Source organism: Ascidiella aspersa, chromosome 4, assembly GCF_963924565.1.
Source record: "Ascidiella aspersa chromosome 4, kaAscAspe10.2, whole genome shotgun sequence".
Taxonomy (NCBI): Eukaryota; Metazoa; Chordata; class Ascidiacea; order Phlebobranchia; family Ascidiidae; genus Ascidiella; species Ascidiella aspersa.
Window position 1 is genome coordinate 28,151,566 of NC_139450.1, and position 132,009 is coordinate 28,283,574.

Below are 132,009 nucleotides of genomic sequence, written 5' to 3' on the forward strand. Positions count from 1 at the left end.
GTCAGCTGCCGCAAACGGCGACGCTCGCTGAAAAGTGTCGCGAAATTATTGATGGCTTCTTCCTTCGCAGTTCCCCAGACCCCTGGCGCACCTGAGCGCCCGAAACGCCGGGAAGCGAGCTAAATCGAGCGGCCCGTGCCATTTCGCTCGCGTTTTCCGTTCGCTCTGTACAGCTGGCAAACGTTATGAGCGATGGCTGCGAACTGTCGGGTGCAGAGCGCTGGAAACGAAGCGGCACGTGCGGCATTATCGTGCATGGTTTCGCCACGTATTCGCCGCCGTAAACGAAGGTGTATTACATTATATCGCCTAACTGCTCTATGTTAATGCTCAGCCTTGACTTTTTAGCTTTGCTGCAGTTTTGATGCCTATAGTTAAAGCTACATTTCGATGTTAGTCAAATAGGACTAATGAACTTGATAATGAATTGCAATACCAAAAAGGTCGAGTAGATCGACATCATCTTGATTATTAAGACGTTTCGATACGAGCTTGTATCAACTTCAGTTAATGACATTAAATCATTAGCAAGTTACATTACAGATCCGTGCATAGTGTACCCAAGGACTAATAAAAAATGGTAAAACTTGACTACAGACTGCAACGTTTCTTAGCTACAGCTGGACAGCAATATATGCTTGGTTGTGAGTGGATTGCATTGTTGTTATTTAGTTTCAGGTGAATTCAAATGTGGCCTACCTAAAGCTATACTCCAAGATTAATTGGGAAAATGTGAATGTCAACTGTAGAACTGTTCTTCCCGCAAAATTCATTGAAGTACCAACGTTTTAACAACCTATTCAGGCAAACAATCCCTGGCAACAACAGTATATTCAGTGATATATTAACATTGCTATGCCACAAATGCATTTTAACAATGCTATATTATAGCTGGTTTGCAGTCATTCTTTCACTGCTTTATTATTTCGGTTTGTATAAAAACGTTTTGCGATGAAACGAATCACTCTTTAAACAACCCTTTATTTTCCTACAGGCGAAGCTGTAGGCTGAGCAATTTAACTTTAAAATCACAACACAGAAATTCGCTGCACACACACCCACTCTGTTGCCATGGAAACAAGGTCCGTCGTCGCGCTTCTGTTGCTAGGCGCCGCCGTCGCCATGACAACCGCCTACCCCTACTCGCACCTGCGCAACATGAGAACCCGAAGAATCCCGAATCCGCGCCAGCTCTACCAGAATCAGGACATGCTGATCCGGGGCAGAAGAGGAAAGGGTCCGGATGACCGGGAAGTCGGGTATCTAGGTCAGAGCCAGATGGAGTCCGCTGCCGCCTCCTCTTCTTCGTCATCATCCTCTTATGGAGGATTCAGGGATCAGGGTCCGCCTCTCCAGCCTGTGGATGTAGACCCGAACGCCGATCGAGCCTTCCAACAGCCCGGAGGAGCGTACCAGCGTCAGCAGCAGCCTCTGCAGCCCATCCAGCCTAACATCCTGCAGCAGCAAGCTGATGGCTTTGCTCCGAATTCGAAGCAGCTCGGCTTGGAACCAGTTCGCTCTGATTCCGGTAAGTTACGCTTTAGTTTAAGTTGCGCGGGGTCGCATTTTTAGTACATAGGTAAAACATGGTTTAATGCAGTGATTCTCAACATTTTATTGCTTACGGCACCCGTAAAATACGATAAATACATTTTTGGCACCCCGACTGGAATTATCGTATTTTGGTTGCGTTTGCCTTTGTTATTTGTTTAGCCGCTGTAGAACGCAAGAGACTGGCTAAAGTTTTTTGTTTTTTGTAATATCTTTCCAGACTTTCCAGCTAGACCCAATGTTTCTCACTGGTTCTCAACCCGTGATGTGCCATGTTTTTTTAGTTTTTGGGCCGCATTTTTAGGACTTTGGAAAAAAACATGGCTTTGATGCCTGGAAATTTTAGGGCGCTGTGAAATGCAGAATGATGGAGACATCTATTTATTGAACATTGAACTTGGAAAGTTCGATAATATAGGGGTCTGAAGCGATATCCCATGCCAAATGGTAGTATCGGTAACCGTTCGACACAAGGGTGGTATCCGTGCCGATCCGCTACAAAATTAATTTCAAAATTTCAGCCACGATCTTCACTTTTTTTTCCTAAACGCCTTAACAGGTTTTTGGTGTGATTTGGGAGTCATGTTTAAATTAGGAAAATGGAAACTATACAGAATGTAGTCTACTTTAAAGGAAAAACACCAAAATTGGTCCAAATCCCAAAATAGTCACCCTTTTGCTTGCAGTGCGCCACAACAAGCTGTATTATGTAATCACAAGTTCTAAAAGAATCGCAAACTTCGCGGCCAAATATCTCCTTTGAAGCACGAACGAGGCGCCATTGAACTGTAGCCATCCAAACAACTGCAATCAAAGGCACCAAGTGCATGCGACAATTTCCCATCGTCCCACGTCCAGACTTTATAAGGGAAAGGGGGGCGACTATGACTAATCGTGATGGGGCCAACAACAGTCTACTTGGTCCCCGGCTCGCGTATCACGCTTTCCAGCCGGTCTTGGCTCGGCGCTGCTTCGCGCTGACTCAGGGTTTGGCCGTCGGGCCTGTAGGAAGGGGTCGGCGACACTGGCAGGAAAAAACACCGGGCACGATTTGCACCCCCGACCGATTTCGCGGTTTCGTGATTTTTTTCGTGGAGCGAACGGCGCGTCGGGGATGTTACGTCACCCTTTGTCGGGTTAAGTGTCGATTGCGGTAAAATTTGGTTTAATTTGCGAGTTTAACCTTTCGGGAAATTTCAAAGCGGCGAATGTTTGACGTTTTGTACTAAAGGATCCGACAAAGCGGTTTCTACTTGAAAAGTCAATTAATCAAATAGTAGTATAAGTTAACAACTAGAGTCACAAGTTTAAACTTCTTTTTACTAAAGCAAATTTTGGCGTAATAACCGTATACAAATTACCTATGACCGTTTCAATTTGATTTATTTCGCATGCTTGGGCATAGTAATGAGTGACGTCATTAGATATCGAATTTGAAAAGCGATACTTTTTATCTAGAATATCGGGTATCGGCATGGGAATAAAATATCAAGTATCAAATAATACCTATATCCGTTACCAAATTATGTTTCCTTTTTTTACTAAATGCTTTATGATACCACGCAAACGTTTTCTCTAAAAATATGAATTTCTCAACTTAACACTTTGCGTATAAGGCCATGGTTGTTTTAACTTTTTCAAATTTCGGTTTTGAAATGGTTTACTAAGTATCAGACGTTCCCATTTTACCTGCTTATTTCATCAGTAGTTTTTAGTAATTGATTCTGCTGCATGAAAGCCAAAAAATTTTTAAAGCAAATGGAAAGATAAATTTACCTTACGAATGACTACATCGCTTCCTGAGAGAAACAAAACCATGTATCACGCGCCAATCCAATTGCTGAATGCTTAACAAAAAACAAACAATTTTTGTTTGAAATGCTCTGTCGCAAAGGGACGAAGGTCGCGTTTTTTGACAAACGCGTTCAACTTTTCGGAAACGCTTGGTCAGCGTCCACGTCATTCTGGCGTGGGAAAACATACTCACTTGATAAAAATTGATGTTTTTTTATAATACCGACGGGCAGTCTCATAACGCCATGCGTTGTTACTTCAAACAGGAACATTGAAAACTGATTACTTCTTAAACAAACACTTTTAAATTAAGTTAATCGCACTTACAATGTTTACATTGTTAGCAGTGTTGTAATAACTTAATATTACTTTTTGTTTTAAAAACAAAGTTTAAATGACTTGACTTATGTGTTTCATGCTGAATAACTTGACTTAGCACTGTTGTTAACCAATATCACGCCCGTAGTACTAAGTGCCCTTGCTGCTTTTAAAATAGCTTGTTCGAAAAAATTGTTCATAAATTGTGACGCGTCCTAAACATTCTCCCTTCCACGCTTGTTAGAATGCCGTAAAATCTCAAGTTCGGCCACCTGGACGAAATTCCTATCTGAAATGCGTCGCAAATTGCCCGTATTTTCGGTGCATAGCGCAAGCGTTCCGATAAAAATGCTAAATCAACAACCCCGGGCAACAATGGTCGTGAGGTTCGCCATGTTGCACCCGGTAATTCCCCCCGTAAAGATAAAAATCTCAATGCGCGAGAGCCAATCTGTTTTTCGCATCTTTTCATGCACTGGCGTTTATATCGAACGAGGTGCCGGCTTCCGCGGTCACGTTTTTTTGTTTTCGTAACCACCTCGCAACCGGAGTTACATTTGAGGCAACTGTTTTACTAAACGTGCAGAATAATGTTAAACAAAAGAGTAAACGGTTTCAGCGGCTGTTCTTTAAACTTATGGAGGAGTGTAGGTTGTTAGTTAGTCGTGAACTTAATATCAAACAAATAGGTAGCATTTTTGAAGGCTTTCAAATTTCAATATGATTGACTATTTATTCGAAACGCTCACCAAATTTCTGTTTGGGTTGAATGTTAATTCGTTGTTTAATTGTGTATTTTCACATTTTAAATATTTGTGACAGTGGACGACATTCGTGTAACCACAATAGCGATCTTAACATTGAAGGAACCATATCAAACCATCCAACCCTTTAAATAACAATAACTATTTTTCGTACACTGTTGTCTAATATATTTTAGAACACGCAAAAATTATTCAATTTTTATTCACAGAAAATGCCCAAAAAACACCCATTTATGGACGTCACACCGGTAAAGTGTCTTAAAAACAAATAATATTTTCACCAGGTCCGCCTTCGGTGCTTTCCCAACAGCCGGCGGTCCCAATCCGCCAGTCGCAACAACAGCAGCTGCCCGACGCCCCAAGTGACCCTGAAGCTCCCTGCGACCCCAGCTCGTGCGTGGAGCCGGAGAACTGCCTGAACGTAACCCGAACGGGGCCCTGTTGCCCCACCTGTGCCCAGTACGGGTGCCTGTGCGTCGGCTACCATCAGCTGTACGATTGTCGGCAGAATGGATACGGGTAAGAAGCTTATTGATCCATATGATAAAACATCCACAACTGGAAGTGTTTGAACAGGCTTAGATCCGAATATAAGAAATGAAACTAATTATAATTTTAAAATTTATTAACTTTTTTGTTGGGGTTTTATTTTGTCCGAATTGCATAGATCTTTGGCCGGGAATACTTAGCCAAACCACGCTAGTGACGTCATTTGGTGTGAAATATCGCCGGCCTAGCGAATTTACAAATGAAAAATAGCCGTTTTTAGTGTATGTATGGTCCTTTCTTGGAGCAGGGCTTTGGCCAAATTTTTTTCGTCGCGAGTCTATTATGAAATGCAGTCCGAGTCTCTCTGGTGCCACTCTCACAACGATTTTTCGCGATTATTTTAACAAAGATTAACAGCTAAGTCTCTCCGGTTACAGCCTCACACGAGTTAGTTTATATTTTAAAAGAACGCTCGAGAAGTTTGAGAGACTGTTTCTACCCCTTAAACATATGCTGATAATTAACATGATACAAGGTATTTTTTCGATAGTATTGTGCTTTGCTTGCATAAAATCCATGCCCCCTGACTCAGTTTTTTTCTGGCATTGTAGAAAAAAATGCAAATCGTTTTTTAAATCTAGAGAGACGTTCGTGTTTCAAACTCACCACAGTTTCGTTATTCCTGACGGTGCGCGTCAAATGCCTCGCAGCCTGTCAGTGGTCCGTGGCCTGCGGGCGGAAAGGAATGTTTTCCGGGGCCCCGGCCCAGAGCTGCGCCCCATTTGGGCGCCGGCGGAATTTTCGCCCCTCGGTTTTTGAGAGTTAGTTTGGGGCGGGACTACATCTCGCGGGTGTGGGATGGTGATGGTTGTTAAAGCTGCTGCTATTAAATTCCTGGGTTGTGTTGGACCATTTCGGAAAGGGCGTGAGGAAAAATTCTCTCATAGTTGCACGGAACTTGATTTTGTCAGCGGTTTTTAATTGATTTTGCAAACGAAACCTAGTATTTTGGAAAAACGGTCATTTAATACACGTAAAGTATGTTTAGTATTTTTTACATAAATATACCAAATTATAGCTGGCACTGCGATTAACCTTTTTCGTGTTTCAAGTCATGGTATCTAAGTAATTTGCCAAAGAAAGACTTTAAAAACCAACTAAGTTGATACTAGAAACGATTTAGCAGTAAAGTGTGTCACCAAAAGAACGATTTGTACATGCACGAGAAAACAACTCAAGCCTCTTCTGTATAGTGATACAGGAGTAGGTAAGATGTTTTCAATTACATATTGATTTATTTTCAGTAGTAAATGTTTATCATGCTAAAACCAATAGAATTTAAAGCCCTAATAGAAATATTCGGCCAGCATTTGGCGGAAAGGCAATGACACGAGCCAAGAGAGAGTTGCAAACATTTGCCTTACAAGGCCTCCATCTTGTAGTGGCTCGTTCGACCAAAAACATCCGCCCGCCCAAGGCCAAAAAATCTCCATATTCGCGCGTTTTTTCGTCCGAATGCCCGACATCCAGCAGCCGTGGCCAGTCAGGACGTCTGCTATTGCCGACTTTTTGTCCTCTGCCTGATCCTTACAATATCACGCAAACCAGGTCAAGAGACCCCTCTCCCCCCACCCAGCCTCAATACTAGCCTAAGCGATGCGTAAATCGGCGTAAATATTATCATAGGCGGCCCACTCGTAGAGTCCGCGGAATTGCCGAGCCGCGACCGATCCGGGGAGAAATTAAAAAAAATAAATTTACAACCGGCTCGCGTGCGCTGCGCGTCTGTCATGCCAAAACACGCGTTTGGAAAACAATTTCTCCCGGGTAATTTTCCAGCGAGTAATTATGAGCATTTTCGTCAGTAATGGACGTTTTTTTCAGTTCTTTTGATAGGTAATAAATGAAAACGTCTCTCGTAGTGTGTATTTTGTCAACCAAAAACGAAGAAACACCACATTTTGGTTCATTTGTTGAACAAACTCCACATTTTCATTTGTTAGTGAAAAGCCTAGGTATTCTTGAGGTAAAAATGACACTTTTTTAATAATCACGACCACTGCTGCTTTCCGGCACTTTTTACAATAGGAAAATACCATTGCCGATATTGCAGCGGAATTTGTTGAAATTCGACGACCTTCTGCAAAAATCTTCGCCACCCGGGCGTTTCTAATTGAACAGCGCCGCAAAATGTCGTATTACAAAACCGTTACAAGGGCCACCTCGTCGGCGCGGAGGCCTTTTCTCACAAGAACCTTCTAGAAAACAATTATTTATTGGGTTGTTTATCACCTAGAGCTGCACGAAATTTTAAATTTCCAACTCCCGGCGAAATCGTTAGCCGGTCGTAAAGCGCCGAGAATTCCAAAACGTGATTCAGACGCGAAGTTTTTTTGTTTTCAAATTCCTAACGAAAGCCAACGCGCGGTTGCTTGTAGTTATGCACCGCTGCCAAACCTCGGAAAAATGCCTCGGAAAAATAAAATTCAAGCTTCTGGCATCGCACGCGAAACCGCAACGCTATATGAGCAACTTTTCGGCAAAAATTCCGGAACAACCCAATTGATGATCTCGCCAAATTCTATTCACCTAATTTAACTCGCGCTTTTGCGGCGAACTTGGGCGCTGGCAAGGCTAAGAAAAAAAAACGCGCCAAAATTGACGTCACGCTTCCGCTAGGAAGGCGAAAAACAACGGTATTCCTTAACCGGCGAAGTGTCCCCGAAGCCAATATGGTACGCTTCCTGTAGCACTACAACACAAGTGGTAAACAGGCGTGATTCCAAACGCGGCTTTGCCTTAAGGACGGCTTTTCCAGCAGCGTCGGGCAGTCCAACTAGTGTCGGGCCTTTTATGCCCACTGGGTTCCGGTTTTCCAAGCGAGCCGCCGGGCCTCGAACGAGCCCGAGGCCGCTCCTGTTTCGCTGCTACTGAGGCTGCTGTTGGCCTGAGGTGGGCGTTTTTTCGGCTGTGGCGTTCCCAGGCGACGACGGATACAAATGCCGCCGAGACAGCCAAGCCGCATTCGCTGTGCCTGCGCAGCGGATTACTGCCTTGTGCTGTATGTTGAACTGGTTAGCGCGGTCCATTTAAAAGCACGATATGACTCTTTTTTTTATATTGCTGGATACATTTTCCACGCCCTCGGCAGCGTGAAAAAGAACAAATATTTACACATAGCTACGTTTCTTGTGAATTTTTCACCACATACCGCTATTTGCAGTCATGCTTTTTTATCGGAATTAGCTATTTTTTGTGATTTTTAACTTGTTTTTTTGTGTGTTTTTTCACCGTGTTTTTTTCTGTGGTGTGTTTTTTCCACAGCCTTTGGTGAATTTGCGCTATCAATTCGAAAGCGAGCTATTTATAGCCACGTTTTTCGAGTTTGTCCAACCCTTTAATCGGTTCGAGTTACCAAATCGAAAGCATCCGGGTCATTTCACCACCCATTGTCCATTTCCAGAAACGAAAAACTTAATCCCAAACTTTTTCGGGCGAATTCAGGGCCAAAAACGTTGCGTTCCAAGCGAGCCAGCTTTACGTAACGGCATCTCATCGACTGCACACGAAGTCTTACCGCATTTCAGACCGCGCACCGGCTTGTTTGCGCTTCTCGGCAGCGTTTTGTCGAGCCTTTCCCCGGCGAGCGAGGTGTCTGTCTGTTTGCCTAAGGCCTCTTTCCTTTCTCGGCGGTCGTAACGCAAAAAAAAACGATTGTTTTGAGTCGATATGATCAGGCTTGTTATTGCGTTCGCTTTTATACGCCATTTGACTGCTACGCCGTTTTCAAGGGTGTTTTTTTGGTATCTATTGTTTCTGATTGGGGTGTACGAAGTTGGCCGATACCGGATGCCAAGTGGTAGTATCGGCATTCGTTCGATACTAGGATGGTATCGGTGCCGATCTGAAACCAAATTAATTTATGGATTTAGGCATGGTTTGGGATCAAACTGAACTTATTCAACTTTGAAAGGTAAAAAATCATTTTGACAATAAATATTACCCAGTTTTACATGACGTAAGCATTTTTGTTGTTTTCAAACCCGCTTAAAACGATTCACATCGATTAATTTTGCCTGTTTCGCGATAGTAATGACGTCATTTGGTATCGGATCAGATCATCAGTACCTTTCCTAAAGTATCGGATACCAATAACTGGAAAAATGCCAAGTATCGCACATCACCCCTTTCCGATATACAGAAGCAAAAGCGATAGCGAAGTTGGTGACCGTTTTGCTGAAATAACACGTTGGCGTTACTGTTTGACCGCCTTTGAAGCCGCTGTACACGTATGACGGCTATCTTGGCTATCACCGTAGCTATCTGCTGCTTGTTTTTAGCTAAAATCGCGTGCGCGCAATTGTTTGCGCAGCGGAACCGTGTTTGACATAAGAGTGGGTGCGATTGGCCAGGGGTTTGCCGATAATGATTGTAACCTTTGCGCCGACGCCGGCCGCGGGTCCATTAACGCCCGAGCACGCCAGATACCAAAGTTTAACGCTACGTCATTCGGGCCGAATTAATGTGACGTAAAGGCCCTCTGGGATAGGATTGGCGAATGGCGAATGGCCAAGGCAAAGTTCAAAACGTCGCGATTCACCATGTCCATTGTCACTAACTTTTACCTTTTGGGTTATCACATAAGGTTATAATGCAAGCACGCCGGTAGAACAAAAATGCCGGTTGTTTAACTTCGCAGAAAAAAAGGAAAAGCGGTTTCGAGACAGTTGCCCAAAAGAGCCACTCTCCCCCAGCCCTAAGTTTCACATTCCGAAAGCCCAGCAGGCCTGGTTGGATTTATTGAAATTATTTCTGAGAAAGATTTCTCAAATCTTTGAGAAGACATGGCTCATAGTCATATTCGTTAAATTTGAACTTAATTTGCGCTTATATCTTATGTTTGGTTGTTTACGAAAATATGCAGTAAAAATAACTGGGTCGCCAAAGCTTCGCTAACGCTTTAGCACGCCTGTAAAAACTTGCAAAAATATCGGTTGTTTTAACGTCGTATAGCTCTCTTAGGAAAAGGCGGTTTCGAGACAGTGTCCAAAACGACCCCCCAACCCCCAGTTTCACATTCCGGAAGCCCAAGCCTTGTCGTCTTGAGCCTCTTTGCGGTCCGCACTCTCAATTCTTCTAATCTCGTTACTGCCCACTCTGGGCTCGTTGAGACGTGTGAGTCAGCGGCCGAATTGCCCCTATTTGTTTTGCTTTTCCTTGGCCAAAGATCGCTTCGCTGAGTGGACACACTCGGTCAGTTTGCATGGCCACTTGAAAACGCTGATGCCCCGTCTTTTCCAAAAGTGACCATCCCCTGTGGCCGTGCGGCGCTGCCAATATTTTTTTATTGTTTTTTTGTAGTAGTACGTAGGACCCACCAGGCATGTTAGAAGGCCACAGTTTGTTTGGCGCCTTTAAAAGCAGTCGGCTCCTGATTTTTTAGTCATTTTTGTAACATTTTTCCACCGATTAAGCAAACAAAATAGGTGATTTTTCTGCATTTACCTCTTGTTTTTACATGTCAACCTTTTACATTTCGCAAAAATACCCCATAAAGCAAGTAAAAAAGGGTTCAACTAATCTATGTAAACCGGTTAAAAAACTTTGCCGGAAGAGCAGTTTTACATTTTATACAATGCCTGCAGCAACAGTATATTAAAGGTTAATAAACATGTCGAACAATGGAGCTGTTCAAAAGGTCTTTAAACTGACCAGGGGTTACTAAAAATCTCAAAACCACGGTTAAAAGGGAGAATAGGTCGTTTTAAAACGGCCTCGCAAATTTGCCTAAAATCTATTATTAGGATTAAGTAAGGCAGCCGATCCCTTTTAAGGGTCTTTGCCAACCGGTGTGATACATCTCGCTGGCCGCTCGAAGCACGGTTTGTGACTCACAATTGCACCCATTGTTACCACCAGCTGCCGTGCGCCAATCAATGGCAACCTTTGTGCCGCGTCTTGCTCGATTCCGGGTCATATTTGCCGCGTAAGCACGACCATAAATAACAATACACAACGAATGCATTTCTACGGAAATCGTGTTCGCCTAATAAGGCTTGGGGAAGGTAAACTGAGAATAACCATATTTATACGATTGTATAGAAGGGCATTTTGGACTGGGTGGTTTGGATATCTCATGTGCGCACCGAAATAGAAGACGTTAAGTTTCGCTGCCGCCGTGACGTTCGTGGCAATAAGGCCACTAGTTTTTCGTTTTAAATGCTATAAGACTACGATATCTGATTTTAAGTGTATGTATGATTCCATGCAATTAAATTCCAACACTTTACCGTTTTCCGTTCAGTTGGATTTTAGCGATTTGACATTCGCTGCAAAATCTTTAATCATTTTACACCACACCTCTCCAAGTTTCACATCTTTACTCCGATTGGTGTTATAGCATTACAAAGAAATCAGTTGTTAAATGCTATTCCGAGAAAAGCCTAATCCCGGCCCATTTCCAGCTAATTAAATCTTAACGCTGTCGCATTAGTTACTAAACCTTTCCGACCTCTCCAATCAATTTTCGTCCAAATTTCTCCCCGTTTCGCGTCGTCAATCCGATCACCCAATCAATAGCGACAGAACCTTGTTTATTTTTTTGGATTAAACTAACGTAAATTTACGCTTTTCGGCCCGAGGTTCGCGAAACACGAGCCAAAAATCGAAGGTAGGATTCGGCCGACGGGCAACAAGCCGAAACGGAAACCCTCTTTAGATTAGCATCGGCCACTGAAGCGAATTTGTCCACCCCTTTCGACGGCTTAAGATAGTGGAAGATGGACGGCCTGAGAAGCCTCTTTTAGCGCTATAGGCGAAGTCCCGGTATAAGTGAACGCTCCGTTGTGGCTGTATGCTAGTATAAGCTGCGGATTGAAATTTAACAGCCCATTTGCCCCGTCTATTAGAATTGATGAGTTTGAGACGTGGGAAGTTTATTTGCGCCTACGGACTGCGCCTTTATTTGTCTACCGTTGGACACAAGAAAAAATCGATTTTTGCGTCCGGATCAAAAAAAAAACTTTAAGTTTATAAAGGATTTTTTCGTTTTGTTCTAATTTGGCGCGTATCGGGAAAATGTGTACCTTATTCTTCGGCCCTGGTGGGTAAAAAAAACTAGCAAACTCGGTTATAACTTAGTGCGAGATTAAATAAAAAACCTATCAAAGGTATGTTTTCAAGATACAAATAAATAGACAGCTTCGTCGTTTTGATATTAAACTTTTTGCTCAGTCCTTTTGTCAATTCAAGCTTTAATATTTTACCAAAAGCTACAAAACAGCGAAAAATCAAGGATTTTTGTTGGGGTTTGGGTCATGGAAATTTTTAGAATGACGTCACAACGTTACGCAACACACACTAACTTTTAAAATTTAGTACAACAAATATACGATATTAGTCACGTGGCCCACGACTACATGATAAAAATAAACTATTAAGAAATAGCTCGCGGCCATCTAGAAATGGCTCTGTGGCCCACAGTTTGCCGACCACTCAACAAATCGAACGTTTTCAATTGATTTTAATGCGGTTCTCTTTTATGTTGCAGAGAGGGCAAGGTTCCGGCTGGCGAGTCCTACTCAGTTGACAGCGGGAGTACGGTGTGCCAATGTCCGGTCGGGGGAGGAGTCATTTCTTGCAGGTGACCAATATATAATCTATGGGTATATATTTCTAGTTTCACCCTTCGTTTCGGTACGGGTGTGTGTGATTCATGAAAGTGGCTGGAAATTGTTCAAGGTTGTAGAAGTTATGTCATGTTCGCGGGGAATTGGACAAATATTTGTATATGTTTTGAAGAAAAATTTCATCACTTAACATCCACATGTGCCCTATTATGTTGTTTCGATTGACACTTCCGAAGGTGTATATTCACCACAACAAAAAACTGAATTATTTGCTGTTTTTTAGCGTCTATACAACCTATGTGTTCAACAGAATGGCCTCTTGTCTAGCATATAAGTGTCCAGGTTATGGTCTGAAGTCCTACCAGCAGCGGCTTCACATTTGAAATCAAGGCGACTTATGTCGAACTTGATTGGCACCGTCGAATCGAACGGGTGGGAATTTTAACCTGCTGGATTACACAAGCACGACACAAAGCCAAACCCGTGCAGAGCGTAGGTGGCCTTCTCAGTCAAAACCCGACAGGCACGTTCTCCGACGATTTACGCGAAATCAAAGCGGGAAAGCGGAATAGTTTGGAAGCAAGGCTTCTGCGTCGTGTATGGGCGGCAAAAGCTGAGCACAAAGCACAGCATAACCAGCTATGGTATTTACGAAAGCTGTCCGGCGGTCGGGTGCTTTTATACCTCCCATGTCGATTCCCGAGTTCATTGGCACGCTAATGCACCGGCTTTTCTCGACTCAGTATTGCAACCCAAAACAGCAATAGGTCTTAATGGACGCTAGTTGGATTCGCACACAGGATAGATTAGGGCGTGTCGCTTTGCTTACGTGACCTGTCCGAGCGTGAAACGTACAGAAGGTGCTGGTTTGCTAAATCCCGGCTTCGGAACGTGGGAATCTAGTCAGTGTGACGCGATTGACACCAACTGGCACCAGTGTGTGTTGCGCCCTCGGGTGCAACTGGAATGCGAATTTCTAAATGGCAGTCAAGGCCTGTTAGAGACTTGAATTCACAACGTTATATATGTTAGTTTGTACAATTTTGATATTGTTAGTTTGGAGACCAAATTGCCTTTTTACAATTATAATGAGACAAAAAACACATAAAAAAACAATAAAAAAAACGAAAATAAAATTAAACTATTTACTTTGAGATCCGTTATAGGGGCGAAAGCCAACATTTTTATACACCTGTGTATTGTTGAATGACACACTCCATCAAACGAAAAAAACATATTACACCTTTTACAAGACTCATAAAACTGTAGGCGTATGAAACACGTTTTAACCCGACAATTTTTTTGAGGTGACAATGTTAAACGTTTATGTCCTTGTTTGCGGTTTCATTGCCTGTCGTTTGAGGCTTAGAGATGCCGGGTGCGAACTATATACTGTTCCCAATTTGCGATCTACTAACTATTAAACACGTGTATCGGCGCGAAATTACCTCAAACCGTTGAGGCCCGTGAAATTATCACCAATTGTATTTGCCTCAAATAGCCTTAATTAACCAAGCCGGCGACACTCCAGTAAGCCGCATACCTCAAACCGATCGGAAAAGCTTGTGTAAACATCCACTTCTTGAGCTCTCTTGTACGCTAACGAGCAAAAACAACCGACGCCACACGATTTCAATACTTGCCCTGAGCAAGTCGCCGCTAATAGCTCTAAAAGATCTAATCAGCATCCGTCTAAGAACGCAACCGCTAAAGTGCGGTTTTGTATCGTTTAAAGCCCTATTGTCTCTTGTCGTATCGTCGGCATCGAAAAAATTAATCGGCGGCATCGGAATAGGCCCTGTTGTTGGCATTATCCGCTTCAAAATCGATAAAGGGCGTCTGGAACAGTGTGTATTGGGATTACTTTGCAATTTTGGGGTAAGGAACATTGACAATGATATATAGAAGGTCGTTGATCGCCAATAGCAAAAATTACACCTCCCAGTTGTTTTAATTTTTTTTGTTCAAAACGTTTATAGGCCATTCTGGTATAGATCATTCATTAGGTGATTGTACATTAGTAGAAATATCAGAGCCTATATACAGAAGTAGCAAGCATTTTAAACGTTTCGAAAATCTCTTTATTCATTTTCAACAATAAAGAGTCACCCTGACGAAGGCGGCTTGTATAGGTTGCCGAAACGTTGGTTAACAATTACACTTACTAGAGGAGCTGTTTTTTGATTTATAATAAAGAGTTATTCGAAACGATCAAAATGCTTCCTACTTCTGTATAAGCTTTGATATTCTTACTACAACCTCCAATCATAATGATCCAGTGATTGTACGTTATTATGCACAGATCTTTCTTATAGCTTTGATTTGAATAACAAGGCCAAATTGGTCGCGTAAATCATATAGTGATCTACATCATATTGTAATGGAGACTATAAATTTGCATTAAAAAAAAAGCAACAACACTAGAAAGGTTAAGAACCACTAGTGGACCTAAAACCAGGTTACGTCATAGTCTATTAGGTCCGAAAGACGGCGCGATATAGTTGGATCCTTTCCGGCTCTTTCGCGGCTCGTATCGCCTCGATAGCATGAAAGGAAATTACTTGGCTTCTACCCCCCCAGGCCACATGAAAGGCGTCGTTTTTACTGCGGTTCCTTAAGAGGTACACAATGCGCCTTTTCGGCATTGTAGTTGAACGTGCTGTGCGTGAGTGCGCGTCTTTTAACGCAGGATATATATCTTTTTCTCGAATCGAATCAAAGCGGATCGGAAACCTATTCGATCATTTTACCGCTAATTTGAAATCGACCCCATATCAATTGGATGAAAGTTTTAAAAGAAGCTAAAAATGTCACAGAGTTTTGAGGATATTGTCTATTAGATGCGGCACATAAAAATCCAAGATATTTGTTACATTTTAAAAATTAAAAAAAGTTTCGGAATGATTGAACAAAAGTGTTTCGGGAAAAGTAACGGCAATACGAAGTCAAGATTCTCAAAATTTAAACACGAAAACCGTGATGCTGAACGTTTTGCACAATATTAATAATGTTGCCTATTACAGTCGCGACCACACAATCAGTTTTTATTTATTCGCAATTTAAAAATGATTTGTGAGTTTGTTTGCACTAAAGAAAAGCAGGGGCTTCTATAAAACTAAACGCTAATAGAGTCAAGCTTTCCAACATTAGGACAGATTTGACTGTTAAAAAAATACTAGTGCAGCTGCGGTGTGCGATCATATCTCCTGCCAACTCCTAATACAACTGGCACCCAGCAGCGATCTGGCGATGGGGATTGTAAGCCGGCGACAATTTCGTGGGAGATCGTACGCGCAGATATTCAAACGTTTAATGGCGGTTCCAGCAAGCGCACCTGCTTCCATGGGGAAGGGGGGATCTTTCTCCCAACCGCCCTAAACAGCGCGAAATGGCTTCAACGCCGGATGCCATTCTGGCCAAAAAGTGACCTCGAAGGCACCAGGGTTCTTTCTTCGTTGTCTCCCTTTTAACTGAACGAACGCAGATCGCTTTAATCCTCCGATGTATTGAGGTTAAACGTTATCGTTCGATTATTATCAACAAACGCCCGTACTGACTCACATCATGAGCTAACAGGCATTTTTTCCATACAATGCCAGGTCGTTAACAGCTCGCTTTACTTGGCTTCTTTAAATACAGTCAGCTTCTTTTTTCAAACTGTTCTACAGTCTCAGATGTGCAAACTATGGCACAAAAACTGGATGAAAAAAGGGCCACTTTTTTATGAAACTGTTAAGATGGCAGCGTCGTTTTTCCAAACTTTTTTCCTGTGTCAGATGTGCAAAAAATGGCACAAAAACTGGATGAAAAAGGGGCCACTTTTTTATGAAACTGTTAAGATGGCAGCGTCGTTTTTCCAAACTTTTTTCCTGTGTCAGATGTGCAAAATATGGCACAAAAACTGGGTGAATAAGGCCACTTTTTTCTGAAACTTTTAAGAGTTGTTTGGCAGCCTCGTGTTTACAACTATTGTCCTTGTTCAGGTGTGGAAATAATGGCACGAAACTGGATGAAATAGTCCACATACCTGTTAAAACTTTCTAGATGACATACACGGTAAGAAAACTGCAAAAATTTGCGTTTAAAAGGGGGCCAGGCGCCTTTTTTTGGTCCTGTTATTTGGCCTCTCGCGATCTCCTAATACCGGCGGGTTCCGTCGCTTTTTGCTCGCCAGTCTAGTTTGCTTGTTGACGATAACAAGCGCCCGCTTCAGTACATCGTCTTACATCACTCAGCTGTCCATCGTCCGGCGCCTTTTTCGTCGACGTTTGACCTTCGCGCCGCCACCGGCTTTGCTGACGCTGATCAGTTTGCGACGTCACACTGGCCGCGTGACATCACCTTGACGGTTTTCATGATTGCCAATTTCGCTTAGAGATTGAGTTTGGTTTGCAAACGAGCGTATGTACACGATTAATTTAAATACCGTTAAAAGCAAATTGAGGTTTTTCATTGTTTTAAAGGACTCAAAAAAGCATGGCTGTCATGTCAATACCAAACGACATTTTTTTTTCTAGCACTGCCTCATTTTTCCCACTTTCATTAAAAAAGAACACATTTTCAGCCATACTTTAAAAAAGAACACAGTTAAAACTTTAACTTAACAACTCTTTTACACGTAAATATTATTTTCAGTTTCCGTGACGCTTTCTCGGGCGGCCCTGAGCCCTTTGGCCCAGTCGGGGGCGCCCCCAAGTTGGTCTGCCCGGCCATGCCTGTCTACTGCGTCGAAACTTCGTCCAGGCCCGACGGGTGTTCCATGTGCCTTAATGTAGGCTGCGTGGAAGACGACGGTACAAAGCACAGAGGCGGAATGACGTGAGTTTTTGGGTTTGTTGTTTTTCGAATATCGCCCCTTTGTGACGTATAAGGAATTGTTTTCACGCAAATCGCACGAAAAACGCTTGTTTAACGCGGTGTACTGTTTTTTAATAGCTTTCTGTTTTCTTCAGTCTTATTCTTCATTTGTGTTGTGTTTTGAAAATAAGCCCTTTGTGACGTGTTAGCCATTGTTTTAAAGAGAGTCGAAAGAAAAAGGCAAATTAACCGTCATCAGTTCTCTTTTTAAGCCTGTTATTGTTGTTTTCAGGGTGAACCGATCCCCTTGCTCGGTGTGCTTTTGCCCCAGAGAAGGCGGAATCTTGATTTGCAGCGAAGACCGCGCCTGTATGGAGCGAAACAACGACGGTTCGTATTTACTAGCGCTATATAATGTATAAGATTAAGCCACTTGTTTGGTGTTTTCTGGTTGGACTGATGACGCTTTTTATGGCGAAACTTATGTCTATTACACACTTATTGCCTTACATCATAGGTTTTAGTAAAGACTGGTGATTAATATACCCGGCGTTTTCTCATTTCTCTTTCCATTTTCGTCAATAACATTAAGTTTTACCCTTCATTTCCTAAGAAAAAACTAAAAATATGATTTTTAAAATTCTATAAAAGTTAACCCACCAAGATACGAATAACGATTTCTCAATCTATTCACAGACACTCTCCACACCTTATACATTTACTGGTTTACATTATAGGTTTGGTAAAGGCTGGTGATTAATATACTCAGTGTTTTTTTGTTTTTTTTCTGTTTTCACTGAAAAGGCTCTCGGGAGTTTTACACTTGATTTCCTACAACTATAAAAATAATGATCTGTAAAATCGTGCAAAGTTACGAATAACCCATTCTCAAACTATTCATTCACAGACACTCTACACACCTCGCAAGCGCTTCACGCCACCCAGCGGGTGATGCGCGACCCCATCCAGCGCGAGGCCGAGCTCGGTGATTCCCCGGCGCCGCAGGCCCCGGCGCCGGTCCAGCCGCCGCCGCAGAGCCCGACCCAGTTCGGCAACTCCGACGAGCTAGGCTACGACACAACTTACTTACAACCCGACTGGAATAAGTTCAACAGCGGGGCCAGCAAGCCTCAATTGCCGCAGAGATCCGTCGCCTCGCCTGATCCCGCTTCAAAAGAGGTGGCACCCGCCAACAAGTGGATTGCTGACGATACGGACGCTTTCCGCGTCCGTCCCGATTTCATTCCCCCCACACACAGGTACGCCACCAGGTTCGCCAAAGACACATTCGGCCCGTACGATAACCGCGGCACCGAGAGTTTCAACAACCAGCAGGGATACCCGTACGCCACCAACTACGGCTACCGCAGGAATGCGTACGGCGTTCCGCAGCAGCCAGAACCGCAGTATCCCTTCGGAGGTCGCGGCAGCCTGTATACGGACGGGAACTCGGCCGGTTCCAGCCGGAACGCGATTCCTGAAGACCCGGCAAAGACGATGGAAGCGGCCAAAGGGAGCCAGGGCGCCGACGGCTCGCAAGAGAGAAAAACTGAAAGCGACGACTCTTCAAACCGGGAAGTGAAAGCTGCTGAAAAGGGCAGCAACGGTTTGTACCCGAACACCGATTTCTACAACGACTATATTGTACAAAGGCAGCGCAACCGGTACGACAACCAGCTGTACCAGCCCCTGCCCAACTACCCTTACAACCCGTACGATAACACGAACAACTACTACCCCAACCCCAACCTCCTACCTAACAAGGCTAAGTTACCCATTGGGGCTGACCCGTCGGCCGCCGCCGGAAATGAAGCCTCAAATGACGGCGGAACGGACCCGAATTCCCCAAAAGCGAAATCGACAGGCGATGAGAGCGTACCGTTGCAGCCCAATGCAAAGTATAGCCCTAACAGGGACGGTAGCGTTTACATGCCAGTAAGCACCGACAACCAAGGCGTGAACCAGCCAGGCGGCGTAGGCGGAACTGGAAACACTCTAGGCCAACCGAATTTCAACCCGTACAACCCAAATTCTGCTGCAGGCGCTGATTCGAGCAAATACAACCCTAACAGCCCTGGCGGAACAAATGGAATCGAACAACCCGCAGGACTGCCGAACCAATACCCACCCGTTGCACCCGACAGCCAGTATTACCCAAGAAACCCCAACCAGTTGTACCCCAACAATCAGTTATACCCCGGGCCTCAGCAGCAACCTTACAATCCATACAACCCGACCGGTGACCTAAACCGTCGCAATCCGCTCGTAGTACCGGACCGTTTCGGGGTGAATCAGGGTGATTTGGGGCTCCCGGTTGCCCCTAATGGCGTAGGGGGTGCTGGTGACACCTCTAGCAATAACCCCTACAAGAGCGAGCCGCAAGAAAACGACGTGGTCCGCCCGAAGCTAAAAGAGCCTGGTATTGACAGCGTGCAGCCGGGTGCCAAAGCACCAAAGCCAGCCGAGTCCAGTGTACAACAGGGTTTAGCGAAATCATCTTCAGATGACGTAGACGTTGAAGTCGAGCAGTCGGACCGTCCAAGATTAACTCAACAAGCGAAGAAAACCGACAGCGGACCAAATCGGCCTGAAAATCTAAACGCTGAAATGACACGGGATTCGAGCCTAACCCAACCGGGAAACCCCGGCCCAAACCGCGATGCCACTGGGCCCCAACTGATCCCGATTGGTAAATTCCCCAACTACCCTCTGCCGTACCACCCCCAACAGCAGCTCATGTCCCAAAGCTATCCGAACCCCCCAAATCCGCAGTACAACCCCTACGATAGCCAGGCGATGTTTTACAACGGAGCAGGTGGACCGCCTTACCCGCCCTACCAATACAATCTGGCCGGCAACAGGGGACTGTGGAACGCGCTCGGAGTCTATCCGAGCCGGGTACCCTATGGAACTTCACATGGGTAAGGAGAAAATATGTTTGTTTCGCTATTATCGTACGACAATATTTTTACGTTTTTCGAGTTGAGGTTTATTTCTGGGCCTAAGAAGTATCTTCCCTGTAAGTGGTTTGCCTATTTTCAATCTTGTGCACCAAACAAGTTTATTTCACTTTAAAGCTTTTCTATCCGATCGCAAAGCCCATTCGAAGTCATTGTGGCGCCAAAATATGTGTTCAAAGCGTGCAATGGTTCAACTGAATTATTTACGCCTTGTCGTTCTTGTTCGGGATGTCCGAAACATTACAATTCTTTCCGATACCAATAATCGATATTTGCGAAAAAAAGTATCGCTTTCCGATCCTATACCAAATGGCGCCGTTATAAGATTCCAAATAGTGTAGAATTTAGTTTCCTTAATTTGCCAACCTTCTATGTTCTAACAAATTTACCTTTTAACATAACATTACTGCGTTGGATCTCAAATCATGGCTGTATTTCTATATAAAATCGTTATTAGAAAAGTTATTTCAGGGTATTAGATCCAAATTTATTTTAGCAATTAGAAGTTTATAGCCGTATCCTGTTGTTAACCTAGTCTTTTTTTATAAACCGATCTTTCTAGGTAGAACCGTTGCATTTGATTGTCAATCACAGCTGAAACTCTTATGACAAACTGGTGTCGGATCGGCATCGATACCGCCCTTGTATCGGACGAGTAGAGCATTCTACCACTTGGCATCGGGTATCGGCTCCGATCCGATCTGCTATTATCGAACATCCCTACTTTGTGTAATTTTTTAATTAATATGTGGACCAAATCCAAACTTATAGGTCCTGCAGCCTTGTCCTAGGCCAGTGTTTCCCAAACCTTTATATTCTGTGGCCCAATTTTTTTCCTCAAAACAGGTCGTTGCCCATCGTTTTTCCACCTCTAGTGATAACTAGTGCATATTGATTAACAAAAGTTTTCCAATATTATAAGGATTTTTATTCTTTGATACCATTTGTCTAACAACAGATGGAGCAATGAAGCAATATTTTCAAAAATCTCCATGGCCCATTTAAAATAGTCTCATGGCCCACAGTTTAGGAACCACTGTCCTGGGCAATAGGTAACGCCTTCTTAAATTGTTTCTTTTCATTTTTCACCTTCAGATCCAACGACAACGAAACGTCGGCGAGCGAAAATCGCGACCCCCGTCTTCTGGTGCATCCCCAACTCCACAACGTCGTACCCAGCATCGTACCCCTGCACTCTTCCACCCTGTACGCCCCCGCCATGCCCCTCATCGTACCCACTTCGGACATGAGTAAGAAATGCCCGTTTTAGACCGGTTTTAGCTTAAGCTTAATTTTGTTTTGTTCAGAGTCTAATTACTATCAATTTAACTAATATGTCTTTTTGTTAATTTCAAGAAATTATTTTATGTTTTATACTTGTTGACATTCTAAATTTGAACTGATTCCAAAGTAAGAATCTTCAATTTACATTCGATTTTCTGCGATAGATTTCTTATTTAGGAAAGTGTTTCAGGAAATGGAATATAGTGTGAACAATACCCCTTCTATACTTAAGGTTGATAAGTTTTGGAATGGTTATAAGTTTGGCCGAGTTTTTTGTTGGTATGGGGCAATTCAACCTGGTTTTCTGTATTATATTCAAATGTTTGCACAATATATCAAGACGATTACGTTAAAGCTGTTAAGTAACCCCAACAGACCTTGCACATATAGAGTGTGACAGTTAAAAACTCGTCCAATAGAGATACGTTTTTTCAAGTAAGTTTTGCACAACAGCCGTAACCAGTTTGTTAGATATATTGTTTAGGTTTCTTTAGTTTTTTTCTAATACAAGTCAATATATAAACTGTTGCTACCAGGCATGGTAATATAAATCAAAAACAGCTCCTCTGGTAATTGTAATTGTAATTGTATACAAGTCAATATATTTGCTATAAAAATGTTTATTGAACGCTCAGCATACGAAACTTTAGCTATACATCAGGATTAAATAATGTTTCTTAATGAACATATAGCTTTCACTTTGTGGGTTTCTTTTGTTTTGCTGAAATAAAATAAGCCTGTACCTTGCTGGAAGCAAGTTCAGTCTTTTTCAACTTCAATATAATCAATAGCGACTACAAGTTTGATTTTACATTTCATACCTAAATTTGTCGCATAACTTCAGCCTCTAAAGAGTGCGTGTTTATCACTGGACTAATCTCAGAAATCGCCTCTCAGGTGTAAACTTCTGCACTTGACCCAATTCGGCTTCCGTCCCCCAGTAACCCAACTCCACCCCCTGACCCCTATTGTTCCCATTGTGGTCCGGACACCGGGCACGTGCTCCCCCTGTAAGAGGAAACTACTCTTATGACGTCACAAGCGTTCCGTTTGTCACGTTGCAAAGGGGGGGCGTATGACACGGCAAAGGCGCGCGCGCGCTCAATGCAAATAGATTGTTTGCCGAGGGTTTGTGGAGCGGAGCCGAAATAGAACGCCGTCTATTTTTGGGGCATATTTTGGTTGGGTTCGGAGTGTATTTTGACTCGGCGATTTTGCAAGCACGATTCGAGCAAGGGCTATAGTCTTTGTGTGTACAGAATGCCTCTTTCTCGTTTTTCAAACACTGTAGTGGTGAAAGAATGGCAAAAATGCCTTTCTGTGCGCCGAAAGGGGTTTGTACACAGCGAATAATTATGTCTTAAAATGCGTTTTGAAACTACATATGAAGTGCGAACTCATTGTTGTGTTAGTTTTTTTTTAGATTTAGACCATGATTTTTAAAATGGTAAATCATATACGTAATATGAATATCAAAGCCCATACAGAAATATGTATCATTTTGAACGTTTCTATGTTGAAAATGAATAAAGAGTTATTCGAACGTTCAAAATGATACCTATACTTCTGTGCTTTGAGGCTTTGATATTCTTATTACGTCTTACTACAAGCCCCAACCATTATGCTCCAAAGCAATTCATACATATTTGCTGAAACGGTTACAATACAAACTGCGAAACTAAAAACATATGTGATATCAAACGTTAGAAATAGAAGATTTCCTGGCAAGCTGTAACATCCTGTGCCAATTTTATCAATAATGCCACTCCGAAAAGTAGCATTGCGACTTTGAAAGAAACCCAATCTCTTCGCAAACTTCATTACACGCCGCAAAATTGGGGGTCCATGAAGGCCTAATAGAAATATTAGTATATATTTAAGAAGTAATCAATTTTTAAAAAGAGTTTAATTAAAACGATTTTGCACTGACTCCATTACACTTTCACATTTTTAAGCCGAAACAAGTAGATTTCTGAAGTCTATTTGTATTATTACAGCAATTTGTGACGTCTTTCTCAAAAAAATTGCTTGGCAACCGGTGGTCTACGCTAAGCAAAAAAAAAATTAGGGGTCCGCGGTAAAAAAAGTTTAAGAAACCCTGCTTTAGTATATGTAGAAAATAAAGATCTGTTGTTTTCACGAAAAACCTCCGAGAGATATAAGTTTAACGAGCAAAAAAACATCCGTATTTTGATATCATTCTTGCGGAACTTGCGCTTTTAACCTCTTACGAAAATCACGCGCGAGCCCTAATGCACCCCTCGGGTCGATGACGCCGCGCACGTGTCGCGTGCCGCGTGTCGCTTCCGTCGGTGTCGCGCGACGATGCGGTTGCGGAAGGCGCCACACCCAGCGACGATTACGCGACACCCGATCCTAATCCCGCCGCAGATAAAAGACAAATCGGCGGGCGCTGGCGCTTCGAAATCCCGCCGAAATCGCATCATTTACCCGATCCCAGGTATCGGCGATAATTTGAGGGCGGCCGACATCCGGTCCGCATAATGGCCTCGCTTGTTGGCGTCCTGCTGAACCGGGGGCGTCCCCCTGGCCGTGCGCAACGGGACCCGGTCGTGCGGTCCGGGCGGTCGGCGGCAACGCATAACGCGGCGCTGATAAGGCGGAGTGATTTAAAAGGTTTGGTCGGTTATCGCGTTTAAACGTGCACTGAGCGTATAGCTGCATTTTGTTTGGCAAAAGAAAACGGGCTTTCTTAGGGAGAAATTTTGAAAGAACAACGACACTTGTTTTTAAGTTGCGCTTTGACGTCATGAAAACGCCAGCCGCCGAAAGATTTATCTCACGGAAACCCGAAAATCATAACTTTATCGCAGTCGTAGGGTTTGGCTGCTATTCGGCCCACATTTACCCTCCTATATTAGCTATGACGCGGTGCATGTGAAAAATAGTGGAACTGAATCGGCCTGTTGTTGTTTTTTTGGTTTTTATTACCACGGTGGTGAAATTGCCATCGCCACTTGAAAACACACTCTCTGTGCAATCTCTTTCCCGAAAATAGTCATTACCGACACAAAGGCGATCGATTCAGGTCCAAAGCGATTTGCGCGTCACAAAAGATGTTCGATTCCACGTATTTGCTCACTCTCTGTACATAGGGGATGATTTTGAGGGCGAATATAATGGAGATGAAAATATACAGTAGGATGAGAATAATATACAGAAACTCGAAGGAGTACGTTTCTATGTTTCGCATTTTTGATATGACTATTTCCGATTAAGGTTAAGGCGTACAGTTCTCAATTTGTAAATTCCAAAGCTCAGTTCTTTGAATTTCTCTTACCTTTTCATTCTGTATAGTAGAAAACAGTTTAGTGATAGTAAAATGATTTATCAGCGGGAATTTTTAGCGATGTTTCTTTCTGCATTTATCCAACTTTTGGTCATTAACCGTCAGTCAGTCATAGTTTTTAACCCTGTTTCAGCAATTCAGCATACAGTAGGAAAGAAGGGTGCTACTGCTTTAAAAATTGAAAAGTTAAACCTTGTTTGTCGCGACGCGAGTTCAGCCGTTTGCGGTTTGGCGCTTGTCGCGGGTCGCGTGCTTCGTGCCGCGAAACTCGAGTGGGCCATTTAGACGCTTCCGCAGTCGATTACAGCCGCCTGCCTTTTGTAAAGGCGACAGGACACTTTGCGGTCTCGCACACTTTACAGACCGGTCTAGGTTACAGCACAATGCGAGTGCTGCTATTTGATTTGAAACGCGGCGTGACGAATCCAAAAACATGTTCGCCCCGATTTGTAACTGATTTCGTTACTTTTATCGAACAACATTTTTCGAAAGCTCTAGCCTGGTGTTTTTTTTAAAAGCAAATAAAATTGGCACTATATGCTTTAATAATGTTATCCGTACTAATTTTATACAGTAAAAAATATGAAATATCGCCTTTTAACTAACCGTTTATGCTTTTTTGGCAAAGAACATCTGTACTTTTCATAGCTAAGTGGGTCATGTTACAACCATTGCAGACAATTATGCCTTACAACTTAACTTAGAGTCTTAGAACATGTGCAAATCATTGCAGCTCTATCCATTGGCATAAAGATGGTGTATAGGTCCAATTGAAATGAATTTTTCTTGTTTTTGTGGTATTATTATTTGACATCCAAGTTAAGAGTGAGTAACCAAACAGGCCTAATATAATTGAAAGTCCTTGTTTTCAAACCGATTTCACTGCAAACAAACTCAGCTGGATTAAACGTATAGCGGCATACTTGGCAGCGCCAAGAGGTCTAAAGCCCAAATCCCGAACCTTGGACATCGATAAACGAAGGGTCGCACGGGATACTCCAAGGTCCGAAAGTGCCCGACGCGTCCAACTCAGGACGAATCGACCGTAACCGAACACGCGAGAAAAGCGAAATGACAGGAAGTTGGCGAAAGCGTTAAATCCAACGTCAAACAGGGCGTGTCAAAATGCACTCAGCGGGCGTCCCTCTTTCAGTAAAGAGGCCCGATAAAGACTTTTCGCGTGTTTAGCGAATTCGACAACTAAATTTTATTCGCCCATTTATGCGAGGTAATTTTAAAAGTTGAAAGCGCTTGCCAAGATAAATGGTAGAAAAATAGTGCAAAAAATATGACCAATGTTTAATTAACCCAATAGAAATGAGATTTGTTGTTTAAATTTGTAGCTTTTAAAATAACAATAAATTTTAAAATCCTAGTGTAGGTAGCTTTATAAACGTTCCAAATTAATGATGCCTATGATATTAGGCATCGTTAACTTTGATATTAATTCTACGTCTAAGCACAACATCCATCCAATAAGCTCCAAAATCATTTTGATTGTTTACCCAAAAGGTTAAAAACACGAATCATTTCTTATATTTACAATAGTTGATCAAAATAAATTAGGTTAAAAATGCGTTTCTTGTTGTTGAAAAATGGTTTGCAAAATGCAAAACAAGCGTCATCGTATATATATCATATGCCAAGAAACATCTGCGCAAATATTTGGCGAATTTTTATAGGATTTTTTAGAAAATGCAATTTCCGAAAGGTTTTCGAATCGATTTTTCTGGTCTGGTCTGATTTGAAGATTTGCACGCACAGCGAAAAAACCTACACCGACCCCGTTTAACTGCTTACGATCTATTTGCTCTGCTAACCGGGGCCTTGACTTTTATGTCGGAAGAGTAACGACCGTTATCGTTCCCTTGCTTATGCCAGCCTATCTTGACTGTCATCGCGCCCGTTTAATTTACGAGGACTGGTCCGCCCTCCGACAAACATATGGGCAACTGAGCTTACGGCTACTGTTCATCCCAAAATGGAACAACCAGGGCTGGGGCCTTAGTTTTACCGGATTATAAACTTAGTTAGGGAATTGACATAAATTGCCAATAATGCCAATAAAGTCAAATCGTGTCAATATCCGTGCAAAATTATTTCATATTTTTTAAGCTGTGTTGCATAGTTCAGCTAAAGGTCGACGCGGGCCACAATAAATAGCCAAGCGGGCCACAAGCTCCCCACCCCTGTCTTAAATGTCACAATTTAAAAGAACGCCATTGTTTTCCACGACGCGCCTTGTTCAATGATCGATGCGCAATCTTTCAGTATTGCCTTGACATTGCGTTTATCGCCGCCAAGCACACGGCCCATACCCGAAAATAGAACGCGTGCCAGAATGCCCGTGCCTTTTTAGGGGCGACGCGACAGATTTTTCACCTCTAATAGAAGACGTCATTGGCGTCGAAGGGGGGGGGGGGCTTTTGGCGGCTCCCAGTGGCGACCAATCTCACAACAACAATAAAATTTTGCGAAACGCCTTTTAAGGACCGATGTCTCGCGCCCGTATATATGCCCGGCGTCTATTTTGGTGCCAGACAAAAGTTAAAAAAATGACGATCGCGACCTCATTTGCAGATCGCTATTGGACTTGTATAGGGATTAGCGCCGTCAAATTCGCCCGAGTGGCTTTTAGGCCGGCGTCTCCGGGCTCGCTTGTCGAGTGCCCAGGCAGCATTGGCTTTACTTTTTCCCAGGGATATAGTTGAACTTACCGGCAACCTCTCTACGCTAAACTCAAAGACTGGCGGTTTGTCGCGACGCGCCCGGAGCCACTAAAACGCGCGTTTTGTGAGTTTGGAGTCGACCGCAAAAAAGAGGGGGGGAGGGGGTAGTTTACGTTGGCCCCCGCGAACGCTGTTTTAACAAATCCAGGCGCTTCCATGATGGATGATGACGGCGAAGAATTTTATTGGCAAGGTCCCAAATCTTAATGGTTTATTGGTGAACGGTTTGATGTCCACTTTGCAAAACGCTGGACTTCCTTTTTTGGTCAGGATTGCCTCTGCCTGCAAACATTTACCTTTTGAGTACTCGCCTTGCCTTTTTAAGCTCTTTTCCGCCCATGCCAAAGCACCATTGCCATTTCACGAAGCGCCAGTTCTCCATTTAAGTCATTTGGGCTTTCACTTTTCCCCGTATCTTCCATACAAAAGCTAAACCAGATAATTTAATAATTTTACATTTGCCTAAATTGTCACCCTGTACACATTTCACATAGGCTCGATTTTTTTCAGCCAAAAGCTTTTAAGTTCTTCCCCATATTTAGCCATGTTCAAAATCACTTGGTTAAATTATGGGACATATTCGTTTACGCGTATTTTCACGCCTTTACCCAGTAGGTTTACCGGGCCCTCTTAGATGTAAAAGACTGACCCAAAGTGGAGAAGGCCCAAGATGGCACAATCGGAAATATGTTGTTTATCACAACTCAAGTGTTTGGAAACAGAACATCCTACTTTTGTCAGTTTTATTGTGGAAGAGTCAACGGTTAGATGCACTCCTCGACTATATTTTTTTTTATATTTTGACTGGCGGGGCAACTTTGGTAGATTAGGTAGCGCCGTTGAAGCACGTAATACATTTTTTTTTCTTTTTAATAATGGCATTGAAAAGCCGATAAGTTCAGTTTGAGTTACTATGTGATTTTTTTTATCGATGGAATTTCCACAGCTCACATATCCACTTTGGCTGCTTTGTGTTGTCACGCGAGGTCAGTGGAAACGAGGCAAACACATTACCCACACCTCGATAATGTGCTAGGCATAGCAGCCTAATGTAACCTTAACATCAACACACGATACATACCGACCCAATATAGCCAGGCGACTGTACAGGGGGTCTCCAGGTATCTCCCTTTCCAATCTTCCCCGTCACTCTCACGCCTTTTAAACTGGGGTGTCCGGACTTTGAAGTTTGTCAACGCTTTCCCTATATACATCTATACGCTAGAGATGCGCCTTTTAATGCCGCCGTGCTTCCCTATAATACAGTGTTTGTAAACTTTAACCGTCCCCCAAACGAGACCACATGCGTCGACCGCCGAGTTTATCTAAGGGCCCCCTTTCAGCGTTGGAACGCGGCCAGCGTTATTCCAACGCGCCTAGTTGTTTGCACTGCTGTATAGGCGGCCTGGTCAGCGTCAAAGGAGCACCAGGGACCGATTCCCCGATTTTCCCTGCGTTTGCATTACACAAGCCGGTATGGTTGGAATGCTTGTTTGACATGCTCAAGCCAGGACAAGCCGCTGTTTATCTGCGATGGATTTGCGCCAAAACCAACGTGTCGGAAGTTTTATGATGTAGTGGCTTTTCCTTTTGGTGATATTAAAAGGCAAAGATTTCAAATCGCGTTTTCTGTGTATAAAGTAAGTTATTCTGTAGTTTTAATACCAACACCATTGTTTTTTTAACACAATAATTTGGCAACTTGATTGTTTCTCGAACCAACGTAATTATCATTAAATTGCGTTAAACAAAGCTTTAAAACTTCACTTTTTTCAAAAATTGCAAGCACCCCCTTCACCCCAGAGAACCGGAGATACGATTTTTCCAAGGTTTTTGTGACGCGCTAAAAATGTTTGCAACTATAAGTGGATCCGAAATCGTATTTTTGTGTTTTGAAATTAGTAAAAGTAGTCCCCTGTCAATACGGCAGAATTTGCACGACACAAGGCTTTAAATTCCAAAAGTAGCCTATACTTTGAAGTTCTGAAAAGCGGATTGGCCAAAATTTGGTAACACAAAATCAAGGGTTTTGTTCACGTCAGAGATTTATCGTCTACCACTCTACAAATGTTTTTAACTTTATCCAGTCGCATTCCGCGCATATTAGGCCTACTAATCGTCGAAAACCTTTTGTAGAACTTCTACCCTTTGCTAATACCGCCCACCTATAACACACAAGAAAGGGTCCCTACGCCAGCAGCATCAAGACAAAGCAACGCGATTTACCATCCCCTTCCCCCTCGTTCCATGTGTGTCTGTCTTCCGACTGCGTGTTTGCGACTTTGGCGACACGTCACAGTCAATATTGACCGCCTTACGCTGCGTCCGTGTCGTCACAACAGAGGCCTTGTTACGTCAACACACGACCGTGATTTTCTCGTGGCCGCCGCCGCTTCGCACGGGCGTGTCCAACGCTCGTTAAATTGACCCAGAGACGACGCGTGTAATTTTCGCCAGACTGTGTGCTGGCTTCTGATTCACTGACTTGGTTTTATTCGGTTCAACCCGTTTGACTCTCGTTAACGGTTTCCTTGGACGATGTATTAACAGCGCTTGTTATAACCGTAAGGCAAGTTGTAGACTCTCATTCCAGTTGAAATCGATTGTTTTCGAGGCATGGCTGTTGTGATGAGGTTTAGCTGATTTTCTAAGTGAAATAATCCCCCGTCGATTAAAATATCAAAAAAATATTTTAAAGTTGACTGAAATGGCTTTTATTGCATGTAAACGAGTCAAAATGTCCGTTCAGCGACATTACGAACCGAAAGTTAACAAATATATTCTTTCGTTGTACGTTTTTTGCTGCGATCACCGCGTATAACATCTCCGTCTATTTTAGACCGCCTCCTTTTCAAATTCGTGAAATCGCAAAAATCCCAGCCCCTCAAACCAGCAATCGACTAACGATTTATTTTCCTTGGCCCGGGGGCCGCCAGGAGGGTCTCTCGCGTTACATCCCTTGAACAAACAGATGTCCCGCCAACGCCGAACCTTGCTTGTGGCATGTTGATACTAAACACCGCTACAAGCCTAATCCCCGTTGGGTCACTGAGAACTGTCGATCACTGTGTAGCGCATCAAACGAAAAAACGCGATTTCTTCGCACCACAGCTAAACGAGGGAACATTGCACGCTAATTGGAACTGGTTTTAGCAAAACGACTACCGTTATGGGAATGTGCTAAAAAGTACGATTTACCGGCAGCGCTTTGCCTAAAATTTAGAAGCGCATAACCCCTAGAATCTAGATACATTAAAAAGTCATTTCGGATACTAATTTCGGATTTATCAAGTGGGAAAATATACCAGGCATACGGTGATTGATCTATGAATAATATAAAATAATCAAAACAGAACCGAAAAGGGTATACAGTTCTGCAACTGATTATGCATTTTGCGTAACTGTAATAGTATACACTTCTTTTTTTAATAAACTTAGATTATTTCTATACCCTTCGTGGTCTTACGACATGGATAAAAGATTAACAGCTGGCAGTGTTGGAACAGGCTGAGATCCGAATATTAAAAATAAAATGAATATGAACATTATTATTTTAACAACATTGTGAAAAAGTTTCGAGCACTTAGTTCACGGCATGTCAAAGGAAATTAAACAAAATGGAACACTTCGCTGATGTTTTCTGCTGTTTGGTTTTGCGGTGACGGTTTCAATCCAGCGTGAAATGGAATGCGAACGACATCAAGTGAATTATACAGGAACTTTCTCCGGCTAAATGTCCCTGAGATACCAGAACGGCGGCGAACCGCAGCCGTTGCATTCAGTAACAAACAGGTCTGTTATTTTTAGCGGCAAGGCCCACACGCGACTTAAAACGAAGCAAGCGCCAACCTTTAGGTATAGGCGTTCAAACTGCGCGAAAAATGCCTCGGTTTACCTAACGTGTAAATAAGGGGTCACTTTCTCTAAATTCGGGCGAATTTCTTTCCCGGGCGTCACCGAAATCGCACAAACGCCCCCTTGTGAAACGGTTCCCACACTTTTGGCGGAACCCCAAGCCTCCCTTTTTACCCCGCTCTCTAAACCCCCACATCAGAGGGGCCTATAATCTGACTAAACACCCCGGGGCAGCGCCTGCTTTAATTTGCAGCGCTTGGCTTGGTGCAGAAATTTTACAGCATCCAGTTAATCTTCAAGTTCAAACAGTTCGTTAATTATTATAATCCGTACATAAGTTCAAAACAGCCAGTTGTTGCGATAGCCCACTTATGTTATATGACCTATAAGTGAATTCAGTTTGTTGTATTTAATACAAAAAATACAAATAAAATTAAAAAAGCTAGGCGTGCGTCTGACACTGTGAGTTTTATGCCGTATCCAATGCTAGGTCGCCAAATGGTGCGTTTTTTTCAGAGAAGGTGCAATTTCCACGTCGATTCGCCCGTTCTACATTAAACACTTCAATCAAACGTGACACTTAGGAAGCCATATTGATTCAAAAGACGATTTAGTTCAAACTCTAAAGTCTAAATCATTTACGCTGTCCATCACTGTGAAACCAAGCTCCCTAATTTGGTTATTAGGTTTCCGAAAAAGCAACTAGAAATTAAGATGTGTCAATCATGGCTAAACGGGAACTATACGTGCTGAGAAACACACCCTTTCGTGCAAAGGGGTGTCTCTTAAATCGCATGTCACCCCCACAAGGCGATCGCGTTAAACTGTCATCCTTCACCCCTTTACCCGTCCCCATCAAAACTCACTCCCCCATTAGCCCCCAATAAGACGGAAACCGCCGCTGGGGCGCTAAAAACCGGGGGCCGAAACCCCTGACATTCAGAAAGCTCTTCTACTCGGTCTTTGCCCGCCAACGAAGAGAGTTGTTCCAGACGTTTTCAGTCGTCGAAGATTTGCGGAGGGCTTAAGGCCGTGATCGCCTGTCGTTCAGACTCTATCAAGTACCCCTCGCCATCACCTGTCGCTCTTAAATTGCGCAACGTCAAGTTTTCGGCCCCAGCCGCGATGTTTGTGACGTCATAGCCTCTCGCGTGATGCCCGACGCATTTTTGCGGAGGTTTTCGCTGTCACTTTGGGTTGATTTTGTTGTTCGGCGAAATTCTCAGGGGATTATTGCCCGTTTTCTTTACACAGCGGTTTACGGCGCTAAAACGCGATGCTTTTGGAGTTAACGACCTGTTTGCGTAATCGGCGGGGTTTCGAGGCGCGAATCCCCGCCGATTTTTCGAGTCGACCGCCCGCATTGCGCTGCATAAACGGACCGCGGATCTTTTAACGAATGACTGTGCAGGTTTATGCAGATAGCTGCATCGCGTGCAGAATTCCGGGCCTGTCTTCGTCCGATACACAAAGCAGATGCCTTCGAACCGCCTTTGCTTAACTGACCCGAACTTCACACCGTCTCAAACGCTCCGTAAGCCTCTCGTAAACGCAAGGTAGCGTCGGTCGCTGTGCGCCTAAGCGCGATGCTGCAGCTCTGGTTTCCGAGCCTCCTCGGGCCTATCTTAATTGGCACTTAGCACTCGGAGCGGGCAAAGTGACAACTGTGACACCCCGGGCCGGACACAACGAGCTTGATGCGATTTCCATTCACTTTCACTGCTTACATGATTGTCTGTTTGGACGCACGACCCGCTCAGTTGGAGTTCGCTTAGGTTCGGCAGCGTGTTGTTAATCTTGCTGCTGTTATGCATGCAGCTGAGGTACAAATCGTGCTCGGAGATATTAGCTATGTATAAATTAAAAATTAAAATTCTGGTTGCAGTTTTGAAAGACTAACTGTGATAAGTGAAATTGAAGTTTTGATTATAAAATTAAGAGCTGATAAAGCACGGTTGGGCAAAACCTAGCGTTTCTTTTTTTAAATTGCCACTTGATTTTCCAAATTATGCTTTAGGTGTACGTGTCCTGTCGCTTTATTGGTGGTTAGATAATTCGTGTCTTATGTATGTCGTTGTTGCATTTTCTTGAGTGTAGTTCTTATCGGTCTTCGATGTATTAAAACTTGAGTTTGCTTAAAACTACGAGTGTTTTACTTTTTACGGTTTTTCCAGTATTATATAATTACCCCCTTCACTAGATTAGTACTATCCAATCAGGGTAGCTTTGTAGCCGTTGATTAAAAGTTGAAGGTTCACACAAGGATTATTCATCTTCTTTCGTATTACAAAAAAGCAGGATGAATCTTCCGATTGGTTTATTCTTTCTGCTCTTTATCTTACCAATGGCATTTGCACGTTTTCCAGGTGACTTTTGAATTTGTGCAGAAGATATAGCCAAAATTGTTTTCTTTTTTATGCATTGAAGGCGTTTTGTGATTAAGCAGGTGTATTGCATCTGATTTACAAGACTAACTAAAAATGCTTTTTTGAACCATAATATAGAAAAATTTGTAGGAGATTGTAAACACAAGTATTTATTGTTTAAAGCGTTTGCAGTTGCATGTATATATAGATGCATTAAGCAGTGTAGATAACTCTATACTGCAAAGTCCTCTTTGAATTTACAGCGGTGGTTAAACCACTGTACGGAGCTAATAAGGTTATATAGTAGCTAACGAATTGGTCTTTGCTTTCAGCGAGCTTCGAGAACGTTCTTTCGGCTTGCTGCGTCGAAGGAAAGAAGTGGATCTTACAGCACGATTCCTGCACCGGTATTCCTGTCACCGTGGAGACCTACGGACAGATTTGCGCAGTTGCACAGGTCGGTTGAACGCTTATCGTTTTTTTTTTTTGAACTTATTAAAACAAAGTTGGGTAAAAAAAGTGTGACGTAGTAGCAACAAGGATTGGGTTAAAGTTGAACTCGTGCGCTTGGATTATTGTTTCACTCGCGTTCCGAGCTCTTACAAAGTTTTTCGTGATTGGTCCGAGTGAAAAGCGGCGGACGAGATTGCACAAGGGCGTGAGTTCGAGTCTCACTAAAGCACAGTTGCGAGTAAAAACAGACATAAGTAAATTCTTACAAATAGACATTTTTTGAATAGTTGCTCTAATCACCACACCTGATATATTTATTTGACGCAAAATGATATACTATTAATCAAAAACAGACTAAAAAAACTGATCTCAAAGTTATGATTTGGAAGTTGGAGTCGGCATTTACTATTTTTTCGTTTGTTTTTCTTTTTGTAAACATAAATACGCCTAACAGATGAAAAAAATCATACCCACTGGCTACTATAGTCAAGCTTAATGAGCAACATTTCTTAGCAATGCTTGAATCATTTCCAATAGTCCTTGCAGCGTCTCTTAATCCTACAACTTTGCTTTCGCAGGAGAAATGCTGTATGCAGGCGATGAACGAGGAAAGTTGCCAGCTGGGAATCGAGACCGCACGAAGCATGGCCGCATGCGAAGTACAGCCAAACCTCAACGGACAATGTGAAACTGAGGGATTTAAGGTAAGCTATTGCGGTTTGAATATTTCAAGTCTTTTGTTTAAGGTAAGATATTGCGGTTTGAATATTTTCAAGTGTTTGTACTGGTCCAATCGACTGCAGTCCTGATGTTTATTGATTTAACCGCGAAAGAGACGTGCATTTTGGTTTGGTGGCTTTAAATTTTGTTATGATTGGATTTTTGGTTTAGGAATCAAGTTATAACAGTCATTCAAAAATGGAATAACATCACAGTCCTGATGTTCATAGACCAAAGCGCCAAAGGAGTGTTAATTTGGCGGGTTAAAACATTTTAAAATTGGGAATTTTGGTTTTGCAATCAAATTATGTTTAGATGTTGAAAATCAATAAGAGATATTCTAAACGTTGAATTGTTGCCTACTTCTGTATGGGCTTTAGGTGCCACTAAAACCCATTTGTTTTCAACCAATATGCCCCAAGGTTATGTATTCATTTGGATGATAAGAAGATTTATTTATTTAAACTCTATAATTTTACGAAACATTTCACATTATTGGTGGTAAGCAGAGTAAAAGACTTGAATTATTTCTCTTTGAAAATAAAAAAGACCATACACAACTAGGTCTAGGTGTTATAACACGCGAAAATATATGAAGGTTTAATATATAAAAAAAATTAAAAAAAAAATCACCTGCGTTTCGCTCTAACCGCGTCCTTATACACTTGCCAAAATAACGCGAAGGCACTAAAATGAATAAATTAAGCCGGACGCCATTTATGTCCAATCGCCTTTGACGCGGCGCTAAACGTCCCATTGCTAATCCTATTGCTCTTTTGCCGTTTAATCTCGACCGAAGCCGCAACATTAAACGCCTTGGGATAATCCAGTCGACGGCTTGTTTTCTGTCGCGCGATCCATTAACCCGCCGCTGTGTTTCGTCACAATGCTGTCATTGTGACGTAAGCGGTGCGTGTGACGAACCGGCGATTAGCCAGGGTCTGCTTCTGTTGTTGGTGGGCGCCTGTGTTGTCTGAGAAACAACCGGATGTTTTTGCGACGCCCTGGAAAGACTTGGACAACTAGATAGTTCTACAGTTTTTTAATTCAGTGAATTAGAGCGAAATGCGACTAATTCTAACTTTCAACTAATTTGTGAATTGAATTGCTTGTGCGCTCTAATTCTACTTGCAATCTAATTCGGATTTTACCAAAATGTTAATTTGTCCAGCTTGTTTTTTTAGTTTCTCATTCAAAACAAATAATATGAAATAGAACTCTTTTGGTTTGGTTGGTCTGAAAAGCATATGTTATGCTAAAAGTCATACAAATTAGCACACACATATTTACCATTCACATTCTTATTGGAATAATTCGCGATTTTAATGAAATTGATTGTTAATTGAACGTATTCTAGTTCAAATTCGTTTTTTTAGGAATTCGGTAATTTTAATTCTAATCTAACTTGCGAAAATTCAAAATGATTTAATTCTAATCTAATTTTAAACAGCTTAAATAAATCTAGTTGTCCAAGTCTGCGGTCTGTTGCATTTCTTTGGCCACATTTGTTTCTCCTCGCGTTTGGATCGCTCGCCAAACTGTGCCTATCGTTGTTCGCCGCTGTTATGCGGTGTTTACCGGAAGCGGCCGTGCGCTTTCGGAGGCCATTTTTGGTCTGTTTATGTTTACGCACGTTTGAATGGCCTTATAGAGGAATTAGTCATGCCTCTGTTGATTTCGGAACTACTATATATAAATATTTACCTTAGATTAACATGTTTGATTGTGATTGTTTTGGGACAATTAGCCACGTGAATGTGCTGTTGTGAAAGCCCATTTTTGTTTGAATTTGTTTACATTTAAGGTTTAATTCGCCCCCCCCCCCCCCCCCCAATCCGGAAACTTAGAGTAATTTGTGTGGTCATTGTTGTCGCTACGCATATTAAGTTAAAAACAAAACGTTTTAAAAGTTTTCACGGCATCTTTGTGATATCGTCAAGCCGCTTTTTCTGAAAGCAATACGAATGTCAAAATCCATGTGTTATCTGCATAATATTTATTCTCGAATAAAATTCTTGATTGTCATGCTTCACTTGCGTCGCCTATACAAGCGTTACGCCGCAGTTTAGCGTGGATTTAGCCAACAGCTGCGTTTTGGGGCGTATATATGTTACGCTCCCATCAGGCAAACACAACTTTCGCTTATCGCAAGCGCGATCTCGCCAAAGGAAGCGTGAATGAGATTCGCTTGTCAGCAGTTCCCACCCGCCCCTAATTAATCACTGCCAAGCGTTTAGCTTTTTCCATTTGAAATATCGAGAAACCGTGGCCTATACGTGACATATGGGTAGTCCGTTTTTTAAAAAAAGGCGGTGAAATATCATATTTCTGTCAAATGATGGTCAACGGCGCTTACCTACCCACATAAACGGTAACAAAACTTTCGCAATCAAATCCTGATGGATTGTCAGAAAGCAGCTCGAATCGCCTATACGTGTCTTATAGAATATCACCTTGAAAAGCGTCATAACTTGATTCCCCAGTCAAGTGATGGTCATCCGTGATTTGCTATCCAAATATCAGCAGTATGTCAAACTCACCACCCTAAGTATATGAAGGACCCTCTAAAAGTTTAGAGTCTAAACTAAATTAACGAGCTCAAAATTAGGGAGAAATATTTTTTTGGCTGTTTTTCCTCGTCGGTTGTTGCTTATTTTAGAAATAAGAACCCTACTTAGTTTATGTAAATAACTCAAGAAATGTGCGCGGTATGCCGGGTCAATTTAGGCCAACTTAACAGATTTTGGCCATTTCCTGTCTAGAGTTTACTTAAATTTACTTGAGTTTTCAAAAAAATATTCAAAACATTTCTTTCATATACGTTTTGGAAGGTTTACACGGTGGCTCATCAAAAACCTATTTTTTCTTTAATTCTTTTTTAATTTTTTCCTGCGTTTAAAACAAACCCCTTTCTGTCGAACGTAATCCAATCTCATTAAGTTCGCTTCCAAACGCTTTGATTTATAAGCAAAAACCGGCTTATCGCTAGTTTGTCAACCAACCACATGAACAAATGCCCGACGTGAGCGTATTAGCGAGACAAGGCGGCGAGCTAATGGCCCGGTGTGTAGAAGACACGTTATGTAAATAAGCAAGGCATAAACAATCGAGCTTCGTTTCCCCGACACGCCGACAGTTTAACGGCACTAAGCAAGAACGATTGACCCCCCCGGGTCCCCTAAACGGCTGCGCGGTCACCCAGGGTCCCCCTTTTAACCCCAGACCCGCACAAAGCCATCAGTCACCCATGGGACCCTAAAGTTTGACGGGTTTCAAAGCCGGCGTGACCGTTTTGAGTTCTCTGCGTCAAGCATGGTAGGTTTAAGCTGACCCTCCTGTGATAATTACCAGGGACGAAACAATAACAACCCTCAGAGTTGAGTGCTTGTTTTTTTTTCGGTCTTGTTGTTCTCTCAGCTAATGGCTTTCCTCTGCAAACAAGACGCTTGATTACTTTGTTGTTCTTTGGATTTTGAAGAGGTCCTTGTTCGCATTAAAATTTGCAAAGTACCAAGGGAGTCTAATTTTGTTTGGGAACAATAGTTGCTTGTTGATTATGATCGATAGTTTTGTCATTTTTTTAAACTGTTTAACGAAAGCGGCGTACCTCGACCACTATATGAGTTAGACGTGGGAGTTTTTCGGGGTTCCGCTGGTGTTTTTAATGTAAATAAATAGTGTTTTGTTGTTTTCGCCCGATTATCTGTATAAACCTGTGTAATTTGGCATCATATAAAAAACACAATCAAATTTTTAATTTTTTTGGTTTGAAATTAAACCTTGTCAGGCACAAAAACGAAAATGCATCAATGAAACACTCTTTTTTATTAAATTGTAAGGAAATTATTGCCTTACTATATATTTATTGTTGTGATAGGATTCGAATAAAACATTCAATAAATTATTTTCAACATACTCTTATTATAAACATTGCACCACGAAATGCAAAATAACTTGAAAATATTAGAGTTATCTAATAATGTTTATCGAAGTCCATTATGTGTTAGTGTTATCTGTTGTACACCAGAATATGGGTAATAAACATTTTGTTTGCATTTTCAGCCGTGCTGTGATTGCTGTGCCCTTGGACTCAAGGCGTTTGGACTTTCTCTCAGCTGCAACATGCAAATTCTAGGTAAGCAAAAACCGCCTCTATTCCGCTTTGTTGATCGTTCTATAAATACGTTAAAACACGCGACAATCAAAAAGGTTTGCCTTGAGTTTACTGGGTTATAATGTCAACCGGCGGTCTGCATAAAGCAAAACTTTAAAAATAATGCTTTAAAACGGTACAATAGTCTACCGGAGAAAGCCAATTGAACCTTATTAACCCCACAGGTCCCTGGACATTTGCGGTGTTGACGTTTCTTACAATTTTCCAGGGGTCACGCGAAGGTTACAATTTTCCGGGGTCAACTTAAGTTTAAATCTAGGTCAATCGGTCATTTTTGTAACATAGCATTATCGCCAAACGGTTTTTAAGGGGCTGTTGACCTTTCTGGTGCGTTATACCGTATCCATCTACTGCAAGTTTTGCAGTTGTAGTTTGCTGCACGCGATATAATGGATCGCAAAAGGGTTATGGAATAAAAGTACAGCTGGTCGTTTAAATGGACTGTTGACCTTTTTGATGTACAATATCGATTTAAAATCCAATATACTGCAGAGATGTGGCGCCAATGTCAATCGTATGACTTAAAAAATATTTTTTTATCGCTTTACATTTATGAACTCAGCACCACTAAAAGAAAATTTTTCTTAACGCGAAAAAAATATACTACTTTTAAAGCCAATTAAGATTTCTATGCGTTACGATCCTAACCTTTTTTGGCAGGCGAAGCTTGCAACAGAGCTTACTCGGAATGCTGTCGTAAAGGAATGCTGATAAACGGCGACGGACAAGGTAGGTGCTTTATAAACGCTGCGAATACTGTATCCAGAAAATCGTATAACTCGTAATATTCATCAAAGACCATATTGTTTCCACGCAGAGATTTTAGACTCGTAAAGCAAATCTGGATCTCTATAAATACATCTATTGTTATATGTAAACTTTTGGGTTTGTTCAGTTTTGTGTTAAGTTTTCGTTTTTATAGCCATTTCTTTCGTATGTTTTCTTTAAAAAAAGTGATTTTAACCTGTTTTGTCTTCAATCTGAATTGCCGCACAAATTAAAATCTGATTTAACTAACTAACATCAATACATGAATCGTGTTAAAACGCTGTACAATACAACCTCTATTCCTTTTATCCGCGCAAAACCACTCTATTTTCTTCAAAGTTTGTCCTTTGTTGCAGGGAGTCAAAGTATTCCTCTACTGAGGCCATCCGCTTCATCACCGACTCTTGCAAGCACGACTCAAATCAACGGTAAGTGCACTCAGCTTATAGCTCCATATCACTTAGGAATTTAATGGACCACGAGTTCTAAAATTGGCCAATACTAGTCAAATCAGAAAATTTTAGTGGCTGTAAATTGCATTTGAAAAACAAGATGCGTTTTCCTTAGTGCGCGCAAAGTGCACCGACTTTTATCGCACATCAAAACAATGCGCTTCAGGAAAAAATCATGGCTAAAAACTTTTACGGGAAACGTGAAAACCACTTTACCCAACTAAAATTGCATTTGGTTTGCTTGGCAGTACGAAAGCTCAAAGATATAGTGCCTTAAGTGCGTTGCGGGTGTTGTCAAGATTTTAACTGCGAAAATCGAAAAATTAGGCACTTGCGTCACGGCTATCTTTGTAATTCGGCCCCGAATCTCGACGGCCATGACCGCGCTAGGAATTTTATCGCGCCTAGTTCGACGCCGGCCCGAAGCGCCGGAACCCAACGGGAATTCGGCAAAAACACGGTCGGCGTGCGTTTTCAGTCGTGTTTTCGGGTTTGAAAAAGCACCCCTGGCGCGCCATTCGCCACCAACCAGGCCCCTATAAGCACAGCTGGCGAATTCGTTACAGTTCGAAGCCGCTGATTCATCATTCAAGCTTAAAGGCATGGCCGGAATTTGAAACACGCAAGTCGACAATGGCCGTTGTCAACGCAACAATGGGCTGTGATGCCATAATCACTTCTTTGTGCAGTCGAAAATTTTCGAACCTAAATTGGTGCGTTTAACACCTATATATGGCAGTCGCCCAGACTAGTTCCGTTTACAAAGCCGTCCTTTGATTGGGGCCTCGGGTCATGTACCCGTGGGGCACATAAAGGACCACTGATTGGGGTATCCAATTAAGCTGTCCAGCCCAGTTTACCACCGCCCTGTCGATCACAATGGTAAAACAACATCACGGCTATCTAATTACTGTGGCTGATTCTCCTTGTCCGAATACAAAGATAAAATTTCAAGGGTTTACTCGCCCAAAGCCCATTGTCCACTCGCCCAAAAATAACCTTGAGGTCATTTTCGGTTGACCGGGTTAGTCAGTGACCCGATAAGGTACCTCGTTCAGCCCAACACCGAAAGTGTTTTGTTTTTTCTTCACTTAAAAGTTCTCTTCAAAATGAACTATCACGCCTGACTGTTTATTTTAGCGTTCACTCTCCCACCCAATTTATCAAAAATATTTGGAAATAGCAAGATATCCGATATTTTGTGTTGAATTATGATCTTGATACCTGATATGTTTGGGAAAAAGTACGGTCGTATGATTTGATCCATTGTTTTTACAACACCTTCATTGCCAAGGTTAATGATTTGAAAAATGTATAAAATTAATTCACACAAGGTTAATACCAAATTTGGAAACTTGCCTTGAATTTAGGAATTTAGTAAGTGTCAATTGTATTTATAACAAATAACGCTCCATGTAGAAATCACTCTGTTGCCGATATAATCGTGGATGAATTCCTATATTAAACTTCCATCTGTTCTATACCATTCTAGAATCTAATCAGCGCCGATACTGACACCTGGCATCAGTTATTGGTTCCAATCCAAAATTTTCGTACATCTAAAAGACACACTTTGATTTATTTATACTTGCACTGTTGACATACGGTCAGTGATGCGCTGGCAGCAGCTGTTGAGTTCCAGCTATAAATGCCTCTTGGGTCAAGTCTTGCCCATCGCGCGATGCAGCGAACATATAGAAGGACGACAATGGTCGCATTGTGACGTCGGGAAATTGCTACGTCAAATTTGGCGCAGTGCCAAGGCGCGTTATTTAATTGCGGAACGCTGCCAACTTCTCGCAATTAAAGATGCTAATTTTAAGAAATTAAATCAATCTGAAGCAAATTTAACCAATAAAAAACTCATCACAAAACTATAATAAATTAAAGGAATGGGTTTGAATGTAAATGCCAATTTACATAAAAGAGTTAAAAGGCTTATAATATGTAAAACGCCACCGCATTTTTAACAATAAAAAAAAAAAAAAAAAAATGAGTCATTATCGCGGCTACATGTAAACTGCCAAATACAAGCCAGATTGTTTTTCCGGGCTGATACAAAAGTAACCTCATCGCCGAATGCCCCGTTTGTTTTCTTTTGCCTCGCCGGGAAAAACATTTGCGACCCGACGACCTTATTACGTCACAATCGTGTTTCGCGCGCTGTCGCCGGGCGCGAGTACATCCTGAACGAGTCCGGACCGATGACATCACCGCTCGATTGTTTGCCGTCATAAAGGTCGCATTGTTACGCGGCAAAGAACAAAAGTGGCAGCTGACCCGAAGGCTGACCGAATTGCGCCAATGAAAAAATCCTGGATTATTGTTGTTTTCTTGAAAAGCATTAGATCATTGATAAGAATGGGAAAAACATAGCGTCGATTATTCATGATTTCTCCTATTAGATCACTGGTAAAAATGGGATGTTTTTCCGTTTTCATGGCTAAGTTTTAAAAATGATGTATGACATGCTTTTTAACTTTTTGGCATCCGAAAATATTGTCAACCGTCCAACTGCTTTCTATCGTCAAGTAATATAGTAGACAATGATCTTATTATTTGGCATCCATGCCTTCCATACAACGTTGTGCGGACAAGCAATGTTGTAAACAAATCCTTTTAGAAAATCCCAGTCAATTCATTTACGGCAAAGTCAAGTCATCGTCCATTGTCGTAGTCCAAGTCAAGTTATATTCATCAAAACATAAAGTTAAATTATATAGCAGCGGTAAACTCGACCAATCATAGGCGATTTTTTGATTAGCAAACAAAAAACAACCAACAACCTATTACAAGCAATATGTTTTCTGAAGTTATTCAAAAACAGTGACTTAAATGTACCTATAAGTCAAACCACTTAATTAAGTCAGTTCAACAGTGCGGAAAACTATGTGCGAATTGCGTGAACGCCGTTTGCAGTTTGGCAAAAGCAAAAAAAACAAATTCGTTTTGTTCAAAAATTACTGACGTCGTTTGCGATTCTTCTGTTTGCCAATTCGGAAGTAACCCCACTGCGGGGCTAAGCCAACCCCAACCACCTTTAAACCCCTCGTCAATTTATCTCTTGGGGTTAAGACGGAAGCTTAGTAGCGGAAACTATAGGGCGCCGGTAGAAATTACAACGAAAAATATGCGCTGAAATATGTAATAGATTTTTTCTTTTTTTCTTTTGCGTTTTTTAATACGGACTTGGCTTCAATTTAACGATAGCACGGTGGTTAAGCAATTTTTATGACTAACACAGCAAGATCAATTTTCCGTTTATTTTTTGCAAATTTAATTTTCGCAAATTCTCGTGAAAAGGGACTGTTTTTAAAGACAACTGCTTAAACCTCAAGCAATTTGCCGTTAAAGGATGTCGCCTGATTCCAAATTTAGAATTAGGCAACATACGGCAACCAACAAAGACTACTTGAAGTGGACCATGTTTGTTTAAAGGCTATAGAGAAACTTAACCATTGCGACCTGACCCTCAGTGAAGCGTCCGCGCAAACTGACCACTAACACAATATCGCCACGCCCTTTACGAGTAAGTGGGAGTCACGCATTTTCTCAACTCGTCACGAGGATTAGGCAGGGGATTGCGCGCGGTGTAAATATTTATCTGCATCCCCTGGCCGTATTCGCCGGTGGCCCTAACCGCTTCAAACGATTCGCCCTGCATCGCGCAAACACTTCTGTGCCTTAACTCGCTTTCAAGAGACCGACTATGCCTGTTTACATGACCGCATCTGAAGCGTTATGCGACTTGCTTTCCTCATCTGCGTTGTTATACCGCCTCGTCAGCGAAAATGACACTTTGAAGTTAGCCGTGTAAATTAACCTCGCTACGAATGGCACCGGAACCCTGAAACTGGGAAGCGACCCTGATCAACCGAGGCCCATAATCGTATTATAAACTGAGATTTTTCGCTGTTTTTTTGCCTCGAAAATAGGCGAGAGACGCTTTAAAGATGTACGGACTTTATTTGGAGGTTGTATATTGTCGTTATTATTAACAGAAACCTAATGTATCTCAGAGTTGGCCAGGAACGCTAACAATAGCATCTGGACGGTAATTAAGCGGCCGTGATTAACCGTGCCCAAAATTTGGATTTTACTTTTGAATTGACTCACCAAAAAATCAGGAGCGGTAAATTTGGCGCGTGTAAATCGTGGTCGTCTAAGCTGAGATTTGGCCGTCGAAATAAACCTAAATTTACTGGGGGTCGTGCATGGTCATGGTCTTAGCTATGGATTTGCAGTGCGAGTTGGCGAAACAAATTGTCAAGCAGCGCTGAAACTGCGTTTTAGCTGTGTAAGTTAATGGACCAAGAAAGCTAAAAACGAACTGGATTTCTACTACCCGTGCCATACCAATGGCCTAAACCGGACTTTTGCGATCCACTTGTGAAGGATTTAAAACGGAAGTTGGCCTCGTGTTATCTGAGCTTTCACAATATTTATAAGATGGCGGACTATATGGTCGGCCCAGTCTCACGGGCACCGACGTAATCACCCCTCCTTATGTATGCGTTGACCGCTTCTCAGTTTCAGATTTCAGTGTTGGGTTCGTTAAAGACACTTTAGGTCACTTGATTTCTAGGACTTTAGTGATTAAAACGTTTAATATGCATAAAATCGCCAGTTAGTCTGGCGTGCATAATAATTTAGTCGCACCTATTTAGGAGTAAATCTTCTTTCGGATAGCTCAATATAGGGAATAAGCACGGCAGTGATGCCTTTGTACATTCGTGGCTCCTTAGGATCTTAGTGTGAACTTGGATTTGAATAAACTGTGGTGGTACGACAAAAATTACGAAAAAACGTGCTAAAATTTTTCTTAATATTTTTCATAAAAGCCTTCACGCTTTATCTTAAACAGTTAAACAGAAAAATACCTAAATGTTACAACCCGTTTGTATCATTGTCTGTGCCTCAGAAGTAAATTGTCGGCCGAAAAACATCAGAGCACTTATTTTGCTACATTTTTCGAATCGTTATCGATCAATTTCAGTTACTCCGCTTTGCGATGCCAACTTACTCGAACCTTTCGCTCTCCGCGCCAAACCCCAAATACCCAGGGGTCTCGATTTTTCGCCCCCTAAAACAACGGTAGTCAGCCCCCGCCCTGCCAACCAGCTGGAAAGCACGATAACTGGATTTCGCTCGATCACGAAAAAACAACTTTTCTCGCGCTGCAAAAAGCACAACGACTTAACCTGCCAAGTCAATTGCAAGGCAAGTGACGAATGGCAGCGAAAACCGACCCAAAATGATTCCTGGGGCCTAAATCCATGGATTAGGGGGAAGATAGACAACACATACCTGAAGGCCACTCGCTGAAGTAGTTAGCCCCACCGCACGTCGCACTTGATCCCCTTGGGGTTTTGGGGGCTTTGGCTGGGGCTCATCGGTAAAATTACACCCGGGGTTGTTTGTGTGCGTCGGCTCGCGGGTCGCTGCAAACGTGGGGGCACTTTGATACCCCACCTAACCCTCCTAAGGGGGCCACAAGTAGGCAAACATTGGCTTTGGGGTCGCAATCTCTCCTAGACGTGGAAGTGCGTGGGGCCGGCGTCGCGTTACGTTTGTGACCCCACAAAGCCCCAGGGGGGTAACGAGCTGTCGTACCCGCGTCTGCAAGGGAAACCCCACCGTGGAATGTCAACCCTCGCTGCTGTCTTTGTAATCTAAACTAAGCAATTATTGCGCCCTATTTGGAAAGGGCACCTTGTAGCCGATTTTTTCCCTTAATAAAGGAAGACTGTTTGTTTCGCCATCCAATGCACACACAAATTAACTTGAATGTGTTTTGACCTAACACACAATGTTTGCGCCACCGTTATTGACTTCAAGAGTAAAACGCACACAGCTGTGTCTAATCTTACATTAACTGGATACATCTAATTTGAGGAACTTCCAATGCCTGTTTTGACCGTTTCACTAAATATGTGATAATGGAAATCACATTCACCGCTGTAAGATAAATGTCGACCGTAATTCCTGATCAGTAACAGCAAAATAATCTAGGAAAATTGTGTCTGACCTGTATTGCTAGCTTTGCTAGAGTATTCTGCTGTTTTGACCGAACACAAAATCGCATACTTTTGAGCACGACTTACAAACTTAAAAACTATATCGCTGTATTAAAAAAAACAGCTCCTCTGGTAATTGATATTATTTACGTTTCAATAATTACAATTACCAGAGGAGCTGTTTTTGGTATATTACTATGCCTGGTAGCAACTATATCGGTGTACTCGATACATATGGGTGAGGAGCTTTACTAGGGTGTTATTGCTTATTGCTGTCAACCGCACAATGTCTCTTGGCATTGTTATTGACAGCCTAAGGAGACAGTGCGTGGGGCGTTCAACAGTAAACATTCAGTTCCAGTATTCTTCAGACTATATTTAAGTTATGAAACTAGCTCAAGGGACGTTCCTTCGGCACTTAGGCAACTCTAATATCCGCTTTTAGTTTTGGTTTAATTTTTGTTGCACAGCGCAAAAAAATACTAATTATTATTTTACGTTGCGCAAAATAACTACGGTACATCAAAAGTAGCGAACGAGCAAAGTTACTAAATAACTTTTCGGACTTAAAACAGGCGCTTTGAGTAATCTGTATTTTCGTTGAGTGGTGGTCTTTTCTTGTTACGGAAACCAACTAGCCAATCTATGTAAATACATTTTTGTTTTGTTTTAACTACAACTTAAAACCAAAGGTAAAAATTCGGTCACCCAGCTAATAGAGCTTTGTTTATCTACGTAAGTAACAACAAAAAATATTAATCCTATTATTTTAAGTGTTAACATTCGGATCTAAGCCTTGTTTTTTCTTCGTGTTTGCGATTTTCATTAGAAGTGTGCGGTTTTGGGCGTAACTGCAATATTTCTGTCTTTTCAAAAAGTTGTTTAAGATCTTGTTCGACCTTCGTGTTTCTTTTTAGATCTAACTAATAGTTAGTTTTTTCTCCTGTCTTCTCCAGGTGTGGACAACAGCGTTCAGTGTCCCAGCGAGATACGATGCGACCACCACTGCGTTAACACTCCAACAGGTGTGACATGCGCCTGTAGGACTGGATATCACTTGGAGGACGACCGTAGCACTTGCGCTGGTGAGTGGAACATCTTCTAACCAATTTTGTCGTCGATAAATAAACTTTGTGCATCATGGATTTTCAGCCTGGTTAAAGGCTTTCGCTTAGGACAGTGTTTCTTAACCTTGGGTCGCCGTTTGATGTGATCGGATTCCGACTGAAGTAGGTCTTTACAGTTAAGTTTATTGGGATTGGTTCTCAGCAAGAATTTTCCCAAATTTACGAAATGGCTGAAAGCAATACGAAGTCATGGCCCATAGTAAACAATATTAACTTTACTATTGTCCACGACTTTTTTTCTTTAGAAATTTCAGTAAATATATACTTACGCTCGGACGCTCGGTATTTAGGTCGCCCCGAAAAAAGTTTGGAAACACTGGCTTAGGAGCTATCCTTACCGGAATACTAGAGCAATTTTGTGCTTCATGTGTAAAATTTAAAAATTTCAGCCCACCACCTAACGCAGTGATTCCAAACCTTTTATGGCTTGTAGCACTCCTATAGGAAGTACTAACTAGATTACGTCAACCCTACTGGAATTCGTTAAGTAATTCACTATAATTCCACACTAAACCAAACTGGAACTACAAACATCATTTTCACAATGTAGGGCAATGCAATTTGATTTCTTGTAATCCAATCGTACCCAAAGAGTTGTAAGAGGCGTACCAATAAGGGAAAAAGAGAGTCTTAAAAAACAATTGATGATCAGGGACAATTGAGCATATTTGCAATGGTTGATGGACCTTAAAAGGTCGAAAACCACTTAACTTAAAGATCAGTGCGTTTCGCACTGTTTTCTGGATACGGCTCCCCACTAATAAGCTCAGCTTCAACCGTGGCAAGGCATTTTCTTATGGATTTTCCAATAAAGTTGTGTGAAACACACTACTAAACGTTAACAGCTAAGTCAAATCGTTTAAATTTTGAAACGGTTAACATGTAAAGACTGACATTGGTGTGATCGATATTGATCAAAGTAGTTTTACTCAGGTCCATTTTTCAATTAAAATAAAGTATTGAAAGTTGTAAAATTCTGTGTAGTAGTTGGTAGCCCAAATCGTTCGATCATTCACGGCCTAAGACTGTAAACAAACGTTACGCAACAGTTGCGCATACCCCAAGTCGAAAAACTAATCTTGGCGCCAGCTACTATCTTGGCGATAAGCCACATGAGGATGCTTTGCGCCCCTCTTGGGTTCAAAGTTCTGCGACGGCGTCTGCGGTGTGAGGCTCCTAGTTTGTATTTCGTCGGGAAATTGCGTTTTTCGCTGATGTCGAAAGATCACGAGACGTTGTAAAAAACCCAGCGATTATTGTGTGTCTTCGTTAATTATTTTGACTAACGCAATCTTGACAATATTTCGACTTTTTTGGGTTTTCTTTTTTTGGGGGGAGGGGGTATCATATTAAGGGGGGGGGGGGTATCATATTAACTATGAAGGCTAACGGACGGTGTGACTTTTGCGGGGATTGTACATGAACCGTGCAGACGAATAGATTATCGCTTGTGGTAAATTGTCAGCGAATGAACCCACTTAACCTTTCGTTATCCTTCAAAGAGCGATAGTGATATAGGTTCATGAGTACACACGCCCTTCGGACGCCTGGCCGTATCAAGGCCAATGTGGATCGGATCCGGCAACACAAAACCGCCGGTAAACATCGCCGCTTCCCAACTTAATTAAAGGAGATAGAAGGTCGCTGACAATCAGCACGTCCGCTTTCGTAAACCATTGGGAGGGGGGTAATATGACCTGTTTAATTTGTTTCTCCAAAATTTTAACCTTGGTGGTTTAGCGTTTTTGGCGTTAAGCGTAAATGAAGTTTAAAGTTGCGAAATATTTTATGCAGTAAGAATTTGACTTGGATCATTGTTTTGTGTTTCGTACGCAGCCCTGTTTTCGATTGTCCAATGCTTGTTTTTTTTTTATCTCAAAACCGTGAAAGGGTTAGAATTATGCAACCTTAAGCAGTCATCTAAATTTTTCACCAATCAGATGTAATCTACTTGTAAAACTGAAGCGTTATTTTGACCATTTTTTTTGAAGCAAAATTTTGCAAGAAAAACAAGGCGTTGCCAGTTTTGAAGCACTCATCAGGTGATCCAAGCTTTTCGCCAGAAACAAGTTAACCTTTATTGGCAACAAAGTCGACCATGCTTTTTAGATACTTGTTAGATAAGCTAAAAATTGCCAACAAACCTCTCAGATAAAATTAAAACTTCAGATAAGGCCAAAAATTGTCTACAGAAGTCAAAAACTTATCTAAAATTACTAAAACTTTTCGGATAAAGCTGATCAAGTAAGAATTTTTGTAAAAGGCCAAAACCTACATCTGCGAAGTCGTAGCGGCTTCGACGATTGCAGATTTGACCGCAATTTTTCGCCACAGACACGAACGAATGCGTGCTGGGAACCCACACTTGCAAGGAGGGACAGTTCTGCTTCAACACAGTAGGCGGCTTCAAGTGCCAGCGGCGCATCAGCTGCGGAACTGGGTACGAACTCACCGACAAGAACACTTGCAACGGTAAGGAGCCTTGCATTTGAAATAATATTAAAAATATAATCCTCGAAAAGCATATATACGATTTACGGTGCTCAGTGAAGTCGGGCAACTGTAAAATGTATTCAGTTTCAATCGTTTTGTTTTTATTTACAATATGTTAATCGGTACAAGCTAAACATCAAAACCAACAAACCACGCCATTTTTATTAGAAATAAATCGATAAGAGGCGTCATACCTTTGTAGAGTAAAACTAGTCAGTTGTATAAGTTTTCTGGAGAAATTCAACTAGTTAGGTCGGATTACACGAAAAAAATAACAATAGAAAATCGCGAAATGTTAAAGAGAATCTGAAGTTCAATCTCTTAAACTCTTCTATTAATGTATTTAAACTCTTCTATTAATGTATTCAAGAAAGCGCATATCGACTTCAAACTAGATTTGTTTTTGTTTGCCATTTTAGGTTTGCAAACAAAATAGGGATGTCCGATAATAATATCGGAGCGGAGCCGATACCCGATACTAAGTGATAGTACCGGTACTCGTCCGATAATAGGGTGGTATTGAACAATAGGGTGGTATATGTTTAAACTCGGGACTTGTTTATTTCGACAGATATTGACGAGTGCGACTTGAATCTGCACGATTGCTCGCCCAACCTGGATTGCATGAACATACGCGGATCTTTTCGCTGCGTGCCCAAGACCTGCGACACCGGCTACATAACAGACGCAACGGGGGGGTGCAACGGTAGGAAATTAAAATCGTCGTAAAACATTCAACCCTACGAAACGCATAGCGTTTTTGAGTTTCCGAACTGTACCTTTTGCTGTCAAACTTTCGACAAAATTCGCCGTATAGTATAACCAACTCGAAAACAGTTAAAGCATTGGGCGCAAGGGGCGGAGCTGTTGTGGCAATCGTATTTTTTAAAAAGTTATTGAAATAGACTCAAAAAATTAAACTCAATAATTTGTTTAAAAATGGTCTCCTTTATGTCCACAAACTGACAAAAAAACAAAAAAAAGACAAATCGAACAACGTTTTTTTAACTAACAAAAAACTATTTTACTTACGGTCTGTGCAAAATAAAGTTTATATTCTCGAACTGAGCTTATTGATTTCAACAAAAAACTGACCGATGCTGAATTTTGCTTTCGTGAGCGCTTAAAAAAAAACGCCTGTAAAAAAGAAAAAAAGATTTATACCAGTCCGTAATGGAAGATCAACATCCCTCTTCTTCTTCTTCCTCCTGTAGACATCGACGAGTGCCGTGGCGGCGACTACTTTTGTCCTCCTCACTCGCGCTGCGTCAACACTCCCGGATCTTACTCGTGCTCCTGCCAGGAGGGACTCATCTTTAACGATCAACATCAGCGATGCGACGGTGGGTGAAGATTTAGGGATGCGAATGTCTTGAAAGGAGACCAACCCCGTTTTATTACGTTTCTTTTGTCGGGAAATCGGGAGGCGACCGGTTTGAAATTTCCAACATTTTTTTGTACAAGCGATTGTTCTATTATCAACATTTTTTTAACAGACAAGTCAGCTTCACTAAATTTGTAGCGGAAATTTTCCAACTTTCAAGTGAATGATTTATTTGTGTAATTTTCACTTTAACCTAAACATATATTTGGCATTAACTGTACCAACAAATAGGTTATTTTGTTCCGTTTTTAAGAAATACTTGGGCTTACAATAGCGTCTAACTAAAAACATGCAGGCAGCATAATTTAAATAAAAAAGAGCAAATGAACCATACTTGTTTATTTTGCATGTAAGGATTTTGTATTTTCTATGTGTATGCACTCTATGCAGTTTTTAAACAAAAATGTCTTCGCGTAACTGCACTATTCCGTATTGAAGTTTCTTTTTTAACAATATATGATTCGTTTGGCCTATTTCGTGCCTAATCCTGAGATGATGTGGTTAACAGACAGCGTTTTCTATAGCACATACTCAATATGCCGTGAACTTTTGTGTGTAATTTAATGTACCGGTAACGCCATTAGAAAATACACACTTCCGAAGTACTAAACTCAGTTGTTAATAAACACATTCGTGTGTGTGTCTTTCATGAAAATAAAACGAGTTTAAAATCGTTGCGACCTACATTCAGATATTGACGAGTGCGACCTGGGCATCTCGAACTGCCAGGAGGGATCGACTTGCATAAACAGCGTGGGAAGCTACACTTGTCGCGACCCCCCTAAGCTCACTTGTCCACCGGGATACACATCAAACGGTGACCACTGCGCAGGTAAGGATCGCAGCTTACTGACGGTGTTTTTCAATATTGATTTTTGTTTGGGATTTCAGTTCGGTAGCTTTGCGGCCCGTTGGTCTACTTGCGGTACGTGTAAAAAATTGATTCACTTTTCACAGGTGCACAACGCAAGCCATAAATATTGTGCGGAATATTTTTTAAACGGAAAAGTGCGGAAATCTGTTGTTGATTTTGATTTGCGAGGCAAGCTTTTCTGCTTAATGCACACACGACCGGTATACGAGGATTTTTTTTGACAAGTATGTTTCCGGCTATTTGCTTTCGAAATAAACGTTTTTTAAAGGTTTCAGACCAATTTTGATGTAAGCCCGTGTGGATGCCTTACGCATTCGATTCCGTGGGTCGTGAGTTCGATTCCAACTCTAACAGCAGTATCTACTGTTAAAATCTGCGTTTGTGCCATTGTGGGCTTTATTTTTAACGAGCGTGACCATTAAGTCTAAAGGTCATTTCAACGGCAGTGCTGTGCTGAAAATGTTGACGATTTCGCCTGATTTGTTTTGTAACGTACGCCGTTTGAACAGCGGCGTAAATTCGTCCCAAATCCAAAAGATGACGCTTCTCTAATGTCACTTAACCACTATTTAAAGTTAACAACCGGTCGCGTGTGCTTATTTGCGACTTGGCCAAAAGCCAGGCAAACGTAAACTCTCAAAACGGCCCCGAAATTAGCCCAAGACCTGGCTTGGCTTGAAACGACCGACGCCGGTCCAAGGACGACCGGTAATTACCATTCGATTACCAGGCCTTAGCAAATGCCGCCTTTGGTGCGGTGCCGGTGTTCTGTTTGAGCAGCGATTGGGTAGCGGCGTTTATGCGATAATAGTAGGTGGCCAAAGGATTTGGCTGGCTACAGTGTTTACTCTGTGATGCTGTACGGCACGTTAAATTGTGTTTAGGGTGGGATTTTGGGAAAATGAATGCAGGGGAGTTTTCAACATATTTTTGTGCCAGAAATTTCGGCTCAACTTTGAAATATAAATTTGTTTTTGCGTATTTAACTAAATAAACAACGGGATTACTTGTTCTTTTTAGTTTTATCTTACCCTTTAGAAATTTACGCGGCGCCCTTTAGTTTTGCGTGGGTGGTGAGTTTGATCAGTGACTCGGCCAAAATTGAGTTGGCAAAAAAAACAAGAACAGAACAAAAAAACGGAGGCGTCATTTTTTTTCATTCTCCGCCGCACGTTCGTGACAACATGGGCGATGTTTGTTTTGCAATTAACAACGGCGGCCTTTTCAGTTCGCCGGAAGCGCGACTTTTTCAAGTGGCGATGCTGGCATCTGCCACTTTTAGGCTGACCCCTTCTCAAAGGCCTTGTTTGCATTTTGCCTGCCTTAACCACTGGCCATTGCTTGTCGTTACGAGTGACCTTTACGTGAATAATCTTACAAGTACTATTTTTTCTCTGTTAGCGACGTTACGCAAACGATGTTTGTCGAAATGATCCGTTTTCTATGATGACACTATGGCGTCAGATTTGTTATTGAAGGACATTCACGACGGTACTCGCTATTTTTCTCTATTTGTCGCTTAACCTAATTTTTTCATTTTTTTTCTTTATTGGATATTATTTGGGAGGTAGAGGGAAGGGGTCATCGTTATTCTGGGCCGTTTCGGTTAGACTGGTATAAAATACAGTTTAAAGAAAAAATGTCACCGTTTGATAATCAGACATGGACCTATACAGAAACATATGGGCTGTGAAAACGTTTATGATACTTTTGAGCATAATGGTATAAAAAAAATATATTCGAAAAGGAAAAAATATATATATTCGAAAGGTTCGAAATGCTACCATACTTCTGTATGGGCTCTTACTACGTTTTACGAAATTTCTTCTTCGTTCAAACGATATTCTCCAATCATTAGGCCCAAGTATCTTACCCCCCAAAAATTTTCTAAAAAGAAATAAAAAGCACCAGTACAATTATGCAACAAGTCCCATAAAAAAAAATCGAAAAAGGTCGTCACAAAAATATTTTTTGTAACGGGAGAGATTAACAATTCATCTTTGACTCAGATATTGATGAGTGTGTGGAGGGCACGAGCACATGCGGCGAGGGTTCGACCTGCATCAACGAAATCGGCAGCTTCAGGTGCCAGGACCCCATCGTTTGCCCCCAGGGGACCAGACCCAGTCGCAACCAGCGCTCATGCGTCGGTAAGTTTCACGCTCGAAATAGTTCGTTTTTAGGTGGATAGACTATGCACGGATCTGTAATGTAGCTTAAGAATGAATGTCCTAATGAATGAACCCAAAATGGCCGATTAAATAGACACCGTCTTGATAAAGACGTGTTGATACGCTGTTTAACTGATGATGATGCAAATGCACATCGAAGCGTCGTTATCAATATGGCGTCAAATTACCCACCATGTTTTCCTTTTTTTTCTTTCTTGGTTGCGAAATATCAGAAAATACAAAAATTCTTTTGTATAGAGGTTAAACAAGCACGGTTTATATTTTTAAAATCAAAAGTATTAAGTACAGCTTAATGAACTTAAGTCCAGCTTAATGACAAAAAATATACTTTAGTTTGTACTAGTCTTGGCGATTTTTTATGTTCAATCAGTATCTAAAACACCACACACGGCCTAAATCAAGTACATATAGGCTTACAATATTGGTGCATTATTTTGTCAATAGAATTTTAACGATTGAGTTAAATATCGAGTGATTGTCGGACCGAGTAATGGACAAAGTGTCTCATAACAGAACAATAATAAAAACCCAGACTGCGAAATCCAAACATGCCTTGTTTAGTTTTATATATATATACAGATATCATCAACTTTCTGATCTGTGCGCAAATATGTTCGACGCGGAATTTCAAGAAAAAAAAATCGATTATTTCAAGCTTTTGGTAATTGAAAAGAGGCAAATCACTTAGTGAGCCGCTAAGTTTCTTAGGACCAAAGCTTTTAATTTATTCACGGGCATACACGGATTTTCCTAGGCAGTCGTATACCGTTTACGCAACCACAGTACGGGGTTGGAAGAAAAATGATTTAGAATAATTGCCCGTTTTGCCAGCTTTATCAAATACGTTTCAGTGATTTACTGCCAAAAATGTACTAATGGAAGTAGCCCTAGCCAATTAGGCTCCCCAAAGGCAACACAAACCTTCTAATCGCAATAAGCCAAAACGCAAACTTGTTAGCTTTGGCCGTCGCCTTGTCCCAAGGTTGCTCTAACCGCCCGCGTTGATTGAACGTCCTATTAGTTTAATAAGATTAATGTCCCATTTTCCGCCCGTTACTGAAGATTATGACGGATAGCCACCTATTTTGTGTTTGTTTAGGGCCTTTCGTTGCCCAATGGGCCTACCGCTGCTTTGGCGGCGAAATATGATTAGCGAGCCCAGTTTAACGTGTTTGCCGAACTAATTTGTGCGGGCGATTTTCAGTCGCCGAAAGTCACACAAGTTTGGCACCGTTCGCCGCCTTGATTTTGCGTTCGTGTGTTTCGAGACATATTTCTTCGCTTTGACAATGGCGAAACTTCGAAGGGCTTATATAACGAAATGTATGGGGCCGGTGTATCATGATTTATTTTGAATTACGCTCGTACTTTAAACAAATCATTCATTTTTTAATAAAAATGTCTTTCAATACTTAATACTTGTAATAGTTTTGGCTAACGGACTCTTTCGGGAAAACAATAACTTCTGCCATTGTACGTACCATTAAAGTTGTAACTAAAGCCACAAATATAAGGTTGAAGCTAACCAAATCAGTTTGTTTGAATATTTCTAAACACATAAGGTTATTTAGGACGTGCTGTTTTAATATAAAAAGTATGACGAAAAAAAGCGTCATTATTTTTTCGGTCTGAATCGCACAAAAACCATAGCGCAAATAAAATGAAATTTGGTTCAAATCAGTCCGCCAAATAGTTTCGTTCAATCGTACTTTTTTTCTATCGCAAAATTCCAAAAATGCACGTTTCGAGGTTTGATTTTTTGGGCGCCGTTCGCTTGCATTCTAGAGTTGCACGCTTCGATTCGGCCAAACCCTGTTGCAACACGCGGTCCCCACTCCCCTTTTAGCCCCCCAAAGAGAGTTCCCCAAAATAGTTGCCCCAAAAGCTTGACGTGCGTCGGAATGTTTTCACAACAAGCTTAGTCCGAACGCGCCTACAAAAACACGGCACCTATCAGTCGAACCTACGTCTTAAGCGGTTTATGTGGGATTTTTCACCCTCTAAAAGATTTTTTTCGACCTTACGGATACCTGAGCATTTTTTTTCGTTTTTCTAACTAACGTGATTTAAAAAATCTGTCATCTGTCACAATGCGTTTGGCTATAGTGGTTTGTCAAACGCACCACAAAAATCGCATTTTCAACGGACGTTTCTTTAGAAAAACTTCCATCAGAAAAGTCGAATGCTATACAAGGCAAGTTATTAGTTGTTAAAAAAAAATTACAATGATATTATGAGCTATATTTATAATCATATGGTGATATATCTTCAACCGTGGGCCTGGGGCCCCCTGTGGTTTTGATTACGACCTCAGAAATAGGACAAAGTCTGGCATGCTTGCTGCCGGTCTATTTTTTATTGGTAATTCCTATTAGCAGTTGTTCTTGATAAGGTTGGACTGCATAAAAGTGCGTTCCGACAAAATAAGGTCAGACCGTCAGACGTGTTCCACCAATTTTTAGTTGGTCAGAGTTTGCCTTATCGCATTACCCTTTCGGGAACTAGTACCCAAGCCAAAAAAGTGACGTTAATTGGTTACTACAACAAAGTGTGACGTGTATTCCAACGAAAAGGGTTGCAGCTTGTCGAATGATCCATTTTTAAACAAACCGAGTAAAACGTTTGGCTACGTTAAATGACAGCAGTGTATATTTTATAAAATTTGCTTATTTCAAGAGTTATAAACAAAACAAGACATTGTATTTTTCAATTAACCACATCAAAGCCTGATTATTTAACAAAATGTTGACAAATTGACGTTTCGGTAGCCAATGCCGTCATTAGTATATTTGAACATACACTTTAATTAAAGTTACTTCTCAAAAAGAACATTGTGGTGGAAGTAAGTAGATATCTTGTTTTCAAACATTTTGTTTATAACTAATCGTCCTATTTTACTGTGCGCCAGCTTCCACGAAAAAGCCTAGATTCACGCGAAAGATTGACGTCGAAAATCGCGCGATTTCTATGTTTCAACGCTATTTTCACACCTGTTCAGACGTGAACGAGTGCGAGGAGACCCCCGGCCGGTGCGGAAACGGAGGGGAGTGCGTCAACTTGCCCGGATCCTATCGTTGTGAGTGCATCAGGGGTTACAGGCAAGGCAGCAATGTAACGGACGGAGTGGAGACTTGTCACGGTAAGCGGACATCTTATTTTTATATAATTTCTTTTTTTATTTTATTCAGAGACATTCGAAACGTTCAAAATGATACCTTATACTTTTGATATTCGTATTACGTCTTACTACAACCGCCAACCATCATGCTCCAAAAAATAATTTTATATTGTTTTTAATATCGAGCATTTTTGACAATAAAGTTGGGAGCATAATGATGGCCGGAGGAGAATGAATATGAAAGCACCTACAAAAGTAGCTAGAAGTTGAACTTTTGCATAAATCTTTGGCTTTCTGCGGTTCACGTTATTTGTGTTTTATTTGACATTAGTTTGGTTTATTTTTGTTATTTGTGATTTAAAAAATAAAACTGCTGAAATGCCTCAATGCTTCTGACTTTGTGCGAGGCTTTTGCTAATTTAGTTGGACAAAGCAATTCCGCTGCGATTCTTAAAACGCCGCGAAGTGGTATTAATCGTTTTGCCGTGTTCGTAAATCCTCTTACGTATCTTTTTTGTAAACTCTAATTTTTTTCGTGCAACACGGTAGCAAAAGCAACCTTTTAAATGTAAACTTAAATCTTTAATTTAAATTAGCGAATACAAAAATGTTACTGCAGTAACAAAACAACGCTAAAAACTGGCAAAATAGAACACTTTGTGACTTCGTCTGAGCGGGCTTATCATGTTCAAAAAAAAGCCTGCGCACACACAATAGAGTTACTTCTCGATTGGACTATAGTTTGAAATACTCGCTTTATACGATTGCGTAAGGGTTTACAAAACCTTTCCGTTATTTTTTGTTCTTCCATACGGGATTATTTCAGTCGTAACGTAATGTCGGGCCATAAACAACAAAGCGTACAATCGCCCACGCAAAGTATAATAAATTCTGCCTTTGATATTTGTTTTCCTTCTAGAGCGAAAAAGCTTTTTGTTCCTTGTCGAAAGGGCAACAAGCCCGTAATATTTACACATTACCCGAAATAACGCCGCGATGCACGAAAAATTGGCGCCGATGCTAATGAAAAATTCCTTTCCCCCCTCGGTAAAAAGCAAAAAAGCAACATCGAGGTTGACTTGGCTAAAAATAACCTCGTAAGGCCGACATTAGGTTATAATCTTGCACGCAAAGAAGGTCAAACTCTCGATTTTGGCGTTCTTGCGGCCGCTTCGGAAGGCTCTCGACTTTTAAGACGCCGCCCTCTCGTGTGACATCACAATCGAGTGACGTAGTTGACCCTGAACTCGACGCTTTTCGAGGCCCTTCAGTTGGTGTGTTCAGGGGGGATTTGAATCGTCCCTTTCCTCGTTATTTACGGGTGCGGTCGTCGCTTTAACAATAGGGTGACAAGAAATGAAAAATTGCGGCGTTAGTTTCAGAAACTTACATTTTTGACCGCGATTTTTATATTGGAAAGCTATACTCGGATTGCTGGGGAGTTAAAACCTCGTACCTGGGCCAATTGTAAGGGCATTAAAAGGGCTTTACAACGGACCCTTCTTTCAAGGTTGCCTTCTCGTACCCTTTTACCTTTGGCCAGTTTTCCATCTGTCGTAATTTATGTATAGAGGATTTAAAAGAGCGGTGACCTTAACTGTTTCTCAATGCAAATATAGGAAGGGATTTTTGTCGAAGTAAACGCTGCATTTAAAAAAAATCAGGTAAAGTTTTGCAAAGAGCGCTTACAGTATGTAAGATGCACCGAAATCTACCAAAATTTTGGGCAAAATTTTTTTCCCACCATGTATCGATAATTATCGCCCCGATCCGATAATATCGGGCGTCCCAGGCACTAAACCGTGTTTTTTCCTTGCCAGATATCAACGAATGCCGGATCCCGAACAGGCGTCCTTGCAACCACAAGTGCATGAACACTCCCGGAAGCTACACGTGCATTTGCCCAAGTGGATACCGACTCAAAGGGAAGGCATGCGAAGGTAGGCCTCTACGCCTGTGTGTATAGTGTGTATAGTTAGGCGTGGGTTAGTTTCGGGTTGGTTTGTGACCCGGCTGGGGTAATTTTAATGTTGGAATAAGAGCAAGCGTGCGGTCAAGATAGTGATAGGAGTTTGACTTTTTTTCTTGCTATATATGTGGCGGCCCTTTTTGGTTGGACCTAAAGATTTTCGATATTTTTTGAACGTCTGATTTTTAATCAAAAATCCGGTGGGCCTTCGGGTTTAACACAGATTAGCTACAGTACGACTTGAGCAAAAACTAAGACGTTCAGTTTTCCTTTGGATAAACCCATTAGAAGCCCAGTTCACCTTTGGGTAAAATTAGGATTTAGTCCAGTGGGCCTTTGGATAGTTAAAGTCCAGTTAGACTTTTGGTAAAGTATCAAGTTGGCCTTGTAGGGGGAAACAGGTGCAAGCAACATTATTTAAAACGTGTCTTCCATGCAGGTTGCGTGGCCCTAAGCCGTATCGTTTTCCTAACCCCTGAACGAGTTTAAAAGAACGGCCTTGGTCTCTGCTAACTGCATCAGAATAGGGTAATTAGGTGGCACTATATATAAAAAATTGTATTAAATTCTCGACAAGCATTCGCACAACCGTGCTTTATCAAGTCAAAGTAGAAATGAAAGCAATTAAAGTGCACGAAGTAGAAGCACAAGTGCGAGTAAAAGGCGATAAGAATGATGATTTCTAACATATCCACATGCTCGCACAGACGTGTGTGACTGACTCAAAAACAATAAATAACTGGAGGTCTGGGTGTAGAAAAGTGTGCTGCGAGGCGTAGCATGACATACATCAGGAAGTCACTTTGTGGCTGTTTGAATCTCCCGGAGCCGTGTAGAAGGCACGACCAATAGACCTGGCGACTTTGCCGCAATTACAAACTACATGCATTGGCACGCCCTATAAAGTCGCTGTAGCGCGCGGTGTGGGCCGTGTGCCTTGTGTTGACGCCTGTCGCTCTTACACAACTTCAATTGGCCGCAGCTTTGACGCGTCACGAATCCGACACGCTAGAAATTGTGCCGCGTAACATACCACCACCTGCACATGTCGAGCACCAAAACCGTTACAATGACGTAATTTTGCACCAATTAGGAAGCGACCATTGATCGGTGATGCACGACTTTTCTAAAACAAACACGCTGTTGGAATTTTATGAACTAAGGCCTACTGTTTTTTTTTTTTTTGAAAAAGAAGCGCAAATACAATAGTGGCAAAGCATATGCTTGAATGTTTTTTATCAGGAGCTGAAACAAAAAATCTTCTAAAAAAAGATGATAGCCACTAAAGCTTTTTTCGCGTTGAATTCTGTCATTTTTACCGTGAAAATGATAGCCCGTCAACGATGGCTTTTTATGCACCAACTTTAACCAATTTTAATTTTAACTTTTTTTATGCGCCAATGTTAACCCACCTGCGTGTGTATTACAATTTTAACGTGTGCTTGTATTGAACCTCGCAGACTTGAACGAGTGTGCCCCGGGCGGGTCGAACAACTGCACCGAGGCCGAGACTTGCTTTAACACCAGGGGTGGCTTCAAGTGCGAAAATCTTCAGTGCCCGGAAAACTACGCCAGGATAGCGAAAAGGTAAAAACGACACGAATAAAGTTTGGCGTTTTGTTATGACGCGCCTCTTTTCGTATTGGCACTAAGTGTGCTGAGTGTTAAGTTTTCCATTTGGAGTGCATAAAGGTGAATGCATAGTTAAACACAACCTGTTTCTAATGGATATTATTAAGAAGGCTTTGCTTGATCAAATAAAGGGAGTAAGGTTTAAATACCTTGCCGACAAATATATAGATGTTTCGACTCTCGGCCTAAACAGGAAGTAAATATTCAAGCTGTAACTCAACAAATAGTAATCCGTGGTTCTACAAATGGGAACGTAATTGTTCCGGCTTGCGTTTTAGTGTGTTTTTAAAAAGGTTGTGATTGTCTAAACGCACTGTTTGCGTGGCCCGATTTCTAACGGCCTGTCTTGTTTCTTTTTCCTGTTTTGCATGGCACGTTGACACTCCTCCGGACAATCAAAAAAACAATACACGAACGCACACACACACACTCACGTGCACCCCCTTGGCGAACGCGCATGCGCAGAAACCGCTGCGTGCGTAACCTGTGCCGGAACGCGGTCAACCGACGCGAGTGCATTCGCAAGCCGAAGCAAGTCTCCTACCACAACATAACAGTGGCGAACGGCGCGCACGCCGGGAAGGCCATCTTCAGGTTCAGCTTTATCCAGAGCTCGGCCAAAGACCGCTACTACTTTCTGCTGACCAAGGGCAACGTGGACGGCAGTTTCCGTGTCGAGAAGCGACGAAAACGCAAGCGACAGATCGGCGTCGTCTACACCGCTAAGACCATGACAGGGCCGCGCGATTACGTGGTCGACTTGACCTTGAAGCTGTACCGGCGGCGCCGCTGGACCAGTTTTGTGTCTCGTCTTTACATCTACGTAGCGCAGTACCGCTTTTAAACGATCGCGCGCGGCCCTTTCTGCTAATTCCAGCAGTTTTTAGCCGCGACGCTTCGCGGCGACACCGTGCGGAAAGACGCGACGCGCGAGGCGGCCCGCGCGGTGGCGCTGTCGGCGTACACCCTAGGTCGCGGCGAATTTTCAGCTTCTCTTGTTTTTTTATTTATTTCTGCTCTCTTTGTGTGTTGGCATTACGCGCCAGAACAAAGGGGTTGGCTTAACCACAAAGCTCAAGTTTTAGAAACGATTTGTCAGAGAAACTACATCGCTTAATTCAAGCATTAATTTAGCAGCGGAAACTGCTAATTGTACAAATTGCGCGAGTTCACCGGAACGCAGTAAATTTTTTTGTTTTGCATTACCAACTTAATAGTAAAATATTTCTTTCGGTAATACTGGAAAAGTGACTCTCAATCTTAAATACTTTTTCCAAATAAAACGAACATTTTCCCAGTTTAAAAGTCTCTATGGGGAACACTGACCAAGAACCTTAGCTTTGAAACCTCTCACGAAATCGTTGCGACTTACAAAACGTCCCTGAAATAATGTTAAATAGTTTATAACTAACACATTTAACGCAACTTTTAAACTGCTGTTTTCACTGCGTAACCCTTAGCTGTTCTAGCGCGTAATGCTGGCGCTTTCGTCGTTAATATATTGTTGTTGTAAATAAGCCGATAAGCGCTTCAGTCAGGGAATCGGCGGCGAAACGAAACGCGAAAATAAAAAAGCAGCATAAAACTCGACATAGAACCTTAACAGATGCCCGTTGGTTTGTAATTACGCCCAGTGTTTTGTGTTTTGCACGTGCCGCCCCTTTTCAGTATTCTCGCCTTGTCTAGTGTATTTTCGCATTTTATCCCGCTCGGTTATCGTTTCGGCAATCTCCGCAGGCCTTCATTTTTCGCGAACGCTTTTCCATTTTAAAGTTCACCGCAGTGACGCGGTTTTTACGTTCGGTCCAACAGCATCATGTTCAACGCCGAAATATCGGCTTTTTAATTACGTCAACACTTTAGTTCGCCTTTGTTTTTTGTTTTGTAATTTAAATAAGTTCCTTTCGGTTTTTTAAAGTTTCAATCAAAATGCTGGCGTTTTTTTTCTATTTCATGGCGCGTTTTTCACCAACCTTTTTGTTCTGTTTTATAATGGTTTGATTTTGTTGTTTTTCTTTTGTACAGCCGTTAGAGTCAGTTAAATTCTGTACATTGTCGTCGGCGATCTAATCCAATCGGATGAAGTTCGTTTTGCGAATGGATATTTCTTGTATTTTTATTGTAAATTGCTTTGTTTCTGACAATACTGCCACGCCTTTCATTTACTCACCGAAGCCCTTTATTTCAGGAAAACGAAGCTTAACTTGATCGAGTCCATATCGAGTCTATTTTGATTGCTTTTAGGGTAAAGTTTAAATTACACAAAAGCATGGTTTTCAACATATCTTGTCGTATCACTAAAAAACGCACATCAATTGTAATAGAAAGTCACTTTTATAACGTGTAGACTGTAGATAAACTAATAGTTCAGCATACTCTGTTTTAACACTTCCTTTTGTGTACGAAGTAGAAATGTTAAGTTTTCGTTGCCGCTCTTCGTATTTGTTACGTCATAACGACGTCATCGGGCCCTGGTGGCTCGCAGCACGTCACAAAATCACCCGGAACCCTTATTTTGTCCACTTTTCTGCTTTCTCACGTTAAAAGTCCCGTTTATTTTGTCTTTCTGCGCTTTCGCATGCTTGTCGCGCGATGGCGCCCTTGCACCGATTTTTTTCTCTCCGTTGGGGAGACGATCGGCGGACCGTTTTATGTTCCGTTGCTTGATAATACATAAGAAGTTTTACGAACGTGTTTGGCATGATACTATAGGTTATACGAATGTACGTGTATACGCGAGCACACACTTTTTGCATCGTCGGAATTGTTCTGGTTGCCTTGGTGTTGTAGCACTGAAGGACTGCAAGGAATCGCTTGGTTGGTTGTGTAAGAGTATGGGATAGAGTCGAACTTGAAATTATTATGTACATAATTAAGCACCATTTAAATTAGGATCAAATACCGGTTCTAAAGACCTGTCGTAGTACGAAGGATGCAGCAGGCAACGGTGTCTTGGTTATTTCTTCATTGCTCCATCCTTAACCCGCATAAAGTTATATCACAGTATGGTCGGCTTAGTGAGTAGAGGCTAGCTTTTCAAGCGGACAATGTATACCTTGCTTCCTATTGAAATCCTTCCCGGCATAATGTTTAGCTACTGATACGAACTTAACGATCCGGGGACAGAACTTAATAGTAAGACCTGCTGCCTTCAGTAAGTGAAAATCGAGAATTTTCTTACGTTAATGCAGACGAAAACTTGCTAAGCTTATGGGCACTAAACAGACGAGAATTAAACGATTTAAATTTTTTGTTTTTTAAGAGATTTCAACGGCAACAACAAGGTTTCTCAAAATGCTTAATACATAAACCAGGGCAACGTTACAAATAACCAGAGTCCGATTACGGCCAAATGTGATATTTCGCCGAGTCCGGCCCAGACTCTACAGCAGTGTTTCTCAACCTTTTTCACCCCAGGGCGCACTTGTAAACCTTTCAAAACCTGGCGGCGCACCTGACGAGCGAGTCGACTGCAAACTTTGTTTGGGTATTTTGTTTTTTGCTGGCAGTTTTTATTACATCAGGCTCCTAATTTTATTATCTATAAAGAAGCCTGCGGAGTCGGTTAAAAATAACCCGACTCCAACTCCCGAGTCCGACTCCGGCCAAATGTGCGATTTCGTCAAATTCTGAGTCCGGCTGCCACTCTACAGCCTTTATTTCACCCATGCACGCAACTAAATTAAGGTAGATTTTCAACTATCTCCTCATAGGGGTGTCATATATATCTCATCACCCACAAAAGCCCCGCTAGATACATGTTGCAATAGTTCCTCTTTCTTTGTTAGCGAAGAGCCAACATCAAACATTGGGACTACTATAAGGGCTACGAGTCCAGTCCTATTGCTCAGTGTTTATTCACAGAAAATAGTGACTAGAGTTTAATTACAGACATAGTCCTTTATTAAAAAAAATAAATCTGATTGGTCATTTTTGATTAAAGAATCATCTCCAAACAGCCTAATTTAACTTTCCCTCTCCTATGTTTTAAGAAAAGCCTTAATTTTATCTGTGGACGAGTGTTTCCAATTTGATTCCGCATTGACAATTTTAAACTATTCAAATGTTGGAATATGTCATTTAAATTTTGAACTTTGAATTCCAAAATTGACCGACGCCATAATAAAACCCAATACATTTTTGTAAGACCTAAGTGGCCTAAATAACATCTTGATCCCTAGGAAATTGGTATAAGACGATTAGGCGCCGCCACCGCCTTATAAGAGCCATGTTTTTTAAACGGCGGCGTTTGTAGACGCTGTCTTGACACTGGACTGTTGGTCCGATAGGGGTTTGGGTTTGTTATCTGTTGGCCCTCTTTCGATCTTATTCCGAACTGTGTTATATTCCGACGTTGATGTTGTTCCTAATTTTGGTCTTATTGCTGGAATCCACTATCAGTCGCAAATTCTAAAAATAATACAGATTTTTTGTATTATTTTTTCTCTGATTTTCTCGCGGCGCACCTGGCAACCTTCCACGGCGCACCGGTTGAGAAACGCTGCTCTACAGTCTGTATTTAACCAATTTACGTAACTATAATTATTTCATGTTGCTGGTGTCTGCTGTTTAAATGGAAGATAGGTTTATTATATTTGTTCCAAGTTCTGCGTTTTTCGTCACGGCTAAACTTTCATGGTAAATTGACATAGTGGTTTACAAAGCCAGCCCCTTGGAATCTTTAAACAGTTTTCTATAAGAAGGAAAAATTGAAAAACAAACTAGTCTTGATTACTATTATGGTTGAAATCAACTAGAAAGTCGGCTGTGTGATCCAACGAATACAATTTAGTGGGTAAATAAGGTTGATATTCAGCAATCGCTCATAGGGACAGGGTACGTTCCATAGGCTACAGCTCACCAACACACAACACATGGTGAGAAAGTAATAAACCATATATGCTATCCACCTTCACAATTTAAAGTTTGCGGCCTTATCAATTTCGAGTCTTACTGGAGTCCCGAGTCTACTCCAGCAACACAAACCGACTCCGTCAAGTCGAGTCTGACTCCGCAGCACTACTAGAAACACGTCAGTCGTCAGTATATGGCTCAAAAAGTTGGACGAGGGCCACCGTCGAGAAACACTGGTCTAGACACATTAGTTTGATCAATGCCGTAAACCGCGTTTAGTGTTTTAAAGCAAATGCAACACGTCCTAATATCACAATGTCGTTTGTTGTTTTATGTCAGTCAGCTCTAAGGCATAAACGCTTTTTACTATTTACTTCAACTGAATTTGTACGAAATTGGCGACTTCCGAGTCTAATTCAAGCCAAGAAAATAAAATCAAGTCCGGATCCATCTGAATCCATCCGCCCACGTAACTAAAATATGGTAAATATCCAGCAATCAACCTATAGGGGTGTACTCATTAGGTCACAATACGTGGGTGTTTTTTCAACCTATTTTATTTTAATATTTCAACCATTTTATTTTGATGAATGATCTGCTGTCTTATCGAGTACAGCTTCGACTACACAGCCGTGGTTTGTATAAGGTTCGCGATCTGGTAATTCCGCAGTCCGGTTATATAGTGCATCTTGTAACATCTACCTTTGCTTGTATAAAAAAAGGCCGGGTCGCTTCAGCCTTTTGTGGTAACTGAGGATTGTGATTACCGAATACGGAGTGTACATCTAAAAGTCACCCGTTATCAATGGACAGAACACTTATTCCTCTAATAGCCCCGCATCTGTCAACAAAATAACCGACTAACACATAATTAGACAAAACTAGAATTTTTCTTTTCTTGAATAAAAAAAGCAAATAAATACCAAATAATGATTTAAATATGCCCTGTTTTATATAAACAAAAATTCTAACAAAATTAGCATTAAAGCGAGGCAAGATAAAGCATATCAAAGAAACTAAAACTTTGAAAAAAAAAAATAGAATGGGGTGAAAATAGAATGATGTTTATATCGGAACAGTTCGAAAAACGCTCATTTTGAGAGATACATTACGAAGAAACGTGATCGTTCGATCTAATGCTAAAAGTTTAGCCTAAAAGGATTGAACACCCTTCGCAACGAGACAAAAACGTGTATTGGGATTGGCACATATATACTAAATGCGAGATGCAAATGAAATATTTCTCTGTAGCGCATTCATATTTTTCCTTTACCGGAACGACGTTCCGGCTAACTTTTACCACTGCGTAGTAAGCCCATAGCGCTTCGGCCAATTCAAGGCGTATTTTGGCAGGCACAGACTAGTGAAGTGCATCCTACGGACGTTCTGCCAGGAAGAGCCCTGTCCGCAAGAGGTGAAGAGCTACATTAAGCTTCATGTGGCACTGCCATCCGTCCCGGTCTTGCACAACCCGGAGCTGCTCATCAGACTGAAAAAGGTACGCGGGCTGGCAAAGGATTTGGGGAACGCACAATAAGACATGTAAAGTAACAATAACTTAAGCGCAATGATCAACAACAGTGTTTCTTAATCAGGTGAATGAAACTTTTGCAGGGGTGAACCAACCAAAAGGGGTAAAAAGGGTGAACCGTCAGAACCCGTCAGAAATGTGATAGCTTGCGAACAGGGCGTATATTCCGGGTGTTCAACCTGTTTAGTGAACAGGTGAGAATTTCCAAATAGAGAAGGGTGAATGAAATTTGGAGGGGTGTACAAAACTAAAAAAGTTTAAGAATTACTGATCTACAGTACAGTGTTGTAAGTAGAGAAATGACTTAAAACCATACCAACGCATTTGAAAAGTAACTTAAGTCAAATTAAAGTATTTTGCAAAATAGTAATTCAGGTCCCATTCCAAGTGATCAATTGTCCATGTCAAGTCATTATTATAGCAAGTCAACTTGTGTCATTGCCAAATGACTTAAGTCAAATCAATTTACTTGAAATGAGTCACGTAAATGCCCTTAAGACAAGTCATTGACTTAAGTCATTACAACACTAATAATACCAGTATTGGGAGTTCGGACCAACGGCATAGTAATCCAATTATGCAGTAATACCTATATATGACTGAAGTAGGGCCTGAATTCGTCAGGATAAGACCTAAACACGTCGGAATGAGTGCTAAACCAATTTGATCTAAACAGTTTTTATCCCTGCTCATAATATACTCGCTCTTTTTACAGTCACGAGCGGCCCACGATTTTTCCGTAAAAATCACCCAAGGGAACGAAGAGGAAAAGTTCATGATGCACCAGTATCCCACCTTCGGTAAGAAATAGAAAATTGTTGGCTATAATGACATTAAAATTATGTCAAAGGATACTTTTATAATTCAATTGACCAAACGCGTATGAAATATGTCACCGTCTGTGTTTAGTCTAACCTCGTGTGATGAACAACCGACAGCAGTTTAGTTATGTAAAATTGTAGACAAGGAGGTATGGGAATTTGGCGTTACTGCATTGATATAGACATACGCATGTGCGTTTTTTTTATAAGGTACAGCTTGCTAGACCGCTAAGAAATTTTAAGAGGCCGTAAAGACCCGCTTAAAAAGACAGTTACAAAAGAAGGGTATATTTTAAGATACCGTTTTGGTCACTAAAACATGTTAAAACACTTCACATGTGTATATTTGTAACTGGGATTTGCCTTCTTTTTGTATGCAAAGGAAGCATTGGTCACGCTGGAAAGTGTTCTAAACAACTCATTTCAAAATGACTTTCAGTGAAGCTAGTTTATAAAAATAGCAATTCAATTCTAAGTCCAAGTTATTAGTGGCCCAAGTCAAGTCCCAGTCAATTTGCCGAATCCAAGTCACGCAATTAGTATTTCAAAATAAGTCTAAAAAAGTATGTGACGAACGGAACCCAATTCACTAAAATGTGGCCTATTCCATTAAAACACTTAAATTTTGGTGTAACACTTTGCGACCATGACCTAAATTCAAGTCAAGTACTTGTTTAGCGAAAGACTTCATTTTAAAATATTATAGAAAATCATTGGCTTCAGTTTATACAACAAAGGAAAAACTGCCGAAATAAAAAAAAATACACAAGCGAGACATGTTTTGTTTTTTGCCTTTTTTAGCAATGCTCTCGCTGGTCAGAGACGTTATTGGTCCTTGGGAGACCGTTTTGCAAATCCACGTCACGGAAACGGTGCCGGACCATAATCAACGAAAGGCCGCGAACGGGTTAAGGCCCCTCAAAAAGGAACACAAGATGGTCAACATCTACATGTACGTATCAAAGTACACCTTCTAACAGCGAAGCAAAGGAAATAAGGAAAATGTGTACAAAATCTAATAGTCACCAAGTTCGTTTGCAAAGCTCATCTGGATCAAATTATTAAACTGCTTTTCACGTTATGGCGATTTTTAAGTTGTGCCTTGAAAAACGTACTATTGAAGCGTGTTTTTGTATCTGCAAATAGCTGTTGATTTAAAGTAAAAACATGCCAACCAAAATGTTTAAAAGTGTACAACTAAATTTTATATATTTACCGCCTTTCTTATTTGTTAAGCAAAACATTTAGCTTCTCAGATGCTTACAATTAAATCCACAGCATGTCAAAAAAATATTTGTCGGCTGTACATTGTGTGTAACATTTTTATTTGTTTCAATTTTAAGTTGTGTATTGAAAAACGATTAACGTTTTGAGTGCATTTCGTTTTTAAAAAGCTAATGATTTAAAAGCTAAACATGTTAATCCATAACTTGGTATAAGGATGTCAAAAAAGTTCGGCAATGATTTTTTCACAATAAGTACTGTATGATCTCGAACTGCGGTTGTCAGATAATTATTTGGGAAAAAGTATTGCAACCCAACGTAAAATAATTTGGTATCGAATCGACAACGATAACACCCGAGTATCAGACGAGTCCCTATAGCCCCTTTTATTATTACTTAGCATAGGGTATCAGTTCGAATTCGATAGTATCGAACCCTATTGGTTAATACAGTGTTTCCCAGCCCTGATGGCTTACGACAACCCCAAAATTATTTAACAGATTACGGCACCCCTCTTAGAGTTTTCGGAACTGCAACAGTAGAGTCAACTTCATGCATGTTGGAAAATATTAGTTTATTATTCGCACGGTATACTCTAATCGCACACAAAGAGTTGTTTCAAGAGGAATATCAATAGAGCAAATATCAGATTTAAAAAAAAAATATCCGAAAACTCTTGTCACCCTTGAGTATTATTACAAATGGTACCCCAGGGTGCCACGGCAATCTAGTTGGAAACCACTGAGTTAGTATAATAACAAATTTCCGCCTATAAAAGATGGCGGCAATAGTTAGCAACATTAGTTTATTGCTTAAGTCAACTATTTAATATTCATGTAAACAAAAGTTTTATCGGTGTTGCTGTTGTGTATATATATTTTTATTGGCCGCTCTTTCACAAAAGTGGTGATTTTTCTCCGCCAAACATTTTGTCCAAATAATCAAGTATCGAAATGCGGACCTATTGAGTCGGTTATGATAGTTTATATTTGTTTTCTTCTGAGCACCCAATGCGTTGTGCGAGAAATCGCTTGTTATGTTGTATTTTTGAAACACGTTTACCAATCGCCCGTTGATAAACCTATAAATATCGAAAATCTTTTAAAATCAAATGGATTGATTTGTCTATAGTCAGATCTCTGGAAACGTAAACATACTTTGTTAGAATGTCGAGAGCAATATTTAGGTTTCTGATATATAAAAGGGTGTATCTTTAACAGGTTTCGGCTTGTCGATCACTGTTCCTCTGACACGAACATAAACAATCAAAATCAAAGTTTAAAAGCCCGATTAGAACACAGGATCAGACATTTTTTAAGAAGTGTAGGTGAATTAAAATAAATGATGTCTGACCCAATGTTTTACCCGGGTTATTAAACGTTGGAGTTTTATTGTTACGTGACATATATATGCGATTCAGTAGGCACTGTGAAACAGTGCATACACCGAAAATCGGAAATTACAGTAGATTCAAAATACAGCCACGGCCTATATCAAAGCGGCCAACTAAGCAGACCAATTGTCGGCTGCTCGTCAGAAACATGATCCCAGTTCGATGGAAAATGGAGCGTTTAATAACAAGCTAGAGTGAATCGTTTGTTCGGCTAGGCCACAGCCTTGTGCCGGAAAGGTCGAAAAGGTCGCGAAATGTAACGAAGTGGCTGGTTGGCGATTGAATAGCAGCTACAGGGGTACATTAACACCCAAAAAGGGTTGAAATTTTGTCAGGAATTTACGAGCAATGTATAAATTAGAATTAATCAGTCTGGGTGCAACGCTTCTTGGCTGGCCACACCTTAGTTTTTTGACGTGTTTTACGGTTGTCTTGTTATTATTTTCCTAAAGGCAGTCATTGTTGGGCAAGGTAGAAACGATTGTGTAATAGTTACGTTTAGCTAAATATGTGACAATAACTATTAAAACAGGACAGGCAGTTAGAGTGGTCAATTGGACACGATACTTTGGTTAAAGACATGAACTGCAGGTCTACTAGGATTTGACGACTTTATAAAATATCTTCGCCAGCTAACAAAGTTGTATCCCTGTTCGAGAACACATTTTTGTTTTTCGAGTCTTTATTTAGACCTTTTTTTTACGAATACCAAATTTCTTTTTTTACGAATACCAAAGTACCAATAAATTATAATCAAATAACGCTGCATTAATTAGGGTTTTCTGAATTGCGAAAATATTATTTTACCTTTACAATTACAACCATTTGCGGTTTATTACTAGACAATAGTTAAGGTAGAACCATTAAGTTACGATTTACTAACCGCGTGACTAGACGATGCAGATGAAGAGGATAAGAAACAAAAATGTTACGAGATGCTATAGATTGCATTTCCTTAGCGCTCATGCTATTGAATATTACAGGGTTGTCACACAATATTACGAAAAATATTTCAAAAACAAGACTTTTCAAAGACAATTTAGGCTACAGCTTTTTAAAGACCTAAAATATCGAATCGCTTGCTGTTTTTTTGAAAAATATTCGAAAACAAAACAGTATAATTGGCTTGGTTTAAACAATAATTTTTTTTTTTTCTTTTAATTTTTTTACTGTCACTTGCTGAACACATTACTTGAGCTGCACATAAAATAAATTCAAAGACTATTTAAAAACATTTTGGTGAAACATAGGGTTTTTAAAAGTACTTTTAAAACGCAAATCAATTCCTACACATTTTAAGACTTTGGGTTAACCCTGTATTGCTGACGGATACGCATAAAAGGACACCGGTGTCATTCTTGCAAAAAGGTAAAAACCCAGAAAGTAGCGACAAAAATAGAACGGCGTACACGGTTCTCAAAAACTACCAACATCTGGCCTTCCGAAAGGGGGCGGCGAAATTGTATTTTCGAACACGCAGCGACATGTGGTGTCGTGCCTGCTTTGTGCCTGGCTCAAGCGTATGTTGTGTTGAGCACAATGTAAACACGACGAAATCGAGATACCGAAGCCTTTGTTCGGTCGGTTTAAATGCCCAGAGGAAAAGGCGTTTTGTTCCATGTTGGATTCGGACTGGAAGTTTGTACACTGTCGTTTGGATTGACCTGATTGCTTTGCCCTAACTAAGCGGGGGTAGATTTAAGCCAGTTAAGTTCCTGTTTTGCAAAATACTATAAGCAGGAGATAATATAGTTTAAAATTACGTTGGATGTTTGAATGTAGACTGTGGCGTTGACATGGTTGCTCTGCCGAAGCTGGCTTGAACCAGTGTTGTAATGGCTTTAACTCGAATTGTGTACTGTTTTTAAATAGCTTGACTTTGGTTTGTTAAGTCATTTAGGATTTTTAGCTAGATTTTAGGGCTTTATTAAATAAATATTACTAAAGTTGACCCTTTCAGCTTAATTTTTTTAATATTTGTTTATTTTTTGTCTTTGCTTTGCGAAATATTACACAGAATCTAGTGACTTTTTAAAACCTAAATACTCGTATCTCGATGCCAATAATTTGACTTAGTGTATAAGCGTCTTGAACAACGCAGCTACATTTTTTATTTGATTTGGCCAATTGTTTATTAATTGGTATGAGCTTTAGATTACAGATCGAAACATTAGCAGCAAGTTTTATAGTCCCAAGAGTGCCACAGACGTTGTTTCCCTTTCAAAAGATTAAAAAAGAAAAACACCTGTTTAGGTGCGAACGAATCAAATTAAAGAAACTTCAGAGCAAATCGGATTACCAAAGTTTTAAAATGATAAAGTCGCCTAACTTATGGTCCAGTACTATCCAGCTTTTTATGCGAGCTCCTTAAATAATACGCTACCCCGCTTTTATTCATTTAAACATCAAACTATAACAAATAATAATGCGAAAGTACTTTAAATTCAATAAAAGTCTTCGGGCTAGTTGCTACAAGCAGGGCGAAATGAGTATTATCATATTAATCAATAACATCCTTGTAACATCTCTTAGAAAATACTGACAATATATAGCACGTTTTCTGTTTTTTAATAGAAGAAAAAGCAATAACCAACTTTTTCCGGGATTAATTACTTTTCTGGTTTGGCCTAACCCCGACTGAGGCGGCACAATTGCAAGAACAACATTGACTTTAAATATCCTGGAAGAAATATAGACTGGATATTTGTCATCCGTGTTGGTTTAACCCCAAAGAACAAAGCACTTGGAGCTTATGAATGGTTTGTAGCAAAAGCCAAGAATTGTGAATGACTTTCCTTGAGTGGCGACCGTGAATGTGCAAGCAGTGGCTTTCAGTATTTTTAGGTGACCCTGCTAGCAGCCTATAGTCGCATTTTGTGTTTATATTTTTTTATGAATAATGTATACACCGTAAGTCGAACTCGTGCTTGCTTTATGCGGTTCAGGTTCAGGTTCAGGTCGAATTCTTCTTTTTTCAGAATTAAGTTTTGTTCCGATTCATGTTGCAAGTCATTTTGATAACTGTTTGAAAACCCATTTGTAAAAATCCGAAATATCCTCAGGTCAAATTGATTCGGATACTTCGTTTCTAATAGTAAGACACCCCTGTTTCCTAATAGGGGTATTAAAGAAAAAAATCAATTAGAAACATAAAATTTGAATTTTTAGGCAACATTCTGACGTTTTTGTAACATTTTCATTATTTTTCTTCTGCCATTGGCGATGATAATTAACTTCTTTGGATAGGACGTTTTAGGGCAAACATTTGTAACAACTCTAAGCTTCTAAAGCACATAATGACCTGACAATAGAGTACAAAGGCCCGAACCGCAACTCTCGAAATACTCCAGCGATTGAGCAAACATTCTAAGAATCGATCGACCGTTACGTCACAATGGTAAGTGAATAACATTTGTGTTTGTTGTTGCTATTTGAAAGTGGCTGGCACTTGAAAGCAAGTGGAAAATGCGAATTCAGTTTACAAAACGAATGCCAATAACAAAATCAAATAGGTCTAGAACTGTAGATCGACACAATAAATTTAAAGAGAAACAGTACCTTCATGGTCATAATTTGTTACATTAACACTGACCCTAACCAATAATTTTGCTAAACTACGTCTATACATGTAGAAATAGCAGCAAACTTTAAATGCAGTGTTGTAGTCGAATGAAACAGTTCTGGACCCCTAGTTGGGAACCAGTGGCCTAAACGTTTTAAAACCCGCCTTTTTCTACGAAACGTTATGTTGTTTTAGGGGTCGGCCGTATATAGTGGTATACTGTCTTGGGAGAGAAACCCATTAACTCTGTAAGCCGTAAAAACGCGCCGTAAACGCGAAAGGTTTCGAAATGGATCGCGTCGTGTCCATCGAAAGCGCTCGACGTTTGGCAGCTTGCCAGTACGATATGGGAAGCGGAGTTGTAAAAAACAGCAAACAACGTCCGACTTTTGACTTGTTAAGGTTGCGAATCTACTGTGAGCAAGTAGAGCGATCTTACTTATGTTAAAAATCTGAAAGTGTTTTTGTTTAATCAAAGTATAATAAAATGACAGATCTTGACTCCGTGGCTAACAAAATATCTACATGTTACAAAAAAGGCGAATTGGTAAAGACAATCCACCTCTTTCAAGGTTTTTGTTGACAGATTAGACCCAACACGCAGGTCATATTGCCGAGGCCATGAGTAAATTATTCGTAAGTGAAGAAAGTTGATTATGTACATTAAAGTTTGTTACCGCTAGCGAAGTGCAATAGGTTTAAAAAAAAATTGGGTTTTTATGTAGTCAAGGTGAATGCGTTGTCAAGTCCAAGGTAACAAAACATACAATGACGATTAATCGTTTAAAGTTCAATGCGAAAGCACCCTTGACACTCCCGACATGAGGTGATAAAGGCCCCTCAGAATATACCACGTAATCCACTTAAAAGCACTCCAATCAGTACAGAACTCTATTTGTTTCCAATTGCTGTAAAGTGTTAGGTAAAGAATAGTGTTCAACAATAAAAACGCGTCCTGCCGAATAAAGGTCAGAAAAAGTTTATAAACAGATTAACAAAAAAAATATATAGCTTAAATAGCCGAAAGCAATGTGTTTAAAAGTAGAAGCAAAGAAGGAAGTAATATTGCATTTTTTATGGAATATTCTGTTATTTAAATCACTGTCCCTAATATTGCGCAATGTAGAAATACAGAAAATTCGTAACTAACACTAACTGGGCTCCAATAAAATTAGTTTTCCGAAATTTCCTTGGAAAGCAAACGGTTTGTTTTTATTTATGGAGTTTCGTTTCTGTTAAACATTTAAATAAAAAATAAACAATAAAAGATAAAAAGAAGATTTTAAAGGACGTGGCTAGAATCACAATGTAAAAAATACCAATTTTGATCTAAATCAAAATACACTTTGAAAAAAGGTAGGCTATATATGAGAGGGCAAAATAGATTGTTACTATGTTGAAGCTAGCTTTACGAAAACCATGGAGATCTAATAATGTAGGCCTATTTCTACAGAGAACCACATTGTCGTATGGAGCGTAGTCCACAATTTTGTTTTATCATTTTTCGAAAGCCGTCACGCAAAGTGTCGAAGAGCCCAAAGCTGAAAGGTCAAGGTCGAAAAGGTCGCAGCGCCAGTCGCGGTGGATCGTCCAAGTCGAAGAAAAGAAAATCGTCGACCGGAAAGTCGAGAAGTGCTTCGCCTTTGGGACCCGGAAAAACTGAAGTCGAGGTGAAATCCATTATCGCCAAGTTTGCTCAAATTGTTTTATGGATAAAAATGTAAGGCAAGGCACTCCGCTTTTCACCGTGGTATTTTCTTATTTAATCTTAGTTGGTATCCCGCTTTGTCTTACCTATACATGACACAGTTATAGATATATTCATTACCGATGAGTATTATTCACGCTTGAATAACCAAAAGCCATTTTACGTAAAAAAGCTACAATTTTCACTCAGCTGTTTACCACAACTTGTTTTATTTCATTTATCCCAGTTGCTGGCCATTTTTCCTAACAGCAGGCAGCACTATTAAATTCCACCTACTTTTTATCGCCAGTTGCCCTTAATGTTTGTGCCACTATCCGTTATATTATATGACCTGATAAACTTACAATATTAAAATATAACTTTAATATTTAATAGTTTGCCATGATATACATATTTTGTTACCTTAAATTTGGTATGTATTTTTTAAATTGAGCTACTTATCGTGAGTCTTTGGGCTTCCAGTTATCTTGAAATCTTTAACATAAATGTTTAACCCACGAATATTAAAAACAAACATAAAACAGTGGGGGACCCACGTAGGCCTATAAATTTTGTAAGAAAAAGGGTTTGGACCAAAAAGATAAACGTATTGAACAATAACATGGCATTACAATTTAAAGTTAAGTTCTTTTTTGGCTTGGCAGATTGACATCCTCAGTCCTGCCGCAATGTACAACGCCTACTACATTTGCCACCACGCTCCGGATTGTTTGGAGAAGAGAGGATTTGCCTGGCCCGGAGCAAAAGGCGGGAAGAAAGGAAAAAAGGGAAAAGGCAAAAAGAAAAAGAAGAAATAACACTCGCTATTCTGCGTTAGACAATTGATTTTTTATAATTTTATTTTTTGGTCATTTTTACTAAAAAATGTAATCGTATTGTGGAATTTGTTGTTTGATAATTGAATTATCGCTCGTATTTAATTGCATAGACATGTTGAAGTTTACTTGTTCGTCGTTTTTATATGTCTACCTTAAGCGCAAAACTTACCTATTTTAAAACCCAATATATTGTTACCTGTTATTAGAAAATACTATTATCGGTCTTCCGTTGTAAAAAATATACGTTTTACCTAAAACAGCTATTTTCCTACACCGTTCTTTTTAAATAGAAATAATCGATCGCCACAACTGGCAAGAAAAATTGTTGCACATTCGCTCCACGACAAATGCGTTATTTCGACTTCTTTTATCAGTAAAAATTCACAATCTTCCAAAAACGGCAAGAACATGGCTGAGTCTTGCAAAATAGCGAATATCAAAATCAGAACAACGTTAAATGAGATTCAAAACTGTTTCTTTAAACGCAGTCAAAAAAATTTAAGATGAATATTTGAACCTGTTCGTTGACAAGTTTCAGTATAGATGTCCGGTTTAAACCTTTGTGACAAGGTAACTTTGCCAAAAGGCGATACGATTTGCACGTTGTCGTTGGATTTACAGCGAGCTTGCACAAGTCTAGGCCTACTGCTATTAACATTGTTTTAGTCGTACATCATGTCAAAGTACTTTGTCGTCCACATACAATAAATTCTAACAGCCATTTTCGTTTTGATGTACGACTGTGTGAGTCACAATCTTTTAGGACAGATATCCTAAAGTTGCTTTTTTGTGCTGGCAAACCTAAAACTGGCACAGCAAAAACATCGGATGTTTATTAGCGTAGTTTATGTAGAATAACACGCCAACGCCCTGCCACGAAGTAACGTCAAAACAACAGGTTACTTCAGGTCAACTGGCTAAACGATATTATATCACAATAGGAATATTCCGTGAAAAATGGTCAATGAGAGATGGCAGAGTAATGCAACGTCTGGGATCATAAAGTAGATTTACAGGTATAACGCAATTTGTGACAGTGTGTCTTAGTCGGCGACCTTTTAAGTCTTGCGCTTAAAGCAGTACAAGACTTCTCGACCAAGACACGCCTGAACTCTTAAGCATTTCATAACCTTTGTTAGTTTAATTCGAACAAAGCTTAAGCTCAAGCAAATGAATACTGGAGACGTTGCGTTTGAAATAAGTAAACATTCGGTTTGCCAGTAAATTTTATTGCACTTGAAAAGTAGCGCTCAGACACGAAATACAACGCAGTGTCAGAAACTTTGTGTACGATACAAGTTACGAAAGCACTCTGGGTTAGCACAGCACAATATGGGCGATGATAAATAAGAAACAAACAGGATAGAAGGGTTGCGGATATTTGATTCCATTGAAAGCTTGATATTTCAACTTCTATAGTTGGCAAATATCTTCTTCAAAAATAATTGGGTGCTTAGTACAATTCGCCCTTTCGAATAAGAATCGATCCTTCTTCAAATTTTATACTGTTCCTATTATGTTAGGTTTGCCTTAAGATTGTACCTTACTTAAATGTAGTGTGTATTTCTTTGCATCATCACAAACAGAAAACCTGTGGTTAATGTGTAGTTTCCCCCAAATGGAAATCGCAACTTTTGACCAACCTTAGCGTAGTTCGGAAGATAACAATGTGCGACCTTTTAGGTATTTTATAACAGGAACCCAAATGTGGTATCCGGTTTAAAAAAAGTAGAAATAATCTCCAAAATATAATAGCTTTGTTCACAAAAAAAAACACCGCGTACCACAGAAAGTGTTTCTCATCTCTCCGGTTCGGAAACTCCGGCGCTGACCATGACTATAGGCGAGAAGTTGTGGAAATTCTCCTTCTCCGTGGAGGAGCTGGAAGAAGTCCTCCTCAACTTGAGCTGCGCAGAGGACTCAAGGATAGAAGAGGAGGCGGCGCGATGGAGCCGGAGCAGAAAGCGACCTCGCAGGAGAAAAATAACGGTGGCCTCGAAATCGACGCTCGCCCCGGCTTTAATCTTTGGGGAAAAATATTTTTTTGGTCTCGCCGCAAAAAAGGTTGGGAAACACTGTTTTAAGGCAGTTGTTTCACAACGTAAGATTGCATAACGTAAACGACTTTGATTTCAGCGAAACAATGCCTGGCAGCAACACCGTATTCTTTGACTATCCAAGCTGTCATTTGATTGAGTGTGTGCCCATATAGGTGATTGAGGCCAGGAACGCAGCTTATGGTGACATGATTATAAATATTTGATTTTTGAAAGACTTGAAAGACGAGAGACAAATGAAAGACGAGAGACGAAATTGGGTCACTGTTTTCAACATAAAGATATAGTACAACCTTTTTTCTGTTGAAGGCTGTGTATGATCGAGGCTGTAACTTATCAAGTTCCTAATGGCTGCTAATTAAATATTAACTATGGTGGTCCTAAAAGATGCACACAAAGGTTTATCATCCGTGGTGAAACATATGTGAATACAAGAATTAACGACCATCTTTAAACAACATAATTGAATTGCACCCAACAGAATTGCTAATAAATTAGTGGTGAAATGTTTATAGCGGTATGTGTTAATTAAGAATCCAATTTCGATACGTATCCGATTGAGCATTTTATATCGGGCAATTGGAATCCGTTTTTTTTTTGTTTTCGTTTTATCGTGGATGGTTGCGCCTGATTGTACATACGCGAGGGGCAAGAAAATATAATAAACATATGTTAGCAAAGTGTTTTGCAATTAATTTCTACCATTATAGAGTAAATTATGTCCCCCCCCCCCAAAAAAAAATAGAAGTTATATTAATAAAAGTATAATACGATTCGACATTCTGAAATTCTTATTCTAAATTGGAAAACGAATATTCTGGAATCCCCTGGGATTCTAATTTGAACATCCATATTTACTTGCATTGATATAACAATTATTGACTAAGCTATGGCCTGTTCAACTATAGAGTATATTATGATTACCCCCCTACCCTAAAAACAAAAAAAACGTTAAATTAATAAAAATATACCAGGATTCAATATTCTAGGTTCATTATTTTAGATTCGACATCTAATATTCTCGAGTTAGTATATTGTCTCCCTATTTACTTGCATTGAGAACAAATTATGACTGAGCTCTGACCTCTTCAGCTATAGAGTATATTATGATTAGCCCAACCCCAAAAAGCAATAGAAGTTAAATTAATTAAAAAGGTAACATAATTCGTTATTCTAGGTCATCACTTTGGATTGAGATACAACAATTATTGACTTAGCTATGACCTGTTCAATTATAGAGTATAATATGATTCCCCCCCCCCCAAAAAAATAAAAGAAATTTAAATTAAAAATAATATGCCAGGAATCGACATTTCTTATTATTTTTCACACCTAATTATTTAGAGGTCGTGCATTGTACTTGCATTGACAACAATTATTGACTGAGCTCCGACCTGTTCAAAGCGTTGCGGCGAAGTTCATTCTAACTTGAACATCCCTATTTACTTGCATTAAGAAAACAACAATTGACTGAGCTCTGACCTGTTCAAAGCGTTGCGACTGAGCTCCGAGGCAAAGAGCGCAATCCTCCATGTTCCACTCCCGGAAGCCGTTCATCTGATCCTGGAAGATCTCGAGGTCCACGTCGACGAGCGGGATGCAGAAGTCTTCAAGCAGAAAAGAAGAAGTCAAGTTGGTTACCCCAAACTTAACATTGGTAAAAAGTTGTTTTGGCAAACTTAATTTATGCGTTGTATCACTGCTAAAGCAACTTTTCGATATATTTTTTTTCCAGATGTTTTAATGCGATTTTGCAGGTATATTTTTTCAGATTTAAGAATGAGATATTCTATAAAATATGTTTTGCAAATAATTTTTATTGAGCTATTCTTTAAAACACGTTTCGTTAATATATTTTTTCTTCGGTGTATTAATGCGATATTTTTTTTAAAATGTTTTGTAAATGTATTTTCTTAAATTTATTAAGCCGGCCATGTTATTTTATTTGATCCAAAAATTTTGTGGATATATTTAATCGAGGTGTAATTAATGGTGAAAAGGCATTTTAATCACTTTTTTGTTTAATATACCGTGGAACACAATTAACCATCACGATCTACAAGCTATAGCAAAACATTTATCTTCTAAAGAAGAAATATTGAGAATAGCACATAAGAAAACTGCACATAAGAAAAATTGTTATTAAAACAAAAAAAACCGATGATTTACTGAAAAACCATAAAAATATCAATGTTTGTTTTGTTTATCATGTTTCACCACTTTTTTCGGCTATCTGACTAAAAAATGTTGGTTGCAATTAAAGAAAACTTAAATGCTGACGTTTCAATATTAGACAAAATCATAGACACAAACAAAATTCACCTGTCGTGTTGCGAATCGTCACTGTGACGTAACAAGGCTCGCCGACTGTCGCGTCATAGCGCTTGATTTGTGTGACGTCAACGTCGTTCAAAAAGAAGCGCCAGTTCACTGGAGGACGAATCAGGTTCACCACACAATCACGTGACAGCGGGAGTTTAGACGTGTCAAGCGAACCGTGACGACCGTTGCCTGTTGGGAAAATTTTCAAAATAAAACCAAAAAAAACAACATTTTAAACTATGGAATATCGTCACCTAGCATTTTAGAAGGGGGGAATAATTTAAAACACCTGATAAAAGTTCTATGGTGATGACCTTAATTACATGTGTAAAACATAATACGTAAACGTTTTTAAGGGCCATATTTCATAGCTGTGTACTGTTTTCAATGTGTTTTTTCGGCAAATTTAAATTTGACGATATCTTAAAAATGTAATGTGCTAGAGAAAAGCTAAAGATTTGTTCGAAATCAGCGCAAAAAATAAATCTAAGATAAAATACTCACTCTTGTTAAAAAAAGTGAAATTTTGTTGACCAGGGTTATCTTCTGATTAACAGTTTTTTTTTAATGTTCTATTTTGTTGGGTAATTAATGATTTCGCTCAAAGAATTTTAAATTTTACAGAAACTAATGATCCTACTTTATTAGATATATTGTATTTTCCTTTTAGTAAACGCCTCAGTCTGCATGTTACAAGGATATTATTAATTTTGAGTGAATTAACTTTCAGATGACCTTGATAGAAGAGCTGAAACTTGGGCACAGAAAGATTAACTTTTTTTCACTATTCTGTATTTTTTTATGAATTCTGATCCAGTTTCATATATTTGAGGGTCACTTCGATCTGGGAAATATCAGTTGTCGCATCTTACGTTTTTTTTCACGCTATCCAAATCGTATGAATAGTTTAGTTCGAATTTCTAGTGAATTAAAACTTGATTGCATCGAAAAGTTGACAGTACTTTTGTTAATAATATACTAACTACAGACACGAAATATTTGAGTTTTTTCAAAACGTTTCAACCTTACCAGGAGACTTTCAATTTAAATACCGGTAACTAAAAAAATTAAGCAAAGCAATAGGTTTAAAAATAGGTATGACCAAACGGCAATATCTTTTGTCGAAAATACATATCGGTATGAAATTAAAATGTTTAGTACAGGACAACCTTTAGTTCAGGGGTTCTTAAACTGGGGCCCATGGACCTCTTGGGGTCCGTGAACTAGATTTAGGGGGTCCATGAAGGCCTAATTGAAATATTAGTGTATATTTAAGAAGAATCAATTTAATAATTGAAACAATTTAAATAAAAATGACAGTTTTGCACTGAATGTATTAAGACTCCTCTTAAATCCACATTTTTCGACCAAAATCAGCAAATTTATGAAGTCTATTGGTACCGCAACGTCAATTTATGACGTTATTTTTGAATTTTTTTCGCCTACAGTGGTCCACGCGAGGTAAAAAAAAACTTTAGGGGTCCGCGGTAAAAAAAAGTTCAAGAAGCCCTGCTTTAGTTAGAATGGAAAATCGACATGGTATCTTAGTAAGAATGGGCATGTAATCAAATGCGTTTGCGCAAAAATATCGTAATAAAACAACAAGTAACATCTTTACCCTTTATCTCCCACTTAACGTCCAGCAGTTTGCTCAGTCTGGTCTGTAGATCACTGGTTTGGCTGGAGGAGGTTGGAGGATTCCAAGAGCGACTCTTCTCCTGAGATTCGTTGGAGATCTTGAAGTCGATGGTCGGCATCATCGCCACTAGAGTGTGCTGTTCGTCCGGCTCCACGCTACAATTCTGTCGGGATATAGAAGTAATTTGTTTTAAGACGTAATAAGAATATCAAAGCCCATACAGAAGTAGGTATCATTTTAAACGTTTCGAATATGTCTTTATTCATTTTCAACAGATGTTACTTCTGTATGGGCTTTGATATTCTTATTACGTCTTACTACAACCTCCAACCATTTTGCTCCAAAATTTGTTTATTGTTTAGCAAAGCTTTTAGTTGTGGAGTGTGATTTTAAGAAAACGTTTTTGTAGAAATTTTCAATATGTTTATTAAGTGAATAATTCTAAAACGTTTACTCTACATTCTTGGGCCCCTAAAATATTTAAGGTCAATTTAAACACTTGGGTATAAAATTCGAGACACATTATAATTAGGTGTGTTTTGATCATACGCCTTGCTTTTAACGCAACACTCTATAGACTTATTATTATTTATTCTTAAAAGAAGGGTTTGTGCCTTAAAAAAGGGTGAATAGTGAATATCGAAGTAAAATAAGGTAAATACAAGTAGTTTAAGTCTGATTTCTGGTTTTTAATGCTTTAGCTGAAGAGAGTTTTAGGTGTTATACAAAGTTTAATCTCTTATGCGCGTTTCCATAAAGGAAATTTCTCTGAAAATTTTCTGCTTCTACCTTTCTTTCCACAGTTTCTTGCGCCCCTTCGTTCCACGATAAGTCGAAGACGTGCTTGGAAAAGTTTATGACGACCACCGTGACTTTGCAGCATTCTTGTCTGAAAGGTAAAAACACGAATATGGGACGTGACATAAATAGTTTAGAGCAAAATAGGAAAATTAGACTTATAAAGTCGTTTTTATAATGAAAAGAAAATGTGAAGGTTGGAGGAGAAATTTAGATTCGGAACACAAAATGCCAATTACTTCACTATTAGCTTTGTATGTGTATTAACAACAGAATCTGGCCCTCCAACAGAACACATAATGCCGACGATAAAAGTTCTAAAATTTATTAATAAAAGCTTGAGAAGCGCACTGCTCCGAACAAAAATCTGTCAGCAAGGTCTAAAACTTTAATACAAATATGCATTTCTCCTATAAATGGCATCATCAGTTTGTCTGTACAAATAAATAGTAAAAAATTAAAATATTAAAATATTAAAATATAAATGTAAAATAAATTAATAAAATACATCCAAGATGAACAAAGACAAAGACAGTCTGCGTATAAACCCCAACCACTACTGTAAAACAAAAGCAAAAGGAGCATGCGATACGTGTAGCGGCCACAGAAAGCCACTGATAAAAACACGGCCCAGAGGGAAGCGGTATGAGAATCAGTGACGTAGCAAAACATGGTAGATAAGAAAAGGTGGAAAGGCAAAAGCAAACCTAAAACCACAGTTGGACAAGAAAACGGATATGGCTCACATTCCGAAATGGAACAGCACAACGCAAAAACGAAAACACAAATCCGCAAAGATATATATAAAAATATATATAAAAAGGCTACCGAATTTGGGGTAATATCATTTTTTGAATGTTAATTGAGGCTCTGGTGAGTTTGAGCCATTTAGCCTCACATTCATCGAGCTTGCTGGTGTCTGGCTCTTCAACGAAAATGACCGTAAAACATTCGGCAATATGCGGATGTTTCTTTAACTTCTCGCCATGGTAGGTTGCGTAGTGGTGAAGCAGCGCTGCGTTGTCGTTTGTTGTTGCTGAGTTAAATGTATTCCTTTTGTATACTATTTTAACTCGTGATTCGAGCGCCTTTTCTTTGTTTGAGAGCCTGAGTAGATGAGCGAATGGAGTAGCCCATGCGACAACACGGTCTTTCGTCTTTTCTTTAGTGTGTCGGAGTCTCTCGGTCCACGATTTAGCCTCATTAAGGTTGTAATCCGTGAGGCCAGCGGGAAAACAGGACTTCCTGCATTTCATCTTCAGTTGCTCCAGATTTCGGTGGTAGTCCTCATCGGATTCATTAAGCCTCCTGAGGCGGCTTGCTTCACCCAACACAATAGATTTGTAAATATGCAATGGATGGTAAGAGGAGCCATGCAAAAAACATCTATTTTTTGCTGTGATCTTAACGTTGTCCCGAGTTGTGAATCCTAGTGAAGCCGTCTTAGAGTGAGCGTGAAGCACATCGAGAAATTCTACGTCGTATTTAGGGTAATCCGAACAAAAAACCCGAAATGTTAATTGCAGTCCCTCGTTGGAGAATGCCGACAAAAGCGCAGATCTAATTCTTTGCGTGGTATTGACCCCCATGGATATGAAAATGATGTCATCAATAAAACGCTTGAAGATTTTAGCCGTGCCTAACGTGTCTGCGATCGATTCAACGATGAAGTGCATGGCAATGTTGGCTATTGAGACGGAATGATTGTCGCCTGTTATAATACCCTCTTTCTGACGATAAAAACTGTTCTACGTCTGTCGTCTAACTAGGCTACAACTTCAAGCCATTATGACTGTAGAGTAGACCAGAGGTTCCAAACGTGGGCGGTACCGCCCCCTTGTGGGCGTTGACGAGTTACAAGGGGGCGTTTTGGGTCTTTTTCTCATTTGGGGGGCGCTGAACGCACATAAGGGGGCGTTACATGAAAGTACTTACGGAAACATTTCATAAAAAGTTCACATAAAATACTAACAAACAGCAATTTAGGTAACTTTTAACCTTAAATGGCAACTTCCGTACTGCGAATTTGTAGTAGTTTCCCGATCATTGTTACGCAATAATTGGCTTTCTTATGTTAAGTTGTTGGTTGCTGTTGCGTTTCACCGTTTTATACGTGACAAAATGTTTGTATATTTAAAGACATAACCTGGTGAAATAATGTATGTATTACTTCCTGTAGTGAATGTATGTTAGATAACCAAAATATGACTGACAGCTTATCGAAACGAAAGTGAAGACAATATGATGTTAGACAACGATTAATGTAATACTTTACCGTAAAGCAAGATGAGGGGGGCGATATGAAATAATATTGAGCTCGAGGGGGCACTAGTGTAAAAAAGGTTGGGAAACACTGGTGTAGACTAATAAAGATCATAAGTTGTAAATTAATAGAGCGAAACAATTCTTGGTATAGGCTGAAAAGCGTCGAAGTATGCTAAAAACGCGGGCACTTTGCTTCGTGATACACGGATTACACTTGTTTCTTTTTTTCTCCCGAAAGTTTATAGACGCGTCTGCCATTATCGTAAAGCGTTTGTTTAAAAAACGCTGCTGGTTGCGGAAAGTTAAAATATTTCAACGCTTTCGGTTAGAAGCGAGGAAATTTGCCGTTAACGCTGGCAACGCGTTATGTGTGAACTGGACGACGCTAGTGTTTTGCGCCAGATACTAACGCCATACGCAAAACGCGTCTAGTGTGAACTAACCTTAACATTCACGACAGATTTCTCTTAACGGGTTACGTTATATTTCCATCAATCAGTACTCACCTCTCTGCAGGTTCAACGTAAAGTTTCTCGACGAAGAGTCCTGGATGTAGTTTAGCCCGTATGTCGATGGCGATTTCGCGACACCAGTTGGCATCAACCGCCTTCCCACCAGAGTAGCGGATCTTGATTTGCCCGTCGCATACTTTCGAAGCTGCATAAAGACGACAGACAATTGTTTAATAAGGCATAAAATTGTGATGGGCTAGGTTTGGTCTTAGACAACGCGTCTTGTAGGACGATATTTTTAGTTATTCCAATTTCTCGTTAATGAGAGTTAGAAGGTGGCCTTTAACGAAAGGATTTTTGTAACTTTTCATATTGCAGTATTGCCCAATGGATCCTGCAATAGTACCTACACTGTCGTTGGAAATTACCTTAGCCATCAAGCACCCCTCGGTAATTGATCACACAAAACAGTCAGCGATGGTTTAAACACTACATCTTGCCTAGGGCAAGAGCCGCCAACATTTTTGTCATAAAGGCCCTGGCTATTGTAAGGATTGACGATAGCGGGCCAGATTTAAAGTTTGTTGTCAAACTTTATTAATTTGATTATTATCTAAATAAAAGAAATCTAAACAACTTGGCAACAAAAACTGTTACAGGTTTTATAAATTGTCTTTCAGTTGAACATTTCTTTAAAATTGAGTTCTGAATTGGGTCCGACAACATTTTAACTGTGTCTTCATTAAGATGATTAAGGTAATATGCCTTGGGCCGGTAGAATTAACTCTGCGGGCAGAATCTGGCACACAGGCCAATTTTGGTGAACCCTGGTCTTGGGTCGGACGCTGTTTTAGGTTGGCCAGTCTGATTTTGTGTGGTGTTTATGTAACGTTATTGCCCGAGCAATTGCCAAGTAGAGTAGGAACAAGGATGGAGAAACTACCTACTGCAGACTGCACGGCACGAATCTATCGCGTGTTAGCCTACAAAATGTAGCCAGTGTGGAATGTAATTTTTAAGGAAATTTTGATTGTATTGTTAAATGGTAAACGTTGTACACAAATCGCAAGGATGGCAGAACTCAACTTGACCACCGAAATTATTATTCGGTTTATATAAAAGGGCGGATCGTTATGAAACCTGCTTGCCCGAAGTAGTGCCCCGCTCACGCGTTTATAAATACCCGCACTGTAATTGGGTTATAATATTTCGAGTTAACTTTACTTTTTGAATGGGCTATAAACGGCATTTGTGATGACAAACTTTTTATACCACAGCTGCAATGAAAACATCGAAGACAAAAAACAAAAGAGTAAAATTTTTAGGAGTTTAATAATTTAAATTCAATGCTATGGCAAAAATAAATCTTCGCTATATTTCGAAGTTCGAAAACTAAATATCTAGACCAGGGGTCACCCAATCAGGTTTTTTTTTAAGGTTTGGTTTGGGTGACCGCTAAGTAGTTTTAAGAGACCGCAAGTGTTTCATTTAAATACCAAAAAGTTGCAAGTCCAAAATTTGGGAAACCGCTGGAGAAATTTGGGGGACCGTTTCGGTCCAAAACACCTTAAAAAAAACACTGCACCAAACTACGGATATTAATCTGGTTCGAACCTATTTCCTTAACGAAGGTGAATTACAGTTGAAATGTGGAATTGGATAGTTATTTGTATTTTTGTAGAACGATAATTAACTTGATAAAAGTGGACAAAAAGACTTGTATCCGGCCCGCGATCGTAAATCCCCAACAGCTATCCGGTCAGCGATGGTCAGGCTCTATAATTTACGGCCTGTTTCGAAAAAAGGTTGGTGACTCTGGTCTAGGCTTTGAGGAAAATATTTTCTAAGAACGTGATGTCTCTACCGCGCCATTTAATTTAACCTAGCCCGAAAATCAGACTTACGGCTCTTGGAAAACTTACAGAAAAGCGTAAAATCAACCATCACTGGTAATCAAGGAACGCACACGCATACGTAAGGGCTTTTTCGCGCTCGTATACGTATGTGGAAACTTTCAGAGAAGCAAGAATAAACCATCACTGGTATTCGCTCAACGCATACGCGTCCGTAAGCGCTTTTTCGCGCACGTAAACGTACGTAGAAGCTTACAAAAAACGTGAAATCAACCATCACTGGTATTCCAGCAACGCATACGTGTCCGTAAGCGTTTTTTGCGCGCAAAACGTACGTAGAAACTTACAGAAAAGGGAGAAATCAAGTACAAACTAGAATCCAGCAACGCGTACGCGTCCGTATGTGTTTTTTGCGCGTAAACGTACGTAGAAACTTACAAAAAAGCGAGAAATTAATCATCACTCGTATTCCAGCAACGCATACGCGTCCGTAAGCGCTTTTTCGCATACGAAACGTACGTAGAAACTTACTAAAAAGCGAGAAATTACGCATCATGATATTACATCAACGTAAACGCGTCCGTAAGCGTTTTTGTCGCACGTAAAGGTACGTAGAAACTTACAGAAAAGCGAGAATCAACCATCACTCGTATTCCAGCAACACATACGCGTCCGTAAGCGTTTTTGTCGCACGTAAAGGTACGTAGAAACTTACAGAAAAGCGAGAATCAACCATCACTCGTATTCCAGCAACGCATACGCGTCCGTAAACGCTTTTTGCGTGCGTAAACGTAAGTATAAACTTACAGAAAAGCGAGAAATCAACTTGCACTGGTATTCCAGCAACGCATACGCGTCCGTAAGCGCTTTTTTATACTTATTACTTACTTTTCCTTGCGATCGGTTTGTCGTCGGCCAGGTTCTCGCTTCCGGCCACCAGCTTCACTTTCAGGCTCTTCTGTTTCCCTGGCAACAGCGGCAGGTGGAGGTCCTCGCAGGAGAGCCGGAGCCAGGACTCGGAGTCGATTATTTTCCGAGAACCTGGAGGCAGGGAAGATGTTGGCGTGGAGACGGAGGACTTGAGCTCGACGAAGTCGATTGGAAGACGGTTCTCGCAAGAATCCCGCATCAGGGACACATCCAGATCTTGGCTGAGGAAGAGAGAAGATTAGTGATGAAAAGTGGATTAAGTAATGAGAGAAAGGCGACCTAAATGATTTGAAAGAAGATGTAGGGACTGTAAGATAAGATAGGAACAAGAGAAAGACTTGACCTTAGCCAGAATCCCGCATCAGGGAGACATTCAGATCTTGGCACGAGAGAACATTATTAAGGAGGATTGAGGATTAAGTATGGAGACAAAGGCAAGCTGGATGAGTCGGAAGAAGATGTAGGGACGGTAAGATAAGATAGGAAGATTTGAAAACAGGATAAGGATGACACGATCTTAGCCAGAGTATCGCATTCGGGATACCTCCAGGTATTGTCTGGGAGGAAGTAAAAGCATCATGAAGGAGGAGAAAAAGAGATGTGGAGAGCAAGATAAAGTATGAGAAGATGAGCTGTTGAGGTGATGCTAACCTTTTAATATTTTATCTTATTTAACATTGAGCACTCCTACTGGCGCGCTTTGCCTCGAGCAGAAACGTGTCTTCTTCGTGTCCTTTATTTTAGACGTGACCGTGTTTCTGTTAACAACTACTTTTGTTGCGGTGTAAATTATAGTTGTACACTTATTTTTGTGAACCATCATTGTGTTTATGGACTGTTAACTGATGAAGACTTCGGTCGACATCAACTTTCAGTGATGATTAGACAAGGCGGAGAACATTGAGCAAGGAGACAATAAGGCGGAAACGAAAAGATGTGGCAACAAGGATAAGATGGTTACAGATAAATCGCGCATCACGGTCAGGCGCTGGCCGCAGGTATTTGCATAGGAAAAATAAAATAAGGGTAAGGGTAAGAAAGAAAACGATCATCTAGAGCAGTGTTTCTTAATCTTTTTTGCGCTCGTACTCTTTGAACTTCCATAAAATTTTCTCGCACCCCTGTCTACGATGGTTAACGGAAGTAAATAAAATTGTAAAAGTAGAAATTAAACTTAGTGTATTTATAAATAACGTGTTAAAAGCATGCATTAAAAAACAGTCTTGTAAGTTCAACAATACTTAAAACACACAAACAATCGGTCAATCTACTAATGGATTTTTTGTTGCTGCTTTTCGTAAACTACGCATTTTTCACAAATATGCCTAAATAGCGCATAATTTCACACTACATGTCGTACCCCCTGCTTTGGTGCTTCGTACCACCAAGGGGTACATGTACCTCTGGTTAATAACCCCTGATCTAGCGGATAAGAGTGAACAGAGAGAAGATAGGAAGAAAAATATAAGAGTACTAAAATTAGATAGGGTGGGAGAGAAGAAGCAAAATACGTAAAAAGAGAATAGTGGTTAAAAAGAATAAGATGGTGATGCGAAAAGGAAAGTGTTGAGATGGTATGAAGATAAACGTGATGGCAAGATAAATAATAAGTGAGGAGGAAAAGAAAGTCATCAATTTGTGTTAAAGTCTGAGACGTTTGAGGAAAATAAAGGGGCTTTAAAATATACCGTGTGCGCATCACAAGTCTTTTTCGAGAAATATTCAATTAACCGCTTTAAATTCTCCACACACCTTTCTCCAGGATACATGCCGACACTTATCCGCTGGGCTTCGGAAGACAGAAAGCTTGAGTTCCTCTGAATAACACATGAAATAAACTGTTTACAAACATTAAAATCACTTGGACAAACTGCTCTACAAAAACAGAACCGTTTTAACATTCTTTGCACCAATTTCTCTCAATCTTAAATAAAAAAAATGGTGTTAACGTAAATATTTTTTAATTTGAAGAACAATTAGGTATATCTTTGTAAATAAAGTGTTATTTTCGTATGTAAGAGCCGCAACAAGCAACTTATTCTTGAATAAAATATTTTAAACTTCGTTGTAACCAAAAACGAACTGTTTGCCGAATATATTTACTTAGTTGTAAATATCGTGTTTCCCGATATTTTCTCGGGTAGGTAAAAGAGGTGAACTCCTAGATTGAGAACCAGACTTGGTAAAACAATATAGATCGTTTATTTCCTACCTGTAGCAAAATTATTTCCTACCTGTAGCAAAATTATTTCCTACCTGTAGCAAAATTATTTCCTACCTGTAGCAAAATTATTCCCCACCTGTAGCAAAATTATTTCCTACCTGTAGCAAAATTATTCCCCACCTGTAGCAAAATTATTTCCTACCTGTAGCAAAATTATTCCCCACCTGTAGCAAAATTATTTCCTACCTGTAGCAAAATTATTCCCCACCTGTAGCAAAATTATTTCCTACCTGTAGCAAAATTATTCCCCACCTGTAGCAAGGGTAGCTCTGGTATGACCTCAATCTCAAACTCGTCCACTTTGATCCAAGGAATGTTCGAGAAAAGACACTTGGAACGAACTCCGAACAACACGAACTCGTAACCTGCAATGAAGTACACACAACAGGTTTACTTACCTGTAGTTCAATGGACGATAAGTTAGCAATGATCTCTATTTTTTAAACTGGTTTCTGCTAGCAAAAACAGATACAAAGCGAAAATTTCAGGCTTAACTTATGACTTAATGGCAAACGGGGTAGTTTACCAAGGGATACATTTTCAGTGTTGATCTTATGGTAAAGAAAATGAGAAATATTTTTTTGGGTAATTTTACAAACAAAATATATATTTAAAGATAATTTTATTCTTATTTTATCCTAAGTTAAAAATCAAGCTTAACAATTTATTATTCGTATTTTCCACAAAAAACAAACATTTCCGAAAAATAATTTTCGACCCATATAATAAAGGATCCTATAGTTGTTTACTTGACAAATTACGTTGTGGGGGGATAAATTTGCTGTTCCGTAACGATACAAGTACCATGAATTATTGCTAATGGCCACGCTTTCTTAGGTCTGATTAGCTTGCATTTCGATTAAAAAATAGTTCAACAAAAACAAAAACATTTTTTAACGGTGGAAATTTGAAGCAAAGGTAAAAGACGCGGATCCGAGGCATACAAGACAAAAGCGTTTGAAGTTAACCTTGTTCAGAATTTAGGTAATTTGCAACGACAAAATTTATGGTAAGCTATCTCAACTAAGATCCCAGTGTCCCTTTTGTGTACTAATTAGAAAATTTCAAGAGCTTGTTTTACAAGAGCATAGGCAAAAAATGATTAAAGTTTGTTGTTTTCTGGCTTGTTTCAACATGCTATTTCGAGAAGGAAGTTAAATAACACAAATAAAAGGTAAATACAAACCAATCTATAAAAGGGCTTAATTTTATATTCCTTTAAAAAATGTCTGAGCCTGGTTTTACTCGGGTTTTTTAACTTTGAGTTTTATTGTTTATATACGCGTCAGCGGAACAGTGGTCAACAAGCAGAAACCTGCCGTCAATGGTTTTGGATTCCAAAAGATTCGCCCTTTTATAGATTGTTTTATTTTGCAGCAAGTAACACGGGCGCCTTTTTATTCGTAGCTAAATTAACCCACAAGCTAGAAAGTTGAAGGAATTCAACCCTACAGACCACTCACTTAAGTAAAGCCTTTCTTAAACACTGGTTAATAACACGTGCGCCTTTTTATTCGTAGCTAAATTAGCCTTACAAGCTAGAGCTGAAACACTTCACCCGTACATACCACACACTTAAGTAAAGTGTTTCTAGCACACTGGTTAGTCCTCTTACCCTTGACATGTATCCTTCCCGGCTTTAAGGGCACCAAGGCCAGTGTGACGTCAGCGCATCCAGCGGGTGGTATGTCTAGCGCCACCGAGTGACAGTCGAAGTCCTTCTGCGGACTTTTGTCGGGCAATTTGATCTCGCAGATGAGCTTGAGACGGGATATACGCACGTGGTGCGAGGATAGGGGGTTGGTGACTTTGAGAGTGATTTCAGCCAGAGTGTTCACGCACCATTGGAAATCTGCGTGAATTTTTTTTTGAGATTTCCGAGTTAACTGTACTTTTTGATTAAACTTTAAGTGGCATTTGAGATGACAGACTTTTTATACCACAGCTGCAATAAAAACATCAAAAAAAGAGAAATAAAAGAGGAAATATATAGTTATTTTCATATATATATATAATTATTTATATTAGTATAGTTAAATATGAATTCTGCGTATTTTTTTGAAGGGTGGATAAAAGATGTATAGGGTTGACATATTGAGATTTTTCAAATAAAATGTAAAGTTTTTAATGGTTTAAAATTGGTGCCCTCTACTTGTTTTGAATATAACTTAAATTGATTGTAAAACAGTTTCAATGTCATGATCAACAAACTTTTGTTCGGATAAATGGACATAGAAAAGATAAATTTTACAAATATAGGATGTTTTTTTTTGAAGGGTGGATAAAGGATGGATAGGGCTGCCATATTGAGATTTTTCAAATAAAATGTAAAGTTTTCAACGGTTTAAAAGACGTTTATTGAGTTTGCTTTGAAATCGAAAGGGTATAAATGCAATGGCCAACACAATAACTAGTAGTTTGAAAATTGGTTTCCCATTTCTTTCTAAAAAGGTTAAAGTTTATCACATATTATTTATTTCATGGATGATTTTTTAGAAAATAAGTTTTCAGGAGTTAACAGGACCAATCTAAAGGTTGTGGCTTTATTAGGTCAAGGATGACCGTTGCCACACAGTTGACATTCAATCAAAGAAAATTAATAGCATTTCAAATACCTAAAATTGGTTCGCTTTACGTTTTTCAATGCAATTCGGAAATAAAACAGTATACATGCCATGGTCAACACAAAACAAAAATAAGTAAAAAATATTTTTTTAACCGCACTTACTTACCGCTTAACTTAAAAGACTCTTAGGAATAACATAGGTTTTTTCAATGACTTTTCAACCCACAAATCAATTCAAAGAAACTGAAAGACTTTTAAAGATACAAAGACTTTGCGTCAAGTGGCACCCCTGTATAGGCCAATGCAAGCTAAACACAAGTAGGACTCACTGATAGTGTCCGAATCGTCGTTGGCGCCTTGCTGGGCGAAAGGCGAGAAAAGGAAAACGCTGCTGGTTGTTTCGCCAGTTCGAAGCAAGGCAGGTCGAAGGGGTAGTTGCAACGGCTGTGGCGCGACATCGCTGCATATTAATATATCTGAATTGATTAAAACCCCTTCTATAGTTTGGCTTCGTCAACTTTAATGTTACAAAATTGTGACCTTGAAATAACTATCTTTTAACGCCAAATAGCACAGTCTTTCGATTGCTGTTTAACATTTAATCGTTTATTTAAATGTAGATTCTTACGTCATTCTAGTATTTGTCATTAAATAACCACAAATTTTGCAATTTTTTACAATAATTGATATACATTAGGTCAGTCAGGGGTTCTTAAACTGGGGCTCGTGGACTAATTTGAGTGGCTCAACGAAGGCCTGAAGAAAAAAAAATTGTAAAAAAAAGAGTTTTAATTAAAAAAAGTTTCTTAAATACTTTTTTTTCATTTCAGTTTCACATTTGTTGAACTGAAAACAGCAGGTTTCCTAGGTCTACTTGCTTCATGACATCAATGTATGACGTCATCTCTAAAAATCCCACGCCTACCCTGGTTCACAAGAAGTGAAAACATTTTTAGGGCATCCTTCAAAAAAGTTTAAGAACAACTGCATTAGGTGTTAATTAGGCGTAATGGTACGAAAGACCACTAGTCTGCGAAGACCAAAATTTCAATTCACCGGACAATAGGCAGACTGTAGAGGCTAAGGGAAGGCAGAATCGTTCCGTCTTGCAGCTGTAGCAGCTCGGCCTCCTTATTCTGGCTGATTCGACTGGAGGATGCCTCCAGGTTGACGCAGTACTCCTTGATCTCGGCGTCGGTTAGATGCCTGTGCATCTTCATCAGCAAGTAAACCGTGTACCTGGAAGTCGGGTAAGAGAAACAAACAGTGGTTTCTAGATTGTAGCAAAGGAGTATTTTGGCAACAAATGATGCCAACTGATGATAAGATATTTTAGTTCTAAAATAATGTAGATGCGGTAGACATGACACCAAATCAATAAAATAGTGCATTAGTATTCACACAATTATATCAATTACTTACCTAAAGTAGATGAAAACATGGTAAAAAAAAATTTTCGTAACAAATGTTGTTGAAATGTCACGTTTTTACCGTGACTATACTCACTTTTAAACTGTAAAACACGTTTATTTATACATAAAATCTGAATTTTTCAAATTGACGTAGCACGGTCAATACTAAACCAAACATGCTCAGTTTTGGTTTGTAGGGTTTTTAGACGCAACCTAACAAATCCAGGGGGTCCCCACTGAAATTCGACAAAAAAAGTGTTTTTTTTAACGACTCTTATGAGTAGTATGGTGTAGTGTACATACAACAAACATCCTAAAAACAGAAATTGTATGTTTAATCACATAAAATAGTGATTGTAGAAGCATAAAAGAACCGTGAAAACAACTTGCATCTTGTTGTGCCTTGTTCAGTGCGTAAGCATTAGGCATGTAAGGTTGTTAAAAGAGCAGACTGAAAACTGCCAAACGCCAAAGGACATAAACCGGCTTATCAGTAAAACATTTACTTTTTTCGGTTAAGCTAACATCCCTGTTAAACAAAGAGTATGAGGACAAAAATACAGCACTCCTAACATTGAAAAACAGCATAGCCAGGCCAACGGGAAATACAGCATACGGCTTTATATTTTGCCATTTAGATGGCCCCAAGCTGACAACATTGATGTTATAGTTAAGATTGGGGAGAATACATTTTTTCACATTCGCACGATGTTGACCTAGCTTCTATAAGTAGTAAATTTTTTTTATAAATAAGCAGTAAAATTTTTATTTTTTTTTTTTTTTTTATTTTTTTTTTTTGAAACAAATAATTACTAAGCTAACCAAGATGTTTAACAGGCCCTTTTACTTTAAAATGTCGCTTTTGGGGGAATGTGCTTTTGGCGATAGGTATATAGTATTTAGTACCAGAGCGGAAAACTGTTTTGAATAAAATAATAGCGTAACGTTGCAGAAATTCAAAACAAAGTACGAGGCTTTTAAAACCTGTGATTTTCAACTTGCCTGATTAGTGTGCCTCGAGACATTCTAAAAAGTCTACCGCGATTTTTTATGTGCCGCAAGCTAAAAACGTTTGGGAGCCACTGTTTTAGAACCGCTGTTTTAGTTTAATATAAATTTTTAATTTTCAAGAGTGGCTCAAAAGGTAATGCTGGGATAGTTCCTCAGATTTATAGTAACGGTCAGATACCCACTTAACTAGTCGATATATTTTTGGACACTCCATAAAACAGCAATCGGGAATTATCTTTCACTATTTAAGAAAATTCACCTTAGTTTTAAAATTATTTTTTACAATTTTTTTTCATATTTTTTTTTATGTTGTTTAGATTTCATTTATCGTGACATTGAAATCAAATAGGAGTGCCCCAATCTACAGTATTATCTTCTCTATAGGCTGCTGTAGCTCAGAAAAGGTTGATACTGCTTTAACCTGTTGGCCATCTGATTTGCAAACTCTTTTTTTATAATTTTTTTTCATAATTTTTCATATTGTTTTAACTTCATTTATCGTGACATTAAAATCAAATAGTGCCTCAATCTATTATCTTCTCTATAAAGGCTGCTGTAGGCCAGAAAAGGTTTAGAAATACTGCTCTAACCTGTTGGCCATCTGATTTGCAAACTCTCTTTTCATAATTTTTTTCATAATTTTTCATATTGTTTTAACTTGATTTATCGTGACATTGAAAAATCAAATGGAGTGCCGCAATCTATTATCTTCTCTATAGGCTGCTGTACGCCAGAAGAGTTAGAGAAGTACTGCTCGTTAGAGCAGTTTCAGTCGTAGATATTACTGTGTATTAAGCTTTATCAAGTCGTTAGTCTCAGTATGGTATAATAGATTATTTTGTTGAGGATATTGTCGCCTTTAAGGTATTATTGTGTGTTCCCTCTAACCTGTTGGCCATTTGATTGTCCCCGATCTTTCGAGAGGCAAAGATAAGCTCGTGCATGATCCGAAGCTGGATCTGGGGCCACCCCCGGTTAGGAGTTGCCTCCTTTTCACCGGGAATCCCCATGTCGCTGGTCAGGTCCAACTTGCTTCCAAGGAGAGTACCTTGCAAAAGGAGGTTGCACTGAAATAGAAAAATCGGATTGTAAGTTATATGTGTTAAATTAGGGGACGATCGGTATTGTCGGAAAGCAATCTTTGGATCTTATACTCGATGCCAACTGCTAATATCGATATTCGTCTGATACGAAATGGCGTTTTTTTATTTTTTTCTCGCAAAAGAAAACAAGGCTATAGGTCAGGCGTAATAGCAATGCGCATTACTGCATCTATATGTATCAGTAGCTGACTTTGATTGTTTCTCCACAACAAGCTATATAATTAGGTGAAATGCAATTGGCTGTATAACAAGTTTAGTATTTTTTGATAATTGGCTGAACAACAAATGAGGTATTTTTGGTGGGCTTGCGTGTCATTTTTTAATAGTGCCGCCTGTTGGACACCCCTGCTATAGGCTGTTGGGAAATATTGATCACACAAATGTAAGGAAGTTCTGCGGCAAAAAACGCAAGCAAAACACTGTCAAGCCGTTTACGTCAATTTCATATTTTAAGTTTGAGTTGATCTTGTTTTCCAATCTTTACTGCTATATCAAAGTAATATAGGAATTTCAGCCATGACTGCGATATAAAACAGCACTTGTACGTTAATCGGTAATAAAAAACGTTTAAAATTTAACGATTTTGCTTTTTGGAGCATAGTTGTGATGTTATTTGGTATCGGCGTTACTTTTCGCACAAAATACTTGTTATCGGTATTGCAAGAAATATATCTATCTTGAATGTTTTTTTATATAGACAGAGGTTGTTAAAGTTTGGTGACCAAGGCCAGAGTTTGAGTGGCCGAAATTTAGAACTTGTTCCCCGGTAGATACCTTTTTGCAGTAGTTGGTAGTATTTCGACCGGGGCCAAAAAACTGATAGCTTTCGTGAGATCTTTAAACATAATTTTTAAAACCTTTGACAGAAAATTTGAATAGCACAGCTGAACAGGTGGGAAAATTAAGATTCTGTCAAGATGATAATGTTACTTTTATCGTTATCAGATTAATATTAATATTAGAATAAAACACATTTGACAGATCCATACTTCTAGACAAGAAATTTTGTTATGTTTTTATTTTTGATTGAATTCAACAAAAAATTCTAAACAATAAATCACATTAAAAAAATAAAGCATAATGGTTTTGGGGTTGTTGTAAGACGTAATAAGAATATCAAAACCCACACAGCAGTAGGCATCAATTTGAACGTTTCTAGAGTTATACGAAACGTTCAAAATAATACCTACTTTTGTATGGACTTTGATTTTCTTATTACAACATTCAAAATGTTTACTTAAATAATACCAAAACACTGCCATCAAGTTAAAAAATTTACCCCAAACCAGTCGGGTTGCTCAAGGTTGGGTGCCACACATTGCATGGCTGCTATTCGCTTGTAGAAAGAAGACTTTCGGTGGAAGTTGATCTTGTTGTACAAGTTCGCCATGCAATCGTACCTGACAAAAAAAGGATACACAGATATATGAAATAAGCAGTTACAACACATGGCCTTTGTTTTATCAGATGCCACATTTCAGGTTATTTTTTAGAACAATTCAAATTATAATATGAAAAACAATTTGCTTTCTGACAAGATCATAAAAAAGTTGTGTTTTAAAAAAAAGTACTTTTACATGTTATACGCCAAACACTTTTTAGCTTGTTATTTATTTTGCATACTTTATTATTCTTTCGGCATGTGTGATGTCCAGCCCGATGTAAATGGCATTCTGGATGAACTCGGCAGCTTTTAAGGGTTTGTTTAAAACCGCCAGCACTTTAGTCGCTTTGATGCAAGCCTCAACCTCCACTATGGCCATATCTCTGCACTGCAAAATATAAGAAAAAAGCTTTCTCTGGAGACACTTCACTGACACAAAAAGATCAGTTCCATAAACAGATTTGTATGGAAAAAAATACATTATATGTTTTGACACAAATTTGACCATTTAATGTGTATTTGATACATTTCGAAAAAAAATATTCTATTTAAAATTATAAATGCCTTCACCAGCACCAGGGCTGCGGAGTCGGTTAACAAAAACCCGAGTCCGACTCCGGCAAAAAAATAAACCCGAGTCCGACTCCGGTCAAATGTGCGATTTCGTCGAGTCCAGAGTCCGGCCATTGTTCTAGAGCCTGTATTCCGCCAATTTTCGTAACTAAAATAACGTGGATATTTCAGAAATCCATTTTTTTTTCTGAAAATCTTATAGGGGTGTCGTATAATTCATTCACTCACAATACATGGTGGAAAATATTCCACCATATGCTATTCCACCTTTACAACTTCCAGTTGGCGGCCATATCAGTTTTTAAATTTGGTACTACTCATGCGCATGTCGGACTCGGGACGGTAGTTTTACGTGCTCTTACTCGAGTCCCCGAGTCCCGAGTCCGACTCTGAAGCCCTGGTCAGCACAATAGAAAACAGTTTGGCAATTCGTTTTAATACAGGACTTTATGAACACATAACCTAGGCCACACAAAAAACATATTCAATACCTTCTAAAAATATGTTTTTTACAAACTTTTAAATAAGCACATCGATTCAAAAATATCTAAAGATTCAAAGACTAGGTGTAAACCATGCAAACTAATGAATCATTAAATACCCTTGTGTAACAGATAACGGCATCTTTGTACTTTTCGACAAGTTCGTCTTCAGACTGGATGCAGTTTTTCTGCAGGTGGGCGAAGGAAGGGGCCCCGGTAACATTGGAAGACATCAGGTTTCGTGGATCGAGGGTTTGCTTCTGAAATTGGACAATAACCGAGACATTTACATAACTTAATTTTTGGGTAATAGTCATTTTTTTGGTGCCCGCGGGTGTTAGTCGCCTTTGCATAACATAATTTTTTGGTAATTGTCATTTTTTAGGCTATGATATGTTTATTCTCTGTTGTTGTTCTCTCAAGGCAGTGGTTCCCGAAGTACGGGTTGTAAGTTTGCAACTATCTGCCGAAAATTGGACTGTTATAAATTTTACTTTTTTCTTTCTAGTCCAGTTCTTTCCACACCAAAAAACATTTCTTTTTTGTCTTATTCAACTGAATTTTTGCATCATAAGCAGTTTTGGCTGCATTTAAGTCACAATAAATCAAGTATGAGTTCAATTCAAGTTTATTTGATTACGGAAAAACAATATTGGAGCTGAATAGTTAGGTAGACAGGTCAGTGGAATATAACGCCACAAAACCATTTTAAACTGTTTGCTATTAAATTCCAAAAAAATAACACAATTTATAAATGCTAGCTTTATGTGACTTGGGTAACTACATTTGCAGACTGTTTTTACAAAACTTAAGTTTGAGTTGCAAAAGTTTCGGAACCACTAACTTAAGGCAGCAAAACAAAGTTAACATCACATTTTTAGGTATGTTAACTCTATAATTTGCACTATACAAAAAATAAATAAAAAAACATTAAAGCAAATGTTATTTAAGAGAATACTTACAGTTGCTTGAGGCGATTCTTCTTCGGGTTCTGCAGCTGGAAAATCGGAGGCTTCGGGGTAAAGGATAATTGCACTTGCTATAGCCAGGCCCTCCAATGCACCTATTTATTTTTGTGATGGAAAATTCAACTAAATGCCATTTCAGGCAACAGCCAGTACAAATTAATTAACATTACAGTTATGAACATATACTTATTTAACTTTTATATTGCACATTAACGTTGCATGATGCTATATAAAAAAAAACTAACAAAAATACAAAAATTGTTTTGTTTTGGGAAAGCTATATGGTATTTTTAAAATAAAGAAATCAGCAGAAAATTGCACCAAATTTATATCAGTAAACTAGAACTAGAAACATTTTTCAGTGTAACAAGGGTCACCAATCTACCTTAAATCGTCACCAGATAAACATTATTCAAAATCATTTGAAACTTTGAATTACCAATTATTTTATTAATAAGTAAACCATTAATCTTAAATCAGGGTTTGAAACCTCAGCAAAGCAAAAAACGCACCTCCAAGCCAAATCTGATCGTTGATGAAGCTAAGAGCGTCAATTGCGATTCTGTGATTCTGCAATGCTTCCAATGGAAGTCCAGCAAGCAGACTAACGTCGGCCAGATGCTTTCTCCATCTTCCAAAGTGCTTCTTTTTGTGGTTGCGACTGTCGCTGTCCGTGTTGGACGATTGGTTGTTCTCAAAAATGGCAGTTATGAGTGGAGGCCTAAACAAACAGCCAGTTGTTTTTAATCTTGCTAAATTTATTATATATAGCCGGAAAAGGCTATTAAAACTTGTATTGTGTTTAAAGTTTATTTCACAAATATGTATGTTATACTATATATATTTATTTTTAGTTTTTTGTCAATATAATTAACTAACGTAATGTGGGTAGCAATCCACTCATTGGGGTGTCGTAATAATTCATCCACCCACAATACATGGTTGGAAAATATTTCACTTTAAAAATACATGACCCTGCTCTGGTTACAAGTATTATATTTTTAATTTGGTCATTATGATACACATTTTGTTCACACCTGTCGGATTTATCATTTGCAAGCAGCACTCTTTTTGATTCAAGTACATAGAAGACCGAAGTGAGAAATTCCTTCATATCACGGTCGGAAGACGTCCAAGCTTCAGCATTAGCAAACTGGGAAACTTCAGCCTTACTCTGTTGCAACATCACTGAAAAAAACAAAACAAAAACTAGACTGGGCTAGTACAGAAGTTACTTTTGGTTTAATTTGTATATTCTTTTTCTAGCCATATTAACGTTTTTCTTAATTTGTTGCATTGTATTAGAGCAGGGATGGGGAACCTTCATCGAGCGGGTCACAAACACGACCTTAATCCTTACAAAATGCGCAAGTGGGTCATACATATAATTATATGCTAATTTTGTGCGAAACTTTGGTGCTGCATCGTTTTAAGTGTTGTTGTCTGGGTTGTTAATTCAAGGTTTTTAGACGATTTCCAAACTTGGAATCCCCCAAATATTAAGAACCTAAATAGTTAACAATTGCAGCATTTTTTATGGGATTACAGGAGTTCAGCAGAAAGTTTCTAGCATGGTTTCACCAGGGTTTTCAGAATTTTTAGTCTGTCGCCTCCCTTTGTTTTACAGCGATAAACAAAATACTTTTAGTTGTCTGCTTTCCTGCAGCGATTTGTTGAAGTGCACTTAATGTAGGCCTACTCCTCACCTCTAAAACACTTTTGCACGACCAACAGATTGAGCAGCTCTGATTTGAACAGTATACTGCTATCTAACGAAGAACTGTTTTTTTTTATATTTATTCTTTCCTGAAAATGACTAATAAAACTTCAATATTTCTAGAGAGACAAGTGGGTCATTAAAAATGTGTGGTGGGTCACTTTGTGACCTTGGGGTCAGTGGTTTTAGAGTAGGTATCATTCATCTTTTTAAGTTGGCCCAATTTGAATCGTTTTTAATATAATGGAATTAAATGAATATTATAAACTTTGGAGGAAAACTTATTTTGGTGCCAACACTTCTAGTTTGCAAATTGTAAACGCTTCTTACCATTGTCTATGCCAAAAATGAAGCAACGCGAATCGAAGATAAACTCTGCAAAGGAGTCTTTGGTTTTCTGGAACTTCTGATGCATGAGCGCCACATCCATTGCAGTGGGACACCCAGCCACGATTACCAGGCCCATTGCTTTGCGGTGAGGCTGAAAGGTACCCCATCTGCAATTATCCGGGGAAACCCCAACCTGAACAAACAATAGTCAACTATTGTGCACATTGATCCCACAGGTATTGCAAATTTTGGAATGAATTAAGTAGCAATCAAGGCATTTGACAACTAACATAAGCTTCAAGTCAAGTCTTTTGCAAAAACTCACTGGTCAAGGCCCAGTCCAATTCACCTGTTGCATAAGTGAAGTACCAGTCTAGTAATTATATGAGAGCAAGTAAAGTCATTGTCATGAAAAAAACCTCAAAATATTGGTTCACTCTTCCAAATATAAGCAATAGCTTAACAAAAAATAATCAAATCATTACAATACTGAATCCCACTAAAGGAGATCGCAAAATGATAAAAATATTAGGAGTCAACAAGGCCTGCAGGATACCAGTTGTTATATTTATTTGCCTCAAATATTTTATAGAATAATCTACTACAAAGCCACTCTTAAAAATGACAGGGTTTAACCATTTTTGAGATTATTTCTTTGCTTCATTGTAGTGCAACAACATCAGACAGGAATGTATTGTATTTCAAAACTTCTCTTTGCCTTTCTGTTTTGTAAAATTTACAAATTACAACAGGGGATGGTGTTGAGTGTTGTCTTCAAATGCTACGTGGGTATAAAAATGTGGCTTCGCTTTTGGATAGAGTAGGACATTAGGTTTTTCAAAAAATATTGCAAAATACAATCTTATTTGTGACACCAATCATTTCACTGCACTTAATATAACTAAACTGTTAAAAAGGCTGTCAAATTTCATTAGGTCCATTTACAAATTACACAGCTGTTAGTTTTATATTTTGAGAAAATAAAGCATAATTACTTCATTAAAAATACTAAGTGCATGTTATTACTGAACATGGGGGGTAGCCACATAGACTAAACTGAACAGCAGTGTGGCAATTGATTTGTGTAATGCATCAAAATTACAATTCAGATTAAAGTAAACATATATACAATAAAAGATAATCTTTAACAGATTGTTATATGAAAACACAAATATGTGATGTGGCTAACAGGACATATGTTGCACGCCTCTGGTATAGAGAAACAAATACATACCTGAAATCTGAAGTACACAACCCTCCCTGCATCAGCTATGGCAAGTCTTGTGTGCTTTCTGATTTTTGCCAACACTGCGTCCAATTCTCGCCCCTGGATATTGCCGATGATTTCAATGTTGATTAGTATCTCGGCGTGGTGGTGAGGCGTCGCAGAAAAGTCAACGATACTCATTTTTGCCTGCATAAGAAAGGGAAAGAAATATATAGATAATGATTTTTTACAAAGTTTTATTTTGTAGAGCTTTATAATTGATTAAAAGTTTTGGCAATCCTTCTTGCTTGATAGTTATATCCAGAAACTTTTTGCTGTGGCAGTCATTTTTTAAAGGTGTAATATGCAGAAAATTCATGAATGAATGGTTGCAATCTCTAAAAATTGTTGTTTGACCCCTGTCGCATAGTTCAAAAGCTTTGACGTACATATTTTTATTAAACAACTAATATAACACATCAGAAACTATCCAATAATAAAATATTTATAGTTTGAAAAAGGCACTGTAAATGCAAGTAGTAAAATAATATTTTTAATTTATATAGAACTTACCTGTTTTATATACCAGAGACCCAGAGTGTTGGCCAAATCACATTTTTCTTATAATGCTAGAAGTTTAGCAAACTTTTTAACCATCAAAAGTTTAAATCTATAAATTACACAAATATAATTAGGTAAAGCACTTGAATAAACCTACAATTTAGGCATTTTTTTGGTTACATAAAAGCATTGTAAATCAAGACTTAAGCGAACAATTTATAACCATCTACTCTATTATTAGAACTGTAGATAAATCCACATGATTGGAACAAAAAACGGCGAGTCTATTTATTGCAAGTTTATTTGTCTTGGAAATTTGCCTTTCGCTTTTCAACAAAGGCCGACATTCCTTCTTTTCGGTCGTCAGTCGCAAAAGTGGAATGGAACAGTTTCTTCTCAAAGTGGTTTCCCTCGGCCAAAGTAGTTTCATAGGCAATGTTAACGGCCTCTTTGCCAAGTCCAACAATGAGCTTTGAATTACTCGCAATCTTTTCCCCGGTTTTGATTGCTTCGTCCACCAAACTTTCCTTGCTGACCACTTTACTGACCAGTCCAGCTTGCAGGGCAGTTTGGGCATCGATGCGGTTCCCAGTCAGCACCATTTCCATGGCCAGGGACTTGCCCACGACCCTTGTCAGCCTCTGGGTTCCGCCAGCACCAGGAATGGTTCCGAGGAGAATCTCCGGCTGGCCAAACTGCGCCGAATCACCGGCGTAAATGATGTCGCACATCATTGCCAACTCACAGCCACCTCCGAGAGCAAAACCATTGACCGCGGCAATGATCGGTTTCTTGTTTTCGGTGATCTTCGTCCAAGTGCCCAGAAAGTTACTGGAAATACAATCGACGAAGGTTTTATTTTGCATTTCTTTTATATCGGCCCCAGCTGCGAAAGCCTTTTCGTTGCCGGTGATTACGACACAGCCAACATCTTTGTCAGTTTCAAAGTTGCCGAGGGCATCGTTGACATCGCTTATGAGAGCGTCGCAAAGCGAATTCAGCGCTTTTGGCCTGTTGAGCTGAATGTAGCCGACGCAGCCATTTTTCCCCTTCTTTTCAACAAGAATGTTTTCATAGGTTTTTAAACCATTGGCATAAAATCGAGTGATGCCTTTCAAAGTGGATTGGCCACAAGCAAGACCACGATAAGCTTTAGCAAGTACTCCAGCCATTTTTTTATTTAGTACGCAAAACACTATTATATTTTATTCGAAAATTTGATACTCTAAAAATAATTTACTATTATTTTGTTTGTGCAATGTTTCATTGGAATGACTCTTAATTTAAAATATGTATTCAAGCAAATAATTACTTTTTGAAGTTATTTAGTTTAGTTTATTATATTTGTAGCTGGAGAGTATACTAATCTATGAGGAACTATAATTCTATGACTTTATCTCGAATTTTTACACGGCAACTTTAAGGTATTTCTAAAAAAAATACCTCATTAGCAAAAACTTTATTTGCATAACATTTTGGCAACGCATGAATGGCTTCCTTGCATGAGTTGCTTTAGTTATGCGATATCTATGCAAAGTTGCTTTTCGAACGACGCTACAAAAAATATAAAGTACTATCTTAAACTTATCAATGTGTTGCTTTGCAACGAAAAATTAGGGCTTCAAGATAGATATTCTATCGTTGATTTTTAGTTTTATTTGCCTGTTTTGTTTATTAGGGCGCCATTACTGCTTTTCGCATTGTGCAAAACAACAATGTTGTCACCTAAGAAAGATATTTTAACTGCCGCACTTCCTAAAATTTGGCATACAGTCTAAATTTAAATCTTGTTTGGTAAATACACGTCCCGCAGGCTGGTTTGACTGATGACTTTACTCAAGGACTCAAAATGCTAAAGTTTATCCTTTGCAAAACGACTGAAACTTACTCCCTGCTAATTAAAAACAACAGCACGAAAATGTTAAGAAATCATGTTTCCAAAGTCGGGTACGATACCAGAAGCGAACGACAAGACACGACGAAAAAATGGCAACTAAAGCATGCAAGGGGCGACGTCATTACATAAAAAATTTGTCAGCCGCCAGTCAACTTTATAAATTCCTTTGCCGATGAAAGACAACACAACTGCGTTTTGCCAATGTAGCCATTTCGGCCTACAGAAATAAAAAGTAATGCCCGAAAATAGATGACTCCACGCAAGAACAGTTTTTCTTTTCGTTTAGGCAGGGTTGAAAGAAGGAAAAAAGTTTTTTTATACATTGTACATAAACGCTTTTCCTAAAACGAAATGACTGCACGTTTCAGACCTATAGCAAGAATGGATAAAACACCGTGATAAATTAACCTTTTTTGCGAAACAGTGCATCTTTGTATAAGTCAGTGTATACGACGCAGTTACATCGAAAGCGTAATAGGACAATTGGCCACACGGCAGTTGTTACCGGTGACTAAATACGGGGCTGGATCGTCAAAAAAAATATAAACAAAGCAATAGTTAGCACCAAAAGTAACAATTGGGAGTTGATTGGAAATCCATTTTTATCAATTACAATTGCGTTTTAAAACACTTAATGCTTGTATTGTGCGAGGCCAAGCATAGTGACCTAAAAAGTCGCATACATTTTAGCACAAACATCGCCGATTTAATTGTTCTATTAACCCGTTGTTTTTCAATAAAAAGTGAGGTAACCTGCGTTGTCTACATCACAACAAAACGATCGAAAGTATCAAAAGAGAAATGTTCGGACGCAACGCGCGCATGCAATATTTCGAGAGACGAAAATGCGTCATGTGCGTGTAAGTAAAGGGCAACAGGCCGATTGAAACGTGCGCAAAGAAAACGCGAGATGCGTGGCAGGGAGAAAGGCAAAACGTCATGGTACGCCAACACTAGGTAGTGTAACAGCATGCAACGATGGAAATTACCTCACGCCAGCTTTGGGATAATTCAATGCAAAATTCAGCAGTTGCACGGCCCAAATTTACCGCGTTTTAATTTAAAAGTATTTTTAACAGTTTCATTGTTGAATTTATTTTTTTTGACACTTTACCACGCTATTAATGAGAATGCTTAGTTTGTTGGTTGTTAGTTTTTTGCAAGTCAACAATAATGCAAAATACAGCTCAATAAGCAAATAATGAAAACTGCGACGTAAAACTACTTTAGGTCAGTAACAAACAAAGATGTAACTTTGGAAAAAAGAGTTTTCGGAAGTCATTAATTATAACTGACACGGGCAAACCTAATGATGATTAAAGCAGCTGTTTCAAAACGGCCACAATGATGTTCGGTTTGCTCGTCTGTAATGGTCAATTCTGCGAAAAACGTTTTTCTCTAGGGTTTGGCAATTCGGCTAACATAAGTAGTAACGGTTGTTCGTGACAAGGTATTACGATTGTACGTTGGTTAGGCAAAGACGTTACACTGTTTAACGTGAGGTTAAAAAACACCAAAAAATGAAAGCTGCAACAACAAGAAGTACATCACACCTTGGGAAAAGGGATTACCTTTTTAAAATCTATGTGTACACTCTACAGCGTTACTTGCGTAAAAGCCTTACGTGCGCAATAGTTTTGTGCCCTTTGCAACGCCATTTTAACGACTCCTTGTACTACTTACTTACGCAATATTCTCATTTTCCAGGATGTAAATCCATTGGTAGCTAAAAGCAAGAAAAACAAACGTTATAAATAAGTTTGCAGCCTGGGTTGTGGCGTTTGTTTTGCAAAATGCTTTCTTACCATGTCACACACATTGAGCAGTAGTTCTTTTTGGTGTCATTACCCTCGTGACATGCATAAAGGATTTCGTTTACTTTTTAAAGTTCCATTTAAAATATCTTATTCAATTAACAATACATAAACAACCTAGCCATCTTCTTTCTAATAAACGTTAAAAAATATAGGACATCCGAAGACTGACACTACATAGTAAAATGTCAAAATTACCGAAATTTCAAAAAACTCTAAATGGTCAAACTACCTCTTTGAAGGTGATTAAGGTTAAGAACCACTGCTTTACAGCAAGCTGCGGGTTATAGAAACGCCAACGCTTTAATGGATTTGTTCAACACAGACATGAAACCAAAAGCGGACACGACCTCGAACGGACGCGACAAACTTTGAACGGCGCATCCATGTCCAGTCAGGTCACCGCGCATACGAACTGGTGAAAATCAACAGCGAAACGCCGTTGTTCGATTTTCGAAAAATCCAAAAAAGAGCAGCGTTTTTTTGTTTCTTTACGTCATCACGGCAGTGACGTCACCAGTAGAGGTTCTTGTTGACGGCGGTGATGACGGAACCGAACCAGGAGCTGGCGTATGAGCCGATGGTGCCGGCCGAGTCGGGCCTTGCCACGGCCTTGTCGTCCTTGAGGGGAGACTCGACCACTTCCTCTTCTAAGTAAGGAGGCAGTTCTTTGTCCTCGTCGTCTGCGCAAGCAAATAAGGAAATTGTTATTTTAATGCTTATTTCGTTTGTTTTTCGGGGTGTTTAGGACAAATTTCAACTCGGCTGAGAGTAAGGCTTTTTTGTGGATCATTCTGTGGTATATTTTTTGGAAATATAATATTGGGAACTCTTTGGGGGCCGTTCAATTGATTTTTAACAATATATTTTTTTTGATAATGAATTGTAAAGCCAAAAGGTCGAGTAAATCGACATTATCTTGATTAAGACACTTCGATATGAGCTTGTACCATTTTCAGGTAAATATTTATTTTTTTAATTTTGCAGTTTTTCATATTCTGTTGAAATTATTTGCCATCAATATTGTTACCTTTAGCTAAATCTTTTGCATTTTGTATTTCATGGTACTTCAATTCTGGGTCAACTGTCATTTATTTGTTGGTCTTTTTTGGAAACTGTGTTAGAATTTGTGGTGACAAAATAAAAATATACATCTTTTTATGACAATTTTAAATTGCCTGGACCAAAGTATTGGGAACTCTTTTGGGCGATTATCTGATTTTTTTACAGGTATAATTTTTTTTTCAGGTTGTATTTTATCATGTTCTATTTGAATTGTTTGCTTACAATTTTGGAATATTTATATTAATCTTAGGCATTTTGTATTTTCTACGGTATTTTAATATGGTATACCTTCAGAGTGAACTGACATAACGATATTAGAATTTTTAAGGTTTTTTAATGGAAAAAATTAACCGGATATTAAAAGAAAAAAAATGCTACAAAAAGCTTTTTCTTTTACATTCACTAAAATGACAAGTGTTGATGTTATGACATAACAGTCTGCAGAATATTTGCTTTTATTTAAAGTTACGGTCACTATTTACTTTTAAAGGTGAGGTTTTAAAGGTGATCTTTATAAACATTTTGTTTGCTGTCGCTAGCTGACACATCAAATATTGGGACTGTTTCATTAAACAATATCTTAAAGCACAACGCAAGTTTTAATTTTTTTGGTGATCCTTTTGATACGATATACGATTTTTTTTAAGAATTTTTCATTGGAAGAAATTTAACCGGATATTAAAAGATAAGTCTTTTTAAACTGTTTCAATGTTTGTTTTGTGTTGATTTAGTAGAAAATCCACCTTTATAAAAACTTCACTAAGTAAGGACTTAAGATTTATTGTCCAAATTTTCAATTTAGAACCAGTCTGCATGGGCAATGCATTTTAGTTGAGAACAATTTTAACTTTTGTGAAACCACTGAAACAATGTATTGAAGGTGCAAGGTGAATTTTATATTTAATCTTAAGTCTAGGAATGTGAGATCGAATTCAGTTACAAGTCTTTATTTTCTGACCTTACTTTGCTAGCACAGAAAGTATTGACAAGCCAACTAGTAAGCGTTTAACCGTTCATGAAAACAATATAACAAAAGTAAACAAAATCTGAATTTAAAAAAGTTGGCACTAAGTGTAAAGCCATTTCAAGAAGGTTAGCGATAGGTATTAAAAGTCATACATACGTTAATTACAATCAATGTTTAATCAATACAACACGGATGAGCCTGACTATGATTTTAAGGTCATAGAAACCCTTCATGCATGATGCATGTTGTGTGTTGTGGTTTTACTGTCACTCTGGTGACCTGGTGTGTGTATGATGATGTCAGCTCTGCCACCATGTTCATTTTTTACTTCAAGAAATACATATAACTAGATTTTAAAGTATATTGATTGTGATTCACGAAACAACAAATTAGAAACAGAGATATTTAACCTAATGAAGAACAATGATTGATATAATCCTAAATCTGTATATTGTCAACATATCGATATCACCCTGTAATTTAACTGTTTTGTTGTAGGTTGTAGCCCAGATATATGTTCCAATATTTAATCAATTGTTTCGTAGAAAACTAAATAAAACTAAAAAGTTTACCATTGACTTTGCTTTCAAGAGAAACCATTATTTCCTTTCCGTCTGCATCTTTGAGAACCTGCATTGCCTCCATAAGTTGAGTGCGCTTTACGGCAGTTGCAAGAGCCTAGAAAACAAAACATTGTATTTTAATTTATATGATACCTGTACAGGGTTTTTTTTCAAGGTTTGGTTTGGGTGACCGCTAAGTAGTTTTAAGAGACCGCAAGTGTTTCATTTAAATACCAAAAAGCTACAAGTCAAAAATTTGGGAAACTGCTGGAGAAATTTGGGGGACCGTTTCGGTCCCAAAACACCTTGAAAAAAACACTGTACCTGTATATGTATTCATTATTATGGTCAAATAGTGGTAATGGGTTTCAAATCAGCATGTTCTAAATGGATTTTTTTAAAGGAAGTTAGTTAACAACAACAATATTTCTAAATATTTATTGCCATTTAAAGAACGGCAATGTCATTATAAGCGATTATTTTGCTTTTACATTTCACAAATGACAAACTTTAATGTTATGAAATAACAGTCTGTAGAATATTTGCTTTCATTTAAAGTCATGATGACTATTTACTTTTAAAGGTGAGGTGATATCTTCATAAACATTTAGTTTGCTGTTGCCAGCTGACAAATCAAATATTGGAGACTTAAATAATATTTTAAGTTTCATTAAACAATATATTAAACCACAATTTAACGTTTTAGTAGTAACGATAAGCATACATACGGGTATTACATAGTAAATAGATATATTTGTTAAATAAATAAGTAACAAGATTAACCTCAGCTGTGAGTTCAGCCTTGGCCCTGACTGTGCATCGCTGCAGATGCATGTTGAACGTGAGCGAAATGACACCCTTGATTCGCACCATTTCATCAACACACTTTTGTCTTCTCTCCTGGAATAAAGCAGTTGCTGCTTACAGGCTAACCAATATTTATTTGACTGTGGTATAAGGAAGTTTTCTATAAAGAAATTGGCTGAATCTTTAAAATAAATATAACACAATATCAGTATCTACTGTTTTGGAATAATACCTTTCTACCCTGCACTTATAAACCTTTTTTGTAAGTTATATTTTAAATGATTAACTTCTACTTTCATATAAATTATATAAATATCACGAAAAAAGAGTTATGCAAACTAATTTTCAAATTCAGGAATAAATGCTGCAGAGGAATTTTTACTGTAAACCATCAAACACTATATGACTGTTTGAATATATTAGTTAGTTTTTTGTAAAAATTACTTGATCAGTTAATCCACTGATTTGTAGAGTGATCACTTTTGCCTTTTTGTTGCCTCCGAGAAAACTTAGGGAATCCCTTGATTTTTTACCGCTTCTTAATCCACCAGCCCTGGTAATAACACCAGAATCTGGAAGACAACATGCTTTAGTCTCACTTATTTTCGTTTTAAGTCTAAATTAATACATGGCAGTATATTTAAGTAAAGTCAACTTTTTGTTTTGTGATGCAAAAGATTTGTTTCGTGATGCAAACCCCACAAAATGTTTTGTAAATAAAAATAGACAAAAAATTGAGTTAACCTTCACACACATATTTTAAAGAAAATCTAAAGTGGTGAAACATTATGAATTGAATGACAAGACTAAATATAGAGCAAATGCCAAAAAAGTTATATGGTTTACCAAATAGACATACATTTTGTTCATCATTAGAGAGATAAGGAAACTTAAGTTGCGTTGAACCGACCACAATACTGGGATCTTATAATTTTTAACAATAGTTTAACATAATTTAATAATAATTATCACATGTAATGACTAGCATAACCAATATCAATATACAGTGGGGCAAATGTTAACTAACGTTCAAATAACCGACAAATGGTAACAAAGTGCCACATAAAGTTTACAAGCATTGAGATTGAGATAATCCTGGTCAAGATGTTTTCCATTACTTGCAAAACATAAATTACTAACCACCCTGTTGTTGGTTCTGGGAAGTAACAGGTGTTTCCACTTTAGGAGTTAGCAATCTCTGAATTTTGATGGACAGAGCTTTGCATTCAACTGAATATCCTTCGCTGTAAGTAAGAAATAAAACCTATCAAAATATTCTTATAAACATAAAACACATAAAAAATTAAAAACGCCATTAAAAAAAATATACAACTTTTTTCTATTCTAATGAATGTGTTAGTATTTATATTTACACAAACAACGCTTAAATTTTTCACATGTAACCTAATAAAAAGTAATTATCGCAGCAGTGTAGAAAGGAATATGCAACTTTGCTTCACATATATATACCGGTTTTCAATCTTCTTTATTGCTTCCAGAAACCCAAATGTTGCCCGTAACGAATCTCTAGTGATTTTCTTTTCGGCTGCCTCTTCAGCGAGACACAAGAGGGCATTTAATGCTTCTGTGACCTGAGATAACACAAGAAATTTAAAATCAAACACTGTTGAAAAAGGAATGAAATATTCCAGTACATGTCAAACCCAGGCCAATTACAATACCACAAAGTTCTTACTTAAAAAGAGAGTAGAAAAAGGCTAACCCAGTGAATTAAAAACATCATTATAAAATTCTCAGTGTATTTTTAAAGTGTCCTGGGATCAAAAATTTAAAGAGACTAAAACTTAGGTATTCTGGCAATTTTGTGTTAAGCATATACAAAATAAGCATAGTTTAAAACGAAAATAAGTTAACTGTTATCACTACTTTAATATGCTTGACAAAATCATAATAATAACAATTGAAGCTAAAAATTAAACAGTAAATTCAACTTGACTTATACATATTAATCTACGATAAACTTTTTCAAAGGCTTTCTATAAATGTCATAGCTACCAAGTTTGATTTATGATTCATGACAGTTAGCATTAATATAATTTTGCAAGTACAAACTAAAGAAGCAAAATTGACAGTAATGGTGAGAGCCAGAAACAATCAATTTTTTTGGAAAAACAAATCTTAAATAAACAATGTAAAATTACCTTAGTAACATATACCAAAAATAATTCACTAAATTTAAAGTCAACTTACAACATCTACTGCATACTCGTCAGCATCGACAAAAATAAGAATGGAGTTTACATCATTCCTTAACAAGTATTCCCTGTGCGCTGGATTTTGCGCCAAGCGTCGTAGCTCCTTAACTATGGTAAGCGAGGTGGTGGAGGCGGACATCTTGCTTCAGTTGTCCACAATTTAAAGTCGAGTGAATTAAATTGTTATTCCATTATTTTTTAGTTTAGATTTGTCTATGAAAAATCCTGCAATTGAAAGGTAATGCCTTACATCCATAAACTTTGAACGGCTATAGGACGCAGGTCTAAAATCCTATAACAACGCAAATTATTTGAGTTGGGGTGTGGCTGGTTAAGCATTATCATTAAATAATAAATATAATACAAATTGACCCACACCCTTACCCATACAATGTACGTTAAATTGTTTAAACGCTGTAGTAGGATTCTAGACAAGTGTCGGCTATAGTTTTGACTATTGGCTGTAACCTGTAAGGTAAGCTAATTCCTTAGCAATGCCTCGTAATTTTATCCTACTTTAACTTCGAAAAGAAAAATTAAAATGTACGTAAATCAATATTTGAAAATGAAAATTACTTAGCTTTCGTTAACTGCAAAACCAAGATAAAAAAGGCAAATCGTATTCCAAAGTCCAAACATTCATCCTGATTAAAATTTACTCTGATTTCACGATATTATCGGCATTAGGCTGCTTTACCTGTTTCTGCAAACAAACATTTAATAACAACTTGTGAGTCTTAAGAGAGTCAAACCAGCACTCATTTGTAATAAAATTATCTTTGACTAGCTGTAAACAGATTGTAACACGAAAAATCTATTCAAATCGAACGCCATCTTGTGTCGTCAAAAGCAAAAACAGTGCTGATAGGCAATATCTGAACTTCGTTATATAGTATCACTGCTTCAAGGCATGTAAATACGCAAAATAAGAAATTGAAGGATTTTTAATAAATTATTTTAGCCCAAAGGTGTCGTACGTCCTGTCGCAACATCGCATTGCGGGTCGCCCGATATTTACGTGCGGTCCACCACATATTCCCACTTTCAGTAGCCTTTTAAAACGTTTGTTTCGACTATCATAAATGCAGTATTTAATGTAAGGCTAATCTTATATTTTTTCTAAAACTATAATTATAATCGAGTCGAATGTCGCATTTGAACATCCATCGAACACTTGTACGCCCATCATTGTTAACAAGGTGTGTTTTTATTAATGTGTGATTTTGCGGACCGTTTTAAGGAAATATATCAGCCCAAAGGTGTCGTACCATGGCTTCATGCGGCATGTAAACTTTTTTTTTCGCTTCGCGCGATAAGGCCTAGATTACCTTTCCTAGTCTATTTGCGCACAAGTTCAATCTCAAAGAGCGGGTTTTTATAAGTTAAGTTGTTATATGACGTTACCCCTTTAATTTGATAGGTTCTGTAGCCTATCGAGAATTTTAAAGTGGCAATGCGGCCCATTTTGTATAAAGATTGGTCATCCCTGAACTAGGCGTCCGAACGTCCACACCAAAATCGGCCTATGCCACACGAATCTTATTTGTGCCCTTAGTTGAAAGTAACACCTGTCCATTCTAAAACTTTAAACAAACAAACGAACTGTGTGGTGTTTATAGGCTAAGGTTACTTTTTATGACGCCAAGTTTAGATGTAACTTTACGAGGTCACATTTTGACGTATCCCTGTGACGTCACGGTATTACGTAACTAAACGATGTCACGTTATGACGTCACTTTGTGGCGCCATCCTCGAAAAAATTGTCTTGGCCCACCAAAAAGATTATAAATTTCAATCTCAAATAACTGTATACGGGAACCTCAAGGCAAATGCAAAGTTGTACCGCGTGCTGTTTGGAGAATCTGTAAAGCATTTATAAATTGTTCTTGTAAACAACTTAACACTTAGTTGGACCTAAAACTTTTCCGTTGCCGTAACACGACATACAATAGCGAACCGTGCTCCCTGGCAGTCGAACTAGGATTGTATCACATTATTTATCGATTGTAAATAAAACAATACGCTATAAATACTCTTAAACCCATATGTCCACTAGGCGTTAATCCGCCCCAAATTGTTTCACACACGTTTGGGCTCGGTTAGTTTTGTTCATATTAAATCAGCCGTGTTATAATGACAAATGATTCGACTGTTTTCATCAGTTTTCCATAAACATAAAAACAAGTTACTTTTCAATACATCTGTTTTACGAGTTAGCATGCATCATATTATGGTATAAGGCTTCCAAGTCTCGGGACTGACCATACAATCCATTGTGTAATCTTTAGCAAAACGTATACCGGTGGTGGCAGTGGCAACCCGCTTGCCTCACCGGTACGGCCCTAATTTTTGTATAATAAACACGGGTCTTCTAAAAAGTTAACGTCGGAATGCAGGGCTTTATTATCCGTTTGGATGTAGATCTGTTTAGTTTAAGAATTGTTTCATTTAGATCAGGTGATCAAATTACTGCCCACGTGCAAAATTTGACCCGCAAATTTGAACCTTCGACCAGCGGCATTTAACCCTAATGCCGATAAAAAGCAGCTACAAAGTTGTAGCATGCAAATTTAAGCACAGTTTTAACGTCATTTTAAACGTAACAACAACTTTATAAAGATCACTAAAGTTTTTAATTTTACCTATAATTAGGTTAATAAAGTTCTTCTCTTTTAATAAAATAGCCTTGTCCTACGTAAAGCCTTATTGTATACCCAAATTATTTTCCAGAAAAATTTGTACGTTACCAAAAAAGTTTGGTAAAATCTGACTTTAAGTTTAAGTTTGATAAATACGAGCGGCTGCGTGAAATGTTTGGTGAAAATAGGCGATGACCTAGAAAAGCTTAATTGATAAGCTTGCACGCTAAAAAGTTGAACGCAGCTCACCTGTCCATGCTGCACTTACGTTTTTACCAAAGCAAGTTAAGCAACAAGGACTGACCTTAAACTATTATCAACAAAGCTATAGGCTGTAATTTCAGCTTAATTATTATTATTGTTCGTTGCATTTTAAATATAGTAAGACAAATATCTGTTTTGTTACAAAATAAAAATGCGGCGAGATTGCCTGGTGAAAAAGACATGGCCTGATAGGTAACACAACTTTTTCACCGGCATAGCGTACTCGCAAATAATAATTGACCGGAATGCAGTTTTTTATGGTTTTACAGCTTTTATTAACATTAACTTTTTTAGCATTACCACTCTATTCTGACTAGATTTGTCAAGATACGTCATCAGCCAAAGCTACTGTCATTTATCAGTTGTTACGGTTAAATTTTAAAGACTAACCCCTTACCCCAACACATTAAAAAACGATGGGTGTCAATTGGGGCATGAACACTTTCTTAAAAATAACCAATACCGACACTCCTCGTCATCGCGGTATGTATTAAAACAAATCGTAAACTTCGTTTTCAATAAATTTGCAGCCGATGAGGTTACGGTCGGAGGGAGAGAAATGAAACTGAACTTTAGCCTTTTAATTAACTTTAAACTACAAGACCGAGAAGTTATTTGCTGTACTTTTCGATGATCAAGTCATCGACGACTTCCCTATGTGGCCAGGCGGGGTGCTTCTCGTAATCCGGCCGCAGACGTGGAAAGTGCTCATAGACATCGTCCATGGTCATTTGCTCGGCCGGCGGCAGCGCATGTAGCCTTTCTAGGTTTTCGTTGACATCAGCTAAGTCGTTGTTTCCGTCTTCGATGAACTTGGCCACTTGCTCCGCCTCTTCCTTAGCCTTTTTAGCCAGTTCAGCGCTCTTGGTATCCACTGGCTGCGGAATCTTCAAAGCCTTAAACTTCGACTCGAAATCTTTCACCAAAGCCTTGTTGGCGATTGCTTTTTCGTAGTGGGTCCAGTCGATTGTCAGCTTGGTCTCCTGCGCTTTGGCGTAGTTGCCCAGGATCGCGTCGCTTTTGCTTTTGAAGGTGTTCACCTTGGACCTCATTTCCGGCCCGACCCGTTCCAGGATTTTGGTCCATTCGATTGGTTTGATCAAAGCCTGTCGCGAAGCCATTACGTTGCCCACGAAATAATAATTTAAAGAAAATTTAACCTAAAAATAAGAAAAACATGTTTTAATTCAAAGAGTGTGCAGCATTTTATTTTACATGTTTAAAACTATCCGACTGGCATGTTTATCTGCCCAACTTTGATCAGAGGGCGTAATTGTGAGAAAACAAGTTTATTCATTAGATGTTTAGAAACTTGTTATCTGCATTTTGTTTTCTTTTCTTTTTAAGAATTGCTCCCATCTGAGCCTGTGTAGCACAGCTGGTAGAGCTACGGTCCCACTATGGGAGAGGCTGTAAGTTAGACTCGCCCAATAGGCAAGTTGTCTCTCTAGCTTGGCCTTGCTGCATAATGGTATGATCTATATGATATATGTCAACAAAATTACTCGAAACAACTTTTATTAGAGATTTCGGATGCTATATGATGTGGCCTTTAACCTAATACACCGGGTATAAGCTTAGGTATAAGAACATTGATTCCCAAATAATAAATTTTTTAAATTTTAAACTAAACCATGAAATAAACAAATCTGTAATATTGCCCTTTATAACAACACATTAAATTATAGTCAAGTACAAAGGAACTCATACTACTTTAAGATGTTTTTGTTGTGATACAAAGCAGTTTTTTAGCAAAATTATAAGAATGAAAGCAGATACTGGGTCAATAAAAAGAGATTTATATATTTTGTTTAGCTGAAAATCTTAAAGATCTAATTAGTACAAAATCAGATAACCTCCTATGCGCCATTTTGTGACTTTTATTTTATTTTGTTAGAAGTTACAGCAAAAAAATGGTTATTACTCGTTGATATTTTGGTATGACAATATTTAGGTTGGGATGCAAGTTAGAATTTGGTTTGGTCAAGCATTATTATTTTAGTTATTCTTCCATATTTATTTACTTCAGTTTGGTATTTTAATTTGGAGAACTCGTTTTGTTACTTTTGACATTATTTATTTTAAAAAAAGTGGTAGGATTCCAGGCATAACATTACTTCTAAAATTGGGGGAGCTGTAAGTAATAACCCTGAATGCATAATTTCCTTCACACATAAAATATTCTGGCCTGCACACAAGGGATCTCAATTCGCATACATAGATAACAAACAGCAAAAATTGTTTAACAATAATTTCAAATAGATTTGTTTTTACTTTGATAGGACAATTTATGGTGCTGGTCTAAAATCCTACCACAATGTTTAATATTTGGGTTTTGTTATATTTATTATTTAATAATATTTCTTGAATCAAACAATGTGCTCTGTGGTGGGATAATTCATGATCAGGCGCCGAACTTTCAAAAATCCAGGGCATTTTTTTAAATCGGTACAAAATGCTTGTCAGAAATTACCAATAAACGTATTGGTATTTGGGAAATTAAGCGTGTTTTAAAATTGAAACAATGCGTTGTGTCTCTTGTAATTTTCTTCATAACAAATAGCAAAAGTGCGCTCTAAAGCGATGAAGGGCAACATATAGTGGCGAACAACTCTTTTCACAACGACTAAATGATATAAACGCTGATCTCTGTCAGTGAACAATATATAATATGTCCGCGATCAAACTTCGATTGAACAATAAACTTTGCGTGACGTCGGAAAAATTTGTGTCATTTTACGGGAAATTTGTATGACATAATAGATAATATGAAATTGGAGGAAATGACAAAAAGTTTGTTTTTGAATATCGCGTAACAGATATGGGACGAGGTTTAATTGATACTAAGCAGTAATTAATTAGTAAAGCGTATTAATATAGTTTTATACACCAGAAGCCATCGCTAAAGCTAAACGTAATTTGCAATGTTGTGACTATAAAAAATATGTAAATGGTAAAAGCAATACAGAATGGTAAAGCTTTTAAGTTATACTTGCTGGCAAGGTTGTAAAAATCTAAAAATTAGGGCGTCTAAATATGCTCTGCACACCCACGTTCGGCGCCTAATGAGTAAGGTTCCAGACCAGGGCCCAATTTATAATTCTGAATTGCTTTATATTAAAAGTTACCTTATTTTGGCAAAGATATTTATACTGCTAAATTTATTTAAACAAAAGGTTTTGATGTCATGCCCCCTTTAAAAACCCGGCGCTGGTCTAGAATCCTACCACAACGAAACACCAATTGGGTTAGGGTGCGGGTTAGCGTTTGGGATAAGGTGGGTCAAGTATTATTATTAAACAAAGAATATAATAATACTTGACCCACCCACACCCGAACGCTAACCCGCACCCTAACTCAAATTTTGTGCGTTGATTTTAGAACTGTGGTAGGATTCTAGACCAGCGCCAAAAACCCAGTAGTTTTATAGATTATGGTCGTTTGTCTGTAGGGTTTAATAGCAAACTGACAGAATTTACAATACAGTCTCTATCTTTAATCGAACAGTGTACAACAAAAACCTACTTGTTACAAAGTAAAGCATTACAAATAAATTAAATGCAGTTATTTTCACCAACAACGGAATTAACATAAAAATATATTCCTTGAAATAAATGCTTTTGCAGTTAATTTTGACCTCTCCAGATTTGCGACATAAAACAGATGAGGGAACGAACATTTACAAACTTTATTTTTTAGCCAGGTTAATAAAGCAATGATTTAAGTAAATAAAAAGTCCTTAACTTTGTATCTTGTGACATAAATTTTCTGAAAATGCATTAACCTGTTGAAATTATATATCAACAGAATTAAAACGTTTTCATTATCGTGTAATTTTAGATCAGTCATCCATTAACTTTTATATTTCAGAAACTTTTAATAGCTAGTGCGGTGATGCGTAAAGATGTGCTGTAAGATTTTATATAACTCATTATAAACACTAAAAAGTGATATAAAAAAGGCTTAGACGAAAGCAGCAGTGTTAGATTTGATTAGGCAAGGCAAAAGCAAGTCCAAAACCACAGCGACAGCTCCAAAGGCAGCACAACTTAACAAATAATAACATGTATTTTAAATATGAAGTCTGTGATTTTGGACAAGGAACAATGTTTTAAACCAGGGAATACAAGATTACCTTTAAGCCCGCATATCCTAGACTTTGACACTTGTTGCAGGTTATATATTACATTTGCTTTTCTAAAAAATTTAACTGTACAGCAACGTCGCACTAAATCCTTTTGTACCTCTTCAGACTCAGTCAGTTGTTACAATTTATAGGCATTGTCCTAATTTTATATTGTTTATGTTTTAGACTTGTCTAAACAGTTTTTAATCGACAAAGCCCAATCTTTCATGTTCAGTATCAAATGCTTTACGGCCAACGCAGGACACAGGTAAGCAATTTTTTTAACAAAATACGAATTCGGTGCGTAGTTTAATGTTTCGGGTAAATAGCAATTCATGATAATAAAACTGCAAAGTTTGTTCTGTCAATTTCGAACCTCTGTATTTTGCATCTGAATTGATAACACGAAGAACGTAAAAGAGCACCTTTGTAAATACATTACGTTTCAAACACACTTTATAACTCCAAAAGTAATCTTATCGCGATAGGGCTCATGTTGTTCCTCGATGCACGAATAGTTGTAATGCGTGTTGGAAGAAGTCCTTTTCTTCACATAAAGCGGAACTGGCTGATTCAAGAGCGGTTTGTTAAAATCTTTGAACAAGATGCCTTCTCTGCCGCTCAAATCGAACACGCTTTTTCGGCACTTGATCACGTAAGAGTCTATCATTTCGCCAAAACTCGTTTCAGTAGGTGTACTCGTTTGAAAAGTGTAATCCGACAATAAACTGCCGTTATACGATGATGGTGAAATTGGAGTAAGCTTAGGAGCCATGCAACCAGAGATAATCTCGTCTGTAGTCAAGGTAGATATCTCCAAATATGTGCTGTCCAATTCTTCCGTTGTTTTTTCAAATGCAATGTCTAAAACAATATTTCAAAGGTATCAAATACAAGGTTCCCCGGTTTAAATTAAAAAAATTACAAATTAATAAAAGTATAAATAAGGTTTGATTTGCTGCTCGAAGCCCCTAACGGCAATTTAACTGTTTGCGATAGAAACAAATAGCGACTCGTTATTTGGCGTTATTTACGTATATTCGATTTATTTTTGATAAAATATCACATTTCATAAAAATAGAAGCTTACCAGACTGTGCATTTCTTGTATAGGTTGGATTGGACAATAAAGAAAGTGAAGGACTGCGATGTATCGAAGACTGTGCTGCGTCGAGAAAACTCAAGGTAACGCCATCTAATTGGCCTGAAAAAGAATACATAATGTTCCGATTCTCTTTAAAATGGAGTAAGATTATAATTGCTGTTACATAAATTAGACTTACCCCAACATTTATCGCCACATATTTCCTTTTCGTATTGCTCAGGCGTATCGACAGCCTTAGATATCGGATGTGGAAACGCCAACCCTTCTTCGCACAGTATGTCATCCTAGATAACAAGGATAATAAACAAAAAAAGCGCTAAACAAGCCAAGAATATTTTTGCCATTTAGGGAGTGACATGATATATACCTTCGTAGATAAGCGCGAGCGCGGGGTTACGATACCTTAAAAAATGGTGCGGCAACCTTTTTCTCGTCGCGGGCCAAAACCAAACTCAGAAAGATCTCCGCGGACCGCACGAAATGTTGACTAGGAATTGTGTTGTTTTCATGTTAGAATAACTGTGAATCAGTCGGGCTTCGGATAGTTTTGAAACTTAAAAATGTGTTTAAAGAAACGTTAAAAAATGTCTAACATTTTGAATACGTTTTCCGTGACGAACTTGTATCTAATTTGTCAAAGATGCGGCGGGCCGGATGAATCACTTCGGCGGGCCGCCGTAGGTTGCCGACCCCTTCCTTAAAATACTGAGTTATATATCGGTGTTTATATGCTATGTAATGTTAAGGTTGGTGTTGTTTAAAAAACGTCTGAATGATATTTATGAGTATTTTGAAAAAAACTTTCAGTTTCTAATTAAAAAAACGGTGACTCAAAAAATGTAAACAATTGTTCTAAAACAATGTACAAAATAAGAACAAGAGCAAAACCCTGCCAAAGCACAACGTCTTATGAGGCCAACTTACCAAATAGCCGGGCACTTGTTCTATTGCTTTGGTCATTTCGCGAACCCGCCTCGCGCACTTTCGCAAGCTCGCGAACACCACGACCAGCAGAGCGATCAATCCGAGGCTGCTGACGACGGCAATGACAAATATAACTTCCTCTTTATCAGTAGCTTCCGGTAACCCGGCTCGTTTGCTCCCAGATAAAGAGGCAGGTGTAACGTAGGTAGCTAAAGGAAGGGCGTAAATAATATGATGTTATGCCGTTCTTTGGTTTCTGGTGCGCTATGGCTTCTATGTATAATGAATTGAGTTACGATTTGACTCGCTTTTTTTAAATGAGGTGAGTCGACTTTAGTCTTTTGGACAACAGCTTAACTCTGACTTAAGTCAATGAAGCCAAAACTTGGGTTAAAGTCAAGTGTTGTAATTTGATAAATTTTGTAACATTGGCGTTATGTAACGCGTTCATCGATTTTTTATTGAGTTCGGTTAAAAATAATTTTTTTCACAATTTTCACAATTTGATTTTTTAATAACGCTATGAGTTTAACTTAGAGTTTGAAGTTTACCTTTTAGTAAGAAATTTATGTAAGCGTAGAAGAAATAGCAAGGCAAGTGAATACTTGCGACCTTTGAATATTATATAGCTTTTTGTATAGGTGTAACTATTTTTTCACCGAACTATACTTTCTGTGTCACGGCAATACCCATCTCTTCATCGACGTTTATTTTAACGAGAACCTACCATTTCTTGGCATACATTTCACTTGGACTCCTCCGTCGGTCGCTATGGTCAGCCACAGCACAAGACACGTGTATGTGTCGTTGTCGGCCAACGGCGACCACATGTCGTAAACCTTCTCCGTCGAACGCCCGTAGCTTCGACGCGTGCAATTTACAGGGTTAGCAGGGCTCGTTTTATGTAGTACGGCGTCTCCACGATAAAAGTAGCCTGGCAGGTTATAGACCCCTCGCCTGAACAGGTAATGGTCGAGGCTGAACGGCGACGCTTCGCTTCGTTTGGCGAGAACTTGTTCTGTGTAAAGAAAGATCTAGAAAAGCTTGTATTTTTTGTTTGTTTTGTTACCTGAAACAACCAAATAGAAAGACGGAAGAGAATAAAAAAAATAGCACCTATCAAGAAGCGACAGGTTGGGCTAAAGGCCAGCCCACTTAACTTTATGAATTGCGAGATTTTCTGAATTTAAACCACAGATATACTCAGAGTGTTTTACAGACTTGATCATAAAAACAAACATGGAAAGCGTCGGTAATGTCTTTGCATACTTAGAACGGTATATAACGAAGCGCGCACATAACAGTAAGCAATTCAACAAATCATTGTCAACACCAGTTCCATACAGGAGAGTTACAGGGTCGTTTTGCAATGAAATTAAAAGTTTTGAAGAAATCCAAGATGTTTTTTCTTCCCAATAGCTTTCAATATGAAGACAATTATAAAATACGTGCGAAATAGTTTCAGGGCATTTCGACAGAAAAGACATTGGTCGGAGTCAGTTCTCCCAAAGGAGTGTAATGCTTCGTTTGTTACTATCGCACGTAGGTTAAGTTTGATTTGAAAAGAGCGTAGCTTGGTTTCGTATTGAAACTTGCATTATTTTAAATTGTAGCTGCTGGCGTACAACCCGAACTGCTTAGCTTACCACCAGTGGTATAGGCCTAAATGTGACACGGTTTGAGAAAATCGCTCTAGTGTTAATGATTGAAACGAAACAATGCATTTAAACCATATGAATCTAAACAACCACAGTTATATCCATCTTTTAGGAATGGAAAAGTGCATGGAATTGAGCAGACACTTTGGAATGCTTTGCTGTAAAGTGCGGGACTCCAATATTACCAAGATAGTTTATGGTTGTCCTAAAAACGCTTTTTGATTGAACAACTTTGTTTAGGTGAACTTAAAGGAGGTTGGGAAACCACTGTTTTAGATGAAAAAAAGTTTTAAGCAAAAACCAGCCATGTCGTCTGGTTTATTGTGGGTTAATCCCCCGTGAGACTAGAGTTTAGGCTGCGGAGGACCGCTAAGCTTTTGAACGTAAGACGCTGCCAGTCCTAAAGTAGACCGTACTTTAGCAGATTTGATCGTAAAATGTATGTTGGGAAGACTCATAACCAGGGTTGCCATCGACATTGACCCAAAACTAAGGACTATCGCAAATTAAATTAGCATTTAAAATACGTTTTTGGACATACATTGTATATATACGAGCCGTGTAATATCACATTCCATACTTTTTGCCAGAAACAATGTGCTCCAGCAATTTATCAAGGTTTGTGGTCTGTTTTTCGTTCTATTCCTATTAATGTCGCGATCGACGTGTTGGCCACCCCTGCTTATGGCTTTACTGCTTTAATCTAAGTGTTGGCTCAATTGCATCCATTTTCCCCTTAACAATTACTTTGCAATAAATGCTGCCTTCGCCGCACCCTATTCGGTTGTAGCCTAAACAGCAATAACCTTGTACTGCTGTTTACCGCCTAAACTGCTGTGCCACTAGCTTACGTCACGGGAGTACCTTTTATATATGATGTCAAAAAATGTCGACGCAAAAGAATAATGGAAAGTAATCGAAGTTCTGTAATTGTTGTAAATAAGACAAAATAAGGAAATGTCTTAGAAATAAGGACATTTAGGTTTTCTGAGACCTGGCCCTTTAAAATAAGGACAAATCTTTAAAATAAGGACGGTATGGTAACCTTGCTCATAACTTTCACATATTGTGCATTTTTTGTTTCTCCGTGGTCTGTTGGGTACTTGACCGTGTTTTAGCAGCTTTGATCGTAAAATATATGTGGCGGGCTTAACTGATAACGCGTTTTTGGTTCCGCGGTGAGCTGTTAGATACTTTCTTGATTTGTTTTTTGTGCGTTTTATTAATTGTGATTGAGAGCTAACGAGTTTTGTAGTTTTATTTATTCTGTTATCCAATTTGTTAGAAAATATGATTCAGGTTGTCAGCATTATGAGCAAACCTTAAGAAATAAATTTGTCATATAATGCAAGAATTGAAGTTGTATTCTTTTTTAATTAATCGCTATAGGTCTACGATAAGGCTGAAATAACCCGTACAGAAATAGGCACATTATTATGATAACGTAATTAACAAATTTGATTCGAAAAACAATGTTACCTATCGTGCATTTGCTTGATATTACAATGTTATGCTTCCAAGTTGCCACCAGCATACTATATTGAAACCAATGATACCATCCTAAAAATGAATTACAAAGCCAAAAAAGTTGAGTAAATCGACATAATCTTGGTAAAGACGTTTCGAGAAGAGATTTACTATGATTATTCAAGCTACTTTTTAGTTCCGTGTGATGCTTTAGATTTAGATCCTTATTATACTATCGCTATCAATACAGTATCATTGTTGCCACTCACCTTTTGGAATTTCAAACAGGCAAACGTGCGCGTATTTCATGGCGTCGTCCTGTCTCACATACTTTTCCCACGGCGGCATCCCGTCGAACGCTGCTTTCTCCTTGACCCGAATCTCATCCTCCGCAGGGAAAAGGTGTCCGCTTTCGCTCAAAACAGAAACGCCCGTCGAAGCATTGAAGAGAAAAGCTTCGGTAACCACGTCGAAACTCGTGCTTTGCGCGGGCTCTTCTTTTTTTTGGTGGTAAATTGGCCGAGTTGAGTTCTCGTCGACTTCTGTGGTTTGTTCTGGCATTGCTGATGTTGCTGCCATTTCTTCGCTACTAGCGTAGGCGGGTTCGCCGGTCGCCGAAGAGGAAATTTCTTCCTCTTTTTTCAGCACCAGGTTTTGCTCGCTTGTAACTGTTGGTTAAACAAGTTTTACACACCATACTTCGCAAAGCGATTAATAAAGGAACGATTATCTTTCGACGTGCTTTACGTTTAAACCAACCACAATTTAGCTATGGATCCTATAATAATATGCATGACTAATAATAATGCGTTAGCGGTTGTTTTGAAACTATATAAATTAATAAGTTTTGAAGTTCGTTTTTTTATGAATTGTCTATAACTTACCGATAAATAGGAGCTCGGCATAACGGGTACCGTGATTAAAGGTTCATCATAATCAAACGGTATACAGGTGACGACACTAGATTAAATTTTTAGAACAAGCCTTTGTTTTTAATTAATTGGTCACCGATACTGTGGCACCGGAATGCTATACCTGCATGGCCAAATGTTGTGATTTCAGTTGCATTGACGTCGTAAGAGTTAAATGCGCCACTTGTGACTTCCCTCGAACCTGTTTCCCGTAGAATTACCCCAGTACTTAGCTCGACAGATGCTGTGGTTTCTGCAGGTTGGAAGATGTCCTTGTAGTAGTCTTCAAAATACTCGGTATCCTGGTCTTCGTACTCTTCGTACGGGTTTCCGAAGACCTTTGGAGGAAAGTGATACGGACCCAAGTTCCCTGCATCCGAGGATTGATTGTTGTCCGGCTTATATCCCGAGGTCTTAAAATAAGCGTTAAAAAATTTGTCCCAAGCCTCTAGCAACTTTCGGTCGTCAACAGGTGTTGGTTTTGGATAACGCTCTGCAGGTCGTGGTATGGTCGGACCGCCCAACGCCGGATATCTCATATCCGGGTGTCTCATGTCGGGATATTTCATGTCGGGGTGTCTCATGTCGGGATATCTCATGTCGGGATATCTCATGTCGGGATATCTCATGTCGGGGGGTCTCATGTTTGGGTCTCCAACATTTGAATCTTTCATGGTTGTACCTTTTATGTTTGGACCTAACGTGGTTGGATCTCTTACTTTAAAAAATCTCTCATACGGATCACCCATGTTTAAATCTTCTCTGTCTGGATATTGAATATCGTGTGATCTCATATCCGGATAATTAGGATCCTTGTATCTCATGATTGGATCATTCATGTGCGGATATTCGGTTACGGGAATATTTATGTTTGGATATATTATTTCGGGATACCTCGAGTATGGATCTCCGTGATTTGAACCAGTGTCCTCATCTTTTATATCTTGATCTCCGCTGTATGGATTTCGTGCGTCCGGATATCGTATGTCAGGATAAATCATATATGGATCTCCTTGGTTTAGATCTGTTATGTCCATATCCTTTATATGGGGATACCTCATGTATGGATCTCCTTGATTTAGATCTGTTATGTCCATATCCTTTATGTACGGATCTCTCATGTATGGACTTATATCCGAATCTTCAACGGGTGTATATCTCGAGTCCGGTGAGATTTCTTCCGTTTCGAAATTTTGACTAGAGCCCAATCTTCCATTAGGCGAGTTTTCATCCTCAAAAGGGTGGTAAGGATATTGCCAGGCGAAATAGTCTGCAACGAATGGGTACCTTTGGTAGTTTATAGTGCTGGTTGTTTTTGTGCCAGGCTTCGTTGTTGTTCGGATTCTTTGTGAATTTGTTTTCTTTGTGGGTAAGGCTGTTAGCATTATAGATTTTGTTGCTGCAGTGTTAGTTGGAATGGTTGGCGTCACTCCCACAACTGTTGGTATAATCGGTTTGATTGCTGTTCTGATTGTTGTTCTTGGGCTTGATACTGTCTTGGTTGGTATTGTTAGCGTTGTTGCAGTAGTTTTAGCTGGGATTGTAAGCGGTATTTTTGTCTCAGTTGATGTCGTTACTGTCGTTGTTGAAGTTTTTGTTGATATAATGGTTGATGATTTTATTGGCGGCGATGTTGTGAGCGGCGCAGTTGTTTCAACTTTGGCCCCTGATGTTTTTTCACCGTGAGGCATGGTGGTCGCATTTAGTGCAACAGATGAGGTAGATTCGCTCATTGAATCTGTTTTGTGAAAGGTAATACGATTGTGTCATTTGGCTCATTGCCGCATTATTAGACAAACGCTGAGCAACTTGTTGCTATATGTTTTCCATGCCATAGAAGCAAATTTAAATGTACATTGGCTTCAAACTACGTTAAAAGTGTTTTTCGTTGGTTGAACACTGTTGATCATTCTAGTTTACGCTAATCATTTGCTTTAACAAATATAGTAAATACATTACGAGTTACTAACCCGCCACGGCACACTTACCTTCACATTGCAAAACCTCCACGTCGCTAAAGATTGAACACTGTTGCTAATTTTAGTTTATACTGCTATGATTCGCCTATCGCGTCACACCCAAATTAGCGTCAACCAGCTTGCGAATTACTAACTAACTGTCAACCAGGCACACTTACCCTCGCATTGAGTAATTTCCACGTCGCTAAAAATCCTGACGCGAAAAAGCGCGAAGCTGACGTAGAATCGTTCCGACCGATTGAGGGCGCCAAACAAAGGCTCGACCCGACACATTCCTTCTTGCATTGCGATACCGCAACACCCTGTTACTGTTGTAACTATTCTGCAAAACAATCGTAAACTATTTGAATTTGTATAAAAATGTAACTATGCTTTATCAGCATCAATGTGTTGCGTTTAATGGAACGTTTTACAACTTTTTGCCATAACTTTTACTCAAACCAAGTTATATCAGTGGGATCTCTCTAAAAATGTTGCACGACATGGTTTACTTATTAGAGCAGGGGTTGTTAAAGTGGGGTCCATGGACCCCTTGGGGTCCGTGAACTAGTTTTAAGGGGTCCATGAAGGCCTAATTGAAATATTAGTGTATAATTAAGAAGTTACCATTTTTTCAAAGCAAACAATTTAATTAAAAATAAAACGGATTTGCACTGAATGTATTTAGACTCCATTTCACACTTTCACATTTTTGGACCGAAATCAGCAGATTTATGAAGTTTATTTGTATTGTGACGTCAATTTGTGACGTCATTTTTGAATTTTTTTCCCTCGCGTGGTCCATGCGAGGCAAAAAAAAATTGTAGGGGTCCGCGGTAAAAAAAGTTTAAGAACCCCTGTAATAGAGTAATAAAAAACATGTTTTCACTAAAACTATGTCATTATTTTTGCTCTTGCATAACCCAATAAACGATCAACATTGCGTGTTGAGGTTATTCTGTTACATTGTGGTGGAACAAAAACAATATAGTGAAGTAGAACCTTTTTATCCAAGCGATTTATTAAGAGCACACTTGTACTGGTATGTTCAGCATGGCTCAGTAAAAAACCTGATACGCTTATCTTAGTAAAAATTGATTTACAAAGTTTACTAAACAACTATCCTAGCATTAAAACAGAAAACCATAGTCATTTTTTATTTTTACATTGCCAACGTTTGTGGCCAAAGAAAGTATAGCAAGGGGCGCAGAATGACGTTTTAAAATGGTTATACTACGCATTAAAAATAACAACTTAACAAGATCCAATAAGTTGCTATAAAAACACAATCAAAATACACAATGCTAATCCTGGCCCAGTATCACTGTCCAAGGCCTGCTTACCCAAACATTCTTGTACGACAGCGAATATAAAAAAAACTTCCATGTTTGCCTTCGCATCTCAAAAAATGAATTATTGTAAAGTAAATTTAGCGAATTTATTTTAATTATTTAAAAAATAGCTCACCTTGAGTCGTTTCTCGACTGAGTGTAGATCGTGACGTATGTAAAGGGAATCTCGAAAGTTCGATAGGCGTAAGTCCAAGTAATCTCACGATCGCACATTCCAAAGTTAACGAAACTGTCCCGGATCAAAGTAGTCAGTTGATTGGTCACGATAGAACCTTTAATCACAAACATGAGGCGGTTTTCGTAGACTACGTTTTTGTGGCGGTGTTAAACATAACTATATACGTAGCTCATTTATTTAACTATACGTAGCTCATTTATTTATGTTTTTGGGCCTTATAATTGTTATTTATATTTGTTCATTTAATGAACAAGTGTTAAACTGAAATGTGTTTTCTTTATTGGGCTACTTAAATTAAAATGTTGCCATTATTATTTTTCTAATGTATATATTTTAACCACAAATTCGAACATTAATTTTAACTTCTATAACAAATTGATGACTGCTTTGTCATTTGACGGCTTTTACCTTAATTTGACTTACCTTCATTGTTGTATATTGGGTCAATTCGACACTCGCTGCAATCTACGTTGCTGTAAAGCAGCTCGGGACATTTCAGGTTTGTCACAATCTTGCCTCGAACCCTCAAAATGGTCAAAATGACCAGCAAAACTGACCGACTGACCATCGTACGCATGATACCTACTGTCCAAGCAAAAAACCGAACTGCTAACGGCCCTCTTAACTACTCCAAATACAGCCCTGGCACTGCTAAGATTATTAGCCTGCATGTAATTCTCCTCACTAAGACTACGTCATCTAGAAACCCTTTGTTGTCAACTTTCGGGTAAGAATATTTATCTCAGGATAAGGATAGGCCAGTGTTAATCTCATCCGATTCCCAAAGGATGCAGATTTCGACCTCCAAGCATCTTTTACATACTTGGGCGGCTCAATGCACCGACACTACTCCCTATAGACGATCAAATGGAGTGTTTTGCAGATAAACGATCGTTGCACTTCGACGTTGGGATTCTTTGATTTCATTGTTTCGATCTTATTCATGGCCTATTTTGTCGTACATTTTTTTTAAATTCGATACTACAAGTAAAATTGTAAACCATCGCATAAAATTTCTAAATTGTCTACAAATAAACAAAATAAAAATATATCCATGGCAGTCCACAAACCAAATAGTTCTAAATAATAGGAACATCGTATCTATTTTTCTAAATA

At 39.1% G+C, this 132,009-nt stretch overlaps 6 protein-coding genes across 7 annotated transcripts; 2 read left to right on the plus strand and 4 right to left on the minus strand.

The window, feature by feature from the left end:
• Nucleotides 1–999: 999 nt before the first annotated feature.
• On the plus strand, nucleotides 1,000–62,913 carry LOC146157303 (uncharacterized). Its single transcript, XM_083387449.1, has 22 exons — nucleotides 1,000–1,528; nucleotides 4,712–4,946; nucleotides 12,466–12,558; nucleotides 17,180–17,362; nucleotides 17,634–17,731; nucleotides 18,249–20,262; nucleotides 21,397–21,551; nucleotides 34,178–34,302; nucleotides 34,877–35,002; nucleotides 39,081–39,153; nucleotides 39,853–39,921; nucleotides 40,317–40,388; nucleotides 47,386–47,514; nucleotides 49,891–50,028; nucleotides 50,621–50,755; nucleotides 51,264–51,392; nucleotides 52,125–52,265; nucleotides 54,317–54,457; nucleotides 57,498–57,638; nucleotides 59,438–59,557; nucleotides 61,047–61,173; nucleotides 61,684–62,913. Exons 1-22 carry the CDS (start codon nucleotides 1,072–1,074, stop codon nucleotides 62,060–62,062), a joined length of 5,280 nt encoding a protein of 1,759 aa, XP_083243575.1. The 5' UTR covers nucleotides 1,000–1,071; the 3' UTR covers nucleotides 62,063–62,913.
• An 11,300-nt stretch (nucleotides 62,914–74,213) lies between these two features.
• On the plus strand, nucleotides 74,214–77,844 carry LOC146157304 (uncharacterized). Of its 2 annotated transcripts, none has more exons than XM_083387730.1 (3): nucleotides 74,214–74,438; nucleotides 76,057–76,273; nucleotides 76,956–77,844. In XM_083387730.1, the coding sequence occupies exons 2-3, from the start codon at nucleotides 76,073–76,075 to the stop codon at nucleotides 77,106–77,108; spliced, it is 354 nt and encodes a 117-aa protein (XP_083243856.1). In that variant the 5' UTR covers nucleotides 74,214–74,438; nucleotides 76,057–76,072; the 3' UTR covers nucleotides 77,109–77,844. The 2 variants fall into 2 exon arrangements, with proteins under 2 accessions (XP_083243856.1, XP_083243857.1); XM_083387731.1 differs by having other exon boundaries at nucleotides 76,115–76,273.
• Nucleotides 77,845–78,363: 519 nt separating this feature from the next.
• Nucleotides 78,364–105,094, minus strand: LOC146157305 (trafficking protein particle complex subunit 9-like). The gene is made up of 22 exons (XM_083388164.1): nucleotides 104,996–105,094; nucleotides 104,450–104,629; nucleotides 103,216–103,408; nucleotides 102,206–102,356; nucleotides 101,681–101,889; nucleotides 101,169–101,263; nucleotides 100,320–100,460; nucleotides 99,385–99,533; nucleotides 99,041–99,161; nucleotides 97,547–97,725; nucleotides 95,292–95,474; nucleotides 94,565–94,695; nucleotides 93,285–93,521; nucleotides 91,922–92,034; nucleotides 91,198–91,262; nucleotides 89,404–89,666; nucleotides 86,717–86,867; nucleotides 83,937–84,036; nucleotides 83,127–83,310; nucleotides 81,509–81,697; nucleotides 80,669–80,793; nucleotides 78,364–79,153 (listed from the first exon to the last, which is right to left on the minus strand). The coding sequence occupies exons 2-22, from the start codon at nucleotides 104,621–104,623 to the stop codon at nucleotides 78,929–78,931; spliced, it is 3,378 nt and encodes a 1,125-aa protein (XP_083244290.1). The 5' UTR covers nucleotides 104,624–104,629; nucleotides 104,996–105,094; the 3' UTR covers nucleotides 78,364–78,928.
• On the minus strand, nucleotides 105,092–106,204 carry LOC146157306 (enoyl-CoA hydratase, mitochondrial-like). Its single transcript, XM_083386519.1, has one exon. It carries the CDS (start codon nucleotides 106,153–106,155, stop codon nucleotides 105,283–105,285), a length of 873 nt encoding a protein of 290 aa, XP_083242645.1. The 5' UTR covers nucleotides 106,156–106,204; the 3' UTR covers nucleotides 105,092–105,282.
• A 2,960-nt stretch (nucleotides 106,205–109,164) lies between these two features.
• On the minus strand, nucleotides 109,165–114,533 carry LOC146157307 (armadillo repeat-containing protein 1-like). The gene is made up of 7 exons (XM_083387076.1): nucleotides 114,308–114,533; nucleotides 113,567–113,688; nucleotides 113,237–113,340; nucleotides 112,541–112,668; nucleotides 112,073–112,189; nucleotides 111,299–111,404; nucleotides 109,165–109,377 (listed from the first exon to the last, which is right to left on the minus strand). Exons 1-7 carry the CDS (start codon nucleotides 114,449–114,451, stop codon nucleotides 109,208–109,210), a joined length of 891 nt encoding a protein of 296 aa, XP_083243202.1. The 5' UTR covers nucleotides 114,452–114,533; the 3' UTR covers nucleotides 109,165–109,207.
• A 3,151-nt stretch (nucleotides 114,534–117,684) lies between these two features.
• LOC146157308 (ATP synthase peripheral stalk subunit d, mitochondrial-like) lies at nucleotides 117,685–118,369 on the minus strand. Its single transcript, XM_083387581.1, has one exon. The coding sequence runs from the start codon at nucleotides 118,334–118,336 to the stop codon at nucleotides 117,827–117,829; it is 510 nt and encodes a 169-aa protein (XP_083243707.1). The 5' UTR covers nucleotides 118,337–118,369; the 3' UTR covers nucleotides 117,685–117,826.
• Between the last annotated feature and the right edge of the window lie 13,640 nt (nucleotides 118,370–132,009).

Coding starts and splice junctions, on each gene's coding strand:
- LOC146157307 (XM_083387076.1), bottom strand. CDS start 114,451: ATGTCCGCCTCCACCACCTCGCTTACCATAGTTAAGGAGCTACGACGC. Junction 112,669..113,236: donor CCAGAACCAACAACAGGGTG/GTTAGTAATTTA, acceptor GTTGTCTTCCAG/ATTCTGGTGTTATTACCAGG. Junction 112,190..112,540: donor TCAGTGGATTAACTGATCAA/GTAATTTTTACA, acceptor GCTTTATTCCAG/GAGAGAAGACAAAAGTGTGT.
- LOC146157306 (XM_083386519.1), bottom strand. CDS start 106,155: ATGGCTGGAGTACTTGCTAAAGCTTATCGTGGTCTTGCTTGTGGCCAA.
- LOC146157308 (XM_083387581.1), bottom strand. CDS start 118,336: ATGGCTTCGCGACAGGCTTTGATCAAACCAATCGAATGGACCAAAATC.
- LOC146157303 (XM_083387449.1), top strand. CDS start 1,072: ATGGAAACAAGGTCCGTCGTCGCGCTTCTGTTGCTAGGCGCCGCCGTC. Junction 17,363..17,633: donor AAGCACAGAGGCGGAATGAC/GTGAGTTTTTGG, acceptor TGTTGTTTTCAG/GGTGAACCGATCCCCTTGCT. Junction 20,263..21,396: donor CCCTATGGAACTTCACATGG/GTAAGGAGAAAA, acceptor TTTCACCTTCAG/ATCCAACGACAACGAAACGT.
- LOC146157305 (XM_083388164.1), bottom strand. CDS start 104,623: ATGAGTATCGTTGACTTTTCTGCGACGCCTCACCACCACGCCGAGATA. Junction 92,035..93,284: donor GGGAAGGATACATGTCAAGG/GTAAGAGGACTA, acceptor ACTTCATTGCAG/GTTACGAGTTCGTGTTGTTC. Junction 84,037..86,716: donor TACGTTGAACCTGCAGAGAG/GTGAGTACTGAT, acceptor TTTACCTTTCAG/ACAAGAATGCTGCAAAGTCA.
- LOC146157304 (XM_083387730.1), top strand. CDS start 76,073: ATGGAGCGTAGTCCACAATTTTGTTTTATCATTTTTCGAAAGCCGTCA. Junction 76,274..76,955: donor CCGGAAAAACTGAAGTCGAG/GTGAAATCCATT, acceptor TTGGCTTGGCAG/ATTGACATCCTCAGTCCTGC.